Here is a 137,666-nt window from a genome sequence, read left to right as displayed (position 1 = left end):
GCACATATTACTGTGTGACCCAAGGTCTCGTTATTGGTGGATTAACACAGCAGGCAGCGTCCTAGCGTGATGACAGAGGCACGAGCTCAGGGGGGAGAACGCGCATTTATTAGAGAGTAAGGAGAGAAGCAGCTCTGCCGCGGCGGCTGCTAGCACTGGCTCCAAGGGGCGGCTTTGCTGTCCCCCTTCAGCACCAAGCAAACGGCCTGTCTCCGAGTGCCTTCCTTCTGGGAGTCCTTGTGCTCTGGAAGTAGCCAAGCTCCTTAGGGTCACTGTGGATCTGTCTATCAGATTGACTACATTTTGCAAAATACGCAAGGAAGTCATCGTGTGTCTTTGCATTCTATGGATATGGAACCACTAAGGCTCTTGCTAATTCATCAAATTTTATCTTTGTCATTAAAATAGATCACATAGTGTGACTATTGAGGAAGTTTGACATAAGAAGTTCAAGATACTTGCAGCATCATAAGGCAACTTCTTTCTCCTGGAGCAGCCTGGAACATAATTTAAAACACTGGTAATTTCGCCCGTGTAGGAGGCCCAGCAGCTTGCTAGCACTGTATAAGGTGGAGGATTACAGCTAAAATGGCACATAGCAGCATGAACAGTGAGCACATAAAATAAACATAGGCTTGGAAGAGGTTTCATTTTCATCTGGTTTCTGGCCTTGGGATGCTATATAAAGGTGCCATTAAAAGAACTGAACATAAAATCAACACCAATAATATTACTCAAATGGTACAAATGGTATCTTCTACATCTGCTACCATGACAGACTGCTTCCAGATAACACTAAAATTGCCTTTTTTTTTTCCTTCAATGTAAACAGCAGAAATTAATCTTAGAAAGAAGAGAATGTTGTATGAGTAAGTAAAGTATTTTATGAAATTCAGGTATAAAAATTTGAAGAGGAAACAAAAATAATGTAAAAAATTCTTTAAGCTTATCAGAAAAAAGAAACTTGCGGGAGCAGGGGGAGGGTTTCTGGAAATGCAGGAAACAAAAGCAGTAGTCATGGAAAATTGCAAAAGGGGAGAGAAGATATTGAAGGAGGGCTGAGGAGGTTACCTTAACACTGATGAGCATCAACACAAAGAGATGCTGAAGCTCAATAATAAACTAAGGAAAGATGAGTTACCAAAGCTGACTGGTGCTAATCAACCACGTCATATTGGAGCAGCTGACAAAAACAATATTTAAGTTCTCGGTAAAATCATCATCTCCAGCTGAGAGTGGGTGGGCTGCACCCTTACCTTTACAAAAAGAGAAAGGGGTCAGCAGTGGAAATTCAGGCCTAATAAACATTACTTCAGGAAAAGCAGCATTAACGCAAAAGTAAAACTGTAGGATTCAGATCATTATTATTAGAGACACCATTCAGAATGGATTCTGCAAAGGAAAACCAATGTCTCTCTAATCTAACTCCTTCAGTCATTTTTAATGAATCTGTGAATAGAAGAAGAGTGCTGCATAATTTAAGATCTTTCAAAAACTTCTTAAGTCTAACGGTTAATTGCTAAAGGAGCTGTATAGCTAATAGGCAAGCAGGACAGCAATGCCATCTTCTAGAAACTGCGTGGACTACCATCAGAATTGTCAGCTTGCATGGGGGTTGGGATAATTTTATTTAATTGATTTCTTTTTGAAGTAATTGTTTTAGGGACAAGAAATAGCAAAGTTTGCAAACTGTAGTTTTAGTTGAGACTCCGTAAAAATTAAAGGATATTGATAAGTTCATCAGAACTAAGAAAAGTAACTGTAAAATGGGAAGTGATGTCATGTTGGCAAATACCTTGTGGTCTACTGATTTTCCAGAAAAAGCAAGCTAGCTCAAGGATTTAATTTAGTAATGATTTCATACCTAGGTATGAAACTGCAATCCAGCTCTTCGCTCTGCTGCTACTTAATACCACAAAGTCAAGAGGAAACACATATTTTTAACTCTTTATTTTCTGCAGGACTGTAATGCAGCGCCCTTACAGGCATTCAGAAGAGCACGTGCATCTGAGCAATCCTGCCTGAGCTCATCTGAAACCTTTCTCCACCTTCAGTCTTTGCAGACTGTGATAAAATAGGATAAGGCTCCTCACAATGAAATGTAATAGTCCTTTAAAACCACAGTCAGGGCAAGTGGCCCCTTTCCCAACTTTTAGAAAGAATGAAAATTGATGTGGATTCCATGCAAAGACACCTAATTTTCTGGCATTGTAAAAGGAGTAAAGACACTTTGCACAAGTTTATAATTTCCAGTCTGCATGCCACCTATTCAACTCTTAGGTGCCTACAGTTTATAATGTTTTTAAAATGAGTCAAGAAAGATTTTTTCATGCTTAAAGCCCAAGTCAAAATAGAAGGAAGAAAGTAAAAAGAAAAATAGTTAATACCCCTGTATTTTGCACCAGGGAACCTTCTCCCTCGAACTGAAAAGCATTTTGGCCCTTTGAAATGTAATTGTTGAAGATCACAGCAGAACCTAAAAACACCTGTATGTAATGGTCTGTAGCTGACATCACACATCTGCAGTATTTCTCTGGGACTTTTGATGGGAAAGTGTGAAACTTGATGGCAGGTTTGAGTACCTACATACCATTCCAGTGCATAAAGATTTTTGAAAAATCTAGCCCGGATGGGCTGGCATCTTCATTCATTGTGCTTGAGGAAAGTTAGTGGTCCTTATTGCTGCAGGATATGTAAGGAGCAATAATCCTCCTGAATTATCCTTCAGTGCCAAGAGAGGGAAGAGAAAAGATTACCATGTTATATTCTCAACCTGCAAATATACATATATATGCACAATAGCTCGGGTACTATTGCAACACATTCCTGGTGAAGTTACATATGCAAATCCTAACTGTGAATGTACAAAGCAATTTTCCAAGGGTATGCACATATGATTTATACAACTTAAGTACATCTTCTCAAATTTAGGTAAGCACAAATGCAAGTGCACTGTCACATGCATTGTATTTTGAAACTGCAGCCCATAGATAAAAAATAGAACACATGAAGAGTTGGGTTCTTCTTAATTAAATTCAGAAAAAAAAAGTAGGTTCAAATACGCAATAAGACTCACCAGCTTTATCCTACTTGGATGTTTACTCTTTATTAAAGTTCTGGGTAGAGATTATAAACAGCACAGTAGCCTACCGTTACAATAGCTATAGAAAACATTTAAAGAAGAGAGAAAATAAACACAAATACTTTGGCACTCGCTTTTTAAAATATACCCTCAAAGATGAGGTTGGTGGATATCCAAGAAAGGGGAATAGCAAGATGCAGAAACATTACTTCAGCACAGCTTTCATAGTATGATTAAAACGGCAAAATAATTGCATTCAATGAAACAGTCAACATCTTAATAGAAAATAAATTATAAAACTCTCACTTCCCATAGCTAAATACCATTTTAATTAAGATTTCATCTCCGATACATTGATTTAACGGCTCACTCACTTATGTTATTCATTAAAATGATTACTAACAGTATGACTTTAGCAGCACTTAAAAATTAAATGAGAGAGGTAATCTCAAGTAGAGAATGATGGATGTGAGAAGGAGAAAACTAAACACATCTTTACAGCCAGGGGAGAGGGGAAGGGCTAGAACGTATAAGACAATACCCCTTTGTATCTGTAAAGGCACATGTTACCCTTCTTCTCCTTTTATTCCATGATGAAATGAAAAACAAATCGATGTGTAAGAAGACACAGGATAAGTAGACTGATGTGTTTAAGAATAGGAAGGTAACTTCAAATCACAAGAATTTCCTTGGTCTATGATTATTGTCATTGCCTTTCAGTATACCTCAGATTGTTTTCAATCCAAGGCAGAAAATGGAAAGCAAATACTTTCTCATCCCACGCTCTTTTTAGGGCACAAAGCTACAGACTGTCCTTCTTATTCTCCCTAAGAGCACAAATTGCCCTCCACTACTCCCTCACCTTTCAGGCCATAGCTTCCACAGAAAATGAAAATGGTTTCTCTGCAGCTTCATGGTCATCACAGAGGCCTTGGAGCACACGAAGAAGTTTCAGCATCTTTTGGGAGGTAACTAAACCAGAATATACATGCCAGGAGTCCATCTACTAATGCTAGCCCAAAGGAAAACTCCCCCACAACACACCTGCTGCGGATGATGCATCCTCATTACCAGCTGTTTCTCTCTGAGGATCTGCTTCTGTTGCACCACCCTGTTTTGGGAGATGTGCCAATGTAGGCAAAGCCACGCTGAACTATCAGAGGACTAAGACCCTGGCATGAATTGTGACAAATCACCTTGCCAATATAGGTGCTCTCATAGAGTGAAAGCAGGTAGCAAAGAGCTTGTTTTTGCTGATTTCTCTTGTCTCCAGGCAGGATGGAATTTCCCTGAAAATGATAAGAATACGAATAGTTTCATGGTTTATAGGATGCTCTCGGGAGAATAATATTTGATTATCTGTCTAGTCTTATTTTGTTAGGGGCTAAGAGGGCCAGCTGTTCTATCTGACTACTGTGAGCACTTACTGTTCCAGCCAGATCATGAAGGGCAAAGACATGAGAAAATGAAAAATAATGGGTCAGGTAAAAGACTATGGTATGTACTTTTCCAAGTTTTAAAAGGATTCAGTTAACACATGGTTCTGCCTTTGTTGAAAGTTAAAATAGCTTTTCAGCATATCTTATCCTGACCAATCTCCCTTAGAGTATAAGTTTTTTAACCTACGTACCAGAAGATATAAAAAGGTGAATCCTCTCAATAAGATTGGTCTGCCTGTTAATTGAAAAAAATAGTCTCTCCAGAATGCTGATTTAAACTCTTAATAACAGAATCTCACTGCAAATCTAAATGAAGGGTAATATAATTGCTGTCCAGAACATTAGCACTCTCTCTGCAATATATTATGTCACTTGAAGAACTTTTCCAGTAATTGTTATTAACTGACCTCTAGACCTCTTAATTGTACCAAAATCTTGAGATATTTAGGAAGTTGCTTTTTGGGGAATTAGATTGAATTTCCCTGTATATTACAGAGGGAATACATTCCCTGAGGTTGAGGTAACTTATCCCATGTATAAAAAGTATAAGGTTCTTTAACACCTCTGTTTTTCTTCTCAAGATTCTTTTCCTGTCTTCCTGTTATTGTGGTTATATGTTATTAGGACGTTTCCTTTTAACTCTGTTTTAGATTTATAGATAGATTTATTTGTCATGACTGGAATAGGTCAAAATTCGTATTATAAAACTAATAGTACTTCAAATCTTAATTACTGAAAGAAAACATATACCTTCCAGAATAGTGTGTAATAGGAAATCCTAACTGGATTGTGTAAAGGAAATATTGTCACTTACCAGTAATCTTTTGCTGATGGTCTAAAAATGTTGTTGTTAAGCAGTGCTGTGAGAGTGAAGGTGAAGCTGAAAGACGAGAAACTATAAGCATGCACATTTTGATCCTGCTCTTTTAATAATTTCATTGTGGCAAAATGCAGAATTCCACATGATAAATTTTCAAAACTACTTCTTTGTATCATTAGTAGAAGAGTGCCTTGATTTTGCTACTAGACAAACTCTTGCTTGTGCAGTCCTCTTTAATCACCAACTTGCATATTTGAGCATCTGCATATGATGAAAATTCATCATTGTAGCATGACAAAAATTTCTTGCTGTGCAGAGATAATTCTAGTGAATGACGTAGAAATAATCTATTTTTAAATGTGGAAGAATTATCTTACAGTTTATCGTATGCTCTCAGGCAGGTCATTATCAATTATGAATTTCAATATGTATTCACCCTTTTCATTGGGGACTATCAGAACAGCTGCTTCAGTTTGTATCACTGAGGACTCTGTGATTATATGATCCTTCCCTGGGGTAATTCAACTGCTCTCTTGAGAGTATCTCCTAAAATAATTCCATTGACAATATTGGTGGCATTCATATTATATTCTGCTTCAGCTGTGTTGCAAATGATACGATGGATGTTATAGCCTTTGATTTACCTAATAACCATTAAGAGTGTTGTTTTTGTGAAGCTTCAGCTCAGTTACCAAAGCCACATTAACCATGTAAAACAGATTCTTTGCGTGGTCTGAAAATTATCATGATTTGCTTTTAGTCAGTCATTGCTGTTTTTTTTTTTTTTTTGGTCACCGCCACAGACTGGATCCAGAATACACTAAGTTCTGCCCCTTGTCACAGCATAACACCAGTGGAAAAGACACGTTCATATAATCTTAGCCACGAGTCATGCTGCTACAGTGCATTGAGCAGTAGTCCCTGTATAAACCCCAAATAAAGTGAGTCACAGCTGCACAAATTCAAGGGACTACGGGAATATACTGCAACTGTAAAAAAGCTTTTCAATAGCAGTGATGTGCTTCCCTGCCAAATAAATATCACCAAACGTGTTTTTTTATGGTGACTAAACACTGAATACTGTCTTTAAAATGTAAAACCACTTGCTTTCTTGGCATGATAGAGAAAGTATCTCTTCTGAAGCCTTATGTGACTTTCCTGGCCAGTAGCACCTCTTTCTTGTTTGGGCTCAGTTTAAGCTGCCTACCCATAAGCTTAACTTCTTCAAGGCTTGTAACAAATGGGAGACCCTGCATGCCACTTCTTCTCACGACACATGATTTCAGCCTTGTTTGAATCCTCAACAATTATGAATATGTTGAAAATAACTCCACAGACTAAATTGCAACAAGGAATTTTGATAACAGAGACAGAGAAAGCAGTGAGACATTTTCGTAGATGGGCCTAATGTAATCTTACTTAATGTAAGCTGTTGTGATTGCACTCAATTCTTGTTTAGAGGCATTTCAAGCCAGCAGAATATGTTTTTATCCTTAAGAATGCTCTCTGAAATATGGTCAAATTTTCTTTGGAGAAGTAATCTAGATTAAAATACATATATTCCCCTATACTGAAATAATTTACCTCTTATCTATCCACAGGAAAAATAAAAAGTCTTTAATAATCTCTTTTGCTAGAATATGTACCTGGATAATAATGTGATTAAGTTCAAGTCATCACTTATCTTCAGGAAGGAACAACTTGACCTCATTAATACCAGTGCCTACAAGAGGAAAGGCACTACTGAGAATAGGAAAAAAGCATGTCAGTAGCCAAGTGATAAGCTAAAACTAAACTGATTTAGTGGACTAAATTATTCAAGCTACCACATTCCTGTATTAACACATTTGCCTTAAGAGTACTGTATTGCAGTTGTCCTGTCCTCTCAACCATAACTGTTGCATTATGACTGTAATTTTATAATGCCTCTAGGATGAACAGGTCAGAAAAAGAAAAGTATTTCTCCTGCACTTTAAAATGTTATGGTGGATTTTAATAGTGATTTTCCCATCGCAGCAAGAGAAAAGTCTTACTGCTAAGCCTCATACAATTTTATAAAGATTAACCAGTTCTACTATTGGAACTGCTATTTTATTTATCTTTGTCGAAGTTTTAAGAAAGAAACTAGAGAAAAAAAAAAGAGAAGGAACACTGAGTATGCACTAAACTTCTGCTGTAGGTATAGCTGCAATATGTTTGGTTCTAATGTGGACATAGAGATCATGGTAGACTCTGAATTAGCAGCCCTGTAGACTTAATTCTTGTGCGTATCTGCAAAAAAAGGAACAGAACACACAACACTATTACACAGTATCTCTCTATTGATAGGATGTGAATAGGTGAAAGCCTATTAGGCTAATTAGACAAGATAATTCTTCTGACCTGGACATTTATGGTGTCTTTGATTCTGATCAATAAATTAGATAGTATTACCTATGAAAGTCACTCTTCATAAAGTCCTTGGACCATTTTACACTAGTGGCAATGACTTCCTGTTACTCTGACTGCAACTGAATAGGTGCACTGAACCTCAAGTTCACTGAGCTCTCAAACATACAGATCTACACTGATACTCCAAATACAGAAATAATTCAAAACTTTTGCTGTATTTGGGTCCATGAAAACAGATACACAAAGTTTTATAGATATTGTAGCAGTTAAAACTTTGGAAGTGAACAATTAGATGCCAATTTAGCAAGTAACTAGATACATATTGCGTGCAAAACTTATTATCTTGCAGGGAATGTTAAGTGTTCAGGTTAAAATATTTATTTCCAAGGCTTCCTATAGTCCATGGAGAAGTAGGTAGTTACCCTTTGGAGGATTCAGTTTCTCAGCTGCATAGAAAGCCTACAGTTTTATCTGGGTTTTATTCCCATTCTGTCAGATGGAATGTATTTCACTGTAGATGGCATTATTGTTAATTACCATTTCTGACAAATTTACAGACTGCATTTAATTTCTGGAAATGTAGTGATAAAACTCCCCTTTGCCTCATGGCCCACCCCACAGCCTTTTGCACTGCTCCCTTCACAGTGCAGCTATTGGGAAGCTGGAGTGGCAAAAGCAAGAAATATTGCTTGATGAGGTTTTGCAGATTTCCTAGAGTTCATGTTACGTATATTAATCACTGAGAATTTTTCTAATTAGTGATGACCAAAAGAAAATCTACATCTTTTGGATTCACTTCTATTTGAAAACCTTGTAGCCATGGGTGGAAGTGCCCAACTCTGCCTGTCACGTCTGAAGATGGGTAGGCTTTTCCCATTCTCATCATGTTCATGCCTGTGTCTACTTTTCCTGTTTGCTGGGACAAAATCACCCACATCAGAATAGCTATAACATAGACCATGTCGCCTCTCCTTGGCTGTCTTCTTAGATAGATATACAAAACCAGAGCATTCAGCTAGGAAGCTTCCATTCAAGTCCATAGAATTCCTTCCTCCAAGTCTGATAAAGTTTGAAAATTCCAACCAAGCAGTGCTTAAGTGCAGTTGCTAATTCTATTAGTCAAACAAAACCACTGAAATCAGCTATCACCAGCTGAACAGAGAAGGACCTATAGGAGGTAGATCACTAAACTAATGTTCTGAGTCAGAATTTTAGGGTTAAGTAGCTCTCTGAGATTTTGGTTGCTGGACTAAGAGGAATGGTGTTTTGCAGTGAAGTTCTGAAGGAGAAAGAGCTTTATTGAGAGGAATTCTCAAACACTAGCAGGATACTCTATCACTGGATCTTCAGACCCATCATCTATCAGATGCTGTACATTTTAATGTCTTGTAATGCTTTTAAGTCCTTCACTAAATGTTCCTCGGCTCCTCAACTAGTTTCTTAAAGATTCTTTTCTAAACTTGGTTTAAACTCTTGTCCTCTGAAGGGCTTCCATTAATAAAATGCTTAGGCATTTACATCCCAGTTCTCTTAACTCCAACAGGTTTTACTTTCTCTCCAAATATCTCCTAATAACTGGAAAGTTTTATTTTATAATCCAACTCCTGTGCTAGTCCACAGCTTCCAGTAAGATATGCCAAATGGAATATGTAATTGTTAAAATGTTTGCCTTTAGATGGAGAATCTGCTTAAAGTGATATGATTATTTCTGCAAAATCAAAGTAGATTGTAAACAGAACTGTTGCAAGTTTGCAAACAGAATTAATCTTCTTTGTAATAACAATGAACTGGAATCCTTGATTTAGAAATTATCTCCCAAAGCTCCCTACCAATGAATTTTGCATATGCAGCACATTTGCACAGAATTACTCCATCGTTACTGCTACATAACTTTGACAATGTGCAGAGTACACTAAGGATTTGAGTTCAGCTCTCTTCATATCTGTTCCGGGCTCTAGAAGTCACTAAATTGAGCCGAGTTACAAACATGCATTACAATGTTCTCCAAAAGAAACATGATATAAACTTTTTAAAATGGCTAATGCAATTCTAGTAACTGAAACCCCTCCTGTTGTAAAGCAATTTTGATAATAGGGATATTGCCATAACTAATAGATATCAATACCAAGTGGTACCAAATCATTATATTAATATGTATATCAATATAGCTGTGGACCTTTTTCTTTTCTTTTTCTTTCTTTTTTTTTTTTTTTCTTGTAAACTCCTTAATAATCCTAGGGAAAAAAAAAAAGAGAGAGAGAGATGTATGCTTGACTAGGTTGTGTATTAATTACCTAACCAGGAAAGCACAGCTTGGAGGCTCTTCAAGTAAAACAGTGGTGGCCAAGAGCAGGGGTCTTCAAAGTGTCACACCACAGGATGACACCAGAAGCGTAAGGGCTGCAGACACAAACCACAACTGATCAGTTACTAGGGAAGATGTGGCCTGTTGACATCTAGTCTCTGACATTCTGGAAAGAGCCAAGGATGCCATGAACCAAAAGCACAAGTTTCTCCCATGCTAGCTGATCACAATTCCTGAATTAAATCAGGCAGGTGAGCAGACATGTCACATAAACAAGTTTACTTGTACCCTCAGCTCACCCACCTGTGAGACCTCCTGGCCACCTCTGAGAAGTCTGTGTGCTCTCGTTGCTGCAGTTGCTGTCAAGCAGCTAATCCCATCTTGGTGCACACTGACTGATTGACCTGTTTGCCTAACCTTAGTCCAGACACAGTCCATATTCTGAGAGTCCCTTAAAACCTCCAAGGAGGTTGAGCTTCCCTTTGCAGAGAAAATCCTATTTCCTCCCAACTCCAGAAAGTTTCTGTCCAGACGTATAAAGTCTATTGGACATGAGTGAGAAAATCTGATAGGAAGTTCCCTGTACCTTCGATATTCATTTTTATGATAATTATAATTTTTCAATGCTTTAGGCAGCCTGGGGAAATAAATCGTTATAAAATAGCAATAAGTGCTTACAAAATGAGCTGTTAGAATCTGTGATAAAAAACACAGCCAGATCAAGACACCGTTACTGAAAAAATAATGAATTACTTTCTTTGTGTATCACAGCACATTTTTATAGTGCATCCTTAAATATAACAGCCCCAAACACATAAACCACAAAAAGTCCTTTCTGGGGAATCAAAGTCTTTTCACCTCCCTGATTTGTCTGATTCCTCCAGTTTAAAGAAGTGCTTAAATAGTCTCTCATCCTAACATAATTCAATAATATTTGAGTAGAATGTCTTCAAAATGTTTCCTTTGAGGGAGTAATAGTGTAGCTTGCAATTAAATATAGCAAATTATTAATGCGTTTCCTTGTTCCTTTCTCTATTTTGATTTGCCTAAACATAATTAGTTTGTTTTTTTGCCCTTTATCTACTTTGAAGACCTTCTTTCCATTTCAAAATAGCTGTGTTAGTCATAAAGCATAAAAGTGCTATAAAAGCTGACTCTAAGTGGTGTCCTAAAATACGTTAGCGAGCATCCAGCATTCAGCAGATTAGAGTAGTAGTTCTCTGAGACTGAAATGACATCTAGGTATGGTCATGTAAACTCATTTTAGAAAAAAAATAACAGCTGGATACTAAAGCAGACAAACAGGCATTTATAAGGCAGCTCTTACAGACTGCAGTATCTACCTAGGTATTTATATAAGCCTCACATCATTTTTTTCACACAATATGAATAGAATGCCTGGCATAGGAAAGGCTGCAGGCATTCCCTCATCAATTTGCACTACACAATGTAGCAGCATGGCTACTGCTTAGTGATCTTCCTACTCTACCTGTCACTGTCTAAATGCTGCCCTGGTGGAAAACAAGCCATTTCCATTTAAAATTCCCTGCAACTCATAAACCAAACTTTAAACACAGCATCTTGAAAACGCCGTGGTAACTGGAAATAGTGTGGCAGCTCTAAAATCCTGACAAAACTGCATCTGTTTACAAGCCTCAGAGTTACAAATGTTCCTTTGCCCATTGTATGTTTATACAATGCTTGGGGCCAAAGGGAAGCACAATTAAAATATAGTTATATTGATAAATTTTCCTGTAACAGAGATCAACAACAGGAGTGAATACTGTCATGGCATGCCATTTTGTGACACGTTATCCCTAACAACCAATTTTCAGGGATAAAATTCAAGTGGAAGGGCACTGTCTGGAGGCAGGCTTATCAGAGCTTTATGGTGTTGGAGGGTAGAGTCTTATGGGTTAACTGAAGACCTGTAAATCTCCATCAGCCTTGAGAAGAGATATCTTAGAGGAAGAGATTTTGAAGGTAACCTTTCTTTACTATAATTTCTAGAAAAGGAAGTGACAGGACCACTTCACCTCTTCCTAACCAGACAAAGAGTGCACTGTGCACACAAAGCTAGCAAGAAGAATTCTTGTGAGACAAATGAAAGGATGAGCAAAACAGAATTATTTTTCTTGCGGCTCAGACCAACTGAATTGGGAATGGAAATACTGAGGAAAAGGAGGCTAAAAGCCTGAGCTGTATTTTATCAAAAGCTACAATATCATTTTCTTTGAGAGAATTCACTGGAGACCAGTCCAAGGCGCTCAAGTACGAGGATTAATATTCTCTCTTACTGTACATTTCAGAAGTAATTTGAGATATCAAGCAACTTGGAGGAGTGGAAAATACCTTAAATAAACTTAAGTTAGACATCCCTTGTCAGAACATTTTTGAGTTTTATGAGCCAAGAAGTGCCTATAGGGCAGTTTAATACTGGTTACATTACTAATTCTCTCCCACGTTATTCCAGCACTTAAACAATCCTAGTAGTTTCTAAATGGAAAAAATATAGCAAGTCAGTTTGCCAAAATACATCACGTAAAATGATTGCTAGCAACTGATGTGCACAGAGGGAATTTTATTCTCAAAGGTGCTTCTAAGGCACCTACTATCTTGCTATTAGAACAAACGTACTCAGTCTTTTTTATTACACAGTACTAGCATGGGATTTGCTGTGAATTAATATTGGTTTGAACCATCTTGGCCTCAGCTTTCCTTTCTGGGCAAGTTTTTTATTCTGTAGAAAAACAGCCTAAAATGTGAATTGGGCTAAAATGTACTTAAATGTCTGTTCTCCTTTCTTTCTTGGTAAGTTCTCCCACCCCCTCTAAGAGCCTCACTGTAATTATCCACAGTAGACTTTTAAAATAACTCTATTATTATTGCTGTGTCATCCTCCTCAAGCCTCCTCTTCTGCTGCAAAAGGATACAACACACTCGTCTGCGTCCCATTTTGCATAATTTGATGTCTGTCTGTCGTTCGTCCATCCATTCATCCATCTGTGGGGGCACAGAAGCAAGAGGGAACAGCAAATAGCCTGACGGCTCACAGGAATGGCAGCTAGGCTGAGAAGGAGAGTGAAAATGATGTTACCCCTTCCAGCTGTATGGAATTTGCCTAGGAAGAGCAGCACCTGTAGCCACACGCTTGTAACAATCGATCTCTGTGTGCTCTCCCCCAGAGGCTGAGCCATCATCAATGAAGCAGAAAAAGTTTTCCAGGTGATTCAGAGAGCCAAGGAAAGGATTATGGCTTTACATATATTACAAATCCTCATACCTTCCAACTAGCCGTGAAGGAGGTTATGTAGGTTATGTAATTGAGGTTTGCTTATCGTTAACTTTTCTCCAATGCAGACAAGAAGATTTTGAAAATAAAAGTGTTTCTTTCTGATAGTTCCGTGCCTTAGAAGCAGAAGGAACATTGAATCTAATCTTCCTTTTTGTGTGTGCGTGTGTGGAGATAGAAGGTTCAGAAATACTGTTTGTAAGCTCTCATGCTTTTATAGAAGAAAAAAAATGATGAAGAAAAATGATGTTAAGTATTGGAACTAAGGCAAAATTACTTTACTTACTAAGCTTAGGAAGCATTCACTAGAATGAAACATGTTTTTGGAAAGAAAAACTCAACCAACCAAAACTAACCTCCAAACAAATGGAATTTAAATGAGGAGCAGCTTAAAAAGCTTCAAGCTGGGAAAGATCGAAAAAGACTAGGAAAAGATTGATGCTAAAGAAGAATTCACTAGAATGGAACACCCCCTAGGAAAAACAAATGAAAATGCCACCACCACTGCCACTCCTCAGGCAAAGGGGATGCAAACCAACTGATTTTGGAAGAGCTATTCTCCCTACATCCCTCAACAAGATTTTCTTAAGATGATGCCTGTGATGTCCATACATTTGTCTGAATTTCTACCACAAGAGGAAGAAGAAAAAAAAAAAGGGCAGGAAACTGAAATACTTTTCTTTTGAAAAAAACCTCCTTGCCTTCTACATACATTACAAAGAAGGATTGAAAAAATCAGTAACAACTGTCTTTTTCCTGTGCCAGTCACCTTGAGAGCTACAGTCTAACCCTGCATTTATTTATGGTGACTATCAAGCGTTCCTACAAAAGGGATAGACAGTACTAAGAATGAATATGAAATACTCTTTGGCTGAAGCAGTACATTATTACAAAACCTCCCCTTTGTTACAGAGCAGCTCGTAACCCGACAGAAGGTCACAGGAAGAAAAAAGGAGGTGCTCCAGGAATAAAGGGAAGTTTTCTACAAGTCAGCTGCAACAGGAGCTCACGAGTAAGTGTCATATTCAGCGTAGTCTGTCCCCCTCTTCCAACACCTCAGCATTATTGCTCCTGAATAAAAAGCACTTTTTTTTTTTTTCTTACAATATAGGAAAAAGATCAGTTCAACTCACAAAACAGAATTTGTTCATGCACATGTTTCAGCCTGAACTTTGAAGAGTAAGCACTGCTCTTCCCTCACATGTCCCCCACCAGCAAGAGATACCCTCCGAAGGGCCTGCCGAATGGCTGCTGGTCTGCCACAGCTTCCCCACCTCTAGAAAGGCAGCAGGAGATTTCCAGAAGCTGCACGTGGGCCCACATGTCCCCCAGCCGCCATGTTGTCACCATCAGGACAGCTCCCTCCGTGCCAGCCGCCCTCCCGGGGATGCCACCTCCACCACACAAGCTTGTCCCAAGCACCACTGTGTCCCACCAGCAAAATGGCTGCCGCTGCCAGAGGGCCACCCACCAGTTTAGCCCAGACATTTTACATCCCCAAGCAGTTAGAAACTTTAGAACAGCCATGTTACATGTCATTTAATTATTTATTTCCCCTCTTTTCTACTAAATAGCAACTACAGCACTTGCGTGTGCAGCATTAGCCCGGGCCTGGCCCAGGAGGTGCTCCCTCATTGCTTGTGAGGGCATTTGTCCATGTTGGGATTAAACAGAGCTCTCCGGCAATTTCAACAGGACATAAGTTAGCACAGCCATTAACTGTACATTTTTCCAGGCACTTAAATACTCATGCTAAACTATTTCCCCACACTGGGGGTGCTACATTGGGTGCGAGATATCTTTGAGTCACTCACTAATTACCTACCTAATAACAGCTCCCAAGACTGAGTTTCTGATTCAGAATAAGGGAAATATACCATGAAATGAAAATGCAACCCTCATCCCACATTCAGTTTATTGAAATCCCAATGCCTGTTAAGTATTTTTATGCTTTAATGATTATTACACACTTGCATAAGCTGGAAGGAGTGCTAGGAGGAAGGAAAAGTTGTATATAGATTTTTAATTCTTCCAAATACCAAATAATTCTAAAGTAAACATTAAGGATCAGTGATCTCTTTGAGTAAATTTCTCACTTATTTTAATTATAGGTGCTTCCTCTGAACGACAAACTTTTCTTTCATGGTTAAGTACAGGTTTATGTGAACTCCATTTTTAACCCTAACCTAACATTTCACTGAAACTGTCATACTTCTTCTTAGCAAGAAAAACATCTGTCATCCTCTTTACCAAGTTCCTTTTTAAAAACAAATATATCAATATATCATCTTCTTTTATCTAGCCGGACTTGCTGAAGTGTAAAAGAATGAGAAAAGCATCAACGCTCTTCAGGTCTTCAGGTGTGTCGATATGAAAATTTCCTACGATTTTCTCTTTCAAATCTATTCCAAATGCTTAATCACCCAAATAATATACCACATTTCTAAGCAATTTGTTTGTAACCATCTATGAAAATAATATGGGTCTTGTTCTGAAGTATCCTTCCTGGATGATTTCCCCACCATTTTCTCCCATTTGGAGTAATCTTCCTAGTTTCTTCACCCGATTTCCTGTGCTTTGATTCCTTATAGCCTTGTACTATCCAACAGATGTGATTTTAATAACTTTTCACTTAAAGTAGTTTTTCTGGGGGAAGGGTGGGGGTGGAGGAAGGGGGCAGAAATGCACAGAGAATTTTTTGATTGGGATGCTAATTAGACATTCAGGCCATTTTATAGCCTCATTTATGCATTATATCCTGAAAGATTTTACACAAAATGGACAAATATGTAAAAGACATGTCCTTGAAGACTAGACAAGGCCTTTGAGTTTTTTTTTCCTTGATTAGATAGGTGGAGGACAACTCCTGGTACAATTTTTGGTACCTATGCAACCTCTTGTCTTTACTTTGGCAAGACCACACTATAGATCACCATGAAAGGAGAAGACAGAAATAGCCTCAACCTCACTTCACATTGTCCTGCATCCTTTGGGACTCCAAATAAGCCAAAGACTAAGTAGGGCAGGTAGGAGAAAGGCTGCTGTGGCCCTTCACCTCCTGCTATGCACCTGCCCCACGAAAGAATGATCAGAAGGACACTTTTCTTCCTCTGCCAGGTTTAAATACCCCACTTACTGTGTGCTAAGCACAATAAGCTCCATTACAGATCACCAGGAACATGGCAGATCTAGGACAGGAGGCCATTAAGGTTTCCTCTTGCAGATGCTGTGCTTGCAGGCCCTGGCAGTATTGTAAGGAACCACAGAAAACAGGGAAAACCAAAAGTCCTGTAGCCCACTTCTGCCTCCGTTACTCACACAGGCAGGAGCTGCCTTTGCAAGGAGTGCCTTAATTTAAATGGGATTGCTGGAGGAAAAGGATCACCACAAGAGCAAGTGAGCAAATCAGACCCAAAAATGAGCACAAAGTTTTTGAACAGACTTCTCAAGCGTGCCCTACTTTTAGGTCATTACAGGTCATCTCTATATTTGGGCTGTCTAGTGCCTTCCTGTGGAGATGATTCTTGCTACTGTTGTCAGAGGGGCTCAGATGACTCTCTGACTATGAGTCTTTGAAATTCAGCAGGGCAAAAAAAGCAGCCTACTCCCGCTTTCTTCAGCTGCTGGCTAATAGGACTGGCTCTGTAATGCAAACAGATGTCTGAGCTGGGGGGTGGGAGGGGAAAGAGGGTTTCCAAATAGTGTTTGTTTTGACTTTTTCCTCAAGTAAAATTTAAATTGTAGACAGTTACTTATGAGATCACAAAGGGATCACAAAGTCAAATGTTCAGGAGGTAAAAAAAATGTCTGTTTGTGTGTGTAACTGCAGCCTCCTTGGATGTTTCTGGCATTATATTGTACTGAATTTTATGATCATGCACTGTGGTTTTCTTCATTGAGTAGGTACAAGGGAGATGCCATCTGAATGGTATTTTCTTCCAAAACAGGTGCCTAATTTTAATATACAAGGAGATTATCACACACAAATCTTTGCATTTTATATATAGATTTTATATATGCTTACATTTTAGAAATGCTAATCAATAAGCTAACTTGCAAGTCAAGTTATTAATTGATGTGAAAAACATGGCCAATATAGTGAAGATTTCAAAATGATAATATTCCTTCACTCTGATCAAAATATATTATGATGAATGAGACTTATGAATGTTCTGAACAGGAAGATCCAATATATTAGTTTTTGCATCACATACCAGAGTGAGCAAAACATTTTAAAAGATTAATTCTCACTGGAAAATTTAATTGGATGCAAAGATACAATAGGCAATTGGTGCTTGAGCAGGTGTAAGGGATTCAAGTATAATTACTATCATGAGAAATCAAATGCCAAGAGTCATAAAAATAAATGTCAGAAGTAATTCTTGTATGTGAAAAAGGGGTTGTTTCCCCCACCTCTTCAAAAAAATATGGGGAAAAAAAATGAGAAAAATGGTCAGGTAGAAACTTTGAACAAAAACACTCAAGATCTGTCATGGAAGTTAGGAGCAAAGTCATGGTTAAAACATGCTTCCTGTCATAATCCAAATATCCTGCTAAAATTAACAACATATCATTCATAGCAAATTCTGATTTGATTATGATATTCCCTCTGGCATTAATGATTCCTATTTCATCAAGCCTGAAATAAAATATATAAATATATGCATTATACTCATTAGCATCAAAAATTAATATGTTGTTGCCATTATTATAATTTATCAACAAAGCAGCTACAGTTCAAGCATAAGTATTTAGGCCTTAGCAAGAAGTATAATGTGTGAGTAGTGAGAAAAGGAATAATTTCAAATAGTTATTTATCACATTTTGATAATCTTAGAATAAATGGAAGTTTTCAGATGGAGATTAATGATCCGCGACAGTGAATGGACAGTCTACTTGGCTCAGTTGCATGATTGTAATGTAAAAAGGAAAAGTTTATGCAACTTCAGAGTAATAAATGTAAGATATCAAAGTACAGTAAGAGATCTAGTCATGTTATGAAGAAGAAATTCCTGGCAGCAGAAAACAACACAAAAAGTCACCTCTCACATTGGCTTTTAAATGATGGACTAAAGCATTTTCCCATATACCAGAGTGATGTGTATCTGTAATTCTGGTTTGCATCCTGCCAAGTGAAACAGTTCTTATTAGAGGGCAAATAGTATCACTGTTAAGATCTGTTACTTTTATAGTTAATTAGTTTTTCTTTGCATTACGACCTGCATTTTTTAGTTCTGATTGCTTCATAAGAGTGTTGCACTGAATAAGTGGGGTTTTTTTATTATTATTATCTCCCAAGCACTATAAACAGCTAAAATATCTGTCATGTGCAGCATTAGCAAAATCCTAGCTCCCATAGTGGAAACTTCCTGCTCCATGCAGCTCATGCTGGAAAAGATGCAAGCCTTGATATCACTTGTAAATAAAAAATGCTATACACATGAATTGTTCCAACAGTTCAATAGATGTGCTAACATGAATGAAGTTATTCATCTGTCTAGCAGGATATGGGCCAGGGAGTTTTGAGAGCAGAATCTGCTTTTCTTAGCTGGCTAACCTCATAGGCTATGAGATCATGCCACTGAACATAAAGAGAGTGCAGTTGATAAAGCAGCTGCCACTAGACAAAAAAGCAGCCTCCTGTTAAAAGTGTCACATGAATTTGGCAAATTTACTGAAAGGCTAAATTATACACAAAACTATACACAAAAGCCAGATCAGTTCCCAACTCATCATAGAGGTATCCTTGTGGAAAACTTTGCATTTCCCTTTGTTGAACTTTATGAGGTTCCTGTCTGCCCATTTTTCCAGCCTGTCAAGATCCTTCTGAATGGCAGCACAAGTATATCAGCTGCTTCTCCCAATTTTGTTCTGCCTGCAAACTTGCTGAGAGTTCACTCTATCCCATTGCCCAGGTCATTACTGAAGACGTTTTACAATACTGACTCCTGGAGAGGACCATTAGTGACTGCTCTCCAACGGGACTTAGTGCTGTTGATCGGATGTTATGGGAGACAGTGTTGAAAGCCTTGCCAAAGTCAAGATAGACCATTGTAGAAGGCTACAGCCTGACATTAGGAGTCAGACATAACCCACAAAGGGAATTTCCCCTTCATAAATCCATGCCAGCTTGTCCTACATAATCCTGGAAACCATTTCCGAACTTATTTAAGACTAAATACCAGGATATCCTTGTTTATCTGTGCAGGCCTCTTGCCACCTTGCTTGATTTCACACACATTTTGATGAACTGTTCTGGAGCTTGGAGGTGAATCTCAGAAAATCAACCATTGTGGACTTCTTTCTACAACTTTCCCTTGGATTCCTCCAAGCCTCAGAAGCCCGCGGCAGGGCAGCAATGCAGGGAGATCAGGGCCAAGGTCGCCCTACTGATGCCCAGGGTTGCAATCCTGGTGTGCCCTGCTCTCAGGATTCTTAAGTCCGCTATCTCACAGCCACTACTGTCAAGGCTGCCCCAACCTTCACATCCTCATGCTGTCATCATCGCTTACGGCAGCTCCTTCATCACTTATGTCAGCAAGTCATCATGAAAGCACTCCAGAAACCAGCAGCAGGATTTAACTGCACTGTGCTAAGCCACAGCTGGAGGGGGACAGAATTTTCAATGCTTGTTCTAACCATCTTAAACATTGTCAGCTGATTCGGAGAGAGAATGAGAGAAAAAGTGAAGCTTAAAATTTAAATAAGTTGCTCTGCACAAAACAGTCTTCACAAAACGCATGTTCTTTGCACTTCCCCCTTTTATACAGTATTAGAAAGAAATGACACTAGTCTTTGGAAAGTGGAAGAAACATTGAATTCCTTCCTTTTTAGTAATTTATATCAGGATCTCCCAAGATCTGCAAATAAATGGAAGGCAGAGTTGCTTTCAATATTTAAAGTGTTATGAATATTCATCTTCCACTTTTGCTGTGGTTCCTATCCACCATGAATGTGAAGGACAACTGTTCAAAATGTTTTAAATGCTGTATCTAGTTAAGTGGTTCTCTTCTGCTATCTGATCAAGTTTGAAAATATTGCTCAGGCCCCTTGTTTAATTAGCATCTGTATGTAAAGAATAATAGAGAAGAAAAAGAAAATAAAAAAGCTTTTAGAATATGATTTTGGATTGAAAGCTTCCTGAAAAAAAAAAAAACTCTTTTTTTTGTGTTAAAATGTGCTAACTGGCTACACGTCAAAACTGGGTCCAGTCTTGGTCAGCTCAGTTTATCCACCAATGACTGGGATGAAGGGACAGAGCGGCTGATACAGCGGAGGGCTGTGCTGCCATTCAGAGAGACGTGAACACGCTGGAGAACTGGACCGAGAGGAACCTCCAGAAATTCAAAGGCAAGCAGAGAGTCCCACATCTAGAGAGGAGTAATCCCATGCACCCCATGCCCTGGCTTGGGGCTGGCCTGCTGGAAAACAGCTCTGTGGAGAAGGAACTAGCAGTTCTGGTGGACAACAAGAGGACCACGATTCAGCAATATGCCCTTTTGGCCAAGCCCAATGGATGGTTTCCTGTGGCACATTCGATAGAGTGTTGGCAGTAGATCAAGGGAGGTGGATCCTCCCCCTCTACTCAGCTCTCATGAGGCCACATCAAGAGTCATGAGGCCAAGTCACAGAGCAGGGCTCCCCACTACAAAGGAGACATGGAGCTACTGGAGAGAGACCAACATAGGGCTACAACGAGGATAAGGGGAATTGGAGCATCTCTCCTACGAGAAAAGGCTGAGGGAGCTGGGCCTGTTTGGCATAGAGAAGGCTGAGAGGGGCATGTTGTCGGCATATCTGAAGGGAGGGTGTCAAGAGGATGGCGAGACTATTTTCAGTGGTGGCCAGGGACAGGACAAGAGGCAACAGGCATGAACTGGAACACAGGAAGGTACCTCTCAAGAAGGTACCTCTGAATATGAGGAAAAACTTATTGACAGTAAGAGTGACAGAGCAGTGGAGTGTGTTGCCCAGAGAGGATGTGGAGTCTCTTTCTCTGGCAATAGCCAAAAGCTGTTTGGACACAGTCCAGGGAAGCCCAGTGCTCTAGGTGACCCTGCTTGAGTAGGGGGCATTAAATAGATGATCTCCAGAGGTCCCCTCCAACCTCAAGCATTCTGCAGTAGATCATGCCTACCTTGTTATTAATTTCTCAGCTTTCTGTAAGAGCACAAAACTATTCTTTAATGCTGGTGAAATATTCAGAAGAAAATAAATAAATAATCTTAGTATTTTGATTAAAGGAAAAAGACTTTCCAGTGGAATAATCTTTGGACAGTTGCTGATAAGCAACACATTACAAGCTTATTTTGCCCTCCAAGCATAGTTTGTCTCCATAAATTTTTGCATCCATGAAGAAGAAAATGTGTAAAGAGACAAGCAGAACAGACTGCTTCTTCACCAATAATTTCATCCTTATTTTTATCTTGGCATTAAGATTTTGCCTTATTTTATATTACATTGTTGTCTCTGCAGGGGAAGAAATGAAAAGGAAATCAAATTCATGCTGGGGCTCCAGGAGGTGTTATTTGCAGTGTCCCATTAAATCAGTAAATCTCCTAATAAGCAAACACTGCAAATAGATGCACAAGAAATTCACTGGTCATACAACTGAGACTAGACAGCAGCCACTGATTTACAGCTCTATGGAAAAGCAAGAATTAATGCATGGATGACAAGCACACATCTACCAGGGCATTTGGACAATGACATTCAGTTCCAGGGTGAATCCCAAGTTTCCTGGAGCCACCCAAACTCTCAGCACCAATCCAAGAAAGAACCATTTGTCTTGGAATAATGAGAGAAACAGCAAGCCTCAAAGTGACAGTAAGAGGCAGGCACCCCCTGTACAGTATGTGTGCTGCTCACCAACCTGCCCCTGGAGCTCTAATATGGTCAGGAGACTGGTAATGGACTGGATTTTGCTGAAAGTGTCAAAGAATTCCTAGAGAGCTCCAGGAAACAAGCTGCTCAGATACCACTAAATACAAAGGGAAGAAGCAAGAAAGCAGCATTACAAATATTAATCTCCTTTCATTATCCTTATCTTATCAGCAAAGTTCAGTCACTGTGAGAGCATCAGGAGCTGGCTCACCTAGTTTGAGTCACTATAACTCACTCAGTAGGGAAATGGCTGTATTACTGCAAGGATTTGTTCTGGGATTGCTTATGACCCATGAGTGATAGCCATTTCACCTGAACACTATGTTAACTGTAAATAGGTTCCTCATCTGGTACCTGTTTCACAACTAAGAAACACCACTAAGGTTACATGCTCTTCCTCCATAGTGTGGTATTGCAACTGTGGTCTCTAATGTAGGCTCTTCAGAATTAAGACTGGAATGTTGTGTAAGGTGTGCTACAAAAATGAGCAGCAAAAAATGACACACAAACATGCTCCACACTCATGAGCTACAACAAAGCAATCCAGAAACAAGCTAGTAAACTAATGGGAAGATAGTGCCTCGTTTAGCAGGCACCAGTATGCAATAAGCCAGCAGTTAAGTTTTGAGCTGAAGGACATAAATGAGCCTTCACTGTTATTTATTTACTCTTCGTATTCTGTTTTTACTTTCAAAGTCAGGAGATTGGAATACTAGAGAGAAGGCAGTGTTCTCTGACAGGCAAAACGTTTCAGCACTGAGGAATGTATTTGTTGGTATCTATTAGCACTTGAAGGCCAGAAATAAGAAACAAGATGAACTCTAATATTATCTGAACTACATGTAACACTTAATTGCTTGGGCTCTACAGGTTATGTCCCAGAGCTGGCAGAGGCCTAAAGGAGCAAGAGGTTTTATAGAATGTTTCTGTACAGAAGGCTATCATTGGTGCAGAAAGGCCCAGTTAGCAGCAGCTCAAGGCGCAGAGGATGAAGCACTGATAGCAACTGTGCTCTGTTACCTTGGGATTGCAGATTCCTCAGCTTCCCACAGGGCGTCAAGGCCCAAGGGCTCCCAGACCTGAAGGGCTACGTAAGCAATACCTGGCGCTCTCCCCCAGGGGAGGATGCACTGTTTGAGCAGGTTTCCTGCAAACCTCACCTGCATTTTCACTAGCAAACAAGGCCGGGAAGACTATCCTGTCAGTACATGCAAGAGGCTCCAGGACTGACAGACCGCACATGGACAGATGCCTAATAGAACTCTGTGCTTCAACAAATACACAGTGTAAGTTGTCATTTGAAGTGAAAGTTGCACCCACCTGATCCAAAAATCTGTAATAGATTACCTCATGAGGCTTGTAAAATCTCTACCTCCTGAACACATGCTTATTTTACTTAATTCATGTCACAAACAAAAGAAGGTTATTAATTGTTCATACTTTAAATAGAATTAAAATAGTCTCTTTCCCCCACCATGGTGATGACTTTCCATCATCCACAGTTTATATCAGGAAGCCTGCCCTCCACAGCCAAGTACCTACATGCACTGCAGAAAAAACACAAACAAAAACCCCAGCACAGTTTGATAATAAAAGCCACATTATAAGGCTCTTTACTGCATCACTTTAAAGGACAAAATTCTTCATGCAGATGGAAAATTATGGTGACAAGTAGAGTTGTCTCCAGCCCAAGTACCCTTTGAGACAAGCAAGTAGTGTCTAAGGGCTGATCTGGAAAGACAAGCCCAACCATTAGATGAAACCTAGGCCCGTATGTTATGCTTCCCGTTTAAAATACCAGTAAAATTAAATCAGTTTGGGCCATAGCTTGGATTATGTAGACCTCTGAGAAGAGTGGTTCTAAGTGACGGAATGAGTAGCAATAGATACACACTGTAGCACAGTATTCAATCAGATAATAAAATACATATTTTTGTCATGAAATAGTCAAAAAAGCTGAGACACCCAAGGATGCTCTAGAAACTCCAGCCTTGGCAATTGTCAACACTCGACCTGACAAGGCCTTGCACAACTTGATCCAAGCTGGCTATACTTTGAGCAGGGGATTTGACAAGGATGACCTCTAATATATAGGACACAGGGGCCTCGCACAGTCCTGCTCTTCTCAGGAAAGCACTACGCAATCCCAACCCAGATCCCAGAAGCCCCAATTCCTGCATATAGGCAGAGTCAGTCCCAGCTTCCATGAAGACAATTTGTTTGTCATGCTGTCATGTTGTCCAGCTAGACAGAAAAGACTATTCCTGAAATTTTCATAGGGCATTTCACTGTAAGACTTGGAGCTCACAAGCTCCTCTCCCTGCCCTTCCAATCTATTGAAGTATATACATTTTAGATTCAGTTAGCAGACTATGCGATGTATGCTAATGCAGATGGGTGCAAGGAACAGAAATTCTGGTATTTTTTATTTTCTCTACCAGTTAAATATATATTATACATTAACCAAAAGGAAGGAATGGTTTATGAGGGAAGCATGCACAGTGGTATAGGCAATACTACATTAGATCAGCACAGTGGGCTACTACCAGTCCATCATGACAAGATTTACTCAGACTTATTCTGAGTAAAGTTTGTTACCCTATCTGCTCCTATTGATGAACTAATCTATTAGGAGCTTTCCGTATCCTTCTGAAAACATAAAGCATTGCCATATTTATTTTAATGAATGTCCTCATGTACCTGTATAAATCAAGGAGCCTATTCTCAGTAGGCTAAGGAATAATAATATTTTCCCTTCATCTGGAAAACTGTAGCCACAAAAAAAACCAAAAAACAAAACAAAAAAAACCAAACCCACCACACACATAACAGGTTACTTATTCAATAAAGAAAAAATAAATCCTGAAAGAAAAGGGATACAAATCAAACACTTGTATTGTCAAAACATAAAAACAAAATTACAAAGTGCAATGTATTTAAATTAACTTTAATAAGAAGTACAAAAAGATAATGTTAAGCAATATTTTGCATGTGATTAATAAATATTCTTCAACAGCAAGCAAAGTGACACATTCAAACATAAGTCCAGTTATTTTCTTTTACATTTTAGAAAAGTAACAACTTTTTTTTTCCCAGTTAAAACAAGGTCACAAATTACAGAATATTATCATCCCCTTTAATTAATAGCTATGAAACCTACTAAATAAGTGGACTGTCACTCAGATTTTATATGACACTGATGTTCAAGGTTAAGTATACGTACATTTAATCATGCAGTTTCTTATTGTGCATGTGTGTATTTGATTGGTGTTTAGTTTTCTTTAAATCTCTTGGTTGTACTCTTATTCTCCTTGCCAATACACCGAGAGCAGCTATTATCAAACTCTCAGACAACTTCACACCCGAGCAACACACTAAAGTAAAACACTTTCCAACTCCAGTTCGGCTGAGAAATTGCTAACAATATGTGAATCAGACTCCATGTTATTTTTGCTGTTTTTTAATTGAGTGTAACAAGATCTAATATTAATGGAACTGATTACATTAAAGTACCTTCCAATGTTTCTTAATAAAGTTACTATTTTGGAGGGGAGAGGTTAAAGAGGGATGTTTAGGAACTGATTATTCAACAGGTTGTAGAGATACGGTGCATATTGTACATATGTATTCTAATAAATAGATGTAGAGTACTACTTTGCATTCCACACTAATGCTAAGCTATAGCAGCCAATAAACTGATAAATTCAGCCAGAATCTAAACAAATTATCACAAGCTGTTGATCAAAGCAATACCCTGTTCCATTCTGTACTGGCATCCATCCCCAACAGCACAGATAGATGGATGAAGTACTGGAAAACAAATACAGCACTTCAGCTTGTCAAAGTTCCCCTCTTCAAACGTCAGCCAAGTGAAACCATTCAGAGCCATTATTAATCACCTTGAACACAGACACGCACTCCAGGCCACTCCATCAAATGAAGAACTCACAATGTCATATAAGAAGTTTTGAAAGCAAAGTTTAACTTAGGAAATAAATCTTCCAGTAATAAAAATATATACCTTTGTGTTTAAGTGAACACTAAAGGAAGATATATCATCTTGCATATTTTAAAACACCCCCCAAATTTCTTTTGGCAAGTGCGACACCTATTCCTAACCCACAACACTTTCACAGTATTCCTAGAAGGCATCCCAATGAAGTACCAGGAGATATCAAGAGATATCAAGTCCCATACTTCAGTACTGCTGGTTCTTCCTTTAAAGGCTTATTTACATAGGTTAAAGAAGTAGACCTGTCTATCCAATGGAGGGCTCTCGTGCACTTCCCCTCTGAAAAAAAGAAAGAAAAAAACCTTGCTCACTTCAGTGATATAGACTATACATACGATCTTGATCAGTTTTCCTTTAAATTAGAGCAAGTTTTGCCCTTATCTCCGTGTAAGCTTTATCTCTTCCAGTTAGCCCTAAACACAGGCTCCAAAACACAGCATAGGGAGTCACCCAGAGCACCTTGCATCCAGCATCAAGGTCTAGGCTTAGGTAAGATGTTGGGGAGGAGGCTACATTACATGAATGTACGCAAAACAAGAACTTTTCATATGCTTAACATCTGTCATTCATTAAAAAAAGGCTTTTATTCCTGTATGCCTGGAGTGAGGAAGCCACTTACTGATCTTTACAAGGCTAGAATTAAAATTCAGATTCAAAATAGCAGAATTAAGATTCCCAGTTATTAGCTACAGAAATGAAGGAGATTCTCCCTAAGTTGGGAGAAGAATATAAAAAAAAAATGTTATACAAAAAGAAGATAAAGCATCAAGAAGTAGTAGAAATGCCAAAACTCAGCTTTGCAAAGAATATTGGAAGCTGGTGTGATGTAATTTTCATCTAATTTCATTATAGTTACTTTAACTCTGCAAAGCCTTTAATAAGAGAGAAAAAAAAACCCCACAACTTTATACATAGACATCAAACCATATCACACTTGCAGACCCTGTTTAGATTTGTGTAGGCTTTTGCATGCTTATACTACTGTTTCTTTTAAATGAAATATTTAACTTGCTTGGCTCTCCGGTAATAGTTTAATTCATATTCTGCTTTTAAACTCATTCTACTGCTTATCTGAATTTTAGCATTGTATCTACACACACTGGGACATGGACCAATCAATCACAGCTATATCAGACTTCTCTTTCATCTAAGCCTACTAGGAACCGATCGGTTGAACAGTGTAAATTTATCCTGGAAAAGTTCAAGGCAAAACTTTTGCACCACTAGGCTTTCAGAACAGGTAGTAAGAGGTTTGGCACATGAACGCTGAACCATGCATAGGTGAAAATTACATTTTAACAGAATGGACAAAACCCTACTTTAATCCTGAAGCTCCCCCTCAGGGAGCACACAGTATTGCATGGTTTTCATAAAGCAGCCACCACATGCCTTTTAGTTTCAAACTCACAAATCACATCCCTTGAATTCAGCAGAGTCACACAGGAGATACCCCAATTTCTCAGGCTTCAAAAGTTACCTTCCCACAAATCACATATGGTAATGAAAGCTCAAAAACTGAACCTGAAACAAAAATACACATTACCTCCTTCAAAGGCATCCTCATCAAACACCCCAAAAGTCACTGCACAGAGGACCACAATCACCTCCTCCCTCTCCCCTTGTTTTACTCTTCCCCAACTGGAAGTTCTGGTTTACTCTTCACTCTAAGGTCACATCACCTTAAAGAAGCAATCACACCACTCCATTTGCTAACTCTAATCCCTGGGGGAGGAAGTGACTCAGAGCACCTGGGGGGAAGTCCTGCCTCAGTCAGTCCCAGAGAGGCTCTTTCATGCTCTCCCACCAGTGACTGAAGTGGCCGGCTAGTTCCTAAATTCAGCATAACATTCAGAGACATGTGTAGTCTCCCAGGCCAAGCATCATTCTCACCTGCCCCCCTGCTTTTAGTGACTCTCCTCAGTCCTCTACTCCACTCTTATTTTCTGTATAGCTTCCAGTCCAATTTCTTATGTTGGATAGTTCTCGTCTATCAGTTTTACTCAGAACTCAGTCATTTCCAAGACAGCAGAAATGACCACTTTGAGCAAGCATTCAGATCATGCTGAATGATCTACAAGACTGCAGTTTTTTTAAGGTGCTCAATAATGCAGCAGATACCAGCTGATTTACCCAGATATGGAAAGCAAAATTAGTTTCATTATTTATAATGTCATCAAGATTTTCGGAAGTCACTGTTTTAAAATCAATCTGTTAAGACTCAAACACAGAGTAGTACTGGGGCTGATAAACCTAGCCGATCTCTGTATTCTTTACACTGACTTCTAAATTACTATTAAATTCCTGATCGTGTGCAGCCAGAATTACATGGTACTTTGGAAACCTATTTCCAAAGCCTTGTTTGGAATTACAGTAGTTGCAGCCCAAGTTTACCACAGTGTTATATCACAGTATATATTGTAATTGTTTCCTAGTCACAAAACATAGGATATGACACCCTGATCCTGAATAATGAGAGAAATAAATTAGACTATGTCAAGCATAGTTTCACAAGTAGATCCCATATGAAGTCTCTGATACTGGAATGTCTTGCACTTGCCCACTCATGCTTCCCCTGTCCACATTTTTAAGTACTTAAGATCAACAACTCTTACTCAAGTTAAAAGAAACTTGTAGGTATTCAACATATACATTTATGAGCCCAGCTGCAGCTAAATGGAAAGAAGGCTTAACCTTGGCATTTCAGAATTCCATGCATGGTGCTTGCGTTCACTCTAAATGTTGTTAAGTTCCAGTTTAGTTATCCCATTGCATTACAAATTTGCTGTGTATCGTTATTCTCTTGTTATAAATGTCTCAGTGGTGAAACAGTAAAGAAGATGCCTTATTCTCTATCCGCAGGAGTCTGCTTTAAATACAGATCAGCTAAACTGAATTTAAAGGTGAAACTCCTCTGTAACGCATGCATTCAAAACACTTGCTGATGTCCACAAGAACTGCATATGGCTATTGAAAATATATTAATTTATACTGAGTAAATTTATATGGTATGTCTATTTTTCTACATTGTGTGTTAAATGCATCTTTAGCATGTACTAAACACACGTTTATTTTGTCTCAATGCCTCTATGCATAACACAAGCCTTGAGAGCCTTGAAAGACTGGTCAGTGAATGAAAAAAATAATTGCACCCAATAAAAGTACTAGCAGCAAGGCTGACTACTGTGAGACAGCATTAGCCTTCTTGTGCACACTGGAGATGCACTATTTGCATGCAGCTATACATTGCACAGATGTTATCTTTCAGACAAAAGAACAGGACTTGATGGAGAAGAGGACAGACTTGTACTGTTAGGAACCTTCCAAGGGGGTCCCCATTTTTGCCTAGGGATGCAAAATCCTTCCTGTTAGGTAATGCAACACTCTCCTAAGCACAATTTCGTTTCTAGTGGGGAGAGCTGACTGTACAGTGTCATGCATGGAGTAATACACAACATTGTTTAGACACTGGGAGGTGTGCAGAGTATCTCGGATGTGGCCTAGGGTGAAACTCAAACCTCTGCCTTGCAAACCTCAGTCCCGTGAGGTGCGAACAGTCCCCAAGTCTTGCTGTGGGCAGAAGGTAAGAACTCCCACTAGGTCACAGGAAGGAGACCTAAGCTACAGAAAACAGAATCAAGCTACTCAAGTCCAAGAACTGATAAACATGGGCTGCCATAAATTATACAGTCAGAGCCCTTTGCCAAAAACAGATTTAAAAGTGAAGGGATTTTTCTACAGTTCTAGTATTTACAATTATTTGCACATATGTACATATTTATATATTTATTCATACCTGGACTGTGTGACATTGAAGGGATCATTCATAATTTACAAATAAAACATTTTAAAAATGTATAATTATACCATGAAAAACCTTTTTTTATTGCTTGCCTTCCAACCTTACGCAATTAATCACACTATTGCACACATCTCCATATAACATGGAAGATCTACTTTTATATATAAATATATATGAAAATAACAATATTTGTATTTTAATGTTCTGAATAAAGTGCTCATTGTTAAATTCCTGTTGATGAGAAAGGTTTAATGTGATGGTTTAATCAGAGGGACTTCAAGGGATACACACCTTGCCAAGGTGTCTTTCATTTGTAAGTTACGCAATATCTTTATTTTACTGATGTCAAGTCTGCCTTAACTATTAATTCTATTCATAAAATGCATTTGTGACCTTGGCATCTATACTGTCACACAAAGTACAAAACAGAATCACATTAAAAGCAAAGAAAATACAAGAAAATAAAACAGCAAATAAAAGCAGTATTTCTTTTTGTTTTCAGCACATTTCCATGTCTTAATATACTCTTTTATTTGATTTTAGAAATATTTGTACAACTTTTTAAAACTCTGAACATATCTATTTTATGCACTATACTCAAGTACTGTACAAAACTGCAATAAATGACACTATACGACTACATATGTCTCTACTAGAAGACATCATCATAAAGGTGCATCTCTTTTTTTAAAGGTCAACTAATAACTGCTAATGTATGAGTGAATCAAAATACTTTTAATTGGCCAAGTACGCTAAAAATCTAGATACAGTACACAATTATTATTTATGTCATGATTTACCAGGCCTTTTGGGGCATAAAGATAATTGCAAAGGCTCAGATGAAAAATAATTTTACTGATCAGTATTAAATGTTCATATAAAATTGAAAATGGCAGTTCCAATTTTATTTTTGTGTATATGAAATACTTGATACCTACTGATGATGCATTAACTTTTATTAAAAAAATAACATTCAAATCTTAGCAAAATCATTTGTAGTATACAAAGTTGTAAAGTTATGTCAGCGAAATGTAAAGTTGCAATTTACAAAAGCAGCAATAAAATTTATTCATATGGACAACTTCCTGAACTGAAATTAAGAATTCTTGTTTCCTTTGAAAACAATGCTTTCCGGGACAAATACAGGTAAGCCTATTAACGGCAGGAGTTGAGATAACATTAAGCAAGGAAAAACAGCGTATATTACTGATATACTTAACCCTGAAAAAATTCTGAGTGTCTTTATGAACCTGACAATAATCTGATTAAATAAAAAAAAGAAAAAGGAGAAAATTCCAGCTTTGATGAACCAGTCAACCTGGCTCAACAACACCAAACAAAGCCAAGAATGAATGCTTAAGGTTGGAAGGGACCTCTAGAGGTCATCTAGTCCAACCTCGCCCCGAAAAGAATGAGAGTTTCACTATTGGAAGTTGACTGTTACTAGAAGTTTGATTAACACTTGCTTTTCCCTAAAACCAATTGGAATAGTTTATTAACAGCTTCAGACAGGGCAGAAGTAGGAACCCAGTGGCTTTTGCCAGACAGTAGCCTCTAACACTTCTTGACCCTAACTAGTAACCAGAATGGTTGTGAGCAATAGAACTGTACAACCTCCGTACTCTGTTATGTACATGGGTACTGCTATTGTATGAAACAATTACACCTTTTTAAAAAAATCATTTTTAAATGACAGTTTCTTTCATTAAAGTAGAATTAGTTACTTTATAGAAAAATATTTTAACTTTAAATTAAAAAAATATTGTTCCTAAATAATTATGTAGGATCGTATTTTCATCTCATTTTATGGAGAAGATATAATTCTGTATATCTGAATCCTAGTTTAACAGAACTCCCCTGGGTATAACTTTTAAAGAGCTGTCTATATTTGCCATGGGTGCTATCTGTTTACAGATCCCATGAAATAACGCTGTGTCCCTCCTTTGGAGATACACAGGTAAGACATCTATATACACGCTGTACATAATGGTTCACAGATTAGCAGTTATTAGTCGTACTGTACATAGCAAACAACCTATCTGATTAGAATGATGCTTTAAGTCCTCAGTGCAATTCAGATTTTAGGTTGACGGGGCAAAGCCAAGTAAGACAGGTTCCCTGTTTAAATATGTAGCCCAGTACACTAAGTTAAAAGTACCAAATAAGACTGGAAACACTATTCTAGACATTCTGTCGATTTTGCTAACACTGTTGAATGTCTTCTTTGCTTCTTGTGGCTTTGCTTCTGGTTTTGCCTTGTTGGGTTCTGCAGTTGTAGCACTCTTGGAGATGGTTGGTAGTACCGAGTCCTTGGTAATATTTGGAGCATAGTTGGCAACAGCAACTGCATAGGCATTGTTTTTCTTAATGACAGATGCTTTCTCTTTTTTCTATTGGAAGACAGCATGAAATTAAGTATTTATTGCATGGTATATTTTCCAGATCAGACTTAATAACACATCATTTCAAATGTAGAAAAAAAATGTCTGTTAAAATAAATGCCAGGAATTGTATATTGATATATTTAAATACAGACAGACACTTTCAGGCTACCCAAAATGAAGGGAGGTGTAACATAATAATGCTCTAAAAATAAATTATACCATGATAAATAAATATAAAAATACACATATATGCAAGCATGTATGCATATATGAAAGATACATATGCATTAAATGATTTATATGTGCTAGTAAGGCGTAAGACCCCCCCCCCCACTACAGTAAAGCAGGGGAAAACAGAAGACTGTGATTTTCTTGCCCTTTTCCACTCCTGTCTGCATGACGCGTCCACAAAGACGGACACCAGTCTGGAGCCAGGGAGGGCGGGCGGGCAGCTCGGCCGGCTGGCGGCCAAACAAGCTGCTGCGGGAGACGTGGCCTGGCAGAACAGGCTGTTCAACCAGCGAGGACCCTCTTTCTTACGCTCCCTCTAGGATGAGCCGAAACTATACAGTAAGAAGTTTAATTGCCATTCCTGCTTTGTCCTGGCTGAGAACTTCATTTTGAAAACACTATCATCCTTCCTCCACGTGCAGACTAGTGAGTCATTATTTAGCTTTCCAACAGTGAACAGAAATGTTTAAATAAAAACAGAAGTTTTTTTTCTTACAACAATAATATAAAACAACAGGGGTTGTGTCCACTAATATCAAAAGATTTTTCAGGTTTAATGCTGTATAAATTCTGAGTCCAAACAGCAAATGGGCATAAGGATAATCCTTAAATAAATCTCACTACCTACTACTGTAATTATTGCTATAGGACCTCACAGGAAAATATTTGTACAGCATGACAATCCTGAGTTTTAACTTCACATCCTTGATGTAGCAATTAACCTCTTGCTTTCCCCAGACACACTTTGTTGATAATATTTACAATAAAATACTTGGTCAATTCAGCTTCTTTTTGAGGCATGACAACAAAGGGTTCTTCTCCAAGTCAGCCTGAATCTCTTAGCTGACCTTAAACTGTTAAAGGTTAAAGGACTGGTTTGCAGTACAGTTCAGTATGGCAGGAGGTAACTATTTCTTTTAATAGTGACTAAGCAAAGCAGGCTGCGGCAAGAGCGATGGCAGAATGTACTCTTGCATAGTAGGTTACCAGTAGTGAGGTTATCCATAGTTTGATTTTGTGAACACTCCCTTCAACATCAGTTCTTGAAATTTGTCCCAAGTTATAAAAGGACAATTTTAGACCAATCTCTGCAACGAGTACAAAAATATCTGCTTATTATTAACACTGATGCTTTATGGAGTACACATGAAATCTTGAGGAACACCTAATTGCTTATTTTTAAAGCCTTTTAAAAACAAGGATATTAGTCATGGTTAGCATGGATTATAGCAACATCCTTGCTGTTTCTGGAAATTGAAGTTAAACTCTCAACTTTTCCTGACAAATTTCCTGAATCAGAAAATGCTGTAACATAAAACTGAGCATAAAAGTTGTTGGTATAAAGCAGGCAAACTTGCCTCAGGTTCACCTTCATAAGAAAAAATGAGAAATGGTCATATCTGAGGGGAAGTGTGTAAAGCATATCATGGTCAGAGCTTACAATATGTATATAAAATTAAATAAAAAAGCAGTAAATATAGAGCTGAGATTTTTATGATTTTATTAACTCTTGCAAGAATGTATTTACTCTTACAGGTAGAGCAGTGACAAGGGCCAGTCACTTAAGAAAATTCATTTGGCAGTTGTATCTTGCACAGCTAGATCTTTAGTATCTTGCAGCACAGCATGATCACAATCTACAATATAATAATCCTGCCACCCTGCCAGGCTTTCTTGCTAGCTATTAGGAACATCCTCCACCTTTCTGAGAAACTTTATCAAAAAGTTATCATCACAAGACTAAGCTCCTTATTAGATGATGATACGATGGAAAAGAACAAAGTGCAGCGAAAAATTAAGAGTCCCTTTTGGAAAAATATTATTCAAGAGAGAGTTTGTATGAGTTTAAATTTTTCAACGCTTTCATGGCAGCTAGCTCACGAACATGTATGCAAGTTCCACAAAATTTTGTGAAATGCCAGAAAACAGAGAGTTTACAAACTATTATATAGCTTCACAGATTAGATAATGTAGATAAAAAGGGAAATAAACATTTCATAATGCTGAAATTTAAATGATGCAAATAAATATCTATTTTTATATGTGTGAGTATGTGTGTGTATCACAGGCAAAGGTATTTTCATATAACCAATAATACAGCTCTCCTCACTTCAAACAAAAGCAGTAGTGAATAGGGTTTGGGCAGTTATTTCTGGTGGGAGACTTTTCAAAAGATATAAATGATTTATATTTTATTGTTGTTCAAGCTTCAAGGTAGTGCTAATAGTCCAGTGAAGATGGGTATTTGCTTCTAAGTTTGCTAAATGATATTCTCAGTCCCCCTCATAAAACAATTTTTTTTGCCTTTTTTAGCCTTCATTGTATTTTCTTTTGATTTAATGCAACACATTTTTTCCATAGAAGTCAGCTTTATCAAAACAATCTAGTACAGCTGTTTTGTTAAAATAAAGGGGCTATTTCCTGAGGACTTACCTTATCATTTACTACACTTTTTCCATCCCAGGCCCATCCTCGTTTTGTGAAGTAATTTACAGTTGCAAATTCAATTAATGCAGAGAATACAAATGCATAACAAACAGCAATAAACCAATCCATAGCTGTTGCATATGCTACTTTGGGGAGTGAATTTCGAGCACTGATGCTCAGTGTTGTCATTGTCAACACCGTTGTTACTCCTGTAAGGGAAAAAAGAAAATAAAATATCAATAATTTTACTTGGATATTGAATGCTCATGAAACACAAAACAAAAAATATTCTTATTTTTTAAAATACAATAGAAAAGCTTTTCTAGCTTGGTGACAAAATGTGTATCATATTACAGCCTGCAGCTGGAGTTTCCTTTGGAGTATTTTAACACTATTTTACTGTCTCAACCTCCCTTTTTTAACTAGCTGAAGATTTTATTTACAGGAGATGGATAAATATTCTTTTTCAGAACAAACAAGATACAAAATTATTAACAATGGTATAATGGAATTACAATACTTCACAGTCATAATGAGTGACAGCAACGCTAAAGTCTCTTATAATGTCTTTTTTTTCTTGCAGTAACCTAACCACATAGATATTTCACTTAGGAATATCTGGGTATTATTGCTCACATACATCTTTTGTGTCTGGCTTTACTGCAGTGGCTACAGATCTGGCAGCCATCTTCAGTGACAGCATCACACATGTTGTCTTTTTATTAGAATAGTGATGTTTTTTGCTAATAGCTTTTGCACTAACAACTCAGTGAAATACTTCATGATATAATCAGGTTAACTTTTCATGATTTTTATTTTTGAACAGCATATTGATTTGAAATGGCCAGGTTATTATGACTATACATGATCTCCCAGAAAATAAGATCTGATGACATAGGAAGACTGTTCTGGTACTGTGGTAGGCATTTAAAACACTTTACAATACTTTACAATACTTAATAACGACTAAGTAGGAGACCATAAATTATTCTTCCCCTCAAAAAAAAGAAAAAAAAAAAGAAAAAAAGAAAAGCACATGGCAGGAAGGGAAGAGAAGAATATTTTTCTGGATCATTTACAGGAAACAGAACCCCACAGCCATAAATACAATCATCATATGTTAGGTAAACCAATCTTTTCCACCCTAAGCTAAATCACACTTGAACAAAACAAGTCCCTTTGCGACACTATTAAAAATCTCTCTAAAATGAAAAGCAATGCAAAGTGATGTACTTAGTACAGATCAACAAATCCACACTCGATTATGACAGCAAAGGAGCTTTTACAGCAGAAATGTTGCTAACAGCACATCCCAGCTTCAACAACTACAAATTCATAAAATTGTTGTAGCAGTTCCCGGGCTCTCAAGAGGAAGTAGTCATTATTTCTGAGCCAGATCGTCTACTGACAGTAATTCGTGATCTGGCTTCTGCTAGGATAGACCCAGCATTTTTTTTTTTCCTTCTCCTACATGAGAAGCATTTTTAACTACTGTCTGAAAGGGAAGAAAAGTAGCAACTAGTTTTACTCAGTCCTCTTCTGGTTTTGTAATTTCCACCCTTTTTCAGTCTGTAAAGAATCTCCATGTCTGAGGGTGCTAGCAAGGCTGCCTGAGCAAAGCTAAGGAGACTGAGGCTCTGCACTACTCTCTCCTGAAACGCTTCCAAGGGCCTGTGCAGCAGGGGAAACAAGCACAGCAACGTCCTGCTGATTGCACACAGCATCCAGACACTGATGTAAATCTGCCCATTATCATTTTTTTAGCCTCTATGTATCATAGAAGTTGCATTCAGTCAAGACTCAGCTGTGGCACAGTTAGGATCTACTAGCTCATACAACGAAAAGGAAGCAGCTATCATACTGTACTGTCTGAAAATGCACAGACTATCTATTTTGTAAAGAACGTACTCCTGACACAACACACAGCTTAATTATTTTCAACATCTCTAGGAAGAAGGCACACATTTAAAATTATCACATGCAAATTTTAACACAGGTCCTGAGCTTTAGACAAATCATTTTAATTATGCAAATGTTTCAGTAAAGTGATTGTTTCTCAAAATAAGGTGACCTTTTTCCTATGCAAATATACTCAGTTGCTAAGATACTAAGATAAGTTGCTAAGATGTGCTGTGTAAGTCCTACTGTTCAGAAAAAACAAACCTTCTTGAAGTCCCAATGGCTTAGTTGGAAACCTAACTTCACTGCTGACCTTTTCTACTCTCCATTAAAAAAAAACATGAATTCATATCTTACATCTTTTCACCAACTGACACAGTTATCAATTTCTCTAAATTTAAATTTCCCCGAATTAAGTATAAATTCTCTAAATAAATCATTTCAGCAAGCTACTTTGTGTCCCAAATCCTAATCAAACAGCAGATTACCAGACAGTTGCCTATTAATCCCCTGATTCAACGTATTCAGTAATTGCATTCACTTAATATGAACTGAGTGAAAGAAAATTGGACAGGAGATTCAAGTTATGATATTTGTCAGTTTAGGAATCTTTAGTATTTTATATTTGCTATTCTTAAGCCAAAGGAGAGGTGATCTTGCACATAACAGTTTTTTAAAAAATCCATCTAAGCAATATTCTCTGTTAAAAAGTACTTAATAGAAATAAACTGCCTCCTTATAACTGTTGAACCTGACAAAACTAAAAAATTATTAATGTAGGGGAATAAATTCAACTTGTAAAATGAAACCCATTTATTTCACAAAAAATAACTTAAAACTTCACAGAACCTGTCAATTGACTATCTCAAAAATTTGTTTAGGACCTGATTCCCAAAGACATTATATAACTCTTAACACTAGTGAACTCAAACTTCTATAAAAATGGTAAGTATATTGTTGCCCTGCAAACTGAAGTGGTCAAAATATTAGAAGAAAACAGACTTCTGCCCTAAATCAAATATTAATCTGAATAGTCTAAATGACTTAATAGGCTATGCAAAGACTGTATGATATCTCCCTAACATTTCCATAAGCAAGTCTGAAGTTTATATACAAGTACTACAGCTATAGGTCACCATCGAGTAAACATGGCATTGTACAGATGCTAAAATAAAGGACAAACATTATCTCTGAAGTGGCTTCAAGAAGTCATCAGTTTGACTTCAACTTGAACACAGTGAATTGGCATGGAGGAAGAAAATAAAGGATGTGAGGGAAGAGAAATGTGACCTTGCAGCATCTACTTGCCATTGTATTAAGTATGTTCCTCATAACAGGATGCGATTCCATCCATATTTCATGCACCATTCCTCTCTGTTCTCCTAAATATATTGAGCTGGGCCATCTCTGAGAAATGTCTGCACTCTCTTTTCTTTTCTGCATACAAAATGGGGATTGGATGTGTTCCATTAATCCCTTCTAATCTATATTCTCCATTTTGTTTCTTTTGGTTTGGCAGAGAAGTTCAACTGCTATCATATCAGCGATGAATTAAAAAAAAGAGTCACTTTCTTTTGATATCACCTTTCTCCAAAAAAAAAAAAGAACTTCTACTTGCCAGTCAATATGCCCCAATATCACTACAACAGCAGTGCACGCATCTGAAAGCTAAATATCTCCTATGACTACTGCTTTATCCATTTCAGCCTACAACAGGAGTTACTTTATTGCCCAGCATTTATTTTTACAATGCTGATTTTGAAATTGCATCTGTTCACTGGAGATAAGATATCCCTCTCCAGGGCCTTTCACTGGCATTCAATTTACAGATGTAAAAAATACCAGCTCTATCATATTCTGGATTCTACAACAGATTGGTGCCATTCAAGACATGCTTAGAGGAGCACATCTGGGTGAATAATGTCTGCTGTTTAATATTATGGGACACTCAAAAACTAAAGAGTAAACACTAAGAATATGTAGCTAAATATATACAACAGAAATTGGAAGAGCTAGCACATATCTACTAAAGTTGAAATCAGTCATATCATCTCTGTTTATGCTCATGTTTGCAAGCCAAATTTGGATCATTCCTTTATAGGAACAAATTTTTCAGGATTATAGTTCTGCCCCATCTGTCAATTATTTCTTCTAATTTGAACAAATTTGGTTAACTAAATCATGTCCTAACCTTCTTATCTTAGAATGTGGACATCTCCTTTGAAAATGACAGCAACAGGCACAAACAACAAACTACCAAACGTCAATTTTCTAAGAAAAGATGTACTTCAACTTTGCAAATAGCTTGTAAAAAGTCTTTAAAGTATGTTCCAATTCTTATAATGTTACTGTTTCTGTCACAATTCCTCTCACAATTTCACCTTCTTACCACACACTTTCATAAGATGAACATAATGGGTCAAAAACATATCATGCAATACCAAGGAATATCACACATGAAGGAATTGATAAATGCCATTTTTTAATTAAGAAGACACTTGCATTGTTCTATTTTTTTCTTCTTAAGAATTAGTTGCAAATGTTGGTAGGCAATTAGAACACTTAACGCTGTTCAAAAACTAAATAGATTTACAAATGCAAATAACATAGCAGAAAAGACTCTCGTCCCTTTTACAGAAACACGCATTCACACATTATCTTAGCATCCCAAGAAAATATGGCTTGAAGTCTAAACATAAACACAAACTCTGGGAGTAGTGGTATTTTAAATATTATGCCATAACATTTGGCTGTACATCATACTGTTTTGTTTTTATTTTCTATTTACTCAATAGATATATATTACTTCAGAATGCAATAAACAAGCCACATACGTCAATTCTGTTTAGACAGAGTCAAGTAAGTCTAAATGACTTCTACAAAGGTTTTAGAAAACAGCTCAGCTCTCTATTTTCCCTTCCTGATAATGGAATGACACAAAAGGCCTTCTGAAACAGCCTAGCAGCCCAGGGACCATAATACCATCTATTTCCAGAAAAAAATGCTCTGAGTCAGATAAACCACACAGGTGAACGCTGTATGTTAGTGAAGCTGGTGCCATGTTGCTCCACTGAGCGATGGAAAAATTCCCAACAATCCCTGCCCAGACTAATCTCCAAAGCTGTGTGCCAAGTGATACTTCCCCTGGATCCAGTACCACCCTCAATTCCCAACGCTCTTTTGGCACATGTGCTAGTGCATGTTAGCACAACACTGATCTGGGAAGATACATCAGTTTGTATGCAACCAGCACAGAGCCTCTAACCAAGGGATGCCATCTGCCAGGTATGCATGATCACAGTGCACCACTAGTTTCAACACTAGTATGTTTGCAGTCAACAGAAATTCTCCCTTTGGAAAATATAGACTGAAAATCGTAAATGGTGGGATGTTTCCAAGACACAGAAGACAACCCGCAGCTGGTGATAGAAGTAATAAAAATGTTTGGGATTTTTTCAGCAAAACTGCAAGAAGATACTTTGTATAAGTAGAACTTTTTAGAAGGGAAGGCTCTACCTCATTCAATTTTCCATGTAAAAATAACTATAGATGAAATTTGAGCTTGTCTTAGGATGCCTTTTTTACATTTGCACATCAAAATAAGTGAATCTATTTCACATCTAGACTTCTTTTGGTTTCAAGACGTACAGTAATTAATACAGCTTCACAAAATATAAATGAAGAAGAAAACTTGAGAAAAAGAAAATGGCATGGAAGTAAAATGACCACAGACAATAGAGGCAAAAGAAAAGGCAATACAAAGATAATTCTTTATCTTGCACAAGGTACTAAAAAAATAATACGTACTGTTATTTTTGCTCTTGCCTACTTCAGGGATTGAGGAATATGCATGTAAATACATGTATGTTAACATTCTCATTCCTACCTTGTGTGCATTATAACACAGAGATTACTATAGCACTTTGCATTACTAAGAAAACTAATGTCTAATTTTTCTGTTACATGCTTCTAATACTGCTGTTCAAATATACATGATGCTTCTAAATAATGAGCTATTCAATACAAAGTGAGAATTTAATAAGCTATACCAGATTAGTTTTGCTAATATTGTTGACATTAAATGCTTAACAATAAACACATTCCTAAATGAAACAGATTGTAATCTCGCACCAAACAAAGCCATTATGAAACCAGGCTTACTCCCTTTCTTTAGGAATGCAGTCAACTATTTTTCAAATTTATCTGTTAAGGAAGAATATTTAAGACTTATTTAATTAATACTGGCAAAATTTTCCTCTTCCAATAATTTAGAGCAAAGTGAACAATATAAGATTGTTTCTCATCTCATTTGGGATAGTTTAAGTCAACAATATTAAATAGATGCCATAAATGAAAGATTAAAAAGTTTCAACTATAAGAGAAGTTTCATTATACCAAGTCCTTAATGTTAACTTACAATTTGAAAATACATTTTGTGAGGACATTTTGTGAGAAAAGAAAGCAATTTCTCTCAACCATGAAATACTAAGTGGTGGTGCTTTGAATAACTTGAAGTCATGTTTCTTTGAAAGGAACAGTATTCAAGTAGTCGGTCCTCTCCAGAACTTGGTAGCTTTCAAGAAGGAAACTGAAATAAGTTTATCACAGACTCTGAAAAACACTCTATCAAAACCATTACTCTCTATTTTTTAAATTGCTCTCTTTATTATATAATACAAACAAAATGGATCTCTAGCAGGTGACTACAAGCATCACATAAAACCCGAAAATTTAGTAGCTGCACTATGGACTTCCTGCCTTACTGGGTGCAGTCTCTCTGAAACCCAGACGCATGAGACCTTGACTACATCTGTCTAGCACTAACTGGGAAGATAATTCAGCATGAGTCGTGAAAAATAAAAATTAATAGATGAATTTTGTTATGTAATTGTCACTAACAACATTTTTGTAGCACAGACAGCAAATCAGACAGTAGCAAGAACCTCAGTGACAACTGTTAATTGCCTGTGGTAAAAAGAAAGCTAAGATTGGCCTGGGGCTACACAAGAGAGGTCATTGGTGGCTTACACTGTTTATCTTCTCTACAGTGAAGTAAAGAGCTAGGAAAACATCTTCTCTGGAGACATTCAACCCTGCCCAGAAGGCACCCCGAGGTGCAATCACTGTGTGCAGGGATGGGGCTGCCAGCCAGGACCCAGACATACAAAGCAGCCAAAGTCACTGCCCTCTGCCCCTGGGCTCGTGGTGCTTGTGCGAGCTGCCCTGGAGGGGGTGTGAGTGAGGGGTATGTGTGTATGTGCATGTGTCTCTTTGCTGGGCCAGAATTATGAGAACAGAAATGCCACTGAACCATGTGGGTCTGTTCTTGTAGCCATCCCACCCAGTTCACCTGACAAATCCTAAAACAGGAAGGATGATCACATACCACAACTATTCTCTCAGCAAGTAGACTAGAACTGGACTAGAAACAGTATCACATTCTACAATCAGACAAACAAATCTGAAACAAAAAGGCTTTTTCCCAAGCAGGCTTCATAAAAGCTTCCTGCCAGCTTCAGGTGTTGCAAATAAAGCAAATGTTGCTCAGAATACTCACCAAAGACTGTCCTTGCAGGTACAGACTCTCTGTTCAGCCAAAATGACACTTGAGAGAGAATGACAGTCATGATGCAGGGAAGGTAAGTCTGAATGACAAAATAACCAATTTTTCTCTTCAAGTGAAAATGAGCTGTCATTACTGTATATTCACCTAATGTGCAAAAAACAAAAGACAATGCAAAAAGGTTATCATCCTAACAAACTCCATTTCTTTGACACAAAAGAAAGTTTGGTATGTTTATGTGAACAAGATGTGCTCTGGTTAAATTGTACAAAACATATTTTGTCATAGAAAGCATCCTACAGAATACAAGCTAGTTTTTAACACTGAACACAACTACATCTATTTCCACTGAACTCCAGGAGAGATCAATATTCAATCTGCAGAGTATCTTGTAGGAATGATTTCTTATCAAGAAGTATTGTAAGCCATGACAAGAACTTTAGACTAGCAGGCTTCTGCAAATACCACCCTCTCTGCTCCCATAAGGGCATGGTAAGATCTTATTATATTGTGAGAAGACAAGCATGGGGGTCAGCCACAGCAGGAGATCTGTCTGTTACCAGTGTATTAAGCCAGGTAGAATAATCTGGTGTCTAATAGCAAAAAGAAGGAAAAATGAAAAAAAAAATGAAAGCAGCACACTTTAATTAGTAGACAAAAAAGTGCTGTTTACCATGCTAAATTAAAAGAATTACCCAAGGCTTAGATTACAAATAAAATATTATATTTGGCTTCAAGATTAGGCTCCAGATAGCATACTAAAACAGTGACTGGGGAGTAGTTCACCATCATCATTTGTTACTTATTAATTTGAAAGCATCAATAAAGTGGCCATAAATGTTGCTTATAGATATATCTTTAAAAACTATGCTTAATATCTCACACATTGCAATAATTTCTCTCAGCAGCCTTCTCACAACTTAAACACTTAGTGTTTATTATCACCAAGTGATTGCCTTTTTCTAAAAAAAAAAAAAATTACTAACCTGTACTTGATTTAACTGTCTCTTTTCCAATTGTCTGGCCTAAAAGATCATACTGATTCAATCTTGAACCATCTGGTGCCACCTGCACTGAATCGGAAGCATTGTAAGTCCAAATGTATGTCACTTCTGAAGTCGTGTATGCATCTGCGGGAAATGAGATATTTTGTCAGGAATTTAGACTAAACAACTTCCTTTATATGTAACATCAAAACTTACATAATTAGGAAAGCTACTTAATTATCTCCCCATCAAACCCTAAGATGTTATGGTAAAAATGCTGTGCCATTTAAAATAACTTGATTGAAGGCTGAGTGCCTATCGCAGCATGGGAACAGGGCATTGATTTGTGATCTCATTAATCACAATGTATTGCTACTAAATTTAATTGAATAGCTCCTCTATACTATTGAAAGACTTACCAGAGAGTACATATGAATCCTAAAACTTACATAAGCCAGATAAAAAGGACAATTTGTAAGATGTAGGACATATGAACATTTTTGGGAAATCATTCATATTTTGTTCTGCCTTTCACTTGCCCCCATTCTCCCCCATTGATACACAAGTATTTTCTGATTAGCTGAAATTCATACCTAAAATGGGATGGCAGGTTCTGTGGCAATGCTCCTAAAATTGTAGGAGCTCTGTGCCTTGGCATGCATTCCCTTGCAAGTTTCACTTCTTATCATGGCATCTCTTTGTGGGACACACTGAGAGGACACACTGAGCAGGCTGTTCTCACAGTTTATTCATGAGAATAAAAGATCAAGTATACATTTAGTCTATGGCCTGTCAAATAAGTTAGAATGGAAGCAAATCAATACTGTATTTTAGACAGCATTAATGCCTCTCCTATAACTTAGGAACAAACAACAACAAAAAATAGTATGAGTTTTTTCAGTCTAACACGCTACTAATAAAATGAAGTATGAAAAATATGAAAAGGCCAAACCACTGATGTAAGAAATTGTGTATTCATTCTTGCTGATTAAGACAGACACATTTCTAAGTCTTACCCTATGATTATAGGGTTTTTTTAAAATATATATAGATTATGGGAACTTTTCTGCTCCGCTGCTGACATTTTCACTGAGAAACCTTTAGAGGCCCTGAAAGAAGCTTCTTCATGCAACTGGCCATAAATCACATGACTGACAAAATCTGGGAGAGGGACAGCCAACACTATCATACAGCCCAGAAAGTCCAGCAAAAATTACTAATATTTCCCTTCTAGAGCTCCAGGTTCCAATCAGAAAGCCTTTTTTTCTGATGCAAACAAGCAGTCTTGCCAGTTGCTAATTTGAACTCAACCTCCCCATTTTTGGTTATTTTGGGGTGATTTAGAAAAAAAGATGGCTTAATGACAAAAAAAATAATTCTAATGACCTTTTATCTCTATAGCTAAGATTTTTCTGTAGTAGAAACACCATCAGAAGCACAGACTTGGTTTAAGATGCCTCTTCCCTGAACCAAACTGTTCAACGTTGCATGCCCTTGTCCCTCCAGGGCCAAGGAACAGGGCCATATCAGAGGTAAGGACAGAGTATGCACAGTGCTCTGATAGGTGATGAGCTCTGGTGAACGCTGCCATCAGTGACCGCACAGCATCTGTTTTGCAACCTGTAGTGTCTGCAAGTAATATAGAATCTGCCAGAAATGAAAGGTATTAACCACCTTCCCAAAAAAACTCATGTCCTTTTCTAGTAGAGAAGCTAGGCTGCAGGCAAAGAAAAAAAGAAACGTTTTCAATGTACAAAATCCAGGTAATATACACAGTGTGGGCCTAATTCACCAAGAAGGAGAAAGAATGCAAGTTAGGTAAATGAAGGTGTATCAATATAAAAATGATACTAGTGAGATCAAAGTTCACTTGTTTAACATGAGGATGTGTTAATTAGTGAAAAGAAGCCATCTGCCTTCACTTTTTTATAAAAACCAAACATCATTAATAATAAAGATAAATAAATATTTCAATAAATGAAAACAATTTTTAAGGCATTCTTCAAAGTTTTTAATTTGATGTTCATTAGTACAATAAGCACATTCATCAGTATGGGTTGGCACACTGGAATAAAAATAGATCAGTGCAGTGCTGAATTAGGTCCATAGTGTTTGCTGATAAATGGAGTCAAGAAAACTCTTAAGTTCATTAAAAGACGCAAGAATGAACAGAGAAAACATTTCAGTATGTTTGGTTGCAATTGAAAAAAATATTCTCTTGTGTATCAACTTCATGAAACAAAGTGATGCTGAGCAATGTTAGATATTCAGTAACCAAAGTCCTTACTTCTGGTTTGGTACTTACAGCTGCCAAATTTCAGTGGGCACGAATGAGCATCCATAGGAAAGTCCTCCAAGTGCATTGGACATTCAGCTTGGACTGTAAGTCTTAAAGTCAAAAGCCCGTTATGCATTTAAATCAGTTAGCAGGACAAGAAAATCACTTCCATAAAATTGAACAGAGTTCATGCTGATTTAGGAGATGAAAATGAAATGTTATATTAAGCTAATTAGAATTTAAATCATCTCTTGCTGCTTCCCCTTTATGTGTTCCTTCAGAAGACACTGACTTATCACGCAATAAACTTAAAACATCTGACCTCAAAATTGCGAAAAGGCCATTTAAATGAAAGTATAAATTATGTAACTGCAAATTGTTAAGAACAGTCATTTCCTCCCCAATATTCTGAGCTACATATGTGATCATACATCTCCCAAAAGTTCATTACAAAAGCACATAAAATACAGCTGATTTGCCAAAGACTGTGCTCCACAGTTCTGAGCACTTTGTTTTGTTTTGGTTTGGTTTACAGTTTGAATGGAAGTTGTAGTAAAAAGCATCTTTTTTTTTTTTCTCCAAAAAGATATATTCTCACTCATTTCCATGATACTAATGATCTGTAATTTTGTTTATATAATAAGCATGACAATATGTTAAGAATGCATTCATTTTTGCTCATTTTGTGATATACTACCACAAATATCTCAATATTAAATCAGGGGGTATAAAGGAAAAGCTTGAAGAAAACTCTTGTCAAGCTTTTATTTCTCATTATTTTTAATTCAAGAAAAAAGTAAAGGAACTACTCAGTTCCTGTTTTTTTCCTATAAGTCACTTCTGGGTGGAAATTTTTCCAGCATTTTTCCACCTCTCTTCATTTGTCCTCAAACATTAGCTACATCTTACTGTACTCCCAGCGGCCTCTAATCACTCTATTCCCCCCTATCTTCTGCCATCCTACCTTCCCTTCAACAAAAAAAAAAAATCCATATTTTTATTTCCTCCCCAGGAAACTGGTTCTGAAACGGGGGGAGGTGAAGAAGAGAGAGGAGAGTTAGAAAACAGCTGGAAGCACAGCAAGGAATTTCATGACCGTAGAAAATGATCTCTGTTAATTCTAGCAGATATAACTGACCTTATTTTAAAAATAAAACTTCAAAATTACTTCAAAATGTATTTCTTATTATTTAGTATTTCCTGGGAAGTATTCCTGAAGTGTTTCCTGGGAGGTAAAAATTTTAGCTTATACAGAGTTCAAATACTGATTAGAGTCCAAGCAAAATACTACTAATGGGGTCTCAATTTATTTCCAGCAAACTATTCCGAGGCTCTCCAACCACCACATCCCTCAGTATGATTAGTAATCTCTGCCTCACCACTCAGTGCTGCATTTGCTTTGGTGTTGTACAGTGTATCTGGCTTAAGGTATGGTGACATGGCTGAATGAAGAAGATTGCACAGTACGTTTGCTTTATGGCTTTGGCTTCGTATCTTACTTAAGCTCAGGATTTTAAGACTGCTTTCTCAAGCAATTCAATTTATTAACTATATTCAAAGAACAATAGAAAAAACTAAGTTTCTGAAAGTTTTAGAAGAGTTTTCATGTCATAAGTAACATTATTACAAATCAGTAACAAAGAAGAAATTAGTCTTATGAATATATTGCTTATGCCTATGCATATATGATATTTGTAGTTTTTTTATAGGTTATTTTCCAACCCATTTAATAAAGTAATATTTTTTAAAAGCTAAATATTTACCTTAGCTGCTAATCATGCACAGCATGCAAAAATTAAAACTCTAAGTTAAATATTATAATTAGAGATACAGAAACTGCTCTTACAAAGATCCAATTTCCCTGCAGTTCTTGCTGCAAATTTGAGTCCCTATTAACCCTTTCTTCTTCTTCCTCTTTTCATTGACACTGCTCTCAATAATGAACTTGCTCATGCTTAGTATAATGCATACATTCGCAGGACTTCAGCAGAAGTCATACGCCAGTTTAAGCAATCTAACATGGAGTTGGTAAAGTCTGAGTTTTAACAATTCTCATTCAGTCCTCCCATCTAAAGATTCAAAGCAGCTGTCAGCATATTTTCGTGTGTTTACAGGCATGAAAACTGAGGAATATGCAGGAAACCTAGTATGTTCAAATCACCAAACAGACCTGTAGAAGAAATGGAAACACAGCATACATTTTTCTAGCATTGTTTCTGCTGAGCCACAAATAAGGAAAGCCTTCTGGTATACCTAATGTAATTGTTATTTGAAAAAAATCACATAAAAAAGATTACATGAGAACAGACAAAAAGGCCTACCTCATGGTGTACAAGAGAGTTCCATCATCTTGGATTCGTAGAAGCTTGTTTGGCATTGTCATGTTATGAGCCACTGACTTCTTTCCATTGTGAAAAAATGTATCTGGAGTCCAGATTTTGCTGGCCATTAGGTTGTTCAATCGAAGAATGTTCATGGGGCCCTTAAACTTTAACCTTTCATCCTTCCATCTCTGACGGAAGAAAACATCTATTGTGTATTCCTACAATGAAATAAAGATATGCTTTTTGAAACAATGGAACATTCATCTGCTTTTTTTAGTATGAGAAAAGAAAAGTATACATCTCTTGGTAAAACTATATGAGAGGGAGAAAAACACATGAAATCACACAGAGGAACTCAAGATATTTAGGGCAGGTGATTCATCTTCATGACTGCTAAACATTGTATTTTGAACCCGTCAAATCCTTAGATTTCTGTATCTGGTACCCATGCTATCTATGAGAAAGATAATTTCAATAAGACAGGCATTATACATTAAGAAGAAAAAGACACAAGAGGATATTAAATGCACCTGCAGGAGAGTAATCTAGCATTTCAAGAGCACAGGGAATGGCTGAATTTTAAATGAAGGGAAAAATATTATCCAAAAAAGGTACGATAGAGCCAGGAAAATTTATATAAGAGAGATTTTTTTTTTCCAAAGGGGAAAATAAATGAGTAGAAAGACCCTCCTATAGTTAAAATTTTATTAGCATAAGCATATAGACAAGGAAAGGTGGATTCCAGCTCCCACTTGAGAGCTGATGAACAAAAGGTGAGACATTACCTGCTGAAATCCATGCATATGTAAGGACTGACAACAGGATTTTACTTTGATTCCTAATATTGTGAAGGAAGTATAGTCTGAAGAACAGGATGCAAGAAAAAAGCAACTGATGACCTATACTAGATTCCTGTGTCACCCTGGCTAGATAAAAAGATACTGATTAAACACTGACATATAAGGTGATCAACTAACTTCAAACCGAATGCGTAAATTGATTGATTATTTTGTAACTGTGAACACTGCTTATAAACTGTAATTCCATCAGCATGAAAATTTTGTACGAAACTATATTATGTAGTGGCAAATATTACCTTAATGCAATTTCAATTTTGCTGGACAGATGCAAAATGGATCCACATTTTCAAGTTATTAGTATGCTGCAACACTCTGTACCATTGCAATTGCTTTGCAAATGCAACAGTTTAAGAGAATTGTTTTATAAGTACATTAGATATCCACCTCTAGCCTTGAAGGGACCAGTCCTGATAAAATCCGAACAATGTAAGGTAGAGAGTTAAAAGGGGTTTCAGAGAACTTATGGGATCCCATCACTTTTTAGTGGCTTCCTTGTGCACTGGCTAGCAAAGCACAGGTTAGACCCAGTCGATGACATGGTTTTACAAAGGGCTGCTGGTTGGGTAGGCAACGAGAAGTGACAAACAGCCTTTCCCTGCTCCTCTTCCTCTGTGAGTTGGCAGAATCTTTTCTAGATCAGGGCCAGAGGCTGAGGCAGGTGGAAAAAGAAAGAGCAGTCTGTTAGCTGCAGGAGTATGTCAAGGGGAGGAGAGAAAGCAATTTTAATCAGGAGTTTTTCCTTTCATTCACACATTATACCTGATCTTTTTCTGTTTCTCATCATGGCGAGAGACACTCCCCCACAAGTAATTTGCCCATTTCTCTATCACAGACCACACTGAAGTGTCCCATTTTATTTTTGATTTACATATTGTTTTATTTGTTAAATATCTTATGACTTAAAAACCTATTTAGAAATTACAGGTTACTTAGCAGTCCCATAATAAAGTCCCAAGGAAAATTAGAAATCACAGAAAATCAAGGATGATCAAGGGCAGCAAGAACTGAGTGCTTACAGATACAGCAGAATATATGAGATCTTACTAGGAATACCAGGTAATTCAAGGGAAAAAAAATGTCCTAAAGGCTTCCTTATTTTTTCTGTCTGAAAGGTTTTGTCCTGTTTCAAATACATAAGCTGTACTGAATATTCAGTAAAAGAAATCATTGCTGTGTATCAGAAGATTGATGGCTGGGGTATAAAAAAAGTGGGAAGAGCAGCCTGAGGGAACAAGACTTCAAGGACCTTCTAAGAGCTGGAGGGAGTAGAACTTTGAAATCCCACTGAAATTCAACAGAAGTATGTGATAATTCCTGCAAGTTCCTTGGGCAAATATCCCCGTACACATAGACAGATGAAATATATATCTTAAGTTTTCTTGATGTGTCCATCAATAAAGAATTTCAAAGGTCCTGCTTCTTCAGCCTTCCATCATCTACAGAGAAAATTACAGGAGATATAAAAGAGAAAAAATGCAGACAAGAAATGCCACTAAATCAAAACAGCAACATTTCAAAAGAGCATCTGATGTATAGCAGCTGCCTAAGGAGAAGAACAAGCATGGGAAAATCAGAGCTGCAGCCTTGAAAGACCACCATGGTTAAGTCTGACTAATCCACAGGTAATTCTAATTTCTTTACTGGCAAACTTCCATCCAATACACACTGAAAATCTTTGTTTTACAGAATATCCCATTAAGAAGATGAAAAAAGGGAATAAACTAAACTTTAGTGAGAATGATCATGGCCATCTTCTCCTTCCACTCACCATAACAGTAAAAAAACACCCCCATATAATTCTTACATAACTTTTCTTTCTATGGAGCTCATATTTAGATGCATTTTTCAAAAGACTTATTGGGATCTCAGCTTTATATGAAGGAAAACTAAGGCATTCAGCAAAATCAACTTGTGTGATAAGTAGCAGCAAAATAAAACTCAGACCTCTCATATCCTGGTGCTATATTCACTGATCCAAGTTCCTTCAATCAAACTCAATCCATTCCATTTATAATTATGAATAACCCTACAGCAATCACTATACATAACAAAAAAAGAAAAAAAAAAGGAAACTATTCAAGCATTTCAAATATAAACAATGTGTTAAAAAGTCAGCATTCACAGAAAGATTACATAAATATTTTGTAATTATTTTAAGCAGTAATCAGTCTGTCACAAATGTTGGTCATGCTTACTTTTTCAAGTAAAGCTTAAAGTCTGTTAGAAATTCGAATCTGGATTCTAGAGTCAAAATCCCACGTTAATACCTGACATCTGTTTTATACAATCTGCAGATACTGTCCTACATAAATGAAGAAGTGTTTTAGCTTTGCACAGCACCAAACTGTTTCCAGCATAAGATAAAGCGACGGGTACTTACTTTCAAAACTATCAAGGACTTCTGTGGTCATTTCTGGGCATTCAGCTACTCTTTTGTGTCTCAAATGCTGCTTTCACAGCTGGACTCTAACACAGTACAATTAGACATAAGCTGTTAAGCACATATTACACCAGACTCCAAGAAATTTTAGGGGAAGAGAATGAGAATCTTATTACAGTGCTAGAAGCACAGAATTTACGCCAGTTCAGTGGTCAGAAGAATAAAACGGTGAAATAATTGCATTCCTCTCATTTCTAGTATTTGGAACTCACTTTCATAACATAACTAAAGACATTAGTATCTCTGGAAGAAGCTGACTTGGGTATAAGCAAGCCATTTCCCTTACAAGAGGGTATTCTTTATTGTTAAGGCTACAGAAGTTCAGAGAGAGAAAAAAAAAATTTACTGTCATCTCCTCAGCACGGTTAGGAAGATTTTGGCAGTCTTTGCATCTAGGGTAGAGATGGAAGTGTTCCAAACGCTTCAGAAACTGTGCCTGTCAAGTAGCAAGCAGTATTGTCGTGGGGCAGACTGAACATTTTATTAATCATCTCCTGGAGCACAGCTTTTTATTTAGTGAACAGTTCGGGACAGAGCTGCTCTTGTGCACATTTTTCTGAATCAATTCTCTATAGGACGTTTGGTCTTTTCTTGTTAAAGCCCTTAAATAGTACTCATCCTGACACAAGCTTTAAGTACTATAAAATATAAAACTTTAAAAGGCAAGTGGTATTCATAGCATAATTTCTTAATTTTATTTCTTAAAAAAACAATATTGTTCTTGGTACAATATCCGCCTCTTATTTACCTTTGCTTTGGCAAAGGCAGTTTTCCATATCTGCCTCCTTCAGGCAAAGGCATTTTCCCTTCAGTTTAGTTTAAAAACAATTAACAATATGCAACCAATATTGTTGCATGCTAATACGGCTGGTGTGCAACCAAGGATCAAAAACATTTCCATGAAACCAAATAAACTGTTATAGGCCAAAGTCTCAAAAAATGCAATTTTTCAGAGTAAATTCATCTGTTTGGTAGCTTAGCATTTTGGACGTATCTGAACTCCTGCTATGATCTGATACTTACACATGATGAGTGCTGCAACTGTGTAATGTCATTCCTTTAAGTTAATTTACCAATCTTCTTCACTAAGCGTTTGGATATGGTTTCTGAGTAAAAGCTGAAACGAGTTTTATAACAGGAGAAATTGTTTATTGCCTTGGTCCTTTCATTTTCTGTAGGATATCTCTGTGGTACCTACGGGGCTAATTCGAGACGTACACAGAGGCTAATGCACTACAAGGCTCTGCAAAACCCCACAGTGCTTGAGCCTCACAGTTAGCTCGTCCCTGTTTTGGCTCCACCTAGAGCCACCCACAAGAGCGGGAAAATGGTCATTCTGCCACCTCTGTCCCACTTTCTGCTCCTCTTTTCTCTAAAGCACTTTTGTCTAAATACCAGGACTGAAGCAGAGGATGGAGCCACAGAGTACAAAAGATTTTGGGGATGCAATTTTCCTCTCTTACAAACGCCCCTCTACACACTAATCAAAAACACTGACTACTCAGGCTCTGTACAGATGGCATATTTCATTGCCTGTGTAATCTAACAGCAAATCTCACTGTGCAGATGCGTAAATTGAGTCCATTTCTCCTTTTCCAAAACTTACCTTCTGATGTGTGTACAGAACACAGAGGGAGATAACACCCAGTTATTTCTTTTGGGTCTTTGGCAGGTTTCAATATAATTTTTACAAATATTGAAGTAGCCACTTTGTCGTAACACCAGCTGTCCTGGAAACATTCTGGATAAATTCTGGAGAAACTGCATTTTCTTTTTCTTTTTTTTTTTTTAATCAAAACCTTTGTTTTTAAATCAAACCCCTGTTAAAAACATAGGCATTGTCCTGGGTATCATTATATTTCAAAGGATTTTGTATTTTTAATTCCTTTTATTTTTAAATATACAAATAATATATGTCAAGTATACAACTCAATACTATTAAAGAAGGAGAGGTCTATTTCTATTTTTCTCTATCTGAAGAATTAATTCCAAGCATTTTATTTCTGCTTCTTTTGTCAACTTCAAGTATTTTTGTTCCAGCATTTTATATAAACTTGTAGCATTCGAAAAAAAATCTGAAAAAAATGTATTTAAATATCCTGCAGGACAGTGTGAAGGGGGAGAGAAATGTCTTCCTATTCATATTCTTTTGTGAAAAAAGACATTCCTTGAATTATTTTCTTCCTCTTCCTTTCCATACATCTGATGGAGAACAAACTCAGGGTCTCAACTAAACACTAAGGAATAACAGGAATGGCAAACACACAACATAACACTATCACTGGAAACACAAGCATATCTTACTACCTTTTCTGCTCAGCCATGGACAAAAAAGCTACCTCAGAAACACAACAGGTGCCCGATGCCAGGGACTGGAAAGCAAACAAGAGGTACCACCGGGAGCTAATGTCAGGGAAGGGCTTGGACACAGCCTTTGGCAAATGAACCTCCAGAACTGATGCAGCTGACAGGCTGCTGCCCAGGGGAACGACCCTTCCCAACAGGACGATGGGAGAGAAGTTTTGCAAGAGATCACACGCAATATTCACCTAACCCGCCTTAAAACTTCACCCTATAAATCCAGCTTGCAAAGGCAATGACCTGGCCTATGGTATAAAGGAAGAGAGCAATTAGTTTACTGATTTTTCACAAACACTCCAGACTTTACTGTTTTGGGGTTTTTTTTTTTAACCTTGTGAGAACAATCAGCTGGGAGCACTCCTGTATTCTGTCATGACTTACACCTCATACATCTCCTTAATCTGATTCTCTAAAGAGCTACAGCTAATAATGTTGTAATTAGACACTTCAATCACAATTTAGCCTTATAATGCTCCTTAGAAAAATATGTTGTTAACAATTCAGAGATGTTTTGTTTCTCACTTTTTCTATTCAGCTTTTGTTCTTAAAAAATATTGCTTTTCTCTCTTAGGCTAGTGACAAAGCAAATTTGTATCACTGATCTGCTTGGAGGCCTACGAAACTTAGCATTGTGATACTGAACTTAAACATCTCAGAGAAACAACAACACAAAAATACACAAAACTCAAGGTAAAATCTGTTTAATCCCATGTTTTGGTTTCTCTTCCTGGATTCTCATTGCTCTGCAAAATGAATCAGCCACAGATCAAGTTCCCCTGGACTTAATTTCTTTTGGGCCAAATAATGATAGATGGAAAAATAAAGAGAATTTAAACAAAACTTTACACTTGGGCAATTGTACTGAGTTGTAGATTACACACAATACAATATTATCATTAATGGGAGCTAATGTACTTAGTGAAGGAGACAAATATTTCTTAGTAAATCAATTATAAAGACTAGTATGATATTTTATCAACTCCATAAACCAACATCATTATGCAAGAACAGTGTCCTAAGCTCCAACCCAAATGTCATATTTACTGAACATCCTCCCTGTTCCAGACTAGAGCCACATACTAATCTTCTCTACTAATCTTCACATTCCTGAAATTTCTGAGATTCAGTTTGTGAGCTGCAGGAGAGTTAGGAGGATGTTGGCAAGAACCAAACTTATTTTTCCAATGAAAAATTTTAGGGGTAAGTTTGGAAAAATTAGAACATTCCAAAGCCTCACAATTTTACACTCAAAATACCTATCTCTAAATCCCCTATATAGTATTTTACATGAGTAATTCAGTATGAAATACCTAAAGGGCACATGAAATGTACTCTTATGTCACCTTCATTTTGACAGAATGTGTGGGCTTACAACAGCTCACAAGAAAAGGTCACATACATAGTGACAAAAGAAACGTGTATTTGTGCATGAAGTAACTTTTCATGTGAAGCATCAGTACTGTTTTCATCACAACAGAAACAAAGCTTGAAAACTGAAACTATTACAAAAAAATGAGCCTACTTTCTCCAAAATTATGACTCCCTATTAGTGTCCTTAAATTCCTTTAAAAAAAAACACACTGTACTAGAAAATATTTAGTTTCATTCTAACTTGATACTTCAAAATGTCTCCTCTTCCCACATGATGTGTAACGTGAAAGTTTCCTTAGAAGACAATAAATTTTGCATGTTTTTTTTAAAAATATTCATTTTTTTCTTATACACATAGGGATAGTATTTTATACTTTTTGTCCATATTCATTTATGTTTAAAAATCTTCCAAAATATTTGACCATTTTTCTCCACAATTCCACTGCATAACTTGCTTTATTTTGCAAAGCTCTATGTCCATTAATCTGATGCAGTTGTCTTAGTAACATCATAATCCAAATTTCACAGTGTGATCACACAGTATGAAGCCGGTAGAGAATGGCAAGAGCAGCTTAACTAACTTTCAGACTACTTTGTCATTACCTTTTTTCCTTTCAGAGATGTCACATCAACAAAGATTTTTCTCATCAGTACAGTTCTCCCTACTCTGCATATGATTTGCTTCTCTCAGAATTTTTTCCACTGTTATTTTCATGAGAAGCTATGATCCAGAGCAACATTGTTGGTTTATTTCTTTTCAATGTCACTGGATCTTATTTAAATGGTCTGTTGGCATTAAAAGCCCAAGTGAATACAAAAGCCCTAAGTACTCAAGGAAATAATGCTCACTGAGGTGCTGGGAGTTTTAAGAATATAAGGCTGGATGATCTTGCTTTATTGGAGCATCTTTTTTTTTATCCATTATTATCACAGAAATTTATGCCTAAATTCACCTTACAAGGTAATCTATTGATGACTACATTTATACCAATTTGGCTATTCTGGTAGATTTTCCCCCCCAAATGCTGTTACTGAATGGTACAGATGAAGGAGATTTGTAGAAACACGGCGTTAATGCCAGTGACACAATTTCCGGTTTACTTCTGACAAACTCCAGTCAGGCTGCTTGGACTATTAGCTACATTAGACGTGCTCCTACTGTACATCTTCCATTCTAGTTTGAGAAGGAATCTGGTTCACACGCAAATTTTAGACAGTTCCACAGTATGAACCAAATCCAGTGGGGACAATTAGAAGATTCACTGGAACGACACATATCTTGTCCAGCACAAACAGCAAATACAAATCCACTCATCATGTCAGATCTATAAATCAGACTCTATCTTTGGGCCTCCTGTGATTTGGTGCTTCTTGACTTCAGTGAAATTATTCCCAAATTGCTCAGAATAAGTAAAAGCAGAATAGAAGTTTAAAGGAAGTTTACATTATATCTCTTTACACCTTTTACCACACAAGCAAAAAACTCAAGAACTTACCATATCTGTGTCTGAAACAGGTCCAAAACTGGTCACATAGATGTTGGTGAAGACTTCAGTAATACTGTCTGATATAAAAAGACAAAAAACATTTTAAACTAATAGTACTTCTTCAAACTCTCTCTATAAAATTATAGGACATTATGAACACGTTCCTATCCTTATTTATTTCTCTTAACTAGTATCCTGTTGTAAATATTGGTGATGTCTAGGTCACTGAATTTATTCTGCAGTTACCAGAGGCTGTTAGATGAGTAGCCAAGTAGCTAGTAGATGAGCTGTCGAGTAGCTCATCTTGCTTAAAGGACTATACAAACATCAGCAAGAACAGGCATATTTCCCACTTCAGCACCAGCAAAGTAACTGCACTGTCTTGCACTCAGCAAAGCAGTACAGTTCTAAACATAAAATGCCTTTGTTGCAGAGCTTTTATTTCTATTGTTGCAGACCATTCCTGCTAAAGCCTTCCTAATTCAGTGCTGTTTTCTTCATTCTGAATAGCTTTTTCAAAGCCAAAGACAGGGAAAAGCCTACAGTACAATTACTGACGACACCAAAAGTAATGTTCAGCAGTGCCCTACATTTCAACTGGACATGCTTTTAAGGAGCATAAGTTTTAACATAATAGTTCCTTCCCTTGATATATGACACTCCTGATACATTGTTGTAGCACTGTAAATACTATAAAAAAATGTGCATCCTAATCATTGGAGTCAGGCAGCCATGGAATTGGAATATTAAATATTATACTGTAGGGAAAAATAATTGCTGAGCTTTCTGTCTTCAGTTTTCAATTAGGCTCAAAATTGAGTGATGTGCTAACAGGGACAGTACTCACTTTCAGGAAATTTCTAATAGCTGTTGCCAGCTGTGCTATCGAGACAAGTAGCACAAGGAATTCTTTGCCTAAAAGTCTGTCACTGGCTGAAAGAAAGTAAAAATTTAAATATAACTTATCTGCAATTTTCCTTTCCTAAATGAATACTGCTACACATTCAAGCATCATTTAGTATACATGCTTTTTATGCTTGCATATTGTTAAAAGCTATCTTTTGACAAATATGTCACATAAACAGACTTTGCTTGTAATTTTAGGGACTAATAATGCAACAACTGTCCTTTAATGTGAGAAATCAGCAGTTCTCACCCATGACTCAAGAGCCTCTACCAGCCACCAGGCAAGGACAAGACTTCTCCGAGAGCATTAGCGAAGAGATGCAGCTGCACCCCAAGCACAGCCAGGGTGATGCGGAGCTTTCTGCACCCTGCCGCAGAAAGCGAAGGCACATTCCAGCACTTCTGAGGAAACTCGCATTTCCTGCTCCGCTTCAGTAGTGGACACATGAGGATTCAGCACAGTCTTTCCTAGTGAAAAGCATGTTCTTTTCAGGACTGCTTCTACTTCTTTTTGCCTCTCAAACTTCTATAAGCAAGTAAGTGAAGGCTGACTCTTACTATGCTGCCATTTAGGTAACCCTGACAGCTCAAAATGTGTGCTTCCCCTGCCCATCCTGAGACTTGCTTATTTATCTGATAGAGACTGTTGTAATCTCATACACAGGGTGTATATACATGCCATGTTGAGCCCTACTCCAAAACTGAGGTTAAGTCACTGGACAACAGGAAATGAAACTATTTTCAATATTCCACAAGGAGAAAGTATGGGTCTGGCTGAAAACCGTATGGAAACCACATATGCAGTTCAGAAGACTACTGACTGCATGATGCCCGTAGGAAAGACGCCCAAAAAAGACCTACTGTCTCCAAATGGTCACCTGGCACAGGCAAAGATGAAATGGAAAAGTGACAAGACAGATTACTCTTCAGGGGGCAAAACACTGCTGCAGGAACTAATTGTGAAATTTGGCCTGTATTGTAATGACAACATGCAATCTTAATTATAATTGAATGCAAAACACTAGTATTAATGTATGACTGACAGTGAAAACAAACCCAAGAGCGGAGAGCTGTATTCAATTATACTGGTGCAATCTGAAGTAATTCCAAGAAAGGCAACAAAGTCAGTTGGGAAATCTGAATCTGTCCCCGCAAAAAACAGAGTTTACTCTTGGAGCATGGTCTTGTAACCTCACTCTATTATTAGCAATTATTTGCACTTGACATTTAATTATTTGATATATGAGAATGCCTTTAGGATTTGCATATAATAAGTTACAAAACATGAAGACTTTAGGTTTGCCTTGCATTTCAGCTCAATTATAAAATATTTTGTGTATTACAATCATATTAGTTCTACACACTTCTGGATCCATACTTCCATCAGAAATGAGTAGCGAAGACAGAGTTGAGGATAAGCAAATAGACTACAAAAAGCATCTGAAAGCTCTTACAACATTAGATTTCTCTTATTGGCTGTAGATTCATTACTTCAGATTAGGGATCCTCATTACCCTCGGAGTTCCAGGGATATTTCAAGAATCAAAACTTGGGTTGGGGAAAATGGATGGGAGGAAGAAGCAGCATGCAATCTAATCTACAGCTACAATTGCTTCATTTCTGGCAGCCATAACTGAGATCAGAACTTCAACTCATATATGAGCACAAGACAAAATAATCCCTGATAGCCTCAGGAAAGGATACAAATGGTAGTAACAGTAGTAATACAACTTTACTACTTTTGGCCAAAATTGCCTTAAACCTGCCCAGCTGCAGTCACTGGTGACAGCAGCTAGTTTCAATGCAGCCAGTTGATCTCCCCTGATACGAGGGCTCTTACTGACCGAATGCTCTAGGCTCCACCAGGCTGCTCCTCCACAATGAGAGCAGAGTGTGTAGACAGACAGCAGACTATCTTGGAGCAGAGTTCTGAGGTAGACAAAAAAGCAAACAACAACAACAAACCTCACAGGTTATAAGAGATGAGATGACTGAAGGAGAGTAAAAGAAAACAGAGCAAAGGAAAACACAAAAGGAAAGGCAAAAGCACAGGAAAATAGAGGAAGAACAGGTAGCTTTTATTCCTGCCTATTTGCTGTGAAAATTCTGCACATTTTGTAACTGTCTACCTACTCTACATACAAGAAAACTGATCCTTTGGGAGGAATAAAGCTGAAAGCAGTAAGTCTTCAATTATTATCTGTTAGTAGTGTGAGACTCACGTCTGCTCCTTCCTTTGTTAGTTTCATAGAATCATAGAATCCTATCCCACTAGTTACTGAAAACAGTTCAGAGGCAGAAAACACAACTTCATAAGTATTTTCTGATTAGAACTCATTCACTAGACACCATATTTAAAGTTTTCTTTATTTTTTTTTTATAACACATCTCATCCCTCCTAATTCACTGAAGATTCAAACAATTCCAGATCATAAGTATTTGTGCAAAAGCTGTAAGAATATATTGTTAACAAATGGGCCAAAGAAAACATGTATGTATTTTTGTGTGTAAAATTGTCTAATTTTTTTTTTATGTAATCCTTAAATTCTTCTACTGAAATCTATATGTAAACATCTGAATAAAAGGCTGGGTTTCCACAAATGCTTAAATCAATGGAGGCCCACCACTTATGCAAACCTGACCAGTTTTTAAAAGAGAAATATTTAATGGGGGAGGGCAGGACTCAGTCATTTATACTTGGGAGCTTTTGGGGGTTCTTGAGTTATTGTGAATAGTTGTTTTGGAAGGTTAAATGAAGTAAATGAATTAAGACACAACAGCGAAAGGTAAGAGTAGAGATTACATTCCTGATGTTCCTATTATGTGAAAGAAAAATCTCTGGTGCAGAATACGGCATGTGGATGCCAATAACATCTGAGATGCTCCTAAATTCAGCAAATGTAGTCCCGTCCCGTTCTCCCCTCCCCTTGCGTCCCCTCCCCGCCCCCCACCAAAAAAAAGCTTAAAACAAACAGACAAGCAAAGCAAACATACAAAACTTTATTTTGGACATTACACTGTGGAAAGAGATGTCTTATCTGATTTAATGGTGGCCAGCTTCCCCAAAAAAATGGAAGCCAAAATGAAACTGACAGGAAAGAGTCAGAAAGTTAAGAATAAAGAGATGAAGAAATACACAGTCTAGAAGTAGAAATATCAGGAGGTGCCTAGTTCATATTTCAGAGGCTTCTCAGGCATTGGATTCCTCTTATTTCCTTTCCTAATTTCATTTGTCATGGCATCAGCATGAAGAAAAAAAAAAGAAATTAGAAAAGCAATAAATACACCAGGTTGCAGGGAATTTATAGATCCTTATCTATCCTTTTCTGGGAGGTTTGGTGTGTGTTTAAGCAGCACTTAGGATTTTACAAATATTAATTATAATAACCACTCTCTGAAGAGAACAGTTCTATTTTTTTTTCCATACTTGGGAAACTGAGGCCAAAGGATTTAGTAAAGTGTAAATAACATGAAGCGAGCCTGTTTGTCAATCCTGATTAAGCTGCCTGACATCAAGCACCCACAGTGGACAATGTCAACATCATTGCCTTGTCAGAAATTGGAAGAGGAGTCCAGAACTTAGAGTTTAGAGTTGGCCCAGTGCCTTGGTTCATTCCACTACGACATCTCTCTTGCTGTTGAGATAACGGTTCTGATGGGTCCTGCTGGTTTGTCCTCCAGCAGATGAGCTGGTTCAGCTGCAGCTAACTGCTTGGTAGAGAATTTGGAGTGGCTGCCTGTAAATCAATCGCAGGATGAATAACAGAGATGGCCGAAAAAATCAGATGAAAAGGTTTTTCATCAGCATTTACCTATTTGTCAAACTTGGACATTTCCAGAGAGACAATTCAATTTTGAAGGAGTTCCTCTGCAATACTGCCCAACAGACAGTTTTCAAAACTCTTCTGTTTTCTTAAGTCCTTTCTCAACCTCCATCACTGAAGGAATGAGTACTCAGGGTTCCAGTGTTCATGATACAGGGCAGTTAGACAGGCAGACTTAGACACATGAGAGCTCTTCCTTGGAGAATTTTGAAGAAGAATTATATTTCTCAAAACGAATCTTTTGAAACCTGAAAATTATCTCAGTTCTCTTCACTCCTTCTCTCCTCTCACCAAAAGAATCTACAGCTTTTTTCACAGTGACTAGGACTAAAATATGTATGGTTGGTTCTAGGTAGGTTTAAAAAAAGGAGAAGAAAGGAGAGTCACTCTTTAGAATGCACTAACAGCAAGATTCCAGGTGTTCATTTTCAGAAAGTTGGATATATGTGTCAAAACTATCTTCAGAAGAGAAAGTTTTTTTTATTATTATTAGACTTCTAGTCAACAAAACTAAAACTGTAAGTCCATGGTTTTGACAGTTAAAAGCCAATCTGCTTCAGGCAATCCAAAAACATCAAAAATATGTCTTAGTGGCATATGGCTTCTAAATTATACATAGACAATTTTAGTGCATAGCATGAAATAATTTCTCTTTCTTTTACAAACATTACTTTTATTGTAGAATAAATGCTCAAGAGAGTACTGCTGTGCTCAGGAGAACACTGCACACTTGATTGAAGGGCTTTTACAGCATGCAAAAAAGGTGAAAATGAAACAGTTTATTAATTGTGTCAATACAAAATAAAAGAGAAGGTCAAGTTTGGAGTGCTGTGGGAGCCCTAACTCAGGATTTCTCAGTTTTTGTGGCATTGCTGCCAAAAGCTTGATGTTACTTTAATTATTTTGCTATAAAAATTATTTAACAGGAATTGACATTGTTCTGATATTGTAATGTGGTCTCTAAGGACGTGCTTGGCCCAAAGGCCTTGCAATCATCATTCATAATACAAGTCAGAAATTGCACAAGTGAAGCTGCCTAAGTCTTAATCCATCAAACACTGTCCCAACTCAACATGCTGCCCTTAACTGACAAGCTCCTTAGCATGTCTGTTGCCAGCACTCTCTAGGTGAAGGGGAATGGTGAAAAGAAGAGGTCACACAATGTGGAGCCACAGGAGTAGCAAAATCCATAGAAATTAAAGTATTTCAAAATACCATTACTATCAGAGACTCTCCAAATGCCTGGAGAACTCATGAAGCTGGGCAGCCCCTCACTGTCCTTGAAATAAACACCATTATTGTCATTCACACTAACTGAATACCTGGCCCTGTGTACGAGCCCATTCTGTGCTTTGTTTTCCTCAAAAAAGTATGATTTGGAATTTGCATAAAGCAAGTCCAACACAGCAGGAAAATAACCTTGATATACAACATAATAATAAAAAATATTATAATAATAACAAACAGAAAATAATGAAATAATAATACAAATCTTCAGTTAAAATCAGGTGTACTTTTAGAGATTAGTGGGTCTTTTGACTGGAAAGGAAATACACGCTAGCCTAGAAAAAGCATTTAGCTTACACTGCAAGATCCTTTTTTTCTGTAGCAAAAGACATAATATGGGAAAACATTTTCGGATATGTTTTAAGCTGAGCTGAGGTCTTTTATAGTGTAGTTTACCAACAAAATGTGCACGCTTGAAATGAAGTGTAGACATACCTGCAGTTCACATAATGTGACATGTTTCCACAATTAATGTTCAGATTTCTCCCCGTATGTAAAAGAAACTGGTAAAAACTAAGGATACTATTTCCACTTAGCAATTAAAAATAAAAGTTCTGTACTAAGTCATAGATCTACATGTATCAGATAACATTTACATGAATATGCCAGATTAGATTTTGGATTTAACTCTCATTCAAAAAGATCTCATCTCTTAAAAGGATAGAGATCCCTATATAAATGTTATCTTTGCTACTTTTTGCTCTTCTTATGCTTTACCAACAATTTTTATTTGCAAACCTCATTATTTCAAGAAATAAAAGTAAACATATTTCCAAAAGGTCATATAGCTAGAGAACTTTGGATACAAGTAACAATTTGAGCTGCAATTTTAACTTTATCATAGACTATCTACTCAAGTTTGAGAAAGTCACTCAAGGGTAGGATTAAAGAAGGACTTTGGTGCCCAATTATCGCTTTAAAAATACTGGCCAAGCTCCACAAAGTTACTTAAGTTCCAAGCTTCCACTTAAATAAATGTTAATCTGAAAGGCTCTGTGGTCCAGACCATAATTACTAGATTTGGCATTTATATACCTGCTTGAGATCTCCTTTGCCTCAAACTTCTAACATTGTAAATACCTAGAATTCCCTGGCTGCTTTTATTTCTACCTTAGGGCAAAACTATCCATATGCCCTAATGCTGCCAAGAAGCTTGGAGAACTGGCTCTCAACCAAGTCCCAACAAGCTCCTCAAACTATAAATAATTACAAATTTCCTGGGAGATAAAGACACCGAGAGAGAAAGCAACAACAACAACAGAAAAAGCAAGAGACTCATTCCATGGCCTATCAGTACTCATGGGATGTGGCAGATGTAAGTTGAAGACACTGCTCAATACCTAATTATTCATACAAAGCCAAACCTTGCCTTCCAAGAACGCAGGAAACATGTCCCATCTTAGAAAACTCATCTTCATGGTTTAAACAACCCCTGAAACACTGTAACTTTGGTTCATGTGGTGCTCTCTCTCACAAGTCAGACTACCATGAAACCCATCAAATTTCCATTTGTTTCCTTTTTACTATAACCACACACACTCAAAAAGAATCCATCTGTAAAACAAATAACAAACATGAGTAATCTTTAGTTGGAGATACTTAAAAATTCTATAGAAGAACGAAAGTGAAAACTTAACAAAAAAGAGAACTTTGGCCAGAAGAAACATGCTCTTACTGAGATGGATTACTTAAAAAGTGGAAGTAAAACAAATATATATGGAAGGTAATCAAAAGAACATGGCATTCAAATAAAAACAAAACATCAGCATTACACCTTCTCCCTTCATCCACTGTAGTGGACAACAGGACAGGAGGAGCTGGGTAACCATGTAATAACCAGGCTGAGTTAACAACTGGGACTACTGCATTGTTTAGATCAACTGGATGAACATGATAAAGCTAAAATGGCCCTAATACTCTCAAAAGAATAAGGCAGACAGCCCCACTCAAGACTGAAAATGGAATGGAGAAACCTCTGGGACTAATCTGAAATGGAGACGTTGCCTAACTATGGATGGCAAACGTGCTATTCTCATGCAACTGCATTTTTTCTAATGCAACCATATTTCCATCTAATGTTCTCAGGAAACTACAATATCTAGACAAGGCAGACTGGTTCCCAAAACTATTTGATTTTAGAAACTTACATTCATAAGTCTTTCTTTTTTATTTCTAACATGTACATGTGATGACCTCGGTACTTAAAGATATGGAACAGCCTGTCGAACTCTACTGCATCACCCTTGTAAGGTAATTAAAGGTTTCATCTCTGTACTTTATTCCAAGCCAAAGCATCCACATTGTCCCTCTAGATACACGTACTCAGCGACCGCTTCTGTGCTCCAAAACATATCTCCCCACAAAGAAAGTATCATTAAAAAAAAAAGGCAAAAAAAAAAAAAACAGCTTCAGATTTCTCTTTTAAGTCATGAAGCAGCCAAATGTGGGCATTTTAAGATATGTCTTCACGGCATAGTGGTTCCTGGCTCACTTAATTTTAGCTGATATCTTATCTTCTTCTTCCCATTTCCTCTTAAACTCAAGTATGTTTCTAACAAGGGCTAGTCAGCCTACATTTTCTATAGGTTACATTTCAGGGGCCACTTTGGCTTATACCAAACAGATCCACTTTTTGATGAAAGTACCACCTGAGAGATGGCTCTCCTTCAATGCCCTCCCACAAATTCCCACACATTCCAAAACAATTTTCTCACAATTTGCTGGAATAGCATCGGAGTTCCTGCAGCACTCAGAACATGTGAGAAGGCTGCAGGACTCCTAGTGACACAGCAGAGTGACCAGAGAACTACCAGTACCTGCAAAGGATTTCATCCTGCCAGGAAAAAACAGCTAAAACTGACACTGTCCAAATGTTTATTCTGGGGACCAAGAGATTTAGGAAAGTATTGAAAATGCTGGACCTTTCAGAAAGACAAATTTAAATGTCTGTGAATAATACATGGTCATTATAGACCTGGGTCACACAGTCATTAAAAATGCAGCTACAGTAGCACCTTCATCTAGCAGAGCGGCATATTAGCGGGTACTTGTAACGTATACTTGCAGAAGGAGTCTCAAATACCTTTTTTTTTTTTTTAATAATGCTGTATGAAATTCTAAAAGAGCATTTCAGAAGACTGAGAGACGGCAATTACAGAAACCTCTAAAAATCTAGATCCCTTTCTAATCCATTAATCAACAAGCAGAAAGTTCCTATTTTAAGACAGGCAAAATAACTACAAAGTACATGAAGCTAATATTTATGCACACTATTCTCATAAATATACTTTCAGAAAAGTTACTGTGTTGAATTACTGAACAGCTGGAGTTGCTTTTATGTTAACACCAGGAGTGCCCAGGTAGGGTAGGACTCCCCCTTGGCATGAGAACGGATAGGGATCCCTAACTTCCCTGATCTCTGCAGCTGCTGAAAAGCAGGCGAAGGAGGAACAGAGTTAAGTACTTGAGGACACAGCACAAGTCTGAACTGCTGCCAAGTTGCCTGGTTTTATTCTTAATATTCTTTCATTCAGCAGGCCCCTCTGCGAGATGACCATGGATAATAAGCTTCTTGCTAAGCGAGAGTCCTGACAAACAAGTGAGTTAATGGCTTGACTCAACAGAGAATCATATTAATATTTAAATCAAGGAAAAGCTAATAGAAAATGAGCTAATTAATTGGAGAGCAACACAGTAATCTTTTTTTAAATCTTACTTTGTTAAACAGTTGTCAGTTACTCTTTTGTTATCTAATAGTAAAGTCCTATACTAGGAGGTGTGTTCTGTGCCTGTAAGAAGTGTAGTGTAGGGCTTGGTCTCACAGCTGAGTTACCACAATGTCCCTAAGCTATTTTACCATTAGCCGTGTTTCCCAGAACCACTTCTATAACACACTCCCAGGAGCCTGGATTAAGCAGCCTCAAATCTGTCTTTTACGGTTGCTGTGACAAGAGATTTCTGGCTGCACATAGGAATTTCAGAACCCATTCAGGCTTCTCTAGATAGTGGGGAAAAGAATCTTCTTTAATATTAAACTAACCTTTTTTTTTTTTTTCTCCTTTTCTCCCCTCAGGAAGGAAATACAAAATGAGTTGTTTGGTTATACCAAAACACCTTTTTTTATTCCTTTTATTCCTGAGATATATTACTTAACATGAGTTTGACTAGAATCTGTATCACCCAATTTCTTAAAGTCTATATTCTTCTAAGCATATACAATGACTTCATGAGAATGTAGACAGGAAATACCACAGAACCACAGAATTATGATAAAATAATAGTTTAGCTTTTTTAAAATTAACAAGTTATTCTGTAGCAAATAAGATTATCTGTTCATTTTTATTATGGTCAACTAAGGAGAGAATGCCTGGTAATAAAATAGGGAATCCTCTGACAGCTTTTAGCATCCAGCAGATTGAAAGGGACTATTAAAGACGTGACCATTCCCTTATCTCAAACCACAGGCATTTATATTTCTCCCTCTTGTCTTTATTTATTTATTTTCCCATGAGGACATATATTTCCTTTTGTTCAGAAAATGTACAAGGCAATGTATTACCAAGTTCAGACTAAAAGGTCCGCTAAAAAGAAGTTCATGTTCAGCACATGATTAAAACTGGATAGAATAAGGGCAGTAAATGAAATGCCATGGCGCGTTCTCAACACGACCAAGGATTTATATCAAGGCAGCATTCACTCCAAGGTTCTACTTTTAGCTATTTTTGCAGTCATATACTCCACCCTATACCTGTTCCTCAGCCTTGTCTCAACTGGAAGAACTTCAATCTTCTTTCAGTGAGCGTATAAATTGTGAAAAACCTAAATGACCTACAAAAAAAAGCATCTGCAATAGCCCTTAGACTGTCAGGAGCAAATGTCTAAAACATTAGGCTGGCACATTCGGATCAGGAATTGGCCCTTCGAAACACCTCTATATTCTCAAAGACAAATGCAGACTCTCTTTACTCCTTTCTTTCTTTTCACCCTTTGGTGCTCTGCTGAAGCTCATGCATATAGAGGTAATGTAAAAGAATGGCTATATTCAATCCCAGCCTCCTGACAGAAGTGGTTTGAAGAATCTATTAGCTTGGGACTACAGAGAATGGGCTCATGAAGACAAAAAAAAAAAAAAGAACAAACATGTTATAAGACAACTACTTCTCCTGAATGAGAGAATCAGAATAATGAAGCAACCAGAAAAAATAATTCCAGATATAAGGCTCTTCCATAGTAATGATCTATCAATTATCGAGCAGTGGAATAACAGACTGCCATTACTAATGCTTTATCTTTCTTCCATTCCTTATAGAGACCAATAAAGAGATCAGACACTCCTAATGAGAGAGCAAACCTTCACACACAAGGTACATTGTTTTCTGCCATTCAGGTATATAACTAACGAAGAAGATAGAATTTGTGGAATTAAACCCCAAAAATGTAACAAATACAGATGGCTCTCATGATAGATAACCCAAGGAAACTAGGTTTACATGAACGATCACAAGTGCCAAAAAAGAGCATATTTAGAAGTAATCTTTCAAGATGGAATATGACTTTTGTAAAAATCTCTCTTCTCTCAAGCCAAATTTACACTGGAAATCCTGTGATTTGGAAGACTGACCACTGTACTGAGTCCTCAAGACAACTATCTGTTCTACCACAGAGTGCTGGATCACACTTCCCATACTTTACGCTACTTCATTAAAACGTTAAGTTTACCTCTTTTTCACAGTCACTCTCTGATAATTTGTGGTGTTCATGAAAGGACCATGTAATGTCCAAAACATATATCATTTTTAATTGATTCTTATTAAACTATATGTGCTAGATCATAATGATGGTTAGAGGTCCAGTGCACTGAATTTGGATTGCAATCAACTCTATTAGTCGCAGCATTACAAGATTAAGAGATATGAAACACTTTTACTTAAAATCCACACAAAATGCTCACTAAGCAGACCGAACGTGGGTCATTCATGTTTTTCATGAACAAGGCCCAGTTTAGTACTTCGAATGCATGATCTCTTCCAAGTCAACAAGAAATGTATGTGTAGGAGCAAATATGGATACATGGTCAGAAAAAAAATATTGTAATACATAAGTAAATTCAATGTCTGATTAAAGCTACATAACTTTAATAAAATGTGTCATGCACTTTGATATGCACAACATTCCCAAGAAGAGGATGACTAACTTCAGCTATTTGCCCTGAGCAACTACTCTTTACGAGCCCTAAATGCTATGGCAAGCAAATATGGAATAACATTCAAGAGTCATGCACTACAAAGTAATCTCACAAATGGTTCCCAACTATCAGAAGCACTTCTGGAAGGTTAGCAGAATTATACCTTCTCAATGTTACAGACATTTTCAGAAACCCAGTGCTGACATATTCTGCATGAGAAAGCAAACTATTATTGGGATGACAGGGATACACAAAACTTTCTTGGCTGGTGGTTAATTTAATTTGTGTATTAACCTGAAAAAAACAGACATAAAAAGTGTTCAAAGACTAATCTTGACATATTAAAGTGCTTTGATTCTTATCATTAAAATTTATTAGACTTTTGACAGTATTAATTCAAAATCTTCCACTGATGTTTTATTAGCATGCTGAATTGTTCAGCAATGAAAAACATTCTCTGATAAATCTTCTATACCTGTTTTTGAGACAGATGACTCATTGTTGAAAAAAACATTAATGCCAGAAACTTAAATAAATGCATACACCATAGTGCTAAAATGATTATGTTATTCTACTTGCAAGTTTGCAATGGATATTTGCAGCTATTATCATCAGCCAGCTGCCTTAATCTGCCAAAAGTTTAAGAGGTCAGTGTTAAGTATTTTATCTCCCTCCTTCTCTCTCCATCTCTTTCATCCTATCCTCCTGCCCTTTCCCCTGCTCCTTGCTCTTTATAGATTTTTGCCTTTGGCATATAGTACCCTAATGAGAGTCTGTTAAAAAATAGGGTTATGATCTTTCTCATTATTTGTTTCCTTTTGGAATCTTCAAGAGCTATTCTCACAGCAACAAGAGTTAATGCAAACTGAAATACTGTAAAAACCATAAAGCAGATATAGGCATAACATACTGGCAGTTAAAAACTTCTGCTTGATCCTTGCTGAGCAAGTATCTCTTGCTTTACATACTACTAACTCTAGAAATTGGATTCACAAGTCAGTGTATTGAAAAGGTTACTGGTAAAAAAAAAAAAAAAAAAAAAAAGGTCATAAAATGGTGGCACTCGAGCAAAGAAAAGCACTAAGACATAGACAGGGGTACTGCCACAGTAACAGATCAGCCACAGATCAACAGCAGCAGTAAAATTTTAATAGCACAAAAGGAAAGCCATACAACCTGCAGATGAAGAGGGATGTTTACTTTCCAGCACATGAGATTACTAACATTAAATATGAAATCTTCTGGGCAGGCAGCTAGATGTAAGCAACTGTACCTGGGAGGAGGGAAGGAAGATCTGGAATTCATCCTACAAAAAAGGCAAAATTAGACAGAGCTGCATCTAGGTAGCAAGTCTGGCCTGGATTTGGGGAATACTATATTTAGATAGGAATAATGCAAGTGGATTGAATTTTGGTCAAAGTGAATTTTTTAAGGAAGAATGTATAAAATGTAGTAGGGAGGAACATGAAGTAGTTATATAACTAAATAGATATTCAGAAAGGAAGAGAAGCAACCACACAAGAAAAAAAAAAAAGAAGAAGACTTCTCTCAAAAAATATTTCAAAAAGGCAGAATTTGACAGTTGTTTTGTTTTCCCTGAGGTCTTTGGCTTTAGAATGTGTGCTGCTGTATAAGTGACTTTTTTGGTGTTTCAGTATTCACAGCCCAGTAAGGGACAGTCACAGACTAACACAGCTTTGCTAACACCATTTTTTTTTCCCCCAAATACAATTAGATCCCAGAAAAACATTTCTTGTGTGTTTTATATTTAATGATGACAAAGTCAACTGAGAATCACTCAATGAAATGCAATGCATCTTCTCTAAAATACTCTCCCGCATTTAACTCTTTTTCAGGACTTCAGGACTTTTTTCAGGAGAAGAGAACTAAAAATGGCTACAGCTGTTTTTAACTGATTAGCCAAGTCCAAGCTTCTCCTGAATCTTAGAAAACTCACAGCAAATACTCTAGAAAAAGACCCACTCCTCTGGGTTTTCTTAGATCTTTTCCTGTTTATGACATTTTTTTAACTGGTTTATGAATAATATTCTGCCATCCTCAGTTGCTTTCAGCCACTCATTTACACAGGTATTTCTGTTCAGCTATATAGTCCAGAATTCACATTCTAAAACTGTTTCTTTCACCAAGCATTCACCAAAAAATGGTTGGAAATACCCTGTAATTATAGAATCTTAGAAAAATTCATTTCAGAAAGGACCTTTTAGATGTCATCTGGTCCAAAGCAGAAGCAACCATGAAGATAGATCAGATTACTCAAGTCATCTTCTGTCAAGTTTTGACTGCTTCTCAAGATGCAGATTCTACACAAATTCTATAGTGCCAGATATATTTCTCTGAGTGAAGTATTCCAAATATTGTTTATATCTGTAAGTCTAAATAAATAAATCACAGAGCCTCCATGCTTTTGTTAAGTGCTACTTACACAGTTTTTCTTAGAAACCTTCTTAACTCCTTTAGGTGCTTATACCCCAAAATAAGAGACTTGCATAGCTTGCTTGCTTCTTACCTGTTTAGTTAGCACCCTATTTCAGTATACATTATTACATAAAAGTTAAGAAATGTATAGATTTTTTATCTCCTATACAAAGTATACACAAAACTGAATAAATTACTCCTGGACTACGTAATTTTAAATTCACTTTATGCTCAGTTAAAATCTAAACAGAAATCCATAAAATCCATTAAAGCCTTCCAAACATATTCTGGATTAATTTTTCATGTGCTTAAATATTTCTGAAAACCTTTCAGAGTTAGTCAGATTACTTAAAGAGTAATGGTATATTAAATTCAGGTGATGCTACATAAACACTGTCATTTCATAAGAATAATCAAAAATTTGAAAAGATAATAGTATAATCCTCTGGTACTTACCTACTAAAGCTAGTCAACCTGAGTGAAAAATATTTTACATTTCAGATAGCAAATTGGTTGCAAGATTTATGCAAAATGTTAACAGACATCAGTGAGAAGCAGTCAACAGTGGAAGGCCTTGGATATAGGATATTAGGACTTGGATATTAACTCACATTTCAACTAGTCTGTAAATGATCTGAAACAGATGTATATCTGAATAAAGGCCAAGTGGTTTGCACCCACCAAATCTCACTTGAATAATTAAACCATCCTGTCAACCCGATTTACAATGACCTCCAAAATGGTAGGAGAGACTGAACACAGAAATCTGTATTATCTTCTTGTAGCTTTCTTGTAGCTGAGAAAAAAAAAAAAAAAGCCAACCACTAATTCAGCATGTTTGTATGTTAAGTAGCCTTAGAGAACTATGAAGAAAAAAGAGTGAGCGTAGGAGTAGTCCACTCCTTTGCACCGCAGCATAAGCAGCAGATATCAATAGTTAGCTTTCAGCAAGCACAGGGGCTGCTCGGATCTGCTCTGCACTCTGTGGCATCATCTTCTCTAAATCACCAAACTGGGGCAGAGAAAGGCCAGGGTAGCAACCACATGCATGGAAGGCATTAAGCAGGGGCACACTGCACCATTTTCTTTTTGAAGCAGCAGCAAAAGCACCCTAGTGTTGGGCAAGAAAAATAACCCAAGGACCTTCCATGAGGCTGCTCCGAATTTGTACTATGCAGAATGAGGCTGACGAACACTTCTGAAGTTTTGACTCTCCAGATGAGGGACTGCTAAAACTGCTGCAAATGCTTCTGAAGCTGATTGAAAACTCTCTGAATCACAGAGATATATAAATATGTTGTCCTAAATTTAGCATATTCCAGATTATCAGCATATGATGATGGTCTTGTTTTCTAGCAACTGGAAACATATGAACTTTTGATACAGATGTATATAATAGTTGTCCCAATCAGAAAAAAAAAATCCTGTGAAAATATTTTTCTCTAACTCATACTAATAAGCACATCATACACTTTTAATTACTGAACCTGATCCTCTACACTATTACATCAGTTCTATTCCTCTGTACTGATGCAAAGATCTAAGTGCTCACTGCTCACCATCCCTCAGACAGCTATAATCAGCAATAATCTTTCTTATTCCCTTTAGTTTTCCTGCAGAATCCATTTATAAAATGTTGTGAAAGAAAAAGATTTCAGTATGTCTGAAAAGGAAAGCTAATGGAGATTCTTGTTTAACACAATCAAAACATCTGGGAGTCATCTTGCAGCAGAGACACATTTTTCAAAATAGAACCATGGTGGCATCTAGTTTTCACTTATCTACTCTCTGATCTACTTGAGTTTTTTGAGTAGCCAACATTAAGCTCTCTAGTTACAAACAGAATGGTATTCCTATTGCCATTGAGACTTATCACAGTTTGTGAAAAGATTCTCAAAAAGGATAAATTTGTGCAGCTCTCTTTAATTTTCAATAAGATATTTAGGCAATGGCCCTTAAACAATGAAGTCTGCTTGTCTTTGAAACTCTCCGTGACATTTTTTTCAAGATGTAAATTCATCTTTTCCAATTGTATCTCATATTAAATTATATTTGCTAAATTTGGATGAGTAGAACTGATACAATAGCTGCTAGAAAAAAAGCTATTTCAAGTATGTGGAAGAAAACAGGATCAATCGCTAATGAAGATAATCAGACTACTATAGCACTCAGCATATCAAAATCCTAGCAGTGTCTCCATGTCTTCTCTCTTCCTTCTTTTTGAAGAAGGTAACAGTTCAAACAAAAAAAATGTATATTGTTATTATTGATATACCTAATATACAAGAGTACCAAGAAATTAACTATTTGTCCCTATTTCCCTTAATCATATCTTCTGATAGGGTAAAGCAGACACAGCACAAACAGATAATTCAATTACTTTCTGATGTGAATGCAGCTGTACCTCAACTTTCACATTCGATTGTCTCCCTGTTTAAAATCCTGAAGTCTTTTGTTCCCTTGCCTAGTTTTAGTGTCCATGTTTTTTGGATTGCTTTTTCTATAAGCTAACGAAGTAAAAGGATTTGTGCTATCCTAAATGTCTTGCAAACATTACAGCAAATATATAAAGAAAGCTCCTTTGTGATTTTTAAGAAAATAATAAACAATCATCCTCTGTAAGACTTGTCATTTTGCATGCCTGTTTCATACAAATTAGTTCTACTGACATGCAGAATTTTGTTTGAAACCAAAACTTTTAATTTATCTGCTATCTAAGTAGAAATTGTATGGGATGTTTAAGTGAAATAGCTCATGTCAGAAATGACAGTGTAGTCAGGAGTGCTCCAGCTACAATCCAGGGCTTAGTGTAATATAAATACGAGGAATTTTAATCCCACTTCGAATAACCTCACTGCTATTCATATCAACCCAGTAGATTTCAGGCTTATACACAGGAGATGTCTCTGGCTTCAGGGGACAGTGCAGTGTCTTCTATTCCCTGCCCACACCCACTCTGCAGGCTACTGCATCACTGTAGTGCTCATACATCATTCAAGCATCCCAGCTGCTAGGATGACTTTCCAACAGCCAAAACTGGTTTTGCAACAGATCTGTAGCAACAGTGAAAGCCAAAGCTGCCCTAATAATATATAGAAAAAATAGCTCTCAGTTCTGAAGTACATCAGTATGTTACTAAAGCATCAATCACACACTGAAAGCACTCACAATCAGTAAAATCAATTATAAATCTTATAAATCTATCCCTAAATTCAAGAATAAATTCCCAAACAGACCTTAAGGAGACTTTTTACCGAGTCTTTGAAGGAGCCCGTATGTTTCCACCTAATGCACTGTGGTGGTCAATAGCTAACTAAAATATCCAGTGCTAACCTAACAGTTTTTTTTATTAAAAAAAATAAATATTTAGGGTGAATATTTCTCTACAATGAGACAAGATTTTGATATAAGACATCTCTGAAAATATATCAGGTGAAAGTAGGCTGGTGAGTAACTTTTGCTTTCAGAGACTTTCAAAGAATTCACCTCAGGTCCCAGACTATTTCTGTTTTAGCACATGTCATACCAGATTGGGATCTCAGTCATACGTGAGTAGTGGCATAATGCAAGCTGCTATGCCAAAGTCAGTGCTCTACTGGTTTCAAATAAACTACTTCAAACTCATATAAATGCACCTTGAACATAAATGAGCCTGAGTATATTAATGACATGTGGCATGGTCAAAACACAGTAGTCTGCAAGACCCACTTATAAACAAAATATCAGGACTCACCAGACACATTGCGGTTTTGTTTTTTTAAAAAGGGGGAGACAGACTTCAATGATCAAACATTTCCTTCTATCTTTTCAGAGTACATGTTAACAAAGAAAAAAAATAAAATTCCTGACATAAGAAATTGCATAATCTGTAAGAATTATCTATAGAAGTGTTGTTTGGTACATTTCATATCATGGGTTACCACAATTGAATTTAACAAATCTTTTGAACTATGAGAATCTGCCCAATGGCAATGAAGTATTCTTGCAGATTAAGATAATCACAATTTAATATGCACGATACAGTTTCATTTCACACATGTTCTGCATGGGTTGATTGCCATGTATGCCAATACCAAACAGCTGCTAATTCTTTAATTTTTATGCTCCCAAAGTAGCATTAATTAGCTATGAGTTTTGAAAAGTAAAATGAGTTAAGTATTTTAAAGTTGAAATTTTGAAAAATAAAATAAAAATCTATCAGGAAATACAGTTTTCTAAATTAATGTAAACAACAATATAATTTTTAATATTCAGAAGAAGGCTCGATATGCAGAGGAACTGCAGACTGCTCTCATTAAATGCCACTTTCCTTCTTATAAACAAGCCTTCCATATTTAACTTAAGTTTTATTATACAAAATACCTCTGCAGGTCACCTGCAAGGCATAGTATGTTCTTTAAATCGGGTATTTTGCAGAGAAAGTGAATCACCATGAAAGCATCACCATATAGATTCTCACATCCATCTAGTATTGTATGCCTCATTTTATAGATCATCTAAATAAAATAGCCTTTTAATATAAAGTACTCCACAAATCTCGACTGTACAGAACACAGATTTGAAAACTTCAAGTTAAGAATAATGTGCAATGAGAGCTGTTGCCAGCTTGTTCAAACTCCTACTTTATGCTGTGTCAGGAGCCAGTCAAGGAGCCACAGGTTGGGATGGCAGTGTTCACCAAAAACTGTGAATCTTAAACAATTATTTATCTGCTCAAATGGAGTTGTTAAAATTATTCCCACAGAAGTTGGGTCAGATCTACAGCTTTGGATTTGATCTTAGAGAAACCAATAGGAGCCTGTATGGATCTGAAGAATACGTACTATTCTTTCAGCAAGTTAGTTTCAGTAAGCTGAAACAGTGCTTTAGGCTGAAAATTGCAATTACCCAAAACATTATAATAACAGTAATCATAGCTTTATTATCAATTTGTAAATTATTTGTTAGATACTAAGTATAAATGATAGATTAATCATAACAGAAAATGTTTTTAAAAATCAAGATATTCTGCCTCTGCCCATATCATACAAATCATTCTGCACAGTAACACTCCTAACACCAAACAAAATTGTTTAAATTTGCTGCTTACATATTTACATGAACTAGATACAGTTTCAAAGTGAACATGAAAACTGGTATTTTAAAAAGCAACTGACAGTCATGGTACAAGAGCCCAGTGACCTCTGCCTCCATTAGTTCCATTATTTTTTTTCAATGTCCAAATGCATGCAAATAGAGAGAAAATGCTAATTATAAGTCAAATCCTAATCCCCATGAAGTCAAAGATATAACATTTCCATTGAATTTACAACAGGACAATGAATGAATTTAAAACAGAAATTTTACACCACAAACACACACATGTAGATTTCTGAAAATATACACTCATCGCATTGCAGAGAATCAAGTCTGCATTCCTTGCTCAACCAAAATTCCCTCAGTGGAACAGCTTTGGATGTTATTTTTGTTCTCACTCTCATTTACTATGTTAAGTCTCCAGATTTTTTTCTCTTTACTTAAGATAAATGTGTGAAAGTGCCTGCTTTCCGTTCATAGATATTATCTTCCTCTAACTTTAAATGATTCAACTGGGTGAATATAGTTATAAATAATTGATCAAAATACATACCAGTTGTTAGGGGGAAAAAATCCTGAAGGAAAAATATCACTGCATCAGTAACAAATGCTGAACATTAAATCCTGACTTTTTAAATCGATCTTTAATTGTTTTTATTACCTCCTAATCCAGGTCTAAGACGATTATCATAACCATCCAGAAGTCTGTCTAGAATTCTTGTAAAGATGGTGATGTTATTCTTAGCTTCGTCTTCCAGCGAGTCAGCCAGCACTGATCTAAATGGACATTTTATATTTTACAAAGTGCTAGATATGCTTTACATACACTCAGCATGCAGTCATTGCAGATTAGCCTAGAAAATTAGCACACCACCCTCTAACACAAAAGGCATAGTTAGCACACAAATTCACAAATTATGTTTAACATGTTGAGAAACGTAAGAGTCTATGACAGGCTGTTTAAAATTCCCAGGTAGTAATTTTCCAGTAGCCTCTACTTCTAGTCCATGTTGCATCCCACTGGGTGCTACTTCAAGCTCTGCCAACACAGAGCTTGAACAACACATTCAGTTGTGCAGGTGCAAAGCATAAAAGAGCTTTCCAGGCTCCATGGTAAGTCACTCACAGGCCGGTAAACTGAGTTCCCACATACAGAGCTGTCTCCTTCCAGCTCTATCCTGCCTGGACCCACCTCTCTGTGCTCTTTCTCTGCATAAATCCTGTGGATTTGCCTCCACCCAATGGTCATATAACGTACATGACCAGACCTACTAACAGGAGGGAAAACTCCAGTGATCATCATGCTCAGGGAGTCCTCTGATGTCAGTATTTGGTGGGTGGGAACAGTGATGCTGATTAGCAAACTGCAGGATAGCCTCTGTTTCTAAAATGGTACCTTGTTATAAAAAGCATTACCCAATTTCCACAGATGCCAAAAAACCTTGTACAAATTGGATAGAAAAAAATCATAAATGAAGCATCAAGAAGACACTATAGATCATCAAGTGTTTAAGACTCCCCCGATGAAGAAGGATTCACGGGTCATATCTCCTTGGAAAACACCAGGGATTGGAACATGAATCTGCTGTCCAGCCAGCTGTGCTGCTGAACAGTCCAGCTGGAGCTGGATAACCAAATCAAAGGTTTTATGCGCTGGGGATCATTCCCATGCACAAAGTCCATGTGTACAAGTGTTACTGAGCCAACAACTTTTAAGTATCATGTATGTGCAAATAATTAGTTTCTCTATCTTATTAACACCAGCACATTAATATCAAGGAAGCAAAGCCTCATATGCTACCATGCATGTTATTTAAACCTTTTTCAGCCATCTGATATTTCTTATAAGAGATGTTCAATATTTATGATCTATAATTGAACAACCATCATGGTATTTTGAATGACTAACTATGCCATGAAAACAAGTGTGATTTCTTCTGGATCCAAAATAGGTTTGAGAGGTTTTTTTTAAAGCAAGCCATAAAACGAATATGGATAAGGGCTTAATGGTGGTTCCCAATTCAACAGCATGGAGGAAGTATTTAAATGTAAATCATTGCAGTCTGTTATTTCCATGATACATCCCACAGGATCAATAGAACCAGATGCTTTTAAAGCAAATATCAAAACATCACCCATGATTTTACACTTATCTGTGAGTATACTACACTATAATTACTAGATGTTACATCTTTTAATTTTTAAATAGTATTGCTTCACTGCAAGTCTCTGCCATTTTATATGCTGCTTTTTTTGAGATAACAGTTTCAGAAGTTAAGATACCACCAAAAAACAGTTAATGGGATGGCATCATTGTTAGGGTGTAACCCCCAAACTTTGCTCAGGCATGAACTCTCTGATAATTACGCATGTAATCCCTTTGACGTCAGTGGAATTACTCACACGAGTTAGGTTTGCAGGATTGGGCCCACTGTGACTCAACTAATACTGCACCATACTTGGACATAAAGTGAAGTAGGAAACACAATTCCCCTGAATATTTTGGTAAATAGGTAACACACAAAAATTAATGTGGGCATTTTCAACCATAGGAAACTTGAATTGTTATTGCTGGTAATTTTTCCGAATTGGAAAAGACGGAGGGCAATAAGACCAAAGTAAATGAAGTCACAAACTACAACTGATTGCATGTTTAGGGATTATGGGCCACACAAAACTAATTACATGACTAAAATTACTTTCTACTATGCATTCACTTTAGAAATAGAGAACTTTAAAAAATGTAAGAAAACTTGATTAATAAATGAGGCTATTGTCTTATTATATGTGACTGTGAAGTTGTATGCTATCTCCACCTAGAGGTTTAAAGCTTAAGCATCATTTTGATTTCTGTTTCGCTGGCCAAAATAAGACCAAAAAAAAAAAGGCAAGATGTATTAAAAGAATGCCAATATAATTTTGGAGATTATGATTTTCTATTTGACTTCACGATAATCTTCATCTGCATGAAGAGATAGAGGTGTGGTATAGACTGATAGTGATTCCATTGCTCTAATAAATCTTCAAGATCCTAATTCTAAATTAAAGCATTAAAAACCGCAGCTTCCTTTCAAATAGTAAAACAAAACACTAATTTACAAACTGTTTAAGGAAAATCCATTATATGTATATTGTTCCTAGTACCTTCTCCCACTGCATCTGCTCTGGAAACTATGTAATATTTATTGTATTTGAACAGCTAGAAGAGATTTTGATATCGTATTACTATATACGGCAGCCTCTCACACAAGCCTACCCTTAGAAGCAGATAATAACATACATGTTTATATAGAACAACAAAATTAAACAACCGCTCACCTTGTTGGCAGCCACACCAATAAAACGAGAAGAACCAACTGCATCCCCGAGGGCGCCAGCTTCCTCTTCATTGCTGCTCTTTGCAAAACCTAACGGTGCAACAAAAATACAAACCCACTCTCAGCTACAGTCACTCTCCGCCAAGCACTGCTTTCAACTTCACCCAGGGAAAAAAAAAATATGTCACGTCAATGGAGTCGGGAAACCACTAGATTTCTGCAGCACTTTGCACTAGTAGCAACTTAGGGTAGCTCCATCTTTCCCAACGATCCTGTTCTGTGCACGGAGGCAACGCTTGATCAGAAGTGGCATGTGAGCAAATGCATCAGATGCTCTCCTTTTCTGTAAGCCGAAAGCCCCAAGACGGGGTGGGGAAATAAAAGGGAAAAAAAAAAAAAAAAGGAAGAAAGAAAAGAAAAAGGAACACGTATCTATAGAGAGGGTGCGTTAGCGGTTGCCGCTCTCGCCACGCCGCACCGCAGCCGGGGGGCGGAGGGAATCACGCCATTCGCGGCGGCGAGACGAGGGAACCGCACGGCGAGAGACCCCCCGCCGCTGCCGCCCACGCCCGCGGGCTCGGGGCAGCCCCCGCGGGGCGCCAAGTTGCGCAGCGGGGCAGAACCCCGGAGCCGCCGCCCGCGGCCGTTGGGGAGGGAGCGAGCGGCAGCCGTTGGGCAGGGGGCGCGCGGCGGCCGTTGGGGAGGGAGCGAGCGGCGGCCGTTGGGCAGGGGGCGCGCGGCGGCCGTTGGGCAGGGGGCGCGCGGCGGCCGTTGGGCAGGGGGCGCGCGGCGGCCGTTGGGCAGGGGGCGCGCGGCGGCCGTTGCTCGGGGCCACGCGGCGGCCGCTGGGGAGGGCGCTGCCTCTTTGGCCGCGCCGTCCGCCCCGGGGACCCTACCTGGGAACCGCGGGGGGAGAGGGGGAGAGCGCGGCTGCCGAGCGGGGCAGGAGGCGGCGGGCAGAGCCGGCGGCGGCGAGCGCGGCCAGCGCGGAGCGGCTGCCGGGCGGCGAGCGGGCGCGCGCGCGCGCGTGCCCGAGTGCGGGGGGACGCGCGCGTGCCCGGCTGCGCGCCTAGGCGGTGGGGGGGCGGCGCGCAGGACACGCTGCCGCTTTGGGCGAAGAAGCCGCGGAATCGGGGCCGGCGGCGGGCGGCCCGCCAGGAGGCTCAACTTTGCCTGCGCGCGAGCGGGAGATGCCCGGAACGATCCGCCGCACTTCCAGCCGCCCTCGTTAACCTTTTAACCGCCTCGGGTGCGCGCTCGGCGCGGCCGAAACCACCGATTCCTTGGGGCTTTTTTCCCCCTCGTTTTTTTTTTTTTTTCTTTTTGTCTGCAGGGTGAAGAGCTGCCAGCTCCCAGCTCCCCCCGCCGCGCTGTCATTAATATTCCTTTCCCCACTTGCCCATTGGCACCGCCTAATTGAAATGCAGGCAGAAGGAAAGGCTGTCAGAGCAAGCGCAGCGTGCAGGCGGCAGGAAAACAAACCCATCCTATTTTTTTGCTCCTTTTTTTCTGCTTTTTTAGGTTTTTTGCCCAGATTGCACACTTTCCGTGGCGTTGCCTTTTAAATCCCGCTGCCCTCCTTTCTCAGCAGCTGGGCTGCTGCTGCGGTTCATTGCCATCGATTTTAGGTTTTCCCAGTGCAAGTGGATCATGACAAGCTTGAGAATTGAACGTACAGGTTTAAATTTAGTTTACCCTCATTTTTCACTGTTAGCTTGGAAATAATTAAATACCACCAGCAATAACATTGCTGCCTTTTTAAGTTTTTTTTTTTTTTCTAAGCCAATATCTATCTCTCCACTCTCCTTTTAAACTGCATGAAAAAAAACCTTTCACTTATCCTCCTCATGCCACTGGCCTACCTGCTTATTGCATTTTTGAGTGAAGGGTTCTTGCTTCTGAATCATTATCAGGTTTAGCATGAATTGGGTGCCAAAACTTACTGGGGGGAAAAAGAAAAGTTTTTTCAGTTAACTACAAAACTAGAAAATTTGGGATGATTTCTTACTTTCTGCTGTTTTCTTTTGTTTTGTGCTTTCTAATTTGTTGCTGCTTGCTACCAAATGCCCCCCATTTTCCCTCTCTCCTAGTGGCCTAACAGCCCCACCAAAAAAAAAAAAAAAAAAAAAAAAAAAGGGAAGAAAAGTGCTCAGGCTGTTAAAATGATCTCTTACTTCCAGCTTGGAGCTTTTTTTTTTTTTTTTTTTTTTTTTTTTCCATAACCTGTACTACTAAGGCCTGGAAGAGAGAGGAAGCAAGCTGGATTCCCATGTTATAAAATGACCTGTAAAATGGTCGGCGGTAAGAAACGACAGTGTCATCCCACTGGGCATAAATGCGGCAGTTGGAATCCAAAGAACAGTCATTCAGCAGCCACGTGATCCCAGAAACGCCTAAGATATGAAGCCTTCGTCTTTCCTTTGCAGCCTTGGAAATGCCCTCTGCCCACAAATCTTCATAGTCTGGTCATTTAAACATCCACAGTCCACCAAAAATCTTTGGGAAATCTGCCTGAAAGTCTCCACAGATTGGGAATAAGAATGGCAAAACCTGACTATAAATGACTCTGCAGAATCTACAACTAGTACTAAAAGTCATAGCAACCTTCACAGTAAAGAAAAATAGTTTTGACCATCTATCTTAAGATAGGGTGGCTTCACAAAAATGAATATGCAGAAAAAATATCAAAAGTAAAGCTTTGGTGACTTATTCTAAAGCATGGTAGAAGCAGAGTAGTTTTTTTCTCATGGATGTTTGTGTCATTACTTCCCAACAGTAACTTCAATTAACTATAATACTTAAAGATTAAAAATAAAGATTATATAAGTAGATTCTAGTCATTGTGTGTCAGCTTCACCAAAAAACACAAAAGCACATTTTTGAAGGAAAGGAGGCACAGTGGCTTCTTGTTCCTGTGGTAGTACACTGCTGTTCTCCAACAGCCACATGGCAGGTTGCTAGGTATTTCCAACAAACTTGTGCTCCAATGCTTTTCCCTGAAAAATATGGTAGATTTTTGACTGCGGTCATCACAGTTATCTACCTGTGATATTCCTGAGATTTATCATAGCTACATGCATTGAAGTAACACTTCAGATAAGGTACACACCTAAAGTATCAGAAATTTGAAAATAACTCCATATTCACATTCTCTGACAGAGTGGAGAGCCCTATACAGCACCCCAAACCACAGGGAAGCTGAATGCAGGGAAAAATTACCAAAGTGCATGACAGATCCAAAGCAATATAGTTATTACCAGAGAGAAGAGAGAAGGTTCTTTATGATAGTCCCGCTTACTTATAACCTGCACTGCTGATGACCTGGAAGGCTTTTGAGGATAGATTTTGGGTTTTGTTGGATTTTTACTGTTATGTGCTTGGATGGCTCAGGTGTCACCCTTACTGAGTTCGTTGGCTATTTCTGATCAGAAAGAGTGCACTTGAGCCTCCTCAGGGGCGCAGTCAGCAGGGAACTCTCCCTTCCATTCAGTGTTACTATTTGCTAAGTGGCGTTGAATGCTATTATTCATTTCTGAATTTCAGCTTGCTCTAAGACACATGCAGCATCCAACACAGCACCCGGGTTGTGAGACCCTCCCGAGTCCTGATGTGCTCTGGAAGGGAGGGAGTCATGCCACAGATTTCCAAAGATTTGCAAGGGAGTTGCATCTGCCCATCAGAAGATGGCAAGTCTATTAATGACTGCTTTAGTTGTTTATTGAACACAGAAGTTGTTTTATTGAAAAGGTTGTATTTATTTTCTGCTATATTTGCTGAAATAAATAATCCCTATTTTAAGATTTTTTTGTTTGGTTTGTTTGTGTTTTGCTTTTTTAGGAACCTTGCAATTCCATTTATTATTCCCTCTTGTCAAGGATCTGAAAGTTTTACACGTGCTGATAAGTGATGTTTCACAATACCTTTGTAAAGTTAGAAAGACTTTTCCTGCAAGAACAAACTGAAGAGTGGGAAAGGTATGTGACATTTCATAAGCACTTCAGTTTACAGTTTTATAACAGTTTACAACCACAGGAGAAGTTGAGCTCAGACCAGTCATTTCCATGATTGCAAAATACTAAAGTGAACGCTTCCTTTAACAGTTTGCTTAAAAGATTCAGATTCATTTAGATGACAAAGTTACTCCCTACAGACAGAAAAAAACAAATGGATAAAAACAATACTTTAGATTTCTGGCATTAGGGAGCTGGCAGTGAACTTTTTTTTTTTTATCATGGACATAATCAAGTAATGTCAACAGTACTTGACAAACTAGGCTGATCTGGGGTATGTTCTGGAAAATACTAGTTCCACACAATTTTTGGCAGGTTGAGGCAGTCGTCATATATTTTGTACTGCTTGAGAATACTCTGTATTCTTCTATCTAGGCCAGCAGCACTCTTTAGCTCTAAGAAAAAACAACAACAGTCATTGGGATTCAGTAAAGTGATGCATTTATGTGAAAATTGAGCCTGTATTTTAGACCTTTTTTTTTCTTCTATGCAAAATAACAAGAGCAGATTTTTTAGCATGAATTATGCTTTTTTTATAAATGTATTCACCTTTGAAAAGACAATCTGTCAATCCCTATCGCATTCAGTATTCAAAAGGTTATTTTATTTAGCTTTGTAAATTTTCTGTTTTAATTAAATAGTTAAGCAGTCATGTATAAAATCTAAAGGTTGAAGTCTGCTACTAAGATAGAACAGCTATATAATACAAGCATTTGTTATGTCATTTTATTTATGTGAATAATGACAAAATAAGAAGTTGGGAAGCGGGGATGAGTTTTTAGCTGGACCACTTCCCTGGACTGTTTCATCATACAGCCATATGAATGCTAATATGAGGCAGAAAAAGGAGGAAAAAAAAAAACAGGAAAAAGAGGAGAGGCTGTCTCCAAGTTTACATTATGGAAGTAAGATTTGTCTTAAGAAAATAAGATTTTTATAGGAAATGCTAACTAAACATCATGGGACTCAGGTCTCCAAAACCACCCTAGTCACCAATTTTCTACAAACCAGTGCCACTGATCCCTCCATAAGGGGAAATTATTTTGAAAAGCACTATTCAGCCAGCCAGCGAAATCTTAGGACCTTAAATGTGATCCACTATTGCAGTGCTTGAGCATCTTACAATCTTTAGGCTATTTCCTCTACCTGGGCCACTCCAGGGGTGGGAAGAGATAGTGTACACATTTTAAAGCTCAAATAGTCTGAGCACCTACTGAAGTAAATAGTCCATGCCAGCTGTATTTCAATAGTGCATTGCCATCCTTTAGTTACTTTCCTAAATTCACCCAGAAGGTTATCAAACGGGAAACTGAAATGAGCTTTTCTAAAACTCCCATCTTACATATTAATCAGTGTTTCTCCCCCATGGGTTACACTTCCACTAAATTTTAACTGTAAAATTCACATTAGGATTTTTAGGCTTCTCCAAACAGAGGAATGTGCACAGACTGAGCAGGCTCTGTGGGGAGCAGGGAGGTTTGCATCATGCATTTCCAGAGCAGCTTTTCCTTGGCAGGACAAACACAAGACAAGCAGCAGAGGGCAATGCAACACACGCCAGCCGGGATAGCAAAGCTCAGAGATAACACTAACTCATAATTCTTGGTCTGAGTGAGTGGAAGATCTGCTTTTGTAAAGAATGCACGGCCAATTTAGCAATAAGTTGTCTTCAGCTACACATTTCTTATTTGCTTTTCACAGCTACAAGGAGCTCACCTATCACAGCAGACTAAAAGTATTGCTGCAAAGTAAAATATATTGCTGCAAAACACAACCTTGGCTGTGAGAAGACAAAACTCAGAAATGCAAACATACTTAAAATAATTTCAAAAATATCTTTACATGTGTGTTACTTGTTAATGCAGTTTATCTTTCAGCTGTTAATAGTTCCTTAGACTCTGAAGATATTTTCCATGTAAATGACTGCAAATTATCGATATTTCATATCCCAAGCATCCAACTTGAGACAAGTAGACCTTTTTTATGGGGGGGTTAGAAATATTTGCCATTTTTAAAAGTCAGCCTGACTACATGGAACTACTTTGAGGTTCATTTTCTTTGAATATGTTTTCAAATTTAAAGACATAAATACTCTCCTACTGCTACTATGCAATTGATCTTTAAGGAAATTTTACAGATATAGATTATGTCTAACCCTATTCCAGGAAGGATAGACACTAGACGTCTGTCACCCTCTGTTGCCCACAAAATTGCCATATGTTGACTTTGCAACCTCGAAATACCAGCAGAACTTCAGGAACTGCTTTTGCAAAAGTCTCATCTCTCCTCGTCACTGGCTGATATTGGCCTTCCTCAATGGTCCTTAGTGCGCACTGATTTGTCAGTGAACAGTGGACTTGCCTAGTCTCAAGACCTCGGACAGCTTCTGAGAGGATGTGCTTCTATACGCCCTTTTCCAGCCCCATAACACAGTCTGAAGACAGAGGACAACTGCACAGGGGGATACTTCTATGTTTATTTAATTAATTAGTTAAATTCTGCTTTTTGAGAGTCAGCAGCATGCAGGAATGCTAAAAACAAGAAAAAACAAGGAATCTAGCAAAGCAAAAAAAAAGAGGGATTAATGAAGAATGGTTTTTCAAAACAAACTGGTTTGCAAGGTATAGTCTTTTTGCTTCATAGCATCTTGTGTTTATTTACAAAAACACGATCCAGACCTTAAAATTGGCTGAAAACTGATGAAATTGGTAGCTCTGGCAGTGACAGATTTTGAGGAGAAGCTGTTTCTCACATTCCTCCTAAAAAGACATTTTATTTTTGAATTAAAAAAATGGATGCTTTCGTGGGGTTTTGATTTAAAAAAAATCATCCTTGCCCTAATTGCATTGCTGCTCAAATGGATGCTCAATGTATTTAGCAATCTGACCAATAAATGTTCTTCGTTCAGAAAAGCATTTGTTGCTCTTCCAAGGTTACCTTATCTTGGGTGATGAAAAAAATCTACATTGTAAAAGTGATTCTGCCTCCTGGAACTTCAAAGGATTTCCTGATACCTGTGACTAACACTAGCTAAAACACATGCAAAGGTGTTTCTCTGTCACAAACAGCAAGTAATCCAAAGACAGTTCTAACATGAAATGTCTTGTCTAGATTCAACAACAACAACAAAATCCCACATTACTCCATATTTACTCCAGACAATGGGATTTCTTTGTCTATACAGTCTATATGGTAAAATTCAAAAGAAAGTAAGTGACTTTTTAAGCTATGCCCTATCTTTATCAAAGAAATAGAACATAAACCACAATTGCTTATGGGTCTAGCTGTAGTTCATGAGAGTTTGCTTACATTTAGCAAGTATATTGAGCTATTTATAAACCAATCTGATTTAAGTAATTGCCATTATAGTACATTTAAAAGAAGGACCTTGCTTTTCTTCACAATGCAGATGACATATTATGCAGAATGAAAAATCAAATGACAGCAAAGACACTTGCATAAACAATCTGCTAGAGCACAATACCTCCTCCAGACCCTGTAGTTTCCTACATTGCCACTTGCTGCACCAGGAGACACGTAGATCAGAAAGCTCCCTAACCGAGCAGAGGAAAACCACCCCAGCTCCCGTGGTGCTGGCTGCAGCCAGTCGTACTGCAGGAGGGGGCTGCATCAAGTGATGCAGAAATCCAAAGTGCTCTGAGCACACACACCACTGAGCCAGCAGTACGAGCCCTTTCCCCACTCTTCCCAGCTTCAGTGCAAGAGAGCTTAACTGTACCTGGCCTTTACATGGATGAAGGTTCCCCATTTCTTCTCTGCTTACTTCTGTAAATGCAGGTGCCAAGCACAACCTGAGGTGAAGCAAAGGCGTCAGGCTTGGGCAGCCATCAGTCCAGCCACACTGCAGCAGTGAAGTGCTTTGAAAATGCTCTGGGCTGAAATAAATAAATAAATAGATAAATATATCGCGCTTGGTGTAAACAGGCTGGGTCTTCCTTCCTCTCCTTTCAAGGAATGAATCACCAGTAAAATCGAGATGACTCACTGAAGGAATTCAAAGCATGCTTTCTGTTTCAGGTAGCACTCTGCAGTAGCCTTATATGCTCTGAGGAGGAGAAACCCAGGCTACATTTTCACATCCATTTCCACAATACTGAGTCAAAACTGCCTGTAAATGCATAAGGTTTTTTAAGGGAAAAGTGGATCTGCCCTCACATCTCATTAACATAGTGAAAGTGTATAAATAGTTGCACGGGGCAGATAATTAGTTGACTCAACACAATATTGTACTCGCAAGCAGCCGCATATCAACTGCTTGACACAAGACAGCAACAGAGCGATTGTTTGCACAATATTGCGCTGCTGTTTACAAAGTGACAAGGGTGTCACAGGAAAGGTTTGCGCAGCACTTTGGACAGCAGCTATTTAGCTCTTCCACGGGACAAGTATGCAGGGCAAGAATTCATTCAACGACCCCAAGACTATTTGAAAAGAAAGGAGTTGTGCCCTTTTACTGACTCTGTAGTACCTGGCTTTGCTCTGAGGTCTCACTGAGACACCTCCCTGCCCAGCCCAGAACCTGGTTACGGTCTTCACTATTCACAGAATTCCCACTCCTTTCTTTTGCTTCCAGTTTGTTATAGGCAAACAGTAACCTCATAACAGTAACCTACTTGACTCTTTGTGGGTTTTTTTAATTATGTATTTGCTCAGCAAGATTAATTCTACAGAAATGCGTGCATGGTTGTTAAGATTACAAATCATAGTTCCTCTTCAAGAAAAAAAAATGAAACTGGAATTTGGTTTATTTTTTTTTAATCTAAAGAGCTAGCTGGTGTGTTTGCATAAGGATTTCTCTATTGCTCTGAGCCTAAAGACTGTACTGTGTCAGTCTGACAGAAACCACCAACAGCCTATATGCAAAAATTGATAAATTCTGCAAAACACGCTTTGTGCACTGTCTTTGCGAATCTATTAGAGATTTACATGATGCACAATTTTCTGCATACTTGTAGCTTTCACACTCTTTCACTGGACAATTTTGCATTGCAGAGAATAACTTGCTTTCCTGTTTTTGTGTTGCTTAATCCAGACCCTCACCGATATATTCATGAAATATGGGATATTAAATTCATTTGTTCTGCACAGCAGGAAGTCTATCTTTTATTCAGATATAAACAGCATATTCTTGATTCCTTCTTAACCCATAAAAAATAAAATTAAAAAGGACCAAACTACACAAAAGACTGTAAAGATTTTCTTTTTTTAAAATATGCCTCTCTTACCCAACTGCTGCCCTCCTTTAGGATCATTTTCTTCTCACATTCTGCATTCTCTACCAGGCAATTCTGTCTTAAGAAAGAAATCATAAACCTCAAGTTGCTTCTCCATAATAAATACTTTAGAAAAATGAATATTTCAAAGTTTTATTTCTTTTCTTTTTTTTTCATTCTGTATACCTTATTTTAATGGAAAAAGAGTCCTTTGGTATTCCATCGCTTAAAAGAAACTGAAAAAATATTCTTGCATTGAAGAATTTTGTGCCTCATTAATACATGGGAAGAGCTGAGAACATACATATCAAAAAGTGGACCATACATGTAAAGCCATGTAATGCTCCTCAAATAATTCAACAAAAGTTTATTTCATTGAAAATGGCACATTAAATATAAGTTGATCCTGGATATTATTCCTGCATTAAACAGCCTCTGTTAGCTTTCAATTTTCATGAGATTATTATTCTATTCTATTATTCTATCATGAGATTATGTTTTCTATTCCAACTTCCATATTAATGCACTATTTTCTACATACTAATCACGTGTATCCACTTACATGTTGTTACTATATCTCTTGGAGTCGTAATGTATTGCTACATTTTAGTCATCCTGCAAATGAAGTTTAAGTGTTAAAATCCAAATCACATCAAAATCAACTCTCTTGGCTTTCATCCATCCAAATTTCATTCCAAGACTTCCCAATTCAGAGACTGATTTTGGGGTAAGTCCTTTGGATAGCTTTCATAAAAGAATGACAGAGACTATCATATTATTCCAGCCAAACACGTGTACCATATTGGAATGAAGCTATGTTTGAGTGAAAGTCTCACTATACTGCTGCTGCTACCTATACAGAGAAATGTAAGGAAGCTTTATTCTAGTTCAGATCCTATCAACTGTATAGACTCTGGCTATATGGGCTATAAAAGTTGCATAGCAAAATAGGCACTTTTAAGAAAACTTTTAAGTGTATGGAAGGAGGTAACTTCAGATAACCCTAGTTTTAGTTCTGACAGTACTTAGGCTGCTTATTTAAAATAATTAAAGTTTGTATACCATCCCGGCTGTCTCAAGAGACAAATCTATAAAAATTATATGATGCTTATAGCTGGAATCCAAAGTCTGGCCTGTGCTCCACTCCTATACCTGATGGTCTACATGAAAGAAAATTAGTACATTTTCAAATTTTAAAAAAATGGCATCTTCTATATGTATTAGTTTTGGAATGATCCTGAAGTATTATAAGATCATGGAAGCACAATTAGCATAATATATTTATACAAGGACAATGTATATTTAATCAGTACTAAATGGTGATATAATAATAGGTTTCTCTATAGAGAATGACAATATGATTTTCAACTTCCTGAATTAATAATCTCGCAAAATAATGAAGACCATTATTTCACTTCACTCACATGCAAAAAGAAGAAATCTTTTTCTGTGCAAGTAAGGAAAGCTATAAAACAAATCAAAGATGTGGGCAGACAGTACAGAGAACTAATTAACTCAAGGCGAGTAACCCAGGAAAATTAATGTTGAGTTGGAAGTGGCTCAAAGACTTCAAGGGTAACAGTTTAAAATGCAGCATTTATGGCCTTGAGTAGTTAAGACCTTGTGAATGACTACAGTCTTCTCAGAAGGCAAGAACATCAAAGGCAAGAGAAATATGGAATAAGATAAAATTATGTATACAAAATGGTAGGAAATAGAAAGCAAAGACTTTTCAGTGTATTCATGGGAGGACAAGATCCATTAAGATCCACAAGGTCTGCTCGAGAAATACTGACCACTACCACTGCAGTATGAACAGGGCCATGGTTAGAGAGAAAGTCAAAGGAGAACATGCACAAGGCAGGTACGCTGCCTTCTGGTTTACGTGAGGAGCCTACGGCCTGCTCCATGGTGGCACATTCTTGTCTCTGCAGTGTCTTCCACATATGTCACATAGTTCCTCTTATAGTGTTGCTAAATTCAGGATTCATTCGTCAGAAAGAGAGAAGACCAGCCATTCTGACTCACTGATGTAATGAAAAGCAAATGCAATGAAAAGCAAATGAGATCCTAAGATGTATGGGGAAGATTTTGCTGGAGAAAGCAAGCCTTAATATCTTTATATAAGATGCTTGTGTGACCCCATCAGGAATAATAAGGATCAGTTCTTAAACCAAATGTGTGAGGAGGAGGAATTAGAACTTGGACTGTGTGTCCAGAAGGGACTCTGAAATGGAGGCTCTGCCTCTACTGCAGAAGAAAAAGGAGAGCCTTGTTGTGCCTATTATAACAAAGGATGATGAAGAAGAGTTGAAGAGAGGAAGGAAGCTATGATGAGAAGTCTCTAAACAAAAATAAGAAGAAAAGGGAAGGATTGATTATCCATAAGGCCTGAAAACATTTAATATTGAAATTTATAGGTTTTTAGCAAAGTAGAGCAGCTGCAACAGGAGACAGAAGAACACAGCAGTGTGTAAGGAAAGTGAACAAAGCAGCTGTTTGAACCAGAGATCTCCCTTCCCTGGGTGCTTGCTATTTTGTAATGTGTTTCTCACAATTTGTTTATACTTAAAAAGGCTTGTTTTTGTCCCAGTGTAATATGAAAATCATTATCTGGTCAGCACTGCTTGCACAAAATTTGAGAAGAGTTAAATTATGTTGCAAAAAACACAGCTCCAAAACATAAACAAGGCCAAAATCTCAATTCTGAAATACTAGCAGCTTAATAATTTTTTTTTTAGATAACTCGCACTTAATTTTTCACACTAGCCTGGATTCCACCTCACATGCAACTAGTTTCATCTATTGCCTCAGAGAAGCGATAATGAAAATCAACAAATGAAAAACAGCATGGGAACTATCAAAGCCTTGGAAATTAGGTGAACATGGTCAAGAGACTTTTCTGTCCTCCTGACAAACTGCAAGAGTTTCAAGGGGGGGAAATCTTTGGGCAATCCAAAGAAGAGATTTTCTACCAAGTAAAACTGAAAAGTAGCTATATCGTTTAGCCTAGGAAAACAAACTGGAGGGAAGTAAACAAGGAAATGGAGAAGAGCTGTTTTAGACCTAATAAAGGAGGTATTTTAGAGCTATTGATAGTAAATGATAGTGTTGGCATAGGAACAGCTATACATGAACCAGGTTTTAGACAAATAAGGCTAGAAATTCCATAAGGATTCTGTACCATTAGTGCAGCTGTCCTCTAGAGCAGCCCTCATCTCTAAGAACCAAGGTGGGTTAAAAAGGCTCGCCAAATTACTCCTAAATAGGAGTCTGATAAATCTGTGAACAAAATTATTGTACTTGGATACCTGCGACAGAAGAGGATTGGGGTCCCAAAAGTCACTTTTAGTCCCCAGTATAAGGTTTTATAGGAAGTTCTCAACTGAAAAAAAAAGGATCATTTCCAAGCTGAATAGAATGCTTTGAAGTGTGACAGGTAGAAGACCTGGTAGTTTAAAAAATGAGGCTGATGATAAACTTGCAGGAATTTGTCTTTGCTATCTCCTCATAAAGGTGTGTTGGAATTAACTCAACATAATGAAAAATATCTTAAATAGCTCTTCCAGCACCATTTGCTAGAAGAGAACAGGTATTACAAATGCTGTGATTGCAAGGCTCATATCAACATTGAAAAAAACTGATACTCATGACACTGTATTAACACAATTATTTTTCTTTGCTAGAAACTATTGATTGATCAGTGGTAATGCTGGATTACCATAGTCTGTACATTTATTTATCTTTTAACCAAACAGTAACTTTGTTTATAGTTGTTTAATTAAGCATGAATTTGAAAAAATGAGGGAATGTATAAGCCCTGCTTCATCAGTACGGTCTACTGAAAGAGAGCTGTGACTGGGAAAGCTTGAGGCAAGAATTAAGTGTTTTGCCTCCTTTAGCGAACTTTTGGAAGTTCCAGCTCTATTACTTGGTGGTAGAGGAAAAACAAATGCTATTTAATTATAGCAGTAGCATTATATGAATTCAAACACAACTGAGGAATACAGTTTATCATAAGTTCCTACAGACATTTTTGGTCAGTCTTTTACAACAGTGACAACTCCTATTATATAAATATTTAAATAACACTCCTGTCCAGTTCAAATCTTGACAACAGCAGACAATTGTATTTTGGTAGAACAAATAATTTATATGCACTCTGCCTCAAACATACACATGATGTTTGCCCTTATTTAAGCAGCCTCGTTCTGTCAGCTGGTTATGGTTAGGAAAAAGGTGTAATTTCAGAATTTGTTGAATATTTTCATGAAGCTAAACACTCTGTCAGAGTTTCTTAATCTTGAACAACTTGTTCTTTAAACATATGTTACCTGGTCGAGGCAAGCTCTACCTTCTTCCAAAAGACACAGGGAACATAATACAGCTTACTTGTGTTTCATAAGCCCTTAATACTCAGCATGTATCCAGGGCCATCACAGTTGTATATTTTCTGAACAAATGTGTTCTGAATGTCTTGAGAGGATGAAATAACTAACACTTACATAAATCAGAAATTAGATGTATTGTCTTTCTCAAGTGTCATAAATATGCTCATGAGGTGAAAGATCAATTCTGGAAAACTTCATCCAAACAGGAGAGTATTTTTATAAAAGCTTTAAAGTATTTTTTAATACAACATTATTATTAACATAGCATCTTATTCCACTTTAAGTGTATACTATGAATTGCTGTTTCTGCAACAACAGTGCATTTTTTAAATGCTAGTCCCTGAAATATATAGTTTCTCCATCACAGGGAGAGGATCATAGCATGAAGAGATTTTTTATTTTTACTAGATAGATACACTGCAGACAAGAGAAAATTTGGATTGATTAGCCTAGCTTTGATTAAGCAGATATGCATAGCTCATCTCTAACTCAAGATCAAGAGAATCAAGAAAATAAAAAAATGAGTGTAAAAGGTTGGCTAAGTCATTTAAGAATTAACGTGATTGAAATCTGTACCTCTCTTACTATACCCAGACCTTTCAAGATCAAATGGCAAATATATTCCAACCATTGGCAAGCTAAGAATAGGTAATAAAGCTCGGAGAAATGAGGAAGGTTAATGGAAGACCATAACAGGGAAAGAAAATTATCTCACCGATTCAATTAGGAACTTTGGTATCTAAGACTAAAAGTAGAAACCAGAGACTCAAAGGTGGCTGAACATAGGGTTGGGTTGTGTGTCATTGAAACAAGAAAATTTAGAGCAGAAGAGCCTTTTAGTAGAGATGAAGCTGCTGTATAGAGGTGGAAGAGGGGCAAAAATATCTACTCCATTGAATAAAGTTCACTAGCTGTGCTAGATGCTGTTGTTTTGTTGTATCAAAACTGGGTTTAACATTTATGATTTCCTACATGTGATCACCTGACCAAAGGTCCATTCCCAGTTCTCAGAAACCCTCCCTGCCCCTCCTCCCTTGAGAGGGGACGTACTCCCTAGTTTAAAGCTAGAGTTTTCTTCCAGACCTCTGTTCCTTAACATGCTGTGTGATATGAAGACTAACTATAGAGAACCAGACAGTTTGCTATGACTTTGGGATGTTATTCGTATGGGATTCAGTTAACTGAGTAGCTTGTAACAACTGTCAACTCACCTCCAATTCCTCAGCCAGAATTCAGCATCAGAAATAGTACGTGTAAAACATCATTATGTTTTACATAATACTCTTTCTTCCTCCAGGATTAGTAATTCTCACACGCAGGCAGGAGAGGGAGCTGCTAAAGTCAGAGTGTGTCCTGTTGTGCCCAGCAGCTCTGTTCCTTAGGCCGAAGGGGCACCCCCAGGCGAGGCTGCTGCCAACTGGAACAGACTTTGGCTTTTGAAAATAAACTGCAGCACAAAAGTGATCCGCCTGGAGACTAGTAGGTGTGCAGACTTTCCCTAAAAAAATACACACAATTCAAAAAATACTGCATTTTCCTCCTAACAGCTAAAGAAATGTGTTTAGATTTAAAACAATAAAGACTTAAAGGAATTGACTATGCAGCAATTACAATGCCATTAAATCTCGGCAGTATTCAGGTTATTTGTAGCTAGGCTGATGAAGGTAGTCAGGCAGTTGGCAGCCTTCCTCTGCATTTCTATGTCTTCAGGCAGGCCTTTGGTTCACTCTAAAAATTCCCTGTTTCACACTGACAGTTTGGACTGTTAGTTCTTCTGGTGCCTGTAAAACACAGTGATCACTTTCCCAGCCTGTACACTTTGATGTTTTCAATAAAAGGTCAAGATTTCCAAATAAAGCCTTCATACATATACTTTAATCATCCTCATGTCTCTCCTCCTGTTTAATAATCTAATATTTTTTTTAAATTTGCAAATCAAATCTCCCACTGGAGATTCACAGTGCATTTAAACCCACTCGCACAGTACTTCTTTTAGTTTCATTTCTCAAACCCTTTGGAGAGGAGCTCATGGACCTTTCAGATTAAAAAGTACCATATTGTCCAAGTCATATCTTGCCTTCAACAAACCACTGAATGTAGCCTGTAGCTCTAATTGCACTGTCTGATTTCACAGATCTGCTTGGAGGCAGAAGGACATAATTCCCCTTTAAATAGCATGAAATTGGTGAAAATGGGGTTACATATTTTGGACAGCATTGCCTATTTCATCATCAGAGCTTTGTCAATGGGGATTTATTTTAAAGGGATATGACTGTTTCAAAATTCTTCATTCAGCTCCTAGCAGGAGAGAGAACAGATATTGACAGACTCAAGAAATTGAGTTAATTTGGTGCACTTTTTTTTAGGACAAGATGACTACTCTTCTGAAGAGTAAAGTCTCCCTCTCTGCATGCGCAGCCACCACCCCATATACGGAGGCTGGGATAAGAACATGGTCCAGTCTTTACTCACTGCTGTGGTCAGTGCATGCAGAGTCACCAGGTCTGAGCTGCACTATGTAGGCAGACAGTTGAGGCTGCATCTGACCCATAACTAAAGTGGAATTTAGATGCCGTGTTAAATACCTCCTCACCCAGGGTATACAGAAAGGCAGAGAAATCAAGATCCAAACCAGCCACCTGGAAATTATACCCCTGAATTTCCTCCTGAGCATAGTTGCTTATAACTTCTTTAAAAATCACTCTGGAATTTCACAGAATCACGGAATGGTTGAAGTTGGAAGGGACCTCTACAGATCATCTAGTCCCACCTCCCTGCTCCAGCAGGGACACCCAGAGCACGTGGCACAGAGCTGCATCCAGGCGGGTTTGGAAGATCTCCAGAGAAGGAGACTCCACAACCTCTCTGGGCAGCCTGTGCCAGGGCTCTGTCACCCTCACGGTAAATAAGTTCTTCCTCACATGGAGATGGAACTTTCTGTGTTTCAACTTGTACCCATTACCCCTTGTCCTGTCACTGGTCATCACCGAGAAGAATTTGGCCCCATACTCCCTAATTTGTTTTTAGATTATATGAAGACCCTTGTCTTTTGCACAACATGCAGGTATTTCTGTGACAAAGTTATTGTGATTCACCTCTCCCATGATGGCACCCCAGTCACCATGCTCTCTCTGTGTGACGCTAGAGAACCTTATCTACCACTGTTCAACAGGAGGAAAAAATTCTCCCACTGTGGGATCCCTTGCTGTTATGCAGAAACAAGGAATGGCTGAGCGGCGATGGAGGTGATGAGAAAGTCTCAGAGTATCGGAAGAAGTTAGGAAATCTTCCTGCAGAAATGTGCAGATTGTTTCCAGAAGGTGTGTGTGTGTGTGTGTGTGTGTGTGCAGGAAAAAAGAATAACAAAAGAAAGTTTTAATTCTCTGTAATACTCACATTGCTGAGGAAATCCCATTTTAGAAAATAATTAGGAAAGTTAGGTAATCCTTTTTTTCCCCCATTGGCTTCAGAATCGTCTAATTTTGACGAAGAGTTTTGTGAATTATTTTCAAGGGCAGTAGCTCCAATTGCACACAAAAGCTCAATATCTAATCATTTTTGGCAGAACAGAAGGTCTGTAAGTAGTTAGCAAGTAGAAATATCTGAATTTGTAACTACTTAACTGAAATTAGCCTCCAAATCTTCGCCTGCACACGATTTCATTGCTGCAAATCTTCTCAGTCAGTGCCTCATATTAATACACACTATAAAACAAAGCCATTTATGCCCCAAATTCTTGTGCCATTGGGAAGCATTATACTTCTACAGTTTCCAAATTTGTGTACCCAAGTCATACAAAACATTTTTTTGAGAAACAAAAAAAAAAAAGTTAAGTCCAGGAACTTATGCAACATGACACAGGAGAGTATTGCATGAAAATGCTAGGTGTGCTTTGCAGAGGTGATTGCAATGTAAGCACTAGCTTTTAAAACTAGTTCACTAGAGTATTTAAAAGAGCCATTAACTTAACCTCTCATCCCCAAGTAGGACTTTCATGAAAACTCATTTTAGAATATAAAGCAAATGTATCCCCAGCCATTTCAACCAGATTTAATCCCTTGTTAATTTAATACATTAAGTTGCTGTGCATATGATTTTATGTAAAGTTTTAATAGACCTAATAAGGTTGAACTGGTGTGTTAAATAATCTGTCTTTAAAATCAATACGAAAAGAGACAGACTAAGCAATCACTGTGTTCTGATTGCTCTGACCTTATGTATATCATCCTGATATTAACCTCCGGTTTATTTTATAATGCATTTGTAATATAGTTTTTTGAAGAGAGTGAGGGGGAGGGAAATAGGCTTTAAAAAAAAAAGTGTTCCAACTAAATAAAGGATTAAACTACTTTAGAGAGATAAAATGAAATGAATTTGTAGAAGACATTTTAAAAACTCTGAAATTTTGACACACCAGGGACACAAAAATATCAAATCCTATTTGAAACCAACTATATTACTGAACCGTGTTCATCTGAGGCCTTTCTCAACATTTAAAGGTCACTTTTCAGTCTACTTAAATACATGAATAGTAAAGTCATTTAGTAATTTCAGCCATCATGGCTCAGCAAAAATCTTTTATCTTTTTGGCTTTTAGAGAAATAACAGATGTTCCACCTCTGGGTTATCTTTGTTAATGAGCTCTTGTGAAATGGACTGCACGTTTCAGCCCCTGTATATAATACTTATAGACTACAAGTGCCACTGAACAAATAAATCACTGCTTTTTGGACAGGCATCATGAATAATTTTTAAATAATTTTAAAAAATTTACACAATATTTTTATTTTGTCTGGGTTATTCTCCCCACTGTTAAAACCCTTTTTTAGAAAAATCAAGCCATTAACCTGTTTACAGGGTGTCTTCAAATGTCTTTCACATAGCTCTGACACAGGGCTTGCTATGCAGAAGCATAATTATGTGGCATTTTCACCCCATTTATTTTACTAGGATACTTTGGAGGATAGCAAAGCTTTTCCTCCTGAAAATATCGCCTTTCTACTTGATACTATCAGAGTATGAAAACACTATAACTACTAGAATATGAAAAAAATACTTCATGCTTTAAAATTTTAATTTTAACTGTTAGCAGAATCAGAAGAGCTATATTGCCTGCTTTGAGCCTGTATCTCCATTGTACTTAGTTAAAACCTATACAGAATATGCCCTCATTATTTCAGGGCTCAGATCTGGTGGCCATTCCAACTCCCTTTCATTGGGGATATGTGCATTAACATCTTAAAGAAAAAGGATAACAACAATTTGCAAACAAATAAGTCATTACCGTCCTGTCGCATATCTATCAAGCAGCTTCAATTATTATCCATTTCAAATGAAGATCCTCTTCACGTGGACATTATAATCATTTCTGACCTCAGATTCTTCTCAAGTTTTCTCCTACCTTTTCACTATTGCATGAGCAGATGGATAGCACACACTGCAGCTTTCATGATGACACTTAGTGTTTGAACATCTCTGCACTGGGCACTCCAGGGAGATACTGCTCCCTCACAGTTAATTTGGCTGTCGTGGCACCAGGAGGGCCTACGAAGTTCATTTGTAATATTATCCACTGAAAAGAACCGTTTTTAAAAGAACAAATAGAAAGTATGTCAGAAAATTGCCAGTCACCAAAATTCACGCTATCAAAATAGCACTGAAGGACTGATTTGCAATAATCTGGTGATTCATCCTGCAAAGGGCTGAAGGAAACATTTTCCCTCCTGTTGACAATGATAACCAAGAATGAGGTTTCTTATTACTGCTGGTGCACCTGCTGAAATTATTGCTCAAGTACTTTATGCTATTGCTATTTTTCCTTCTGCTGTAATTAAAGCAACATCAGAGGAACCCTGCTTTCTGCTATGTCTCAATTAAACCAAAGTCAGCCTCTCCCTGTAATCCTATCCAAGTGGTTTGCCAAAAGAAAGGCAGCATATTAACTGTAATACTGTTTGAAAGCTTTCAGCACCCTCACTGTTTAATGGTTCCTTTATCTCAGAGCACCGCACTTCTAAAGACTGAGGCAGGCCCAGATGTTTTTAGTTTTTCCAAGATCATGTCCACATTACTAATCTAACTGAGATAGGGCTGATGAACAAATACCGAGGTACCTGATGTGTGAGGATATGTCAGAAAGTGATGACCCAACTGTTTATCAAGCACTGTTGCAGACAAAATTCCCGTTTATTTCAGTAGGTGTTTTGACTGAAAAAGCTAAGCGCTTGAACAAATTTCATGGTCTTATGAAGTCCTTTCCCCTTCACAGAGGGGAAGGGTTGTCCTTTACCTTGGCAGGCAGCCCTTAGATGGGCTCAGTGGCACAACCAAGCCTAACTCTTGGTAAAGATTATTTCTATTCAACAGAGCTGTACTACTCAACAGGGTTGCAATAGCATATCCAGCTACATGCATCATGATATAGGCAGGAACAGAGGCTTTTCTTTTTTCTTCCCACATCCATTTGAGTGGTAGTAATTCCTTCAAAAGACCTGAAGTGATGATCAGCAAATAGGCTCAAACACATGAGTCAGTTTGACAGAAACTGCAATAATTCCTACTTCTCAGGATGATTCAGGCTACACTCTGAATCCCATATCAAGATGAAATCCCAGTGTATGCCTACTCCCTGCACTTCCAGTTAAGGATTACTTAAGCACACAGAGCTTTTTGGCTTCAATAAAACAACCCAGGTCTGAAATTTTGGCTTAGCCTTTTAGACATTGCTGTCTGGGCACATCTAGAGTAAATCACATCTATGAGTTGAATCTCTCACTAGGTCTCTGCATTATTAATAGCTGTCTCAATTCAGTTAGAGGAAAAAAAAACACTTTATAAAGTAAGATTAGACTCTTACCCTTTATATTTATGCTATTTTATCCTTTACCACAAATTGCTCTCCATATACAGAGTGGACCACACTACTATAGGTTCTATATCTCTGTATTCCCATAGCAAATAGTTGCTGGACAATGCTAACCCTCGCTCAGTCACACTGGAGATTTTATTCCCATCCATCTTTTTGCCTTTTCTTAAAAATATTTTTTAAGTTCTTCTGAAAATTGATTTATTGCATTTCCCTGGTCCTGCCCTTCTACCACCTCTCACTATAAAATGCTACTACTACTAATTTTCCACTGAGTGTTAGCACATATTTCAGGGTATCCTGGCCAGTAACATTTGTAAGATACACTCAGTCAATCTGATTTGAGAAAGCTGTCAACATGAAGACTTTTCTCTATTATCATGTTTTTAACATTTAACAGTACGATTTGTTCTAAGAGAAAAGGAAAAGAATATCTCCACACAAAATTTCTTCCGAAGGGCAAAGTTTCCACAGTGGAAAATGTATTCCTCTGTGCCTTTCCCTAAGAGCAAGAATAAGTAAAGCGTTTACTTCAGCTACTCCTTTCGCTCTGCACCATTTACATCTCAGCTGAAAAGTACACACCAATATTTTGCAATAATGATTTGATGGATTGTGCTGTGGTATATAAATAAATAAATACATAAACAGAATGAGTTTTGTATGACAAGTTTCTGCTCTGAGCCTCTTTTTGACTGTTTTCTTCATTAATCATAACCATGCAACTTACACAAGCAATCAAATGCTTGCACAAAGGATTTAAGTTAATGTTTACAAATTGCTTAAGAAATAGTGAGTAGTTATTACTTTTACCCATGACACTTTTTCCCCTTAAAATGCTACAAATGATTGCAGAAAAATGAGGTAACAAAAGCCCTAACTCTCAGTAAATATGAGACGTCCAAGAAAGAACAGCACTGAGAGAGCAGGAGGAGTTCATTAGCAGCCATATTTTGCCTGGGAAAGGAGTGAATGTAGTGAAGAGAATTTAAGGAGGGAATAACAGTAAAGCAGCTTCAGTTCTCATAATGTAAAACACTTTCAGTCTGAAAGTTTTAAATCTCTGAACTATAAAAGAGAAAAAATGAAGCTTTTAGATGTGCTATGGAGAGGAGGAAAAAAAAAAGCAAGCAAAAAATGCAACCCTAAAAGACAGCTTAGACCTACAGTAGCAGCAAGAAATATTGAGTGTCTGTTCACATATTTTACAATCATGCATCCCAAGATATATAACAACACTCTGAAAACCTTTGATGCTTTCAGTTTTATTAAATTACAGCAAGTTACTTTTCTATTGATCAATTAAACAGGCAAGACTGGAACTTGATTGTATATCCCTGAGTTGGCCTGCCATAAATCAAGTCCATGGCTGAATAAATGTTTAATTATGCGTGCACAAACTGTTGTCTAAAAAGCAACACACCTACTAAGGCATATTTTTTGCTTTTGATATGAAGAATCTGTTTCACATTAACCTTTCACAAGCCACAGTGAACAACGTTTTGGGAATGATGAATAGGAATTTGGTATTATGAAAGTTATTTAGAGCTATTAATTAGACTTACGAAGATCCTATTGTCTCACTTACTCATGCATTTCTGGAAATTTAGGAAAGGGACCATTTACCTTGCAGGGTCAGAATTCATTCATAATCTAACAGTGAGCATTTCTGGCTTTGTTTATCCTATGTTTAATTTACTGAGCTCAGCGAATGCATTTATGAATCTGCATTCATAAATGGAGAGGCTGAGGAATGCTGTATATCAAGATGCTGGCAACAAACCCAATCTTACTCAAAAGTCAGGCAGAAGAAAAAGCTTTTAGTAGTAAATATGTCCTTTTATCTATTGCCACAAGGTATGCCTTAGGATAGAATGCCTTACAGCATATCCAGAAACAAAAAGATCTGTTTTCCAAAAGAGAAACATGCCCTGTGGACACCATGATATCAGCACTTTGTAGAGTTAGTTCTAGTTCAGCTGTGATCAGTCTACCATGGTCCAGTATCAGCCACCTGAGGGTTTTGCTTGATTTTAGGGATTTTTAGCCTAATAAGAAGTAATGTGCCTGCTCTTCCTGTTAACATCAACTGCTAAGACTATCAACTCATCAAGGCTAACAGGCTGTTGACTAAAACTCCTAGCACAAGTAATTTCTGCCCCAAAAGGGAATTGTTCAGAGTTGAATTCTTATTTCATGAGGATAAAGTTATTAGGGATGCAACCTGAAGCTTTATAGTCATAAATCTTTTATTTTCCTTCCTGCTAATACTATAAGAAATTTACTGTTCTGTGCTGTTAGCCTGTCTTTCCTCTTTAGCTTTTTCAATAAAATGTACTTCTCTTGAGGAGAAGTCTACATTAGTGGAGCCGGTCAATGCCTGAAAGGTGACATGATCACTCTCATCAGTTAATAGATTGAGCAAGTCATAAAAGACAGAGAGGAAGTTTCTAATCCCAAAACTTATAAATTAGAGGAAAAAAAGAGCCTAGTGAAGAACTACATGCAACAGCTTTCCATACATCTGCTCCTTATTTTTCTCCTTATTTCTTTTGTCTCCTTTTATTTCTTACACTTACTCACATTGTTGGTATCCCACAAATACTTGTATGATGCTAGTATAATGCCATTTATTCCAAGACAATTAAATAATGATTAGCCCTAACGGTCTTTCGCCAAGCTACTTATAATGCAATTAATTACATTATAGTAGCACCCACATCTTGGCCTAGAGCTTACTTTATAGTTATGCACAAATATGGATTAGGGAAAGTATCGAAAATTTGTCATTTATGATCACAAATTTGCAATGACTTATGCATAAGGCACTTCAAAAGGAAAGTCACCACAAAGTTTTATGATGATCCCAAATTACCTTCTATTCTAAAAGCATGTCTTCTTATGGTCAGTTAATCACACCATCAAGATAACTGTGGATTTTCCTTACACCATCCCTCCTTCCCAAATTCCTCCTCTTAAAACTGAGGAGTCTTGAATAGCATCACTGATCCCAGTTTTATCGACACATACAGAGAAATCTGTTAGAGAGGCCCTTAATAAATTTGCATAGAGCCATGATGGAGAGGAAAATCAAATCAAAACTAGTATAGCAATTTTAATTCATGATGCTTACATCTTTACACTACATCTTTCACCTCTGTTTATATATGTGAATGTTAGGAATGTTTAGAAGTTCCTCTTTGAAAAAGGTAATGTATCCAGAGATTCCAAAATTGTCATTAAACCTGTATCTTTAGACTTCATTGAAGGAACACTATGAATTTTGCTAGCTTTTGATTCAGCTCTGCCCAACACAAAACAGCCACAGCCATGCTCAAACACTGTGATCTGAGTGCAAAGGATGGAGCAATTTTAAAGCTTACCTGGAAGAATGATAGATGAATTTGAAAGAAGAATTTCAAGTCTTGTGTCAGTCACCAGGGGCATGGGGAGAAACCAAAGCATAAATTTCCAAAAAGTACCAGAGACAATGAGGTTTTTCCATCTTACACATGTACAGTTAGCACCATCTTGACCCATATATCTTAGCATGTGATACATGAGACACTACACCTGTTCTCCCCCCAGTCCAGTGTTTCTTGGACTTGTGAGCTGCTACCATCCATCTACATTGTATTCTGCACTGCTGGAAGTCAGCTGATGTCTGCCCTTTCCACAACATGGATACTCTGGTATGTGAAAAGAGAAGGAATACTCATGAAAGTGTTGTGCAGCAGATGGAGTTTGGGAAAACTATTGAAATTATCTTTTTGGGAGGGTTTTTTTTTTTTTTTTTTTTTTTTTGTCGTGCTTTTATTTTTCAGCTGGGCTGGGGGGAGGAGGATATGTTTATTTCTGCTTTAGGATGCCAAATCTTGAGCATTGGCTGCATAGTTATATATCACAGTTTATAGTGATATATCGTGGTTTATTCAAAAAGATGGAGGTTGTTCTCCCTGGTGTACAGGGTGCTCATAATTTCAACTGGCTTTGGCAGCTCCAGATGCACAGCATTTTGGCAGATCTGGCATATAACAAGATGATACCTGAGTATAGAATATTTTAAAGAGCCAATATAAGAGAGTCTTATTAAAAAAATAAGAGTTCTCGTAAAAAAAAAAAAAAAGAAAAAAAAAGAAAAAAAAAGAAAAAATAAAAAAGGAAATCCAAGGTTTATATTTCCCTAGGATATTTGTCCTTACATATCAGAGGCTGGATAGGGGCACATCACAATCTACTACAACTCCTAAGCTATGAGCTAAAATAAGTCAAAGGTAGGATTTAAACTTGAAAGCAATAAGTCTTTAAGATTACTTTTTTCAGCAAAGTGGAAGAAAACTACATAATTTTTCTAACATCAAAGTGTGTGCTGTACATTCTTTCATTTAGAGCAAATGAATTTTTCTTCTATTTACTATCTTCATAATAGGTTCTGATTCAGCAAGGTACTCAAATTTATGCCTACAAATAAGTACATGAAGTCAGGAGAACTGCTTGTGTCCCTCAGCTAAGGAACATGCTTAAGCATTATGATGAATTCAGCCTTAATTAGTTTCTAATACTGCTAAGCAATTTTTAAGATGAGGAAGATATAATAAGTGCGCTTTGCAAAATGCAATCTGGAAAGATTCAATCTCAGCAGGAACAAAGGTCCCCTTGACTTAGCTTGAACATCCTAAGTAATTAACCAGCTTCTTGATGACTTGTCTTTATTTTAAATCAAGGAGGGACAAGACTCCTACAGAAATATAAAGATACCTGACCCTATTAATGCTACATCATAAAGCAAAATTAAGACATTAGGAAAGGAATATAGCTGCATCAGCAGTAAACCTGGTCCAAGTGCAGCACTGGGACCTGAGGCTGCAGAGGTACCATTGCTGCGTCCATGGGTCCCAGTTGGTGTCAATAAAGGCAAATGCACCAGGATTAAGCGTAGAGCAGAATGAGGTCCCTAGGCTGATTTTAAGGTTAAGCTGAACTAGGCATCTGAAAACTTGCCTCCATTGCTTGATCCCATCACGGGCCAAAGAATGGGCAGAAGGTGTTATCCATTACTGCTGGTTACTCAGAGTGAAGCCAGAGTAACATGGAGAGAGGTTTCTGGCTAGGCCGATGTTGCTCTAGGTTCTATTTCCAGCACAGCAGAAGTGAAAGAGTGAGATCTGTCCTTGAAGTGACAGCCTTTAACAGCTCTGCAAAGTCATTTCCTCATCTGTTAGACTGTCTTGGGAGCAAAGTGCCAGAAGCCTGGGTAACAACATGAAAGTACCCAGAGCTCTAGATGGGAGATGATAATGGACAGAAGAGGGACTGAATGCTCCAAATCCATGAGGGTGAGGCAAGGAACAAAGGGATGTGAGGGGAGTCCTAAAAAGGGGGGAAAAAGGGAAACGGGGCACTTATACTTGCTAGTCTTAAACCAATTTAAAACAATGCACAAAATCCTACTAGAACTCTTTGTGAAATGCTTTGCATTCAAAGTACAGACCTGGCAATTCTTCACACCAAAGCAGGGACTGAGTGCACAGCAGTAAAAGAAATTGTATTCCAGGCTTCTCTAAAGGTGAAAGCACACTTAAGAAACACAGGTTTAAAGATCACTGCTACCTCATGCACCTTTCATGCAATTAAGATGATCCAGACAGTGTTTGCTATTCATCTTCTCAAGTTAACTTGAAGGTGGCATTATGGGAAAAAAAAATTCCCTCTTGATGAAGAATTCGTTTAGGGCATCACATTAGGTGTCTCTACCTATTTGCTCTTACAGATTAAACTGAAGGAGTCAGTTAAAATCTGTTTGCTTAATGGAGGGAGTCACTGTATTTGTTTAGCAGATAGGTGATGGAAATAGAGGAGTTTTTGACAAGTTTAATTAATTATATTTAGTCAGCATTGCAAATGCACTAGAAAAGCTAATAAGAAATTCAGAAAAATGATACCTTCTATCTACACGAGGCTCCAGAAAAGAGGACTTTCATGCCTGCAAAGTTCCAAAGGGAGATAGGACACTGGTTCAATAAATGGAAGGAAACAATAGTAGATAAGATAGATATGAATTTTAAGCACAGTATTTGAACTTTTCTTTAACTAATGCTATTCTATTAAGGAGCTAATTGAAATGTTTTTCAAAACATACTTTTTTTTTTTTCTTCAATAGCTGCAGAGATGCAGAAGTTAATTTTAGACTTATGAAAACCATCAAACTTCTGCAAGCTGCAAAGTGTATAAGGCTTCCTCATTCTCTGCTACTTTATTTCCCTGCTATTACACTGGATTTTATTTCTCAAGTACTTCTCTTAAGCAATACAGGATTCATAATACCAGCCTATGGAAAAAAGAAAAAAGAGACAAAGAAAAATGTAAGCAGAAGGCAAAAAGACAGTATTGCACATAGTTTAAATATGGAAGAAAGCAGCTCTAGTGAATTTGCTTTCCCACTTCTAAAGTCATTTAGCTTTTGCTTCAGAGGAATGGCAAATGGTAAAAATAATTAATAGGAACAGATGTCACCAGAGCTACTTAGGTAAGAGAAACTAATGTGAATAACTACTCGAGGGGATATAACATTTAATAATGGATACTTATAGGAAATTTTATATGTTCCAGGAACTGTACTTTCAGTAATTAATCCTTAGGACACCCCATGGATATGACTTGGTAAGAAATTGTCTCCTGCTCAATGCATAGAAGGTGATACAACTATTTAAACATGGTAAAATGCTCAAGACTAAATATTAATTCGATATTAGTGGCAGGGCTGGAACTCAGAGGAGCTGGATTTCTGTTCTAAACTCACGTTGTCAAAAGTGGCAGTACCAGAAATACATGGGAGATAAGCACACAGATCGATTTTGTATATGTGTCTGGGAGTGCTGTTGTCTAACAGCATATTTGATACACTGAAGTCCTATAGAAAGATATACTTAAAATCTTATTAGTGTACTTACCAACTGAAAATTCAGTTTCCTTCACTATTTTCAATGCTTTCTACAAGCAAAAAAATGTTGCTTCACAAAGTTACAAAAAAGGATCAAAATATTTTCAGAAACAGTGGAATAGAAACATAGTTGATTGCTTATGTGCTGAGGAAGAGGGACAAGTTGGCAGGAGGTGAAAGTGTCTCACATTTCCCCTTGCATTTCTGAGTAGCAACAGTTCATTTGAGAAGTAGAAAGTGAAAAACAAAACTGAGCGAATGTACCAAAGCAAAGAACAGAATCAGACAGAAAAGAAATTTAGTTTGTAATTTAAAATTCCTATATTGTTTATATTCGAAACAGTTTCTTTTTTTTTCCCTCCCCAACAGACTCATAGAACTGTTCATCTTCTGTACCAAGGTTATTGTTTTAAAAACAATAATTTTATATGCTCCTATTTAAGGGTAGTTTACTCTACATGGCAATTATAGATTATTATTTTTATTGCAAGCATTTGGTAGGAGTAATGGACCAACGTGCCATTATACAGACAACAACAAAAAAATCACTCCTCCCTCAGAGAACTTACATGTTCTTTTTAATGGGATGCATAAAATGTTATTGATGAGAACAATTCCAAATGGCTGTGATTTGCCTGATAGAATTGTGGGGCATTTACAACCTTTAGAGACAGATTTTTTTTTATAATTCCTACATTTTTTAAAAATTCCTACATCTGGGGAAAAAGAAAAGGAAACTAAAGCAGTCTTAGTAAAAAATGTGGACATTGTCATTAATGATAACTGGAAAAAAAAATCCTAATTATGAGATTTCAAGGAAAAGTAAAAATCAGATTCTCCCTTTCTGATAGCTGAGTATCCTGAATATTAAAAATGAAATTTGTGCTACCATGGAAGAACTTTGAACTTCAAATTACATGCTTAAGAAGCTCACAGTTGTCCTTTCGCTGTTCCTTCACAGGAATGGGAAGACATTGCTTTTTTGGTATTCTGCTGTTCCATCTGACAGCCCATTCATACAAGAAGGGCAGAGCAAAGACTTATGGAGAAGGCTAAAACTGCCTCATGAAGTCTAGTAAAGATGCCAAATAAACTCACTTAACTCAGTTCTCTTCTCTCTCTCAAAAAAAGGGAAAATAAAATTATGGTTCCTGTGAAATTATAACATACTTAATTTGAATCTATATTATGGTTTTCTGAATGAAGAGAAATTTTGAGAACATTGGCAGCATTCTACAAATGGGATACTACATTCAGTTTAAAGAAAGTATCCTGAAATGCAGATTTTAGAAATTATCAACAACAAAAAATCAATTTCTTCTAAGATTAAAATATTAGGCAAGACAAAAAAATTAGCCAAGGCAAAAAAAAAAAAAAAAAAAAGGCAATGATTTATTCAATTTGTAATCCTACATATTGCATGCAGGATCATAGAATCATAGAATGCTTAAGGTTGGAAGCGACCTCTAGAGGTCATCTAGTCCAACCCCCCTGCACACGCAGGGTCACCTAGAGCACGTGGCACAGGACTGCGTCCAAGCGGGTTTTGAAGATCTCCAGAAAAGGAGACTCCACAACCTCTCTGGGCAGCCTGTTCCAGTGCTCTGGCACCTTCACTGTTAAAAAATTTTTCCTTAAGTTCCTGTGGAACTTTTGATGCTTCATTTTCTGGCCATTTCCTCTAGTTCTGTCAGTGGCCACCACTGAAAAGAGACCAGCACCATCCTCCTCACTGCCTCCCTTGAGGTACTTATAGACACTGATCAGATCCCCTCTCAGCCTTCTCTTCTCCAGGCTAAACAGGCCCAGCTCCCTCAGCCTCTCCTCATAGGGCAGATGTTCCAGGCCCCTGATCATCCTTGTGGCCCTGCGCTGGACTCTCTCCAGCAGCTCCACATCCCTCTTGTACTGTGGGGCCCAGAACTGGACACAATACTCCAGATGTGGCCTCACCAGGGCTGAGTAGAGGGGCAGGATCACCTCCCTCGACCTGCTGGAGACACTCTTCTTAATGCATCCCAGGATCCCATTGGCCTTCTTGACCACGAGGGCACACTGCTGCCTCATGGTCAACTTGTCATCCACCATGACACCCAGGTCCCTCTCTGCAGAGCTGCTCTCCAGAAGGTCAGTTCCCAACCTGTACTGATGTACAACTAGACTGCACCGCTGATCACCACTCTCTGGGCCCTGCCATCCAGCCAGTTCCTAATCCACCTCACTGTGCACTCATCTATCCCACACTTCCAGCACTTGCCCAAGAGGATGTTGTGAGGGACAGTGTCAAAAGTCTTGGTGAAGCCGAGATAGATGAGGGGAGAACGATGGATGTAATCTATCCAGCTGGTGATTTCATCATAGAAGGCTATCAGGTTAGTCAAGCATGATTTCCCCTTGGTGAATCCATGCTGACTACTCTTGAGCACCTTCTTGTCCTCCATGTGCCTGGAGACAACGGCCAATATGAGCCATTCCATCACTTTTCCGGGGACGGAGGTGAGGCTCACTGGCCTGTAGTTGCCTGGGTCCTCCTTCTTGCCTTTTTTGAAGACTGGAGTGACATTGGCTTTCTTCCAGTCCTCCAGCACCTCCGCCATTCTCCAGGATCTTTCAAAGATGATGGAGAGTGGCTTAGCTATGACATCCACCAGCTCATGCAGAACTCTGGGGTGCATCCCATCAGGGCCCATGGATTTGTGGGTATCCATTTTCCTTAGGTGCTCTCTGACCCAACGTTCCTCTACCCAGGGCAAGTGTTCCTCTCCCCAGGCTTCTTCTCTTGTCCCTAGGGCTGGGACTCTAAGGGGCTGCCCTTGGTAAACACCAAAGCAAAGAAGGCATTCAGCAACTCTGCTTTTTCTGTGTTTCTGTGTCTTCGGTGTTTTTCATAACCAGGGTACCCACCCCATTCACCAGCGGACCCATGTTTTCCCTGATCTTAATATATTTGAAGAAGTCTGTCTTGCTATTTTTAACATCCCTTGCCAGATTGCGTTCCAGACATGCCTTAGCTTTCCTTGTCGCATCTCTGCATTCCCTGACTACATTCCTGTATTTCTCCCAGGGGGCCTGTCCTTTTTTCCACATTCTGTACACCGCCACCTTCTGCTTGAGCATTGCGACAAGCTCCTTGCTCATCCACGCAGGTCTCCTGCCCCCTCTGCCTGAGTTCTTACACACAGGGATGCCCTGTTGGTAGGTGTGGAGGAAGTGCTGCTTGAAAACCAACCAGCTCTCTTGGGCCCCCCCTTCCTTCTAGAGCTCTAGCCCATGGGATTCTACCGAGGAGGTCTCTGAAGAGGCCAAAGTTGGCCCTCCTGAAGTCCATGGTTGCAAGGCTACTTACAGCCCTGCCACCTCCTCATTGGATCCTGAACTCCACCAACTCATGGTCACTGCAGCTGAGGCTACCCCCCCTACCTTCACACCTCCTACAAGTCCCTCTCTATTTGTTAGCACGAGGTCCAGTAGCCCACCTCTCCTCATTGGCTCCTCCACAATCTGCGTCAAAAAGTTATCATCAACGCACTGCAGGAACCTCCAGGACTGTTTGTGCCTGGCTGTGTTGTCCTTCCAGTTGATGTCAGGGTAGTTGAAGTCCCCCATGAGAACCAGGGCCTGTGACCGTGAGGCAACATCCAGCTGACTATAGAAAGCCTCATCAACCTCCTCATCCTGGTCAGGTGGCCTGTAGCAGACACCCACCACAGTGTCTCCCACATTAGCCTGCCCTTTAACCCTTACCCACAAGCTCTCAACTTGCTCATCATCCACCCCCAGGTTGAGCTCCATGCATTCCAGTTGCTCTCTCACATAAAGAGCAACTCCACCACCTCGCCTTCCCAGCCTGTCCTTCCTAAAGAGCACACAGGCTTCCATGGCAGTGCTCCACTCGTGTGAGCTATCCCACCACGTCTCTGTGATTCCAATGAGATCATGATGCTGGGACCACACACAGATCTCCAGTTCTTCCTGCTTATTTCCCATGCTTCGCATATTGGTGCACAGGCATTTCAGGGAAGGGAAAGGGACCACACCGGATACAGTCAGAAGACAAAGGAAAGTAGCTTTAGAAGACCTACTCCGGAAGCTGCTTGAGAAAAGCAAAATTGTGAATGTCTTTCTTTTTACTATTTTGTCACAGATGGCCTCCAAGGCAAAAATTAGCAGTAAGCTAGAAGTCAAAGTGTCCAGCATGCATGAGCAACAAACCCTCCTCATAGTCCAGGGAGATGAAATTTTGTTATAGCCTTAAAACACAATTTGCAGAAGGAGGCAGGAGCCAGAACAACTGGTTAAGGAACATAATGAGAAATATTTGCATGGAGACATTAGGTTCTTATTGTGTAGTAAATGTGTAGGGAAAGGAAAACAACCAACCCCAGGTACCAAGAGATGAGAAACCATCCTGCTTCCTATGCACAGATACATTTTGCGTAGACAGCCTGGGTCAGCACTTTGGGGAGATGGGACCAGGTATAGCGTACAAACATACTGCCACCTTAGGGCATACTCGGAAACAGAGCTGTGATCATCCTCCAACTTTACTGTTAGCTACCTGCATGCTCCTATTCTGGACCAGTCCCACTAGCTTTCTCAGATAAAATCTTAGCAAGGCAGGGGAGCAGTTCAGCCTAGTGCTTACCCTCAAAGGACAGCATGTACCACCCTACATGATACCCTGGGTACCATGCTGCTATCCTGGGTCCAGCTACCCACATCTTAAGTCTCCAGTATTAACTTCAAAACTCATAGTCTAAATGCAAACAATACCCAGAACTCAGACCCGAGTTTAATATACAGTGGCAATATAAGCTCAGCTTGCATTGGTATAACACAACTCCAAGATGACTCACAAGGAAGTAAGGAACTTCACTGCCTATTTAAGCTGACCAAAGGAGGTCCACCAAGAGCAAGAGAAAAATAGGAATGCTTACATTATAACAAAAAAAGAAAATGGTCTTATAGGAAGAGCTACTCTAAAAAGAAAAAGCACTCATAAGTCAAACAGGGCTAACTCTACAATGTCCATGGTACCCAAAGATACATAAAGCATTTAGAGAGAGGCATTTAACAATATTCAATATTAACAATGGAATAAAGAGGATGTATATGCAGGAAAACCTTGCAGCAGGTGTTACAAACATGAACCTAATTAATTGACCCATCTCTAAACTGGGTAACTTGGAAAACTCAGAGCACCAAGAATGATGCAGAACTAGTTCACAGAAGAAGGCCTGGGGAGGGCTCCTCGTCCTCCTTCATAACATGTAAACCCAGGGCTTCACATTCATTACCATGTGTTTCTACATCACTTCAAGAACATTTAATTCCTCATCCTGGATGTGCTAGATATCTCTGTTCTGATCTTTATTCCTGATCTGTGGGCAATAAATCTCTACTCAAAATATAAGCCTGGGTCACGGCATGTGACAACTTTTTTACTTTATTTTCATCACTGTAAGGCAGCATGGCAATTACACAGAATGTACTTTACCATGGAAACACAAGGAAACTGCAGCATTAAAAAAAAGAAAAGACTGCAGAATTACTTAACATTTTATTCCCCAAAGACTTTGATATTCTGAGTTTAAACTTTAAATGAAAAAAACAAATGATACCAATTTCATAAATAGTATTTTATATACCTTTTAAAAGTAACTGCTTCTTTTCATCAAAGTGTTTCATATTTTCATCCCAATAGCATTATAGACTATAGAGCTTAATGAGCAAAACCCTCTTCTTTATCTTGTCCAGATTTTTTTTTTTTTGGCAAGAAATACCATTTGATTATTAGTCAAGTCAAAGGCAGTAATTATTTCAGCACAGTTACTGCACGAGTCCCCTCACACACTTCCCACACAGATGACTGCAGATAGCTCTGACAGCTGCTGAGTCTTGGGAAAGCTCTGGAACAGCACAAAAGGGTAGCTGAGAATTTACAGAATCACGGAATTGTTGAGGTTAGAAAAGACCTCTAGAGGTCATCTAGTCCAACATCCCTGCTCCAGCAGGGACACCTAGAGCACGCAGCACAGGGTCACATCCGGGCAGATTTTGAAGATCTCCAGAGAAGGGGACTCCACAGTCTCTCTGGGCAGCCTGTTCCAGGGCTCAACCTCACAGTAGAGAAGTTCTTCCTCACATGGAGATGAAACTTCTCGTGTTTCAATTTGTACCCATTACCCTTTGTCCTATCACTGGTCACCACCGATAAGAGTTTTGCCCCATCTCTTTACATCCCTCCCTCAGCTATTTGTACATACTGATAAGATCCCCGCTCAGCCTTCTCTTCTACAGGTTAAATAGGCCCAGTTCACTTAGTCTTTCTTCATATGACAAATGCTCTGGACTCTTAATCATCTTCGCTGGGCCCTCTCTAGAAGCTCCACGTCCCTCTTGTCCTGGGAAGCCCAGAACTGCACCCAATATCCCAGGTGCAGCCTCACCAGCACTGAGTAGAGGGGAAGGGTCACCTCCCTTGGCCTGCTGGCAACGCTCCTCCTAATGCAGTCCAGGATCCCATTGGTGGTCTTGGCCACAAGGGCACATTGCTGACTCATGGTTAACTTACTGTCAACAATGACTCCCAAATCCCTCTCCAAAGAGCTGCTTTCCAGCAGGTCAACTCCTAATCTGTACTGGTGCCTGGGGCTATTCCTGCCCAGGTGCAGGACCCTGCATTTGCCCTTGTTGACCCTCATGAGGTTCCTCTCTGCCCAACTCTCCAACCTCTCTAGGTCTCTCTGAATGGCAGCACATCCCTCTGGAGTGTTGGCCACTCCACCCAGTTTTGTATCATTTGCAAATTTGCTGAGGGTGCACTCTGTCCCCTCATCCAACTCATTGATGAATGTGTTGAACAGTACTGGGCTCAGTACTGATCCCTCGCGGACATAGACCTCCAACTAGACTCAGCACCATTTATCACATAATTTACTTTTCTCCAGGCTAAAAGACCCCTAGAGAAGAACAGGGCAGGCTGAAACATACCAGGGGACAAGAAGAACACAACCACTCTGTGCCTAAGGGTTCGGCTGGTCCCAACCATCTTAGGCAGAAAACACCACTGGCTTCTAGCGTAATTCATGGCATTCCTTCTGGCTCAGTGGCTAGTTCAAAATAGGGTTTTAGTCAGTGATGTCTTTTGTACTCCAGGTTACAAAAGTTGCACTGGCTATGGAACTTTCATGTCACATGATTTTGCTTTTAAATCATTCAGTCATATACATGGTGATCATAAAACCAAGGAATGACAGAGGCTGTCTTCCATATCTTCCAGCTACTGCAGATGAATTTGTAGATATGCTTTTTTCCATAATTATTTAGTATAAGCCATTCCCAACACATCATTACTATAAGCAGTAGTCTCATAATGAAATGCATTTGTAACATCAATAAAATTCAAATGGAGCTTTTTAAAAATATCACTATATCCCATAAGCTTGACTACTGAGATCACTGTCTCTTGTGCTTCTGTTTTTAAATCTAATTCCTCTCATAAAAAATAGTCAACTAATGTAAAGGCAAGAATTATTTACCAAATTAACAATTTTCATTACATTATCCTTTGAAAAAAATGATTAAAAGCATTTGTGAAACAATCACAGTTTCATGCCTTCTCAAAAACAGGGGTGGACAGGGTTTCAACCTCAGCGCCCCTGACAAAAAGGGAATCATATGATATAGATACATAAAAAAAATCTTAGAGAATTGCATGTATGCATAAGTAATGTACTATTGTGATAAATACTCTGATTTAAAATTTGTTCCTAACCATTTGAACACTGCAAATTTGAATATTGCTTCACTCTTTAAAGTCTGACTTTGAAAAACACCCAATCCATTCATTGACATTTATGTCCACAGAAGAGCACTCAATGACTTCTGAAAATCAGAATTTAAAAACAAATATCTTGTTGGTCAGTGTCTCTAACCCACACTCCACCCTAATTAAAAACCATAACTTCAAATTAAAAGCATATTTGGGTTCCTTATCAAGAAAAGTACTTGTGTTACCTATATAGTCTTTCTGGACTAAATGGTAAATGTAAGTCTATGTTAGCATCACAAACCAATACAATTCAGAGACATGCCTTAAACAGAAGTTTTAAAAATGCATGAAACTTTTGCGTGAATGAAACATACAGAGGTTAATCATTATGGCCAGCTAGAATTACTGATGCCTTATTAGACACAATAAATATGCAGTACAAAAAAAAAAAGAGTACAATTGTCCTAAATAAAATCCGGGAGTTTGCAGCCAACTATATAATGAGAAATAAGGGTTCATCAGGAAGTCAAATAAAATCATCAAGAAAATGTTGATTTTTATTCCAAACAACTGTCTTGTTGAAGAACCAAAAAGCCACGCACAGCAAAAAGCAGAAGCAGCAGGGCAAGAGAGGTAGCTCAAGGAGATGCTTGATGTTATATGGGAGTCTACGAACCTATCAACGGAAGCAACTAGCTGAGAGCTGTGAGAAGAAAAGAAAGAAGCTGCAGCTCAGTTATTGGGAAGCAACAGCCATTTGATGGGAAAAGAAATCTAGCTATCAGGAAGCCAACTGCGTGAAAAAGAATTACTATGAAGGAAAGATGGCCACCTGGCACCAGTGAAGTAAGAAAACAGTTAATTGCACTAGTGAAATTATAAGAATTGGTAAGGGGGGGTGGGACAACAGCAAGCCTGGGGGGAAAGCTTCAGAAAGATATTGGCTGCACTGCCATCATTGTTTGAAACAAATTCAATATAACCTCATATAGTCATAATGCAGCTTCACAGTAAGATGGCCTGATTTCCAGAGATACTTTAGGAAATCTTTGCTCCTATTTAAGCAAATAAGGTACCATCACAGAAGCTGCATTACTTGCCATTTCTGACTAAAGGTTGCCCCTTTCTGCTTGTAGGATTGCTTGGTACAGAGATATTTTTATTCATAGGATAATAGTTCATTGATGCCATGTGTGTATTTCTTGTAATGCTAAGCCCTGAATAAAACTGCATGTCTAAAAGAGGAGAAGGAAAGAAGGAAGTCCTAAAGTATTAAGTGTTGGCATGAGAAAACAGGATTTGATTCCCTGCTTTGCCACATGCTCCTTGAGTAACATTTTGGAAGTTACTTCAAGCAAATCTCCTTGTTCCATGACGGAGATTTCCGTAGTTCTTTCATGATTTGGGTAGACTTGAAAGAGCATCCCACTGAGCTCTGTAGATGACCCCACAAGCCTGCCCTGGCAGCACAGCAGGTACAACACCATCATGGGATATGGTGAAGGTGCTGCCAGCACCAGTGTGGAAGCATTCCTGAGGGTAATGAGCTTTTCTGTCCTACAAGGGCAGGACAGAGATACAATGACAAAGAGCTATGAATTATCAACACACACGTCCTCCTCTTTTCCTCAGAGCTTAAGTCATCTGGTTAAAAAATCTAGAGAATATAGGCCAAAAGAAATGTACAGCCACCTCTACAAGAAAACATATGGCTAAATTCAACCTTGGTGTAAACAAGAATACTCTAAGTATCACATAACTTCTCTTCCTCCTTTTTCTTTCACACTTTTTCCATAGCTGCAAACTATCAAAGCCCATCACACTAAGTCATTTCTTAAGTCAAGCTACCCATTTTAATGCCACTTCATCTTTTTACATATGTCAGCCTCCTATTTCTGTTGTTCTTGCCCAGCCTTAAGTCAATTATATATTTGGCAGTTTGCTCTGCAGTAAAGTCTGATTCCTCTGCATCCGTATAAGGACAGATACCAAGATGAAATCTTCAGGCATGACTGTTCAGGGAAGAAAATTTCACAGTCTGCCCTAAAAGCATTCTCCCAAAGCATTCTAGGAGGGAAAAAAAAATCTCTAAATCCTGTGGAATTAACATAATAAATAACATAATCCCTCTGGCCAAGAATATGAATACAAAAGGAATTATTTCCTCCTCCAAGATATTCCTTTGTGCATTTTATTCCCTTTTAAAGGCACTCCTGGGAGCAGTAAGTAATGTTTCACCGTGTCTACAGCTACAGAATTGTTTCACCTATTTTAATAGATTTTTTCCCCATGTTAGTGCTATATTCGTAGTATTTCGCCTGTACATTTCATCTTTCAACTCTCAGTTATGTTTTCTCTGCCATTTGCACTCCCTGTATTTTACTGTCGCATTTTATGTTTTCACAAGAACTGTTATACCAAGTGCCAAATTATCAGTTAAGACAGCTCATTAGAGAACTCCTGCTTTCTTTGACACATTATTTTAGCACATCTGGCTTTCAGCTCCTTCTGGAACAAGTAATACTCTGACTCAAGTCCGTATAACTAGATGTCTTTTCTCACATTTTTAGCAGCCACACAAGAGGAGCGGTCACCCAATCAAACGAGAACCTCTGCCAGCAGGGTGGAAGATACATGAACTGTTGTAGAATAGTAGGCAGAGATTTGTGGTTAGTGCACACATTCAGATGCCTCGGGGAGTGCTTTAGAAGCATGATCTTGGTTAACTCTTCCCCCAAAAACTCTGGGCAATAAATTCTCGAAAGCGGTAATTTCCTCAGACTCAGTTACTTCAAATACTTCATTGCATTATCCCCTCACCAAATTATTTCTCTATGACCTTATCTTCTTAATGATTTGTGTATGCACATATGACAATCTTGCAGAGGATCTCAGTTGCTAAGATTTTTAAAAATCATAATTAATTTACCCACTCTTTTCATTTATTAATGAACTAATTTCTTGCTACAGCTAAAATACTAGAAATGGAGAGAGAGAACTACTTCAATACATCAAGGTATTGAACATACTTCAACAGAGAAACATATTTTTGTGGACCGCTGCCTAGAAGAATACACAGACTATAGCAGTTTCTGTTCAGGAAAGTTGGGACCTCACACTCACCCAGGATTTTGTGTTTGCTTATTACTTCTAAAGCCTATAATCCTGCAATTATACTGTTAAGGAATATATATATATATATATATATATATTATATACACACACACACACACACACACACACACACACCACTTGACCACTCACGTATAATCAGCCTCAATAAATTGCTTTTCGACAGCTCCTTGAAGAGTCTGCATCCCCTTCACATCTGTGGATATTGTCTACTTTCCCAGGACAAGGAAAGCAGTTATTTGTGTTCAACTACAAAGTGTCTCTTATAGTCACAGCTTTCTGAAACAGGAAGCTATTTCAGGAGTCTAATTCAAGATTTTTTTAAAAAATAAATAAATAAAAAATAAAAAAATAAAAGAAAAGACATAGCAGACTGTTTGACCAAATACTACCTTTCTCACTTTGGAAACGGCAGAGTTTTGCACATTTGTCTCACCCTTCCATCCTCTGGGAAGCCTGGCCACTAGGTTTGTTGCGCTCCTGCATTTTTTTGGCTGTTGTTGTTGTGCATGGAGCACCCAAGAGCTGCAACCTTGCTTTTTGTTACCCACTTGCATCACTCTGCCTGTGCTGAGACACATGCAATTTCCTACTGATAACGGAGTGAAAAGTGAGGGGAAACCTTGGTAAGATAACACAATCTACTGGCAGGTGAGTTTTTGAATATTGCACATCTCTGTGTACACCTGTTGGATAACACATGCCTTGTGCCTTCCGTCCTCTTCAGTGACTAAATGTTGTAAGTTTATTTCAGATTATGACTACTCTCATTTCTAGAATGTTACATTTCTAGAATGTTTTTTTCTTGGAAAATAGGTCTTTGGCTTACTGAATTACGTAGCAAGCACATTTTTAAAACCAAAAATAAGGTCGACCAAGGTCATCATTACTGTTTGAGTCCTATTCTAAAATCATGCATCCCAGATGTTTCTTCAAAAAAAAAAAAAAAAAGAAAGAATATAGGACAAGAGTAAAGAATACTTGAATTGACGCATTAATATACGATGAAGACTAGGTGAAGATGGACTCAGAATTAAAATGGAAGACAGCTGCAAACTGCTGAAGCTATGTTCAGAGTGGAGTTGTTTCAAGACATCTATCCCCATTTTGATTTCTTCGTTGCTTTGTTATTGATTTTACTGCATTTCCACACTTACACACACACACACAAAAGCCTTGAGGGAGGCAGCACAGTGTATATTGGTAAAAAAAGAAAATTATGAGCCACAGAAAAACAAAGACAGAATCATCTAAAGACTTGGTGAATTACAAGTATGTATTTTCTCAAGTCTTTAATTGCATCTACCTATAGTTAGGAAATTGTTAACTGTGCCAATGCATTTGAAGGAAATCTTAGTTATTGAACTCAAGAAATGTTATTAAAAAAAAGTGTAGAATACAAATACAGAAATCAGTCACAATAAATTGCATTACCTTGTTTACCACAGCTTTCAGTAGTTTTTAAGGAACAAGGAAATACGAAATCCAGAATGCTGCAGATACCTTGCAGCAAACTCTAAAGCAAGAAATCTGTGTAAAGCTGATGAAATTTATACAGAGATACCATGACTTGAAACGCAAGTATGTACTTAAATGAACAAACCACACACTGACATTCATTTAAAAAAAAAATTTGAGACTCACCTTAAAACAGGGAAAAAGCAGGGAAATTCTTACTCATTTAACTTTATTTTGCATACTCATTTGCAAATTTTGAGAAGTTTTCATCTCTAGGAAAAAAAATATTTCTTTATAGTGATGTATGAAGAACTACACAACTGCACATATTCACCTTTCAGCAATGATGCATTTTCCTCCTTATCTCCCACTGAAGCCATTTCCAACTTTGAGTACTTTAATCATCAATCCTTGGTGCTCATGACTCTGTGTAAATATAGCCAATAGCAGTAAATCACCAATACACCCATAACTCTAGCAGTGAAACTACTTGCCACTGACTACTGTTGAGTGCTCTGAATTTTATTATTTACTTTGCATATGTCTGCAATAGACTTATTTGCCCATAAGTAAGCAACATTAACAAATTACAGAGAAGATTCATTAAATAGAAATCTTCTAGGAAATACTCATAGGTACATCACATAAAGGAACAACATCTATACTTTAATATAAAATTTAGGCCTGTGTTTGAATATAAAATTCAGTGCTTCAAATATGATATTCAAATATTTGAAGCATTCAAATATTTGAAGCAGTGCTTCAAATATGATCTCTCTTGTGAAGTCAGGCAGAGAGGAACTATGATGTTCAATACCTAAAAATGTATTCTACCCCAAAGTGGACTCTTCGCTTTTTTGTATTTTCGGTACTTCTCTCCTGATCTGCTTGGACTTTCCCTGCTCTTTGGCTCACTTTTCTCCCACTCTAACTCTCCAAGTCACTAGCTGCTCTATTTGCAAAGATCCTTGCATTTTACATTGGTACAGCTAGAAAAGAAGATGCCCCAACCTGGAAGCTACAGAAGGATTTGCTGAACATGGTCTGTTGGAAGCCTTTATAGCCCAGTACATGTACACACACTGTGTTTTCTTTTTTCTCGTCAGCCATTTGGCAGTTTAATTAAAATGCTACATCAGTAGAAGGGAATATTTCTGATAAAAATAGAATTGGGAAACCCTAGGAATGAATTTTAAGGTGAAGCCCTTTCACATCCCCAAAGTACACATCAACGCAAGCAACACCACTGGCAGCTAATGTAACTGGATCTACAGTGAGTACTTCAAAGGAGTCAAAGTGATTGACAAGTCTCTCCAGATTAACAACTACAGAAGCTGATCCATTTATTTTTTCCACAGCTCAAATACTCCTCTAGAAGCTTAAATGCTGAGCTCAAACTTTTTGCCTTTCTTCACTTCAGGAATGTTCATTTCACTGCATGCTTCAAAGCACTTATCTGTTTTCCAACCACAGCTCAGGGTTGTGCTGTCCTTAGCATAATGAGGCATGTCATCCTTGCAACAGACTCCCTTGCATTTCTGTTCCTTTTAGGTCATCTTCAACTCATTACAAAATCCAAATATGATATGAGACAGCAAAATCTAGAATGATTATGTTTAGACTCATTAACAGTTCACAAGTATCTGAAGGAAGTTTCAGAAATTACAGTAGAAGGTTCTCTACATTCTCAAATCTGGGTATACTTTCTCATATTTCTTGACTGATTCACAAGCTACTCACTGAGTGGAGGGACCAGCCTGAGATATTAAAAAGAGTATAATAGTTTAGTTAGCCAAAACCCTGGGTAGATATTAAAACTGAGACATTATGTGCTTTGGAAAACACAAAGTTACTTAAGCCTAGAGTGGATTGCATTATCTTTTACAAAATAGTACGTTAAGAAACACTTGACTTTTTTTTTTTCCCCTTTATAATAAGCCTTTGCTAAATATGCATTCTCCTTCCTTATCCAATTTGTCTCCACTGTTTCATTGCAGCAATAATAATCCTACTCTCAGGAGCACGTGTTGACCTCAATGCAGATCGTCTCACTGAGGGGCAATATACAAATATCTTGGTAAAACTTGGTACTCAGTGCATGCATTACTTGGCTGCGCTCTAGGCATTACACATATAAGGCTCTTCCATACTGTCTTGTTTCAGTAACGTAAACGTAAATTAGCAGCATTCAGAACTGATTGTTTGGAAGCTTTCATCACAGAGAATTTTTATAATAATGAACTGTTTTGCCACTGCAGCAATACAGACCTCTGTCTTCCTAAATTTATTGGAGAATATTCCTCATTCCATCGCAAATCAGACTAACCTTAGAAGTCAGTATTTTTGCATCACTTACTTCACCACAGCTGTGCTACCAACTACACTACTACTCAAAGTACAGCCAGCCAGCTGTGCAATTGCTCAGTCAGCAACACAGTTTTTAAGCCCAAAACACTATAATGGCCCTTTAAAGATGCATCAAACTATTCAGTGATGATTAGAATACAGAGCAGAGCAACTGTTCACTGGTTTATGATGAGAAAGAGATATAATTTGCTGCCCAAGAAGGGTGAAGGGAGAATAATTTTTTTGGACTCTCATCATCATACTACTGCATCCTAAATTACAGTGTAGAGCACTGCATGAAAAAAATACCCTTACTGGGCTGAATTCCATAGGTCTTTCTCTGGCAAAATTCATTGCTCAATGACTGAATTTGAGAGCCTGACCTGTGGCATTTGTTTCATATAGAGCAATGAATGGTTTTCTAAATAAATAAATAAAATAAAAAAGTAAATATTGTGAAGAGATGCATAGAAATTTAAGGTTTTTGGGACTCCTACTTACCATCTGGCTGCAATGATATCTTAGGGCAATGCATGTTCTATGTTAATTATGCATTGTAAAGAAATGTATGCATTTTTTACTTGATTTTGCATTTGAATGCCCTCTTGTTCTCAGCATTAGGGAACTGTGAACAGGAGGGAGCAAAAAACATTGTGAAATCTTCCATGTTCATCTACCTCCCAGATGTTTGTGGCAACATAAAGACCGCTTAACCTCAACTACAAAGTGTCTGTAGCCTGAAACTTTCCTTATTAAGTAATATCAGGAGAACAAACACCACTTGCTAAGAGTCTAATTAAGAAGTAAATATTGTCCATTAAGCTTATTATTGCAAGAAGGGACAACTCTAGCAAATAGTCACATCTTTCCTCTTTACAGTATTAACAGCACCATTTTATGATTCCTGACTCTTTTTAAGCATAAGCTCCTGCTTTTCATATATTTGAAGTCATAACTACATCTCCTAATGTCTCCTCATGAAGAGAACCAGTTTGTAGAAGCGGCTCCGCTGAGCTGTGAGCCCAGCAGTAGGTTTACCCTGACATAATTCCACCACAACCATTTAAATTCCCCTTATATTCAGCAAGTTTGATTTCTTCCATGATGACTGAAAAATATTTCTATTTTACTTGTAGCAGATATTTTTGCTGTGGCTCTCCATCTGCACCCTGGATATGTTGTGCAAGTCTAGCTGCCCACTAAGCTGCACACTAAGCAGAGGGCAGGACTTGCCTTCACAATACTTGTCAGAGTCAGACTCAAATCAGACAGGATATTGGTTTTGAAGATAAGCTGGTCTTGATCAGTGATCCAGAAACAAATACATGCAGCCCAAGTGAGTTGTCAAGTAATTATCCTTAGCTATACTTAAATTAAAATATATATCTGAATTAAGCATGCAAGGTAAAGTAGTTTTTATAGAGTTACCAGACTTATTTAAAAGAAACTGATTTAAGCATATCATCAGATCAGTTTTAAGCAAGTAAAATACCACCTTCAACAGCAAAATAAATAAATAAATAAATAAAAACATTAATATACTTCAACAAACGGTAAAATTAATGAGAAAGAACAATATTTGGTGCATAACCTGACAAGCCCATTTTTTGCATGCACGTGTTTTAACTGGAAAGATATCTTAATAAATAGCAATTGATTTGAACATATTTTGGAATAATTTTCTATACTGTATTACATGAGGTACTTAAATACCCAGAGAATGTTTCCCCACATTTGTCAAGGCATAGTAATTTTTATAAACCTGCTCAGAAGCCTGGTACCCAGTAGTTGTTTATCCAAAGATGCAAACAATAATTTTATCTGTTCTTTTATTTCATAATGGACTGAGAAAAAAGACACTTCATGTTCTCTGCTCTTAAACTAGATCACTGCTTTCGCTATGTATTCTTTTCTCTCAGGCAATAATTATTACTTAATACCTGACACTTTCCAGTGTCAGTCAAGTTAATGTCCTTAAGATATTAACAGCAAAAAAAAACTTATGATATTAAAAATATTTTGATATAAAACACTTTAAAACCCCTTAGATGCTAAATGAATTTGTTTCTGGTTGTTAATATTCTTGGAGAGCAAAAGGAACCAGAAAATAATCTGTATGATCAGCAAGTTTTCTGTCATAGCAATTGTGGCTGAGTTACCTAGACAGAAGTTTCTTGGAGAATGGGGGAAGGAGGTGGAAGTTGATCAAGATTGAAATAGAAATACAAACCAGCCTGCTAGTAAAAACTTCAGTGAGTAAACAAAGACATGGAAAGAAAACTCCAAGTTCACATCAAGTTCATGAAGCATAAGCCTTGATTAAGCTATTACATTACCTAGACCTTCAGATCACTACTGATCTACAGCATATTAAGCAGTAAAATGTACAAATTCATCACTTCTTTATGACTGCTGTGGTAGCACCTAAGCAAATTTAAAGCAATATGCTTCCAAAACTTGGGGACCACTGTCATAGGTTTTAATAATGTCCTGTAGACATACCTATGAGTATGCAGAGCACTGCAATTTGACTTCAGCAGAAGTATTTCATTTCTCAGATGAATAAATAATTGTAATTTTTCAGACAACAAAGACGACAAGGTACTCGACTCAAGAAAATAATGAGACATCCAGAAGCTGAGCAAAGCTGCTGGCCAGTCGATCCTGGGGAAAGCAACTCCACAGCCCTTGAGTGGTGGTCAAGGTGGTCATTGTGGTCTTGGGCATGCAAGGACACAGAAAGGATTCTCATTACTATTTCAGAAAAGGAATCCAACCTTCCTAGCATCCTGTCTTAGCTGACCAAATGTGGATGCTGCAGTGGAGGATGGGAGGAGCAGCCATGAGCCAAAGTCAGAGATTCAGCTGAAGCAGGAGATTTGGTTCTAGCTATTGCTCTGTTATATAGCCACACATGCTTACGTCATGTTTAGCTGCATACACATTCGCAGGAAAAAGAAGTTAATAAACTCATTTTTAAAAAGGAGTTAATAGATCCACAGATTTCAAAGCCAAAAGGAAACACTACAGTGATCCAGGCACCACAAAGACAAAAGGCAACACTTTCTTTGCAGAAGCTATATCAAAATATGCATCAAATAAAGGAGCAGGACACCAGTTCTAATGCTACACTTTAGAAACACTTAATTATCATTATGCTTAGGAATCTGCAGCTTTGAGACCAGAGGTTTCTATCTTCAGCCTATAGCTGCTAGATTTTGTTATGCCTTGTTAAAATCCACAAAGAAAAGCTCTTTTTTGACTGACACCTTTCCCATGTGTAAATATGCATTCTTAGGATAAGGCATCTGTCAAGCATTTCTTTGATAAATGTATTGACTTGAAGTCCTTCAAGCTGAACACACCATTAATATTGGATTTTTTTTTTTAAATGCAGAGGACTGTGGCTTTCCTCTAGGTGCACATACTTCTTGAAGATTACACCCAAAACAGAACATGAACAGAAGTCTCCCCTACACTGTACACAATATTATTCTTTAAATATTATTCTTTTCTCAAACATACCAGAACAATCACAAGAGGAAAATGTGTGACATAAGCCTATTGAATGCTAGTAAGTACATAGAAGTCACCTGCAACTCAGGCAATTGCTGAAGTTCAGTAGAATAATCAAGGGAAGCACCTTATAGGTTTGCCCTAGTTTTATATTCATCCCCAGCCATGACCCATGCAGATCGGACACTGAATAAGACTTCCATCCGATAAGTATGCCCATCTTTATATCCTTATAAAGTTAGTATTTTCGATATTCTGCTGCATCTGCAGTGTTCCTGGTTCCTAAATCCTTCTCAGTATCGCTATTAAGAAAGATCCACCAGCACATCCTCCATTTCCAGGCACACTATCATCCATTTAAATGTTTTGGGGCCAGCGCTATTTATAACCAATCCAAATCACACAGCAGCGGCATATTCTCCTCATGTTTCTCCCTCAGCCAGCCTGTGACTCATCATGCACCCAGGAATGTTTTAATTCTATGATATGTTAAAGCTCTTAATAAGCATAATATACATAGCAGATCTGTTGCTTTGCCAAATGTTTTTTGGACAGTCTTTTACCAATTACATTTTTGAAGCTGCCAGTGACCCCCTTGAGAATCTTTCATCTATTGTGAATTGCATCATTCTCTGCAAATTCCATGAATTACAAGTATCCTATCTGAATGTTGGTTAGCACTAGGCCAATGACATAGAAAAACCCAAATATAAAATTAAAATAATGGCACAGTTAACTCATGTTCCAGGAAACTCAATCATGCCTTTTATTTATTTATTTATTTATTTAAAAAGGGGGGGGTTTACCACTTTTCCAAGGATTACTCTATCAAATTAAACATTATCTAATTTATTGCCTTGTATTTTCACTCATTTTAAATTTTAAAATGTAAAGATGAGAATATTTACAGAATGGAATTCGTCATTCTCTTGAAATACATCACTTTTTCCTGTAGAGATTCAAAACTCCATAGGGAAAGAAAAAAACAGAATAGAATGCTTAAGGTTGGAAGGGACCTCTAGAGGTCATCTAGTCCAACCCTCTGTACACACAGGGTCACCAAGAGCACGTGGCACAGGACTGCGTCCAAGCGGGTTTTGAAGATCTCCAGAAAAGGAGACTCCACAACCTCTCTGGGCAGCCTGTTCCAGTGCTCTGCAACCCTCACTGTTAAAAAAAATTTCCTTAAGTGCCTGTGGAACTTTTGATGCTTCATTTTCTGGCCATTTCCTCTAGTTCTGTCAGTGGCCACCAGTGAAAAGAGACCAGCACCATCCTCTTCACTGCCTCCCTTGAGGTACTTGTAGACACTGATCAGATCCCCTCTCAGCCTTCTCTTCTCCAGGCTGAACAGGCCCAGCTCCCTCAGCCTCTCCTCATAGGGCAGATGTTCCAGGCCCCTGATCATCCTTGTGGCCCTGCACTGGACTCTCTCCAGCAGCTCCCCATCCCTCTTGTACTGTGGAGCCCAGAACTGGACACAAGACTCCAGATGCGGCCTCACCAGGGCTGAGTAGAGGGGCAGGATCACCTCCCTCGACCTGCTGGAGACGCTCTTAATGCAACCCAGGCTCCCATTGGCCTTCTTGGCCACAAGGGCACACTGCTGCCTCGTGGTCAACTTGTCGTCCACCATGACACCCAGGTCTTTCTCCGCAGAGCTGCTCTCCAGAAGGTCAGTCCCCAGCCTGTACTGGTGTCTGGGGTTATTCCTCCCCAGGTGCAGGACCTTGCACTTGGCCTTGTTGAATTTCATGAGGTTTTTCACCACCCAGTTGTCCAGTCTGTCCGGGTCCCTCTGGATGGCAGCGCAGCCCTCTGGGGTATCAGCTACTCCTCCCAGTTTGGTATCAGCAGCAAACTTGCTGAGGGAGCACTCTGTGCCTTCATCCAGGTCATTGATGAATAAATTGAACAGGAAGGTTGAGGATTGTATAAATATATAATCTTCAATCCAATCAAATCCAATCAAAAGACTGAGGATTTTATAAATACTTAGATAATAACTATATATATATATATATACACACACACACACGAATATATATCCTCTAATTAAAAATATAACTTCTCTCTCTCCATCTCTTTTTAATGACCTTTTCTTTAGTCAGTCCTTAATAATTCAGTATGCGTTTACTCCTTTCTGTTCAGATGCAGTGTCCCAAGCCCTACCTCTCAGGAATGCCTGAAAAGCATTTTACAGGAGAGTCTTGGGGTGTTGTCTTTCACTAAAGACTTGCAGCTTGTTGGACTGCTTTGGATTAGTATCTAAGAAAGCTGTAAGCAGTTCGGTAACTTTTTTTTTTCCCACTTCATTTTGCCAAAGAGAGACTGAAGAAACACACCCCGAAAAGAAACACATCACAGGAAACAAACAAACAAAAAATCCCTGGGATAAATTGCTTTATCTGGCTAAGAAGCCAAACAAAAAAAAAAAAAAAAAAAAAGAAATGGCCTCTTCAGCAAAGGAGACCAAGATTGTTCTCCATTCATTGCAGTGTGCTTGACAGAAAGAGATACCAACAGTGAAGAAAACAGTATGGATTTCACCTAAAATTTAGTAGCAAAACACAGTTCCTCCGATGCTTTGCTAATCCACATAAGACACATCAAGGTAACACAACTGTGAGAGAAAGAAAATGATGTGTACTGCTAATCCATATAATCAGAAAGGAAATAAAGAACATTTCTTACATTGCCGGCAGACTAGTAGAGTGTTTGATGGCTTCTGTCTGGCAGAGACACTAACTTTGAAATTGCTGAAATAGATATGACACTCATGTATAAAGGGATTATGTTCTACCTAAGCGACTCAATCAAAATAAATAGCTGAACAGAAGAGAAAAATTTGGTGTTAACTTCAGGAGAGGATTACTTGAGTGTTTGAGTGTCTAAAACTGAATACAGCAGTCTTTGTATGTCACCTATCATCTATTTGCTAGGATAAAGTAGCAATGAAAGGAAGCATTACCATGTAGAAAAACTTGTCAGCTTTTGCTTTATTTTATTTTTTTTAAAGACATATAAAGTCTTTCACACTGAGCTTATTGCAAAGCTATAGCATATGAATGAGGGATAAAGGTGTTTTGGCACTGCTGCCTGGCTAAAGTCCCATTAGGTAAGAGGGCATGCAACATCTGCCAGGATGGGGATGGTTACAGCTCCCCTAGTGTCCCAAAAAACCCAAACATTCCTGGCATTGCTTTTCCACAGTAGACACATAATTCTGAAAGCATACTTACACACAGCATGTAAAGCTATCAGTTTTAACACTATTTGGTGAAAGCAAAAGCATTCAAACCAGGAGCTAAGTTGAAAGCAACTTAAGGTAAGTAAAAAACTGAAATAAAAAGCACGACCTTCATGCAGATGAAATTCTTTCACTTGTTCTGACATATGGATGTATAAGTACATTATACCTATATAGATCAAATAACTTGGTTACTCATACAGAAAATACACTTCCACAGAGTTTGCTAGAGACCAGAGTTTTAAAATAGAAGCCAGTGGGCAAGTTATTTGATTCATTAATCATATTTAATAGTTCTTTTATATTATGTCAAAATGATATAAGAATAATTCAAAAAATATTTCAGAAGCTTTACATCTATTTCAAGCCTAGCCACAAGCAATGAAAGCAGGAAACCAAGGTATATTCATTTGTATGGTGAAGAACATCATTCCACAACCATATGCATGCATTAATAGCTTTGCCAATTAATGCCTATGGTCGATGAACAGCTTACTGTCAATCTTAAAACAGTCTCTCCGAGACATCTTGTATCACTGCCTCCCTTCTACACATTTTGATTTGCAGGAGTCATACACACAAAGAGGAAGCAAAAACTGTCAGAAGAAGAAAAAATGTGGATTTTCCTGTTTAAATAACAGTTTAAAACAGGAAGTCTGGCTCAGCTAAAGTCAGATACATATCCTGTGCATGTGATTACTGGTAGCAAAATGTGTTATATTTTGGATTGCATCCCACAACATCATGGTCCTGAATTGGCCTTTACATTATGTTGTGTAGTACTTTGCAATAAATTCTGCTAGTATAAATACTTGAAACTCGTGAGGTTTTATTTTGATCGTTTACAACAAAATGAAATATTCAAGCTAATTAGGGGAAGCCATCTCTCTTCTACTAACAGGTACTAACAGAACATAGGCAAAAAATATTCTCTTAGTTATAAATTCAAGTTTATCCCTTCTAAATGAGAAAAGTGATTCTGAAAGGAAGTTTTGTAAATTCTGCATTGTTCTTTTTTTATTATTTATTTTTTAAGATGTACACAAAGTAATGCAATGCTTCATACTGTGTATGGAACATTTGTTAAGTATTTGTTTAGAAACAGTCTAGAAATGGTTGTAAATCTAGAAGTTATTTGGTCAAAACACACATTATACAACAACAGCATCTTCTAACCACTCAGGATATATCACTCTCATAAAGAGAGCAAAAAATTACAGAGGCAACTTGTCAAAAAGACAGACTCACTCATACATTTTTCAAGCATATCTGCCCTTTCTGTAAAAGAAAATAAACATCAACCCCACAAGCAGAAGTAACAGTCATTGTACATTTCATGAGCTGAAGTTATATTATGTGCCCTTCCTTTATTAGTCTTTTTGACACTTAAGAAAAGAAAAAAACAGTGTAACTCATGATCCAACTTGCGACTTTCTGTTTTTACTCATACTAAATGATCTAAATTTATCATACAGCGTGTAGCTGCAGATACTTTATCTCTAAAAGCAGGCATTGATCTCTGAAAGCAAGCATCCATATAATTGCATTAAGCCTTGACTATATAAACATTAAGGTGTTGCATATACTACTGTAGCAATTCATAATTTATTGACAGGTTGTATTGAAAGGTTGTTTATCCTCTATATTTAAACTGAGAGCCTGGTGAATCATAAATAAAGGATAAATTCAGCAACTCATCAAAAAATTAATAGCTTATTTACTTTTTAAACAAAATATTTAATTATGAAATCACCAAATCAAATCAAAGAAGGAAAAAGCATATCTGAAATTTAAGTTTATGAAATTCAGAAAGACAAATAACAAATAGAAATACTGAATAATTAAAATAGAGCATGTCTCCAAGTTGCAAGCAATTTAGGTTGCCTTAAAGTGAATTTCTCCTATAATTCTGTGCAAAGGTTGCTTTCAAGCCAAACTGAATGATACTTGCTAGCTTTATCCCTGCAACTTGACCACAACATTAAAAGGAAAAAGGACGTCACACATTATTCATTTCTAACAAACAGATAAAATAGTTGTTTTAGAAAACAAACGGAATAAGAGAAAGTCAACTTAGAAAGATCTTTAGGAGCTTTCCTGCCCCAGGTGAGAACATTTACAGCCTCACTGAATTAGCAGAACTCAATATGCATTTTGATAGTGCCAGCTATTCATATACCCTATTTATATATAGCCTTTGAATTTTGTTCTGTGATGCTTTAACCCTCAACATATGTTAGCAGCGCCAAAACCAGCAAGAAAAAGATCTAATGATTCCTCCTAAAAATAGGAGGCAGCAGCTTGTAGGTATCTCCTGAAACTTGATAACAAAAATTAAAAAAAAAAAAAAAAAGACTGTCTATCTGCTACAGGCATTATCTTCCTTTGCATGAAAGTCATTGTATGAATGAAAAGTTTCATGAAAAGGAAAATTAAATTTGACATCCATATAGGACACTAAACACCCGTAAATCACCTAGGCATTTACGCAAATACTGAGGCATTACCCTCATGATTTAAGTGGTAGTCTCTTAACTCACCTTCCCCACCTACTGGCGCAAATGCCCAGTACCAGATGCCTGTGGTACCTCGGCTGCCTCCCACTCCCCTGGAGACCCACCACTCTCTGGAGAGCCCTGGTACAACCCCAGGCCATTCCCCTATAGCTCACCAAGAGGAGCGCTCCCGCTCCCATGAAGAGATGCCTGCTATTTACATTGCATCATGGCCTTCCAGGTGCCTATCCCACGGCACAGATGACAATTTGCAATAAATTTCATTCTGTGAAAAACCCTGAGCCCTTTCCCTTTTCTTCACATCTCAGGGGCACACCTGAATGCCCATATCCTCTGGTCCCTGGCAAGACTGGGTTAGCCTAAATCTTCACTCGTCCTGCATTAAGTTTAATTCAGTTGTTCATTTAGTAAGGATAACAACGTTTTTATACCTCTATAAAGAGAACTTTAGAATAGCATTAACACCAGCAAGAGAAAATGTCTGTGTAGGCACTGTGGGCATCATCCATGCAGATGATGTCTCACTGGGCCCGTCTCTTCCTCGGCTTTATCAATAGATGGCAGCAAGAAGCTCTTTCTATCACAAATTTCACACTACAAAGATACAGCCCAGGAAGGGAAGTTAGGACACAGGGCAAGCTTGCCAAGAGGATTCAGATCCTTCTTTACAGTAGTAAAATGAACAACCACATGTTATTGCCAGTTCAGGAATGACTCACTGTACTCTACAACAGCATAGAAACACAGAATTGACCCATTACTAAAGTTGTGTGTTTGAAGTACATTGTAAACAGGTCAACAGCAGGAATTCAAATGCATTTTTACTCAAGTTTACTCAGATCTTAACTGGCATGTATTAAAATTATCAGGATAGCAATTCATGAAATCAGTAGCCAAACCAGGCCAGGACAGCATTTCCAGTGAAACAAGAGGTTTCAATTCCTAGTAGGACTTTGATAACCAACTGCTACAAAGTTTGAACTGCTTGTGTGTTCAGATACAAAGCACAATTTTCCATTAATATGCCAATATTCAGATGCTTATTAAAAATAACACCTTTTCTCCTAGGGACCCAAGCCTTTCAGGCATCTTTGATTATCCTGCACCCTTCCTTACACTGCTTGACTAATTCTCCCTAGATCTACAGCCTTTCTTCTGAAGGTCTTTAAAAATTGGCAGGAGTAGGAATTGCACCATGAACCATGAAACATCTTTGTGCCCAGCAAAGTTTCCTCAATATTCTGGATGTCTGAGCAGAAGGGCCAATGGCAGCTGAAGACTGCATTGAATTCTGGCACAGGGTCATACTGTTGGTGCTGTGTGATAAGATGAGTTGAAGAGGAAAAAGATGAGTAGATCTGAGGAGAGATCTATCATTTTGTGGGGACAGTTTTGAATAACTGTACTGAATAGGCTGCCAAGCAGCTTAGAGTATTTCAACACAACATGCAGCTCTCAAAGTTTAGTGATGTTGTTTTCTTTTTCTTTCCCCCTCCCCACCTCCTGCCCCCCCCCCCTTTTTTTTTCTCCTTCCTCTCCTCCCTTCCTCTTCTGGTCTCTCTTTCCCCCTACTCTCAAATTCCTGATGCTGAGAATACAGAAACACTGTCCTTGGATCTTCACAGTCTGGGTACTTTTTTTTTTTTTTTTTTTTTTTTTAACATCCATGGGCCTTATGGGCTCCTCTGACATTGTTGGCCATGACTCCTCTTATCTCTCAAGGGTGCTTGAGAGGTAAGACTAAATAGAATAGTGGCTTTGATTTCACTTGTAACCTTTGCTTAAAGGTCTTATAAGGTCTTTTACCTTAAAGCTAGATAGTCTTATTAAAGTCTATTAGTCTAGTCTTATTAGTCTAGTTCAGCTAGATAGTCTTATTAAATGGCAGATCCAAACACAACAGATATTTTTGCAGGTTTCCCAGGACCTGTAGGTATCCCAGCCCATTTAGCAAAATCCCAGGATGGAGAGTGATTTCTGTCAAGTTAAAAGGAGAGAGCAGAGCCATGAGTTGGTAGGTGCTAACTGTATAGAAGGGTTTGCCTGTAAGGGCATTCTTCCAGCAAAGTTAGTTAAAAATAAATGCAGTTTTGTTTCAAATTATCAAAAATGTACATGAAGTGACATCTATGCTTTCAGCCATAGATCTACTTGAGCTTCTTGGAAGAGTCATGTGCATCCAAAGCACAGTCCTGTCCTCGGGAACAGTTCCAAGGCACCCTGAGATGAGAGCAATCAGGAACGCTCTGCAGAGGGGGAGAACATCACAGTGCAGTGTCTGGCGCATGGGCCATAGCTTAGATAACATTGAGCTTGAAGACAGAGAGAGCAATAGGCCAGACAGGTTCCTTCCCTACTTTAGCAGGCAGTACAATTAAGGAAAATCAAAGTAAACACAATAACGAAAACAAAGCACAAAGTTATAGTCCAAGTACTTTCTGAGAATTATCCATTAAACACAGCAGAGTATGCCCCAAGGAAAATATTTACTTTAGTGGACACATTTTTTTCCATATTGATTAAAACACCATTCTGCAAGCCACTAGCAAGCTTCATCCTAGGGCACTACATACAATCAACTCCAGGACTATTAAGGTCATTACAGAGACAAAAAACTCTGCATTATAATATATTACAAATTTTTATCATTAACTCTTCCTTCCTCCTCCCTCTCCCCCAAAAAGCAAAGTAAATATTAGATTTTGTCATTTAAAAGATGGCATTCAGACAGTGGACCTGTAGCAAAGCATGCATACCTTAAAAGCCAATATTAATCAGATCTTGCACCTGTGCTATTTCAATACCCTTGGTATCTCGCTAAGGACACTTCAGAGCAGAGTTACACTGCAGTCCTGCTGCTTTTTTGCTTTCTTCACTGCTCTTTCCTGGCTCAGTGACACCCAGGACAATTTAAGAGGAGATTGCCCTCAGGAGAAGGGAGGGCTCTCCCCTGCACAGCTCATACAAGGTTTGCCCTCCTGATGTCCTCTCACTGCCAGAAGAAGGAGCACTTCTTTCAGGACTTGAGCAGCTTGTAAGTAAAAGAAGCTGCCCCCTCCCAAGTGTTTCACACATGTTTAAGGGATTGTAACTGTCCCTCAATGAGTTTCTTTTTCATAGATTTTGCTTTCCCACAAGTAACAACCCTTGTGAGTAGGATGCACGCAGCCTGAGAGGCCACAGCAGTTGCTTATAGGCTCATGCACGCACAGGTATCTAGGAGCAAGGAGCAAGCAGGTTGTGCTCACCACCCAAGTTAGCCACCAAAGTGTCTTCACCAGCCAAAGAGCTGTCATGTCACAGGAAGGGCTGGCCTTGGCTGCGTTTGCATGGCTTTAGCTCTCACTTTCTCATGCCTTGAAACCGCCTTATCAGTAAAACTGAGCCCAGGGTGCATAGTTGTACTGCGTATAACCAGGGCCTTGGAGCACCCACAGATCAATTCCTGGGCTGATGGCTGGTACCCCAAAATACATTCCCAGATCACACGTGGCTTATGTGTCAGTAACCTTGAAGAGGGACAAGTAAAAAGTGTTCATAAACAACATTGCTTAAGAAGCTTTACACCCCTTTCTATGACTGAGGAGAAGGACTAGAAACAGTCCTTTCTTGGAGGAAAGGGGGGAAAAAAAGGGCATTTTATGACACGGTAAACTATGTGGGAACACATCTTAAGCACACTCCTACTCCCGTTTCTATTTGTTTTCAAAAACATTCCACAATGTAAAACATGCAATTAAGGAACCTGATGAAACACTCTGCATCAGACACAAATCATAACAATTCACACATGCGTCTCTTTCAAAACACAGTATAATAGAAAACAGAATATGATGCTAAAGCAAAATAAATCTTATAAAGTCATAAAAGATTCTTTTAAGGTAGAAGTGTAGTACTCTCAAAGCTCAGGAATTTCCTTTCCTGCCATTATTGCTTTCCAAGAAAAGCTTTTTTAAAAAAATAAAATAAAAAAATGATATTTCATAAGCATATAAGTTTTTGAACTATTGTATTTTCCAAATATTGTGATATAAAAATAGTTTTGATTTTACTGAGACTAAAGAGGAAAAAATACATTCAACCAATAACCAACTTTTGATTTTTCGTTAATGTTAGTCATTGTCCTTTCGGTAAACAAGAACGCACAATTGTATTTGCAAAATATTCCCCATTTTAAGTAATCTGCACAACTGATAAGGAACTTACCTTACATACCACTTCCTCAAATCAGTTTTTAAAGTATGTGGACAGCAAGCAATGTAAATGCTTAAAGTTATCTTTGATATACATAAAATACAAATTCATTTGATAAATCAAATGGTTAGTAAGAGTCAGGCAAATATGAGCTGAGCCACAGCTAATGTTTTTCATTATATAACACTTGCATATTATTCACAATTAGGCGTTCAAGCTAATTGCTGCCCCTGTCCAGCTTCCCTAGAAAGCCAACACTGCTTTATATGAATATTACAGTCTTAGACCTGAGTTACTTTTCTATGAGATGTTCTTGACATTCCTCAGTATGGCATAAAATTTATTTTCTCTTGCACGTGTCATCTAGCAGTACTGTTTAACACTTTTTCATAGCTCAGGCTGGTGATACCTTTTGGATTCTTTCCCTGTTATTTTGATAGCACCAAACATTTCTATTTTCTGCAGGGTTTTTAAAAGATTTTTTCATTGGTTTTACTATTCCAAGGGCTTATTTTTCCTTACAAAATAAGTTTGTTTCCTATGTTCTGATATCTAGACTATTTTTTTTAAAAAAATATTATTTTGATTTAGAAACAGAAAGCAATATTGAATGAATTAGCAAAGAAACACTATATTTGCCAATTCAGAACAACCAAGTAGCACTTTTTGAGAAAAAGAATTTTTAAATCCTGGATGACAGCTATTTGTGTAGATTAATAGACAGATCAAAAATTAGATGCCAAGAACACAATTTTACTTTATATTATGATACTGACCCAGCACACAAATACACAAAGAACTGCCCTGCTAACTATTGTTGTGAACAAATTTCTTCAAATTTAGTCTTACAAGGAAGATTTGCAGCTTTGCTTTCTCTAAAGGTTTTTGAGTCTTTAAAACGCAAAATCTGCTCTAGCTTCCTTAAAAAAAAAAAAAAAAAAACATACTATCTCATTACTATCTTCACATTTTATAGGGCGCGTCAAGGTACCTGTAGGCACTATAAACATTTTTCCTACTCATAACTTTATTCATAATTCTAGTAAAGTCTTTCACTTATTGCTGTAAGCAATTAGTTTCCTCTAGAATAATTGCAGGTGTAAGACTGCAAGATATGATCTATACAAGATTTTTCAAGGTCTCAGAAGACAATGGTTACCTTTGCTTGTAGTAGAGCATAAATTAGTACACTAATTCCAATTCTCTCTTTTGGTTTACAGTAACCTTTTACATGCAGGAAAACAAGAAAAAAAAAATCTCAGCATCTCCACTCCCCCCATCCTTGTCTGGAAACCATAGAAACCAAACTGAAAGCACAGCCAAGAAGTTCGTCATTTGGCTATCTCTGGCTGATCTCCATGGTAACATTTCACTTTTTGTTGAAATGAAAGGTTTTCAAATGAGAAAAATGGCCACAGCTTGATGGGCTATGACATCTTTGGGAAGAATTTAAAGAATGAAAGCAATGTGGAGTGTTTCTGCTTTACATATTCCTAATGCCTTTCTACTTAGCATTGGTCATGCCTATTTTATTTCATTATAATTACAGCTTGTGTTATCAAACAGTAGGGGAACATAGGCTCAAGGTGGGGGGAAGCTTCATCATTTAAATAGAATGTAAATAGAGTGTTCCTTGAATTCATCCACTGGTAAAGTGTGGTTAACTAGTGCCTATATCCTGCTGATGTAGAGATTTGGCAATGTAGATTAAATATTCCTGTTGCAGTGTGATCTGATGTACTCAAAATTTATTTGTCCTGAGGCAGCTCCCATTTGCTGCTGGAGCCACTCTACACTCTAAATTTTCATTCTGTTTCTTCACAGGTAGGGTGCATCGCATAGGCGAGAAGAGGATAATTTCTTTTTTCCTGCTAAACCGAACAACAGTAAGAGCTCCTCACGCCTCCTACCCCCAACTCCCCCCAAAAAAAAGTTTTAAGGCAGCAAAGAAAAATACTGAGGTCATCTTAGTTCATGAAGAAAGAATCCATACTTAAGAATTATTCTTCTTAGCATTATCCAAAACAAACTACAATGCATGTGGACTATGACATACAATCTTGGAGAAAAAAAAAAAAAAAAAGCCTGGATTTCTCTGACTGATCATGCAATGAATATTGTTCCCAATGTCAGCAGCTCTGCATTAGGCACAGGTAACTAACACCCAGGTGGCAGCTTATCACACCGCTCCTATCAATGGTCTACCTGCAAAGAAATGGTGACAATAGAGATTAATGTAAAGGAAACATTGCCAGTAATGAAGAGACATCAGCCAAATTCATCTGCAAACAAACTGTCACTGAACAAAGAGTGAAAATGTGCTCATGTTTCCTGAAATTTGAAAGAATGTTAGAATTATAGAGGCAGAAGTAAACA

At 37.9% G+C, this 137,666-nt stretch overlaps 1 protein-coding gene across 2 annotated transcripts; it reads right to left on the bottom strand.

Annotated features, from left to right (window-relative positions):
* Positions 1–31,857: 31,857 nt before the first annotated feature.
* GABRA2 (gamma-aminobutyric acid type A receptor subunit alpha2) lies at positions 31,858–87,431 on the bottom strand. Of its 2 annotated transcripts, none has more exons than XM_088524732.1 (10): positions 87,414–87,431; positions 79,666–79,754; positions 77,009–77,124; positions 56,644–56,711; positions 48,113–48,333; positions 45,819–45,901; positions 43,514–43,657; positions 42,522–42,674; positions 35,072–35,274; positions 31,858–32,413 (listed from the first exon to the last, which is right to left on the bottom strand). In XM_088524732.1, exons 2-10 carry the CDS (start codon positions 79,734–79,736, stop codon positions 32,105–32,107), a joined length of 1,368 nt encoding a protein of 455 aa, XP_088380858.1. In that variant the 5' UTR covers positions 79,737–79,754; positions 87,414–87,431; the 3' UTR covers positions 31,858–32,104. The 2 variants fall into 2 exon arrangements, with proteins under 2 accessions (XP_088380858.1, XP_088380859.1); XM_088524733.1 differs by lacking the exon at positions 87,414–87,431 and adding an exon at positions 87,159–87,219.
* Between the last annotated feature and the right edge of the window lie 50,235 nt (positions 87,432–137,666).

The sequence above is a fragment of the Tinamus guttatus genome, unplaced genomic scaffold (assembly GCF_059628265.1).
Source record: "Tinamus guttatus ecotype Peru unplaced genomic scaffold, ASM5962826v1 Tinamus_guttatus_pri_ptg000213l, whole genome shotgun sequence".
NCBI lineage: Eukaryota > Metazoa > Chordata > Aves > Tinamiformes > Tinamidae > Tinamus > Tinamus guttatus.
This window is presented reverse-complemented; position numbering and strand designations above follow the sequence as displayed.

Coding starts and splice junctions, on each gene's coding strand:
- GABRA2 (XM_088524732.1), bottom strand. CDS start 79,736: ATGAAGAGGAAGCTGGCGCCCTCGGGGATGCAGTTGGTTCTTCTCGTT. Junction 43,658..45,818: donor CCCACTGAAATTTGGCAGCT/GTAAGTACCAAA, acceptor CATTTCCCGCAG/ATGCATACACGACTTCAGAA. Junction 42,675..43,513: donor GACAGTTAAATCAAGTACAG/GTTAGTAATTTT, acceptor TTTGCACATTAG/GTGAATATACAGTAATGACA.